The sequence below is a fragment of the Panthera onca genome, chromosome D1 (genome assembly GCF_046562875.1).
Source record: "Panthera onca isolate mPanOnc1 chromosome D1, mPanOnc1 haplotype 2, whole genome shotgun sequence".
Classification (NCBI taxonomy): Eukaryota; Metazoa; Chordata; class Mammalia; order Carnivora; family Felidae; genus Panthera; species Panthera onca.
Genome location: NC_138348.1, coordinates 11,631,885 through 11,774,650, shown reverse-complemented (window position 1 = coordinate 11,774,650; position 142,766 = coordinate 11,631,885). Strand labels below are relative to the sequence as shown.

The 142,766-nt window shown below is 46.0% G+C and overlaps 5 protein-coding genes, 1 long non-coding RNA gene and 1 pseudogene across 10 annotated transcripts; 5 read left to right on the top strand and 2 right to left on the bottom strand.

Moving 5' to 3' along the window:
* Positions 1-558, top strand: part of LOC132660709 (beta-enolase-like) — a 1,367-nt pseudogene extending 809 nt beyond the window's left edge.
* Positions 559-14,100: 13,542 nt separating this feature from the next.
* Positions 14,101-23,858, top strand: FAM111B (FAM111 trypsin like peptidase B). Its single transcript, XM_060606740.3, has 3 exons — positions 14,101-14,347; positions 15,561-15,727; positions 21,141-23,858. The coding sequence occupies exons 2-3, from the start codon at positions 15,647-15,649 to the stop codon at positions 23,256-23,258; spliced, it is 2,199 nt and encodes a 732-aa protein (XP_060462723.2). The 5' UTR covers positions 14,101-14,347; positions 15,561-15,646; the 3' UTR covers positions 23,259-23,858.
* A 15,697-nt stretch (positions 23,859-39,555) lies between these two features.
* Positions 39,556-51,830, top strand: FAM111A (FAM111 trypsin like peptidase A). Of its 5 annotated transcripts, none has more exons than XM_078433508.2 (7): positions 39,556-39,727; positions 40,589-40,735; positions 41,113-41,467; positions 42,357-42,380; positions 43,777-43,863; positions 44,382-44,536; positions 47,102-51,830. In XM_078433508.2, the coding sequence occupies exons 6-7, from the start codon at positions 44,456-44,458 to the stop codon at positions 48,830-48,832; spliced, it is 1,812 nt and encodes a 603-aa protein (XP_078289634.2). In that variant the 5' UTR covers positions 39,556-39,727; positions 40,589-40,735; positions 41,113-41,467; positions 42,357-42,380; positions 43,777-43,863; positions 44,382-44,455; the 3' UTR covers positions 48,833-51,830. The 5 variants fall into 5 exon arrangements, with proteins under 5 accessions (XP_078289634.2, XP_078289635.2, XP_060462726.3 ...); XM_078433509.2 differs by having other exon boundaries at positions 43,774-43,863; XM_060606743.3 differs by lacking the exon at positions 41,113-41,467.
* A 10,865-nt stretch (positions 51,831-62,695) lies between these two features.
* DTX4 (deltex E3 ubiquitin ligase 4) lies at positions 62,696-99,407 on the top strand. Its single transcript, XM_078433507.2, has 9 exons — positions 62,696-62,906; positions 71,046-71,772; positions 78,707-78,768; positions 79,088-79,249; positions 81,037-81,098; positions 82,561-82,713; positions 85,771-85,932; positions 91,697-91,786; positions 95,923-99,407. Exons 1-9 carry the CDS (start codon positions 62,696-62,698, stop codon positions 96,154-96,156), a joined length of 1,863 nt encoding a protein of 620 aa, XP_078289633.1. The 3' UTR covers positions 96,157-99,407.
* Positions 99,408-100,319: 912 nt separating this feature from the next.
* Positions 100,320-104,774, bottom strand: MPEG1 (macrophage expressed 1). Its single transcript, XM_060606748.3, has one exon. The coding sequence runs from the start codon at positions 104,580-104,582 to the stop codon at positions 102,429-102,431; it is 2,154 nt and encodes a 717-aa protein (XP_060462731.1). The 5' UTR covers positions 104,583-104,774; the 3' UTR covers positions 100,320-102,428.
* Positions 104,775-107,175: 2,401 nt separating this feature from the next.
* LOC132661802 (uncharacterized) lies at positions 107,176-142,286 on the top strand. The gene is made up of 2 exons (XR_013550227.2): positions 107,176-107,959; positions 137,142-142,286. It is a non-coding gene; the product is annotated as an uncharacterized LOC132661802 (long non-coding RNA).
* LOC132661799 (olfactory receptor 5A1-like) lies at positions 122,053-123,060 on the bottom strand. Its single transcript, XM_060606749.3, has one exon. It carries the CDS (start codon positions 123,027-123,029, stop codon positions 122,067-122,069), a length of 963 nt encoding a protein of 320 aa, XP_060462732.1. The 5' UTR covers positions 123,030-123,060; the 3' UTR covers positions 122,053-122,066.
* Positions 142,287-142,766: the final 480 nt, after the last annotated feature.

Genomic DNA, 142,766 nt, shown 5'->3' with positions numbered 1-142,766 from the left:
ATTTTGACTTCAAGTCACCTGATGACTGCACTGCACACCACTGGGGAGATGCTGGGGGAGAAGTATAAGAGTTTCATCAAGAATCACCCTGTGGTCTTCATCAAGGACCCCTTTAGCTAGGGTGACTGGGTCACCTGTATCTCATTCCTCTTGGTGATTGACATCCAGATCATTGGGGATGACCTCACAGTCACCAACCCCAAGAGGATTGCCCAAGCCATTGAGAAAAAGGCCTCCAACTGGTGCTGCTGAAGGTCAACCAGATTGGCTCAGTGACTGAGTCCATCCAGGCCTGCAAATTGGCCTAATCTAATGGCAGGGGTGATGGTGAGCCACCACTCTGGGGAGACTGAGGATGCATTCATTGTTGACCTCATGGTAGGGCTCTGCATGGGATAGATGAAGACTGATGCCTCCTGCTGCTCAGAGCACCTGGTCAAATACAACCAGCTCATGTAGATTGAGGAGGCTCTTGGGGACAAGGCTGTCTTTGCTAGACACAAGGCCCCAAGACCCCACAGGACAGATTTGACCTTCAAGCCCCTCCCCTGGAAATAAATACTGGTGCCAACCAAAACCAACCAACAGGAGGGAGCCAAGATGGTGTAACAGCATGGAAGTTTTTTTGTGTGTTTCACACCCATGAAATACAACCAGACCAACACTAAACCATCCTGCACACCTAGAAAACTGATCTGAGGATTAACACAACAATATGCACAACCTGAACCACAGAATTCAGCAGGTATGTGGCATGGAGAGGTGAACTTGGAGAGAGAGTAGCTGTGGAGGGCAGGAAGCCACTTTGGCAGGCAGAGAGAGGACAGAGACAGCAGGGGCTGGGGTGGGTGGAGAATACAGGAAAAGCACCCCTCCCCAAAAGCAGCTGGAGAGAAAGTGGAAAATTGGAAACAGCTGCAGGGACTGAACTAAAAAGGGAGAAAGGAGAAAGGAGAGGGTTTAAATTCCATTAAGACTGCAAACAGGGGGAATGCAGAGAGTCTGCAACTTCACAGCTCGATACCTGGCAGTGCTCTGGTGGGAAGGGCAAATCCCCAGGAGCAGAGTGGGGCCCGGGAGTTCTTGGGCCATACCGGGAGAAGTGGTTCCACTGCTGGAAGGATACTTGATAGAGGCTGTGAGGCAACCTGGGCCCAGCAGACCCCAGAGAACGCCACATTCGCTGGTGCTGGAACAAGGTCATTAAGAGTGAAGCCTGGTGCCAGATATGTGTTGCAATTTTCCATAATCCCTGAAACGCTGCTGCTACACTATCTCACGAACTTTTTCTGGGGCAGGCTGTCACCTGGCCACAGTCTCTGGGCATCAGCAGCAGCACGGTCCCTTGAACCTTCCTGAGTATGGCTGGCATTCGGCCATTGCTCAGTGAGACCCTCAGCACAAGGGTGGAACAGGTCAAAGCGGCAGTCCCTCAGAAGTAAGAGGCCGGGGAAAACAGCCGCATCTGAGACAAAACTCGGGAGAGAGGTACTGCCTGGGGCCTGGTCATGGACAGTGTAAAAGCAGGGAGTGGACAAAAGCTGAATACAAAGGATGGATGTGTGATTGCTGATTGGGGAGAACAGAGTCTGGATACTAGAGACTGGGTAGCTGAGTACTGTTATTTTCACCACTCCCACGCATGCGCATAAGCACCTACAAGCGCCACAACAATCCATCCCAGTAGGCTAGCAGCGCCATCTAGTGGAAAACAGAGCCATTACACTAGGCCCCACCCAACTGGGCCAACCTCGCTCTTCAAGAACACAAGTCTAACCGCCTACTTAGTTTATGGACTATAAAGCGCTTCATAGTCTGACTCCTAGGGGAAAACAAAGTAATTTCAGTCATATTTCAGTCTGGTAGCAAGTCCATCTATTCAATAGTTTTTCTTTTTTTTTTTTCTTTTTCACTTATTTTCTTTTTCTTGAATACAGAAGAGAAAAATTCATTTTTATTTTCAATTTTTATTAAAAATATTTTTCTTTAATTTTTTACTATATTTTTTATTTTTGTGTGAATTTTTTCAAATTCTAGCTTACTTCCATCATTTCATTTTAGTCTACTTCAGTGTATTCATTTTTTCAAATTTTCAAATTGTTTCCTTTTTTTTTCTTCTTTCCCCTTTTTTCTCTAGTCTGTCAAGACACTTTCAACACCCAGACCAAACACATTTAGGATCTAGCATCATTTATTTGATTTGTGTGTGTGTGTGTGTGTGTGTGTTTAATTTTTTAATTTTAATGTTTTTTTATTTTAATTTTTTCTAGCTCATTAATTCCTTTTCTCCTTTCAAAAGGACGAAATGAAGGAGTTCACCCCAAAAGAAAGGGCAGGAAGAAACGACAGCCAGGGACTTAACCAACACAGAAACAAGCAAGATGTCTGAACCAGAATTTAGAATCATGATAACAAGAATATTAGCTGAAATTGAAAATAGATTAGAATACCTTTCTGCGGAGATAAAAGAAGTAAAAACTAGTCAGGATGAAATAAAAAATGTTATAACTGAGCTGCAATCACATGGATGCCAAAGCATCAAGGATGAATGAGGCACAACAGAGAATCAGTGATATAGAGGAGAAACTTTTGGAGAATAATAAAGCAGAAAAAAAGAGGGAGATTAAGGCAAAAGAGCATGATTTAAGAATTAGAGAAATCAGTGACTCATTAAAACGCAACAACATCAGAATCACAGGGGTCCCAGAAGAGGAAAAGTGAGAAAAAGGGGTAAAAGGGTTATGTGAGCAAATCATAGTGGAAAAACTGTCCTAACCTAGGGAAAGACACAGACATCAAAATCCAGCAAGCACACAGGACTCCCATTAGATTCAACAAAAACCGACCATCAACAAGGCATATCATAGTCAAATTCACAAAATACTCAGGCAAGGAGAGAATCATGAAAGCATCAAGGAGGAAAAAAAGGTCCTTAACCAACAAGGGAAGACAGATCAGGTTTGCAGCAGACCTATCCACAGAAACTTGACAGGCCAGAAAGAAGTGGCAGAATATATTCAATGTGCTGAATCAGAAAAATATGCAGCCAAGAATTCTTTATCCAGCAAGGCTGTCATTCAAAACAGAAGGAGAGATAAAAAGTTTCCCAGACAAACAAAAATTAAAGGAGTTTGTGATCACTAAACCATCCCTGCAAGAAACTTGAAGTGGGACTCTCTGAGGGGAGAAAAGATGAAAATTAAATAAATGAATATATAAAGACCAAAAGCAACAAATATTAGAAAGGACCAGAGAACACCAGCAGAAACTCCAACTCTACAAGCATCATAATGGCAATAAATTCATATCTTTCAGTACTTGCTGTAAACGTCAATGGACTCAATGCTCCAATCAAAAGACAGGGTAACAGAGTGGATAAGAAAACAACATCCATCTATATGCTGTTTACAAGAGACCCACTTTAGACCTAAAGACACCTTCAGATTGAAAGTAAGGGGAGGGAGAACCATCTATCATGCTAATGGTCAACAAAAGAAAGCCAGAGTAGCCATACTTAAATCAGACAATCTAGACTTTAAAATAAAGACTGTATCAAGAGATGAAGAAAGGCATTATATCATAATTAAGGGGTCTATCCACCAAGAAGACCTAACAATTGTAAACATTTATGCTTCAAATGTGAAAGCACCCAAATACATAAATCATTTAATCACAAACATAAAGAAACTCATTGATAGTAATACCATAATAGTAGGAGACTTCAACAACCCACTCACAGCAATGGACAGATCATCTAATCAAAAAATCAACAAGGAAACAATGGCTTTGAGTGACACACTGGACCAGATGGACTTAACAGATATATTCAGAACATTTCATCCTAAAGCAGTGGAATATATATTCTTATCCAGGGCACATGGAACGTTCTCCACAATAGACCACATACTGAGATACAAATCAGCTCTCAGCAAGTACAAAAAGACCGAGATCATACCGTGCATATTTTCAGACCACAATGCTATGAAACTCGAAATCAACCACAAGAAAAAATTTGGAAAGGTAGCAAATACTTGGAGACTGAAGGACATCCTACTAAAGAATGAATGGACTAACCAAAAAGTTAAAGAGGAAATTAAAACGTATATGGAAGTCAATGAAAATGATAACACCACAACCCAAAACCTCTGGGACACAGCAAAGGCGGTCATAAGAGGAAACTATATAGCAATCCAGGCCTTCCTAAAGAAGGAAGAAAGATCTCAGATACACAACCTAACCTTATGCCTTAAAGAGCTGGAAAAAGAACAGCAAATAAAACCCCAAAACCAGCAGAAGACAGGAAATAATAAAGATTAGAGCAGAAATTAATACTGTCGAAACAAAGAAAACCAGAACAGATCAATGAAACCAGAAGCTGGTTCTTTGAAAGAATTAACAAAATTGATAAACCACGAGCCAGTTTGATCAAGAAGAAAACGGAAAGGACCCAAATAAATAAAATCAAGAATGAAAGAGGAGATATCACAACCAACACAACAGAAATAAAAATAATAATAAGAGAATATTATCAGCAATTATATGCCAATAAAATGGGCAATCTGGAAAAAATGGACAAATTGCTAGAAACATATACACTACCAAAACTGAAACAGGAAGAAATAGAAAATTTCTTTTTCTAATTGAATTAGTAATCAAAAATCTCCCAAAAAACAAGAGACCAGGGCCAGATGGCTTTCCAGGGGAATTCTACCAAACATTTAAGGAAGAGTTAACACTTATTCTCTTGAAGGTGTTCCAAAAAATACAAATGGTAAGAAAACTTTCAAACTCATTCTGTGAAGCCAACATTACCTTGATTCCAAAACCAGACAGAGACCCCACTAAAAAGGAGAACTATAGACCAATTTCCCTAATGAACATGGATGCAAAAATCCTCAACAAGATATTAGCCAACCGGATCCAACAATACATTAAAAGTTATTCACCACAACCTAGTGGAATTTATACCTGGGATGCAGGGCTAGTTCAACGTCCACAAAACAATTAACATGATTCATCACATCAATAAAAGAAAGGACAAGAACCATATGATCCTCTCAATAGATGCAGAGAAAGCATTTGACAAAATACAGCATCGTTTCTTGATAAAAACCCTCAAGAAAGTAGGGATAGAAGGAGCATACCTCAAGATCATAAAAGCCATATATGAACGACCCAACGCTAATATCATCCTCAATGGGGAAAAACTGAGAGCTTTCCCCCTAAGGTCAGGAACAAGACAGGGATGTCCACTCTTGCCACTGTTATTCAACATAGTATTGGAAGTCTTAGCCTCTGCAATCAGACAACACAAGGAAGTAAAAGGCATCCAGATCGTCCAGGAGGAGGTCAAACTTCCACTCTTCACAGATGACATGATACTCTATATGGAAAACCCTAAAGATACCACCAAAAAACTGCTATAACTGATACATGAATTCAGCAAAGTTGCAGGATATAAAATCAACACACAGAAATTGGTTGAATTCCTATACACCAACAATGAAGCAACAGAAAGAGAAATCAGAGAATCGATCCCATTTATAATTGCACCAAAAACCATAAAATACCTAGGAATAAATCTAACCAAAGAGGCGAAATATCTATACACGGAAAACTATAGGAAGCTTATGAAAGAAATTGAAGAATACACCAAAAAATGGAAAAAGATTGCATGCTTCTGGATAGGAAGAACAAATATTGTTAAAATGACGATACTACCCAAAGCAATCTACATATTGAATGCAATCCCTATCAAAATAACACCAGCATTCTTCACAGTGCTAGAACAAATAATCCTGTATGGATTTTTCCATACAGGAAAATTTGTATGGAACCAGAAAAGACCCCAAATAGCCAAAACAATCTTGAAAAAGAAAACCAAAGCAGGAGGCATCACAACCCCAGACTTCAAGCTATACTACAAAGTTGTAGTCATCAAGATAGTATGGTACTGGCACAAGGACAGACACTCAGATCAATGGAACAGAATAAAGAACCCAGAAACGTATGGCCAACTAATCTTTGACAAAGCAGGAAAGAATATCCGATGGAATAAAGACAGTCTCTTCAGCAAGTGGTGCTGGGAAACCTGGACAGTGACATGCAGAAGAATGAACCTGGACCACTTTCTTACACCATACACAAAAATAAACTCAAAATGGATGAAAGACCTCAATGTAAGACAGGAAGCCATCAAAATCCTCTAGGAGAAAGCAGGCAAAAACCTCTTTGATCTTGGCCCCAGCCACTTCTTACTCAACACGTCTCTGGAGGCAAGGGAAACAAAAGCAAAAATGAACTACTGGGACCTCATCAAAATAAAAAGCTTCTGCACAGCAAAGGAAACAAGCAGCAAAACTAAAAGGCAACTGACAGATTTGGAGAAGATATTTGTAAATGACATATCAGATAAAGGGTTAGTATCCAAAACCTATACAGAACTTATCAAACTCAACACCCAAAAAACAAAGAATCCAGTGAAGAAATGGGCAAAAGACATGAATAGACACTTCTCCAAAGAAGACATCCAGATGGCAAACCGACACATAAAAAATGCTCCACATCATTCATAATCAGGGAACTACAAATCAAAACCACAATGAGATACCACCTTACACCTGTCAGAATGGCTAATATTAACTCAGGCAACAACATGTTGGCAATGTGTGGAGAAAGAGGATCTCTTTTGCATTATTGGTGCTAATGCAAGCTGATGCAGCCACTCTGGAAAACAGTATGGAGTTTCCTGAAAAAAACTAAGAATATAACTACCCTATGTCCAAGCAATTGCACTACTAGGTAGTTATCCAAGGGATACAGATGTGCTGTATCCCCATCCCCGAACTTGAATGTTTTTTTTAAATATAATTTATTGTCAAGTTGGCTAACATACAGTGTATACAGTGTGCTCTTGGTTTGGGGGGTAAATTCCCATTATTCATTGCTCACATACAACACCCAGTGCACATCCCAACAAGTACCCTCCTCAATGCCCATCACCCATTTCCCCTCTCCCCTGCCCCATCAACCCTCAGTTTGTTCTCTGTATTTAAGAGTCTCTCATGGTTTGCCTTTGAAAGTTTTTTTTACAGTTTCTTTCTCCACAGCAGGTCTGCCCCCTCACGTGTTTTGACCTGGGGTTTTCCTGCAGGTTCATCCGTCTACTCAAAATCTCTGGCCCACTGACAGCACATTTTGTTTTCCTTTGCTCTGCTGTTGCAGATTTATTCTGGCTTTATTTCTTTTTATTTTTTCAATGATCGAATACAGCTATTGGTGTGAAGAAGACAAGCACGTGTAACTTGGTTCACCACCTTGATTCCCCTCTCCACCTGGGACGCTGTCCTCACCCCTTCTCCCAGGCAGACCCCAGTCCCCACGTCGCACCAGCGCCCTCATGTGTACCTCAAGTAGTTGCCCTTGCCGGCCCATGAACCTGGGCGCATCCTGCTTTCCCGTGGACACTAAACTCCCCTGAAATACTACCCGAGTCTCAGGCTTTGCATCTGAGTCTTCCCTTGACACAGCAAGCCATTTTTTTCTCTTACCTTCGTGGAGGCCTGGCTTCAGGAACAGGGGCAGCCCTACCATTGATCCCAGTGGGCTGTCCCTGAAGGTAAACTTGCTGTGCTGTGTTTAGGGTACAGAGGAGAGGCAGTAGGTGAGGAGGGACCATTTCTCCCCCCACCCTTCCTTACCTGAAGGAGCCCCCTTCTCACAGGAAAAACCTAGGGATTCCAGCAGAAGCCCCTGCCAACCAAGCCTTGCCTTGTCATCATGGGAAGAGTAGCCCGTGTGCTCAAGGGTGAGATTTTTACAGTGATGGGGCTCCTGGGTGGCTCAGTCAGCTAAGCGTTCAACTCTTGGTTTTGGCTCAGGTCATGATCTCACAGTTCGGGAGTTCAAGCCCTGCGTTGGGCTCTGTGCTGACAGCACAGAGCCTGCTTGGGATTCTCTGTCTCTCCTCTCTCTGCCTCTCCCTCCACCTATAAAAATAAATAAATAAACTTAAAAAAATTTTTTTAATTTAACAGTAATGCCCAGGAGTGAGAATAAAAATATTTAAAAAACAGTAAAGGCACCAACCCTTCAGACCAGTTTGTCTTTCCAAGGTCCTACACCAGATCTGGAGACCATAGCACCTCCCTTGCCACCCTTGGGCTTCCATTTGTCCCTCCATTCCAACACACACACACACACACACAGACCCCTCTACCATACTCTTTGGCCCCTGATTTCATCTAGATTTAATCCAAATCTTTATCTTCCTGTTCCCCAAACCCATGTGGTGTAGAACACTTGTGAACCCCCTTTTGAGCATCCTCACAGACCTTTCAAAAGCTATCCATGAGAAATGTATCTCAGATAAATTTTTCACTTCAAGCCAGATCCACCAGTTTTCTTATGCATGAACACTGAGCTTCTTTGTTGCTGTGAAAATACATTGAAAATGAGTTCTTATGCTTATGCCATCACAGATTATCTCTGGAAAGGTAGAGCATCTAGAGAATGGGATGAAAATTTATTTCCCTTGTAGAGGTTGTTTTTTTTTTCTTTTAAAAAGTATACCCTGTAGTATTCAAAAGATAACATTTTTCAAAGGTGATATTGCCTCCACTAAAGAATCTTAATTTACTTATCATCATAGTCCCTTTTTAACTTTGTATTGATCACTAATATTTTTCCTAGTATCATAACTGAATGCAAATTTCTCTTCTACTGTAGGAAACAAAGTACCAGGTCCTCTCCCTGTGCTTCCCACGGACCCCAATAAGATGGTGTCTTTCAGGAAGATTCATTCCCTATCCTCCTTCCTCATCACACCCAGAGGAGTGAGTGAGATGGCTGAGACCAAACACCTCACTCCTCCAGCCCTTCTGGCCCAGAGCACAACTCTGGGTGGCTCAGGCAAGATATGGTAGACCTCTCTTGTTGTTAGTCATTTCCAGAGAGTCTATCATGGTCAGTGAGATTTAACCATCTACATAAAATTGGCCACCTGGGTGGCTCAGTCGGTTAAGCGTCCAACTTCAGCTCAGGTCATGATCTTGTGGTTTGTGAGTTTGAGCCCCGCGTTAGACTCTATGCTGACAGTTTGGAGCCTGCTTTGGATTCTGTGTTTCCCTCTCTCTCTGCCCCTCCCCCGTTTATGCTCTGTCTCTCTCTCTCAATAAATAAAACATAAAAAAATAAAACAAAAATAAAATAAAATTGGCCAGACCTTTTTTGCTCACCACTGTTTCCTGTCTTTGTTATCTGCTCCTGTCTGAGGTCTGTGTTCCTATTTACTTACTGTTAGGTTACAATTCTTCCTCCAGTATTTTCTACACATGAGTATGTCAGTAATAGGATTTCTGAAGTCTCCCAAAACCACAAATATCTTTCTCTGATCCTCAGAGGACTGACACCCTGGGACCCCACGTGTGAGGCTGATGACATTGTATTTCTTCCTTCTTAGACGTGACGAACCTGAGGCTCAAAGAAAGAAGGTAACTTCTTCAAGGTCATTCAGCTAATAAGAAGTGGATGACTAATAATGGGGAGTTTCGGACTGTGATTAACAGTCAAAAGCACAAGATCAAGTAGGGCTTAGCCCAATATTGACTTTATGGTGATGTAAGCCTGGACAGAGGCGACAGAACGTATCCCTCTTCAGCGGTGCTGCGATGACCTCAGGGGTGTGGGGGAAGCTTCTAGGCCCACCCACAGCAAGAGGTGCTATGTCACAGAGAAGCCAGTGCATATCTGTGCTCAACTTTTTCCCTGGCTAGCTATGCTAGCTCTTCAGGGATGTATGACTGGTTCCCACTGATTATAAATCATATAATAACCTCTATACCCTGTGTAGATTTCTCAGGATGTTCTCCATACATCACACTGAAACCGGCACACTCACAAGATTCGTTCATCATTAGTTCAGGACACAGTTTGGGTAAGAAGTTCAATTCAGGGTCAACTCTCAGATGTCCTTGGCTCCTGTATAGGGAGTAGGTCAGCTAATGTGAGGACAGGCTATTCAATCACGCTGTGTAATCTTTCTTTCTTCAGGGGCAAATCCGGGCAGAGATTACATCTTCTGGCTCCCATCCCAGAACACTTTGTACAAGCACCTTAACACAGAAGATGCTGAGAGAGGCAACAACAGAATTTTTCTTGGAACTATAACTGAGTCTTCCTGGAGGTACCTGTGTATGGGGCATCCACATTTCCTACTGTGGGGTAGGGGCTGAAAAATCAGAGAGAAGAGGAAGAGACTGCTGTTAACGGGGCCAGAGGGAAGAGTCAGGTGCCCCTGGCCCTGACAATTGCAAGAATGGAGGAGCCAAAGGGGGCATGAACAAAGAGTCTCCCATCTTCCCTGTTCTCCCACCTCAGCCCCAGGGTTTCTGGAACCTCCACCTCCCACCCTTCTGCTCTGTTGCTTTCCTCCCACAGTTACCAGCACTGAGGACTCCTTCTTGTTCTTCTAGAAGCTAGATTCTGATGCAAGGAGGCAAAACTAACCAAGCAAAGTAATCCTGTCTATTATACATCGAGATATAGTATATGAAAAAATAAAGCAGAATAAGGGGACAGAAAAAAACAGAGGGGGGGAAGGTCATATTCTATAGGAAGTAGTCAGAGAAGGACACCCTGAAAACCTGGTGGTGTTCTGAAGAAAGAAGACAGCCAGGCACATAATCAAGGTAGAAGTTTCCAGACTGAGGAAGCACTTCAGGATGTGACCGAGATGGTCCTTTGGGGTGAATGAAGAATCTATTTGAACCCCCATTTATATTTTTACCTAAAACATAAAAATCACATGTGCCTAACATTTAATGTTAATTATTAAAATATATTAGGGGGCTGGGTGGCCCAGTAGGTTAAGCATCTGACTCTTGATCTTGGCTCAGGTCATGATCTCACGGTTCATGAGATTTATCCCAGAGTCTGGCTCTGCCAGAGTCATTGACAGTGATGATCCTGCTTGGGATTCTCTCTCTCCCTTTTTGCCCCTCACCCCCCTCTCTCTTGCTCTCAAATAAATAAATTTTTAAAAATTAAATAAAATATATAAGGTAAATAAAAATAGATGGGGCGAATACTCAATTTTTAAAAATTACAGGAATGGGAAAATAAAAGTTCAAAGATTACTACAGCCTAAGGCAATGATCTGGAACACCAGGGTAGATTTTCTCCCTCATATTATTTGGAACAAAACAGGTATCAACATGCTGTGTATATCTCTTTTTCTTGTAATTTACAGCACAGTTCCTATTCCTCTGTATTTTCAATAGCAACTAGACCCATGGCGTGCAGATGGGTCCCTAATAAATGAATAGATGAACGAATGGATAGAAAGATGAATGAGGGTGGAGCGGTGATTCACTGGACCTTCGTGCATTGAAATGCCACAAAGGCAGCCTGGGCACAATAAAGGACCTCAGCTTTGGCGTCTGACACGAGTTGAAATCATTCAAGGACTACTCTTGGATGATTTATTTACCTCGTTTTCTAACCTGTGAAATTGAAAATGAATAGAAAGATGAAATGAGACAATCCTCCAGACAATTTCGAAAACACAGCGCCCGATGTTCACTGGAGGCTTCCCACCTGTTTTCTCCACTCTGCTCTCCTGACCCCCACTCCCACTCAGCCCACTCCCCATTATCAGCACCCGGAAATACTTATTTGCTAAGGCAATGAGGCACCATGCTGGCTTTGCCCCCTCGATGACTGTTACAAAAACTCCAAGGACCCAAGAGTGATAGACAGACAAATGCACGGAGAGACAGGTTAAGTGGGCCTTAGTTAACTGAGAGCGAGGTAAATTGGAAAAAAGGGGTTAAGCCAGCCTGAGTTAGAGCAACCTTGGACGTACACGTGTACTTTCAGGGAGCACGTGACGCGGCATAGGCCACTCCCACCTGTCTGTTCGGTCCCACAAATGCACCCCTTAAAGGAGTGGGAAGATCTTGGGCGCCAGAAAACGGAAGAGTGGGCAAACCAACATCGCGCTGCCTTTGGCCATAATGAGTGTCAATCCTCACTCGCTTTCCCCGCCTCCTTTTCCCTCCCTTTTCCACCAGGCACGTCCTCTGGCGCCATCTGCAGGCCGCGCGCGGAACTCCGTCCGCGGTGGAAGATCCTTTGCCCGCAGCGAGTATCCGCTGTTCTAGAAGACTGGGCTCTGAAAGCATTAGAGACTGTTAAAAACTGAGAACAAACTGAGGGTTGATGGGGGGTGGGAGGGAGGGCAGGGTGGGTGATGGGTATTGAGGAGGGCACCTTTTGGGATGAGCACTGGGTGTTGTATGGAAACCAATTTGACAGAAAATTTCATATATTAAAAAATAAAATAAAAAAAAAATAATGCTACTTTAAAAAAAAAAAAAAAAAAGACTGGGCTCTGTTCCTAGTGGCTCTGTTCACCTGCCTGGGCGATCCTGCCAGGGGACTGTCCGTACTGACCCCATTCCCAAGAGCTGCGTCTAAGAAAGCCCTGGAGCGCAGAGGGAGGGACACAGAGGTACTGGTAAGGGCGGTGGGGAGCGCAACTGGAGGGGAGCGGCGCTGGAAAGGGCTGGAGTGTGCTGGGGTCGTGGAGACTGATTGGAACAACAGTGGAGAAGCAATGGGTAGTGGCTCAGGACACCTTGCCTGCCTGTTTGGGTCGTAATCCTAGCCTTGCCGATAGCTGTTTGTCTTCAGGCCAATTGCTTGCTGTCTCTCTGTGGCCACAATTTCTTTTGAAATGGGGATAACGGCAGCTGCCTCCTATGGTTGTTAGAGGATAAAACTAGTTAACGTTTGTAAATGCTCAGAGTACTTTTTGGTCAATGAAATTAACAATTGGACTTAAAGATGGCCACCAGCAGCACTGACAGTACCTTTTGAGAAATGCAAATTACCGGGCCACACTCCAGCCTTACCGAGTCAGGATCTCTAACAGAGGGAGCTCAGAAATGTATTTCGACAAGCTCACCAGAGGATCCTGATGCATCATAAACTTTGCGAAGCACTGGTCTGAGCGTCCGCGGGTTTTAAAGCTACCCAAGTGATGTTTGGACACGAATGGACGGTGAATCACAAATGGCCAGATCCGTTTAAGTTACAAATTGGTAATCAAGACCCCCGTGAGGGGAGTGAACTTCCCTGTCTCCCTGCAAGAAGCTGTGAGGCTCTAAGGTTAAAACTACTCGCGGACACCGCCGCCCCCAACTAGTCCCGTGGTCTTGCGCAAACTATCCCGTGAAATGGGTGCAAAAGTCGCACCTAACTCAAGAGGTGACTGCAAAGATCAAATGAGACCCAAATAAGTCTACTACCAAACACCACCTCGCTGGGAATAGGGGCTGAACTAAAGTGTACATCCATCTCCAGGCGCAGAGCGGGAAACGCCTACAGGCCCCTGGGACCCCGCTGGGCGGATTTCCCTCTAAGAGGGATGAAATCGGGCTCTTCGGAACCGCGAGTCACAGGGGAGGGGACTGGGGGAGAGGGTTCGATCTCTGGGCTTCTTGGTTTGGTCTGAGTGTGTGCATTAGTCTCTCGGCGAGGTTGGCTCATTTGCTGGGGGCGCCAAGTCCCGCTAGACCGGAAGCAGGAGCGCCGCTGCCCGGTTTGGGCCCTTTCGTCCGCTGGAAGCCGGTGCGGCGCCCGCCCGGACGCCCGCGGGTGTTGGCGGGGCCTCTGCCCGATCCCGGCCAGCTCTGCAGCGGCCGCCGCGTCGCGCCCGGGCTGCTCCTCGCGCCGTCGCCGCCGCCGCCCACCTGGCAGGAAGGCCGTTCGTCCCGCTGCTCCCGACGCTGGGCGCGCAGCTCCAGCCCCGCGAGAGCGCCAACCTCCGGCTCCTCCCACTCCCGCGCTGGCTCGAGGCACTCCCCCCCCCCCCCCCGACGGCCGCGGCGCGGAGGCTCTAGGGAGGGAGGGCGGGAGGAGACTGCGCAGTGGGTCCCGGAACAAGATGCTGACCGTCGGCCAGGGTGGGGAGTACGTGCCTGGGAGGGACTGAGCCGCATCACCAGCTCCGGGATGGCGCGCACGCGGGCACATTCGGAGAATCCCGCCTTGGGACTCGCCAGCCCTCGGGACTGGGTCAAAGCCCAGCCTTTCCCGCCCGCCCGCTGGGTGGCCGGACTCGGCCAATCGGTTCCCGAAGTGAATGAGTTACTGGCCAATGAATGAGCACAGCCAGCCTCCGCCCCCTAGCCTCCTGCTGGCTGGGCGCCGAGCGCGGGAGGGCGGACTTGCACTTCCCCCGGAGGGAAGAGGTCCGGAAGAGAGGCCGCTGAGCCCAGTGCTTTGTAGCTCTTGCGAATCCCAGACAGCGGTACCCGCACCGTTGGACAGATTCTTCGCATCCGTGAGTAGCGCTCTGGTCCTGAGTCGGACGTGGAGCCCTTAGGGGGTGGTTGTCAAGGGCACTAGGCAGAAGGACCTTGATCCGGAGCCAAAGAGGTTTTGAGGGTGGGGGGATAGGCAGCCTCCCATTGTGGGAACCCACTTTCCGTCCCCCAGCTTCAGAGGTCAAGAGTTTTACTCCTGGAAAGACACATTGAGATCAGCTAGGAAGCTGCTTCCGCCACCGAGTGTTGTGCGGGGGTGTTGGGGGGTGGGGGGCGGTGTTAAAGCGCAGATTCGGTAACTGCAGTCCAGAGGTACTGAATCCTGATCTTTGAGGGTGGGATGTGGTATCTTCCTTTTTAACAAGCCCAGAGTGGGTAATTCACAGGAACAATAAAAGTTTGGTTTACACCAGATTCCTTAATTTACAAACGAGGAAACCGAGATCCCCAGGAGGGGTGTAGGGAGAGGGTTTGACGTTTTGGGGTGGTTCTTTCCTGGCCTTACCTGGTTTCTTCCATTGCTGCTCTGATCAGTTGTCACCCGAATGCCTGAGGGGAACCCTCTTCCTGTATCCAGAGTTCTGTCTGTGTGGGTCTTTCCCTTCTGTGTCCTGTGAACGTGAACACGTGCCAACTTCCTCTCTCTCTCTCTCCCTCATATCAGGGATTACACCTGGCTCTGCCTTTTGCAGCGTCCCCTGCACCCTGGCCTGAGATCTCTCAAGCAGTCAGCCGCAGTAATCCTAGGGTGTACTGTATTTGTCAATGTCCTCAGTTACAGGAGGTCAGAATTATTCCATCTTTTCCCTTTAGGTGATTCTTCCCCTGGCTTCTGAAAGCTTCATCAGCACGTATGCACTGACTGATATTTGGCTGAAATGTCAAGGGGTACCCACTGCAGATCTCGGATTCTCTGGGTGGCTGTCGCTCTCTTCTCTCTAGTACTCTGCCCCACAAACTCCAGCCACGTAGGCCTCCCATGACCCTGAGTTTGTCTTCTCAACTCAAGGGAAACTGCCAGGCTCCATTGTGTGTCCCTTCCCTGAGAGATGGTCTGGAAACACCCCCCAGGTGGAAAGCTAGACGGCCATAGGGATTACCTCATTTGGTTTCTCTCTCTGAAGGATGGGAAATCACTGTTCCGCACTGCCTGGTGCCCAGTGTTTGAAAGTTGTTTCACATACTGTATTCTTTTTTTTTTTTTTTTTTTTTTTTTTTTTTTTTTTTAAGTCATTGTAAGTGGGAAGGTAAATCCAGTCCTTGTTTCTGTAACTTGGCTGGAAGCGGAAGTGAGTCATATTTTCTGTGAACTCATCATGAATTCCACGAAGCCTGAAGAGAACCAGTCATCCAGTGCTACAGAAAATGGCCAGAGTACCAGACCTGAAGTTTCAAAGGTGTGTCCACTTTTTAACAACTCTTTGCTAGAGCAGCATACCTAACCTTAGCATGCTATCAGGATTCTGGAAGGGGATACGCTCATAGAGGATGGCAGTTATAAACCCTTCTTCCGTGTTGTGAAAAATATATTTGGAGAGATCACACATATAAGTGTTTGTGTAAAGCCAAATGATAGTGTATGAATCAACAATGCAAAGTGTGCCGTTTTAGACAACAGGATCACTGACAAACAGTGTAGACACTTGATATCAGAAGGACAGACAGGCAAAAAACAAGAAATACAGTTCATGCTTACTGAGAAATTAGTGTGTACCTGGAATTATTTTTGTCACTTCCTATGGATTATCTCATTTGACATTTAATAAAAAAATACACGGTGTTATCATCCCTATTTTACTTTTTAAAGATTTATTTATTTTTGAGAGAGAGAGAGAGAGAGAATGCGTGGGGGAAGTGCAAAGAGAGAGGAAGATAGAGGATCCAAAGTGGGCTCCACGCTGGCAGCAGTGAGCCCAATGAAGGGCTCAAACCCACAAATCCTTGAGATCATGACCTGAGCCAAAGTAAGATTCAGCTGACTGAGCCACCCAGGCACCCCTCTCATCCCTATGTTAAAAATGAAGAAACTGAAACCCAACTTTCTTAAAGTTGCAAAAATAATGAACGTTAGGGCAAGGATTTGAATCTGGGGGTTCAGACTTCACAGCCAGCTTTTGACCAACACAAAGTATGCAAATCGTTAACACCAAATCAAGATATAAACAAGTGCTTTTGGAGTGCGGAGAGAAGAGTGCTTAATTCACACTCAAGAAATTAAGGCAGGATCATATGAGACTTGCTCTTAGTGAATAGAATTTCACCAGGTAAGTGTATCCCGCGTGAGGGAAGAGTGTGAGTAAAGTCATATACACATAAAAACATATTTGGGAGCAGTATAGTTAGATTTGATCATATGTAAGAATTCGAGAATGTCGGCTAATAGTGCTGGAGAGGTATTTTGGTAGAAGATTATAGTAGGCTTTATTTCCATTAGAACTTTTATTTTCTCAAAAAGAATCCTCTACTTGTGAAATAATAAAATGGTTTCATTGGATTAAAATTAAATAAAATTTAAAATTAATTTCCTCTGTTCACTAGCCACATTTCAAGGGCCCAGTAGCCATATGTGGGTAATGGCTGCCGTACTAGACAAGCAGATATAGAACATTTTCATCATTGCAGAAAGTTCCATTGGACAGTGCTGCTCTAGATTAGGGACCTCTGTGGCCTTGCTGTTCCAGGTGTGGTCCACACACAGCAGCAACAGCATTGCTATCTCCTGAGACCTCTCTGTGATCTGCATTTTCACAAGACCCCCCGGGTGATTCTTAGGCACATTAAAATTTGAGAAATACTGATCTGAGATACCCTGAAGATTCGGTACGGTGAAATCTCATTGTTATTAGCATTATTTGCTAATATTTACTTTGCTTGTACAGTATCGTTTCAAAAGAGGAAATGTTTAGCCCTGGGGGAAAATAAAACGGATTCATTGGTTCATCTGTCTGACAAGTGCAGAGTTCAGCGGAGCTTTAATGCAGCAGTACACCTGGCTTCAAGGACTCCTTTGTTTCCAATCTCTGGGCTCTGCTCTTTGTTGTTGGCCTCTGTCTGGCCTTCTGCATAGTGACGACAGAACTCCAGTAAGTTCAGAGTGCATACCTGCATTGGCTACCATTCAAATAATGAGTCCATCCTGGTACCCTGAGAAGACTTCCTTTTGCATCTAACCCTTCCACGCTACATAGCTCAGCCATTCCTGCACAAAACCGTGTGATTGAGGAGGCACTTCCGGCAAGCGAGGCCTGTCCCTGAGCTGGCGCAAATTCACTTTTGTACACATGTATGGCTGCGACAAAACGGGAGAGAGGTGCAGTGGCTTTCTGGAAAAGAGCTGGGGTATCTTCCTCTTCTTTGAACCCCATGCTAAAGTATTTGGGTTTCATTCTGTAAGTGAAGGAGAAGTTATATACAGGCTTTATCCTTGTATCTTTAAGGAGGAGATTTAATTTAAACTCTAAGCTAAATATTCACGTTAAAGGGCTACACTGTTCACTATGGTAGCCACTAGCCGCATGTGGCTATCTAAATTTACATTCAACTTATCTAAAGTTAAATAATGAAGAAAGTGAAGAATTCCGACCCTTGCTCACACTAAGCATACTTCCCCTGAGGCTGCCGTATCCGGAAGGATAGATGTTGGAGATCTCCATCTGAACAGCACTAGTCTAAGGCATCCACTTCTACAACAAAACTACAATGTAAAGTTTCCAAACTATTTGGAGGGAAAGTGAAAGGCGGAGGGGGAAAAAATCTAAAAGAAGACAAGAGAGAAGGAGAATATAAGTAAATCTGGGAAAAGCTGGAAAAGGAGAAAATAACTAAAAAGATAACAAATGAATAAAAAAAGATTGGTTATCTTACTGGTTGTGTGAAAGACTTTAACTTTTATCACTACTTTCAACCTATTTATTATATATGCAGTAAAATTAAATCTTTTCCACATATAGTTCTCTGGCCTATGACAGTTACCTGTGGTCTTGTAATCATGACCAGAATCAAGATGCAACAGAGTTCCATCAGCTTAAATAATTCCCTTGTGCTCTGCCTTGTCTGACACTCACCTTGACCCCCTGGTGATCAACAATGTGTTCTCCAAGTGTTGCCTTTTCCAGAATGTCATGTAAATAGAGAGGGGCCAAGATGGCAGAGCAGCATGGAAGCTTTTTGCTTCTCTAGTTCTTGAATGCAGCTAGATCAACACCAAACCATCGTACACACCTAGAAAATTGATCTGAGGATTAACACAACAATCTGCACAACTTGAACTGCAGAACTCGGCAGGTATGCAGCGTGGAGAGGTGAACTGTGGGCGAGAGAAGCCACGGAGGGTAGGAAGCTGTTTTGCAGTGAGAGGATGGAGTTGAGGGACAGTATGAAAAAAGCACTCCCCCCAAAAGCAGCTGGAGAGAAAGAATGGAAACACGCAGAAGGGACTTAACAAGAAAGGGAGAAAGAAGAAAAAGGATAGGGTTTAAATACCATTAAGACTCTATAAACAGAGGAGTGCAGAGCTGAAAGAATCGTGTAAATAGAATCATATGCTGAATCAAGCCTTTTGGGTCTGGCTTCTTTCACATATAACATGGCATTTTAGATTCATCCAGGTGGTTAGATGTATCAGTAGCTTTTTCTTATTGCTGGGTAGTATTCCACAGTACGAATATATGAGAGTTTATCCATTCACCCATTGAAGGATGTTTGGGTTTTTTCCCCAGTTTTGGCTTTTTTATATATATATATTTATTTTGAGAGAGAGAACAGGAGAGAGGGAGAGAGAAAATCCCAAATAGGCTGCACACTTTCAGCACAGAGCCAGACATTGGGCTCGAATTCACTAGCGGTGAGATCATGACCCAAGCCGAAACCAAGAGCCAGAGATGATCAACCAGCTGAGCCACCCATTTGTGTCTTGTATAAGTAAAGCTGCCTTGAGGATTTGTATACAAGTTTTTGTATGAATATCATTTTCATTGCTTTTGAGTTCTTGCCTATAGGCAGAATTGCCAAGTTATAGGGTAAGTCTATGTTTAGCTTTATAGGAAATTGCCAAAATATTTTCAAAATGGCTCTATCATTTTGTATCCTCACCACCAATGTATGAGTCCCAGCTGCTTCACATTCTTGCCAACATACAGTATTGAAAGTTTTCCTGATTTTACTCATTCGAATAAGTGTGTAACAGAGAAGTATATAATGGTCTCACCTTGTAGTATAAATGCATTTCACTAATGACTAATGATATTGCATATCTTTTCATGTTCTATATAGCATTTATGTATCTTCTTCAGTGAGGTGTCTGTTAAAATCTTTGGCCTGTTTTTATATTGGTCTTTCTGATTTTTTGTTGTTGAGTTTTGGGAGTGTTTTATATATTTTGGAAATGAGCCCTTTGTCAGATTGCTCTTCTTGTAATCTTTGTGGATAATTTATCTCGGTTTGTGGCTTATCTTTTTATTTGCTGAATACTCTTTTGGCGGGGGGCAGTTATTGACTTTAAAGAAGTGCATTTTAACATTTTTTTCTTTTTTGGATTATGCTTTTGGTTGTATCATCAGAGAACTCTTTCCAAACCTAAGATCACAAAAATTTTCTTGTGAGTTTTCATCAAGAACCCTTACAGTTTTAGGTTTGTCTGTGGCCCACTTTGCACTAATTTTGTGTGTATGGTGAAGTATGTGGATCATAAAATAGTAATAGGAAACAGTGGCTAATTACTTAGTTCATTTGTTTGTTCATTTTGTATATGGCATCTGGCACAGTTTGTTGAAACATCTACCCTTTCTCCACCGAATTGCCTTTATACCTTTGTTAAAAATTGAGCAAAACTTGATTGGATCTGTCTTCCAGATTCACTGTTCTTTTTTTTTTTTTTTTCCTAATGTTTATTTTTTTAAAATTTTTGATGTTTATTTATTTTTGAGAGAGACAGAGACAGAACATGAGTGGGGGAGGGGTAGAGAGAGAGGGAGACAGAATCCAAAGCAGGCTCCAGGCTCTGAGCTGTCAGCACAGAGCCTGACTCAGGGCTCGAACTCACAGATCTAAGTACAGCTCTACTAGTAAATAAGTAATGTAAATTTACAAAAGCAGTCAAATTAAATGGCATTTCATCTATCAGTTGGAAGACATTTAAAATAACAGTACTGAAATCCTCTGAAGGAGCCAACCATACGGTTGGTCTCTGGGCATCAAGGGGAAAAGGAGCAGCATGAGTTGACACAATTTTTCTGGAAAGCAGCTGGGCACCATATATGTTGTGAAGTACATTTATAACCTTAGTGTCTGTATTTCTACAGCTGGGAATCTGGCCTAAGGAAATATCCAGATGTTCAGCCAAAATGTTTTACGTATAGAAATGTTTGTCCTATAAAAATTTGAGACAATCTAAGTATCCAGCTACAGAAGAATGAATTAGAAATTATTGTACAGTGAACTATATCCTGTGGCCCCCAAAATTGTGTTCCAAAGGTTGTTTGATGGCATGTAATGTCATTAAATTTAAATGTTTAATGACATGTCAGCCAATGGCAGATTGCTTGGCAAAGAATAAACTCATGCAGCTTAGCACAACTTCAGAAACCTAAGGTTTGTATCTGCACGTAAAGTAAAAGAAATGAATAAAACAAAATGTAGAATGGTTATCTCTGGTGATGGAATAATGATGGGTAATTTTTCTCCACTATTCATTATCCAGTATATTACTCAATTTTTATTCAGAATAGCTACTAGTTTTATAATTAGACAAACATGAAATATTATTATTAAAGGAGATTCTCATTATGTTTTTAATCTTTCCTTTTTTCTAAGGATATGGCCATCAAGCAGACCTGCCCTAGAAGACTTGCTATTCATCTTCTACCTGACATAAACGAGTGTGGCGGGACCAGTAAGCTTAAAAGTGAAGTCAAGCATGAAGCATCTGTGGAAATCCAGAACCCAGACTGGGACACCCATAAAAAATGTTATTTTACTTTTACTTTTAATGAAAACTCGAGGAAATCTGACCGTAGTATGTTTAAAGCACATGGTAAACCCGATGAGAGTATCTACTCAGCTCTGAGAGCTAATGACAATTTCAGTGAAAGGATGGAGAATCATTTGAATAAGCACATTCTTGTTTTTGAAGAAAAAACAATAGAAGGATACATAAATTTAGGAATGCCTCTCAAGTGCCTACCTACAGGGTCCCACTTCAAAATAAAATTTAGTCAAAGAAAGGGTAACCAGGAAGGTGATCAGATCTTGCGCCAGTGTGAAAATCCATACATGGAATGCGTTCTTTTTCACATTGTTGCTGTTGGGAAGAGGATAAAGAAGATTCTTAAGATCAAGGAACTTCATGAAAGAGGAACTACACTTTGTATCTATGCCCTAAAGGGTGAGACTATCAAAGAAGCTCTAAGCAAGGATGGCCGATTTCGGTCTGACCTGGATGAATTTAAATGGAAAATAATAGAAGATCATAAGATAATTCATGGAAAACGTTCCCTGGTGGATTATGTGTCTGGAAAAACCTTAGAAATGGACATTTTTAAGAAAAACGTTGCCAGGAAAGGTACCCATAAGAAAATTAAACAGGAGAATGAAAATACCACTGAAGAAATCTGTCCCTGGGATCTGATACAGTCTGAGATCAGGGAACACGAACCAGAGGAAGATGGGGAGACTGAAGATGTAGAATACAACAGAGAAAAAATTCTCCCAGCTCGGAATCTAGGGCATGATATTGAAAGTAAAAAACAACGGACAGTTTCCAGAATTAGTAATTATTACAATAATAGTTTCAACAGAAAATATAGGAGAAACAACTCACAGGTTAGGCAAAGGCCCCATCCAGGTATGGAACATGTTAATCAATATATCCAAAGGACGGCAACTAACCTCTGGCTGAAGAATTTCCAAAGGTTGGACAAAGTGATAATGGATCAGTATCCAAATTTTAATGAAGAGACTCTCTGGATGAGAAAGTATTTTCGGGATGAACAGAAGAAAACCAAACTGCTACCATTTCAACAATTCAACATTTATAAAAAGTACTTTGGAAAAGTGACCGAAAATTCTACTTCAGTTGCAATCTGTGAAGATCTTATTCATCTTAGTAAGTCAGTTGGGTTCATGAAATGGGACAATAATGGAAACACAGGCAATGCTACTTGCTTTGTCTTCAATCATGGTTATGTTTTCACCTGTCGACATGTAATACATCTTATGGTGGGAGAAGGCACAGATCCAAGTTTGTGGCCAGATATAATAAGCAAATGTGCAAAGGTAACTTTTGCTTATAAAAAGTTCTGTCCTATGGATGTTGATTGGTTTTCCATTGAGCCGTGGTTTGAAGTGTCTGATGGAACTCTAGATTACGCCATTTTAAAGTTAAGAAAAAACATAAATGGATTTCCTCCAGGCCTGTTTGGACAGATTTCCTCTCAACCATCTAGTGGTTTGATTTATTTAATTGGTCACCCAGAAGGCCAGGTCAAGAAAATAGATGGCTGTGCTGTGATTCCTCTAAATCAGCGGTTAGAGAGGTACCCAGAGCATCATCAAGATGGGGTGGTAGGTCCCCATGCTGCCACTTATAATGCTTTCTCTATGTTTACCCAACGAAGTTTCCTATCAGAGGTTTGGAGAACAGATACACTTAGCTATGATACTTGTTTTTCCAGCGGGTCCTCTGGCTCCCCAGTGTTTAATGCATCTGGCAAGTTGGTTGCTATGCATACCATTGGGCATTTTTATCAACGTGGAGATACAGTATATGCCCTTATTGAATTTGGCTATTCTATGGAGTCAATTCTTTGTGATGTTAAACAGAAAAATGAGAGTTTATATAAATTATTAAATGAAGAGAAAAACGAGAACCATGATGAAGACCAAGATAACAAGTCATTTCAAGATCATCAGATTGAACCCATGGAATATTAGGAAAAAGATGTTTTCAAGAAAATATGCTAATAATTTAGAGTATTCAGGGCTGTTTCCATAAGCTATAATGAATATTCTTTTTTTAATTAGAAAATGATGTGGATGTTCAAAAAAATATAACAGTTCAAATAAATTCTGAATTTTTTGGTCATTGGCTTTTTTCTTATTGAAACAATCTCAAACCTCACTTAAAATACTTAGCTCTGTTCTATACATACAACAAATTTGGTATTTGCCATTCTAAGTACATTGGATGATACATCTATCCCATCTTCCTAACTGGTGAGGTGACCCCTGTTCTCTGAATAACAAAATAATGGGGAAATACACTTTTAGAGTGAACAAAATAAGATGTTCCTCTAAAACTCAAAATTCTTTGGTTGTTGGGGCCCCTGGGTGGCTCAGTTGTTAAGCATCTGACTCTTGATTTCAGCTCAGGTCATGATCTCATGGTTCATGGGATCAAGCCATGCATCGAGCTCTGCACTGACAGTGGAGAGCCTGCCTGGGATTTTCTCTCTCTCTCTCTCTCTCTCTCTCTCTCTCTCTCTCTCTGCCTCCCCCTCTCAAAGTAAATAAATAAACATTTTTAAAAAATTATTTGGTTATCTTAATTTTTCCCTTTTGGGCCCCTGTAACATCAGCCCTTATTGCAAATGACAAAAGAAAAGTCCAACTTTTCTGTTCTTTCCACTAGTTCTGCCCTTCTGTGGAAGATAGAAGCATGACTTAGTCCCTATCCCCACCCTCTTATATCCAGAGTCTAGAAAGCTAAAGTCTACGTATCTCTGTCTAGTTTGCAACTAAGAATCTGGGTATAAATCAGATGCCTCAAAATAGACTCACTTGCCTGTTATTTGGAAGATAGAAATAAGGTGGAGACCATCTTTCTTCTGCTCCTGGAAAATGCTTAAACACTGAGAATAAATTGAGGGTTGATAGGGGTGGGGGGGAGGGGAAAGTGGGTGATGGGCATTGAGGAGGGCACCTGTTGGGATGAGCACTGGGTGTTGTATGGAAACCAATTTGACAATAAATTTCATATTAAAAAATAAAATAGTAAACTTTGGTAAAATTTTTAAAAAATAATTGGATGCCTAGGAATAAATAAAACAAAAAAAAAGGAAAAGAAAAATGAGTGTCTAGAGTCACATCTAGTCCTTAGCTTCATGTGGATGGAGAGGTGACTGCAAGCAGTAGCAGCCAAAATCTGCATTGCAGGGCCTAGTCATTTGCTTTGATAATGTCAACAGGCATTTGTAACAGCTTCCTCATCCAGCTTCCTGATTCCTGGTCTGCAGCTGAACAGGTGTGGTTTTTTGTTTTGTTTTTTTTTTTTCATTTAAAAAATGTCTAAATTCACCCAATATATGTATGTATGTATGTTTATTATTTTTTAAATATATAAAAATATAAATATTGTCAAGTTGGCTAACACACAGTGTATGCAGTGTGCTCTTGGCTTTGGGAGTAGATTCCCATAACTCATCGCTTACATACAACACCCAGTGCTCATCCCAACAAGTGCCCTCCTCAATGCCCATCACCCATTTTCCCCTTCCCCCCACCTCCCCCATCAACCCTCTGTTCTCTGTATTTAAGAGTCTCTTGTGGTTTGCCTCTGAGAGGGTGTGTTCTTGAACTCAATTGCAATATTGGCCCTTTGAATCCCTCCCATTGCTTTTATCATCCTAAAGATGTTCTGGCACTTAATCCCCTCCATTGAATCTCTTTTACCTGCATGGAATACCCTCCTTACCAACTAGCAGTTGATCAGATTGATCAAATATGTGATCATCTCTCAGTTGTGCAAAAGCCATAAATCTCACCCAGAGAAATTGTTGGTTCAGAAACTCTAGACATGTATGTCTATTAGGAACAACTGCTAAATTCCAAAAATAAAGTAGCAGCGTGAATGAGGGGAAGTTATTTCTTCCTCATGTAATATCTAAGTGTACAGCCCTCTGTGGTTGTGGGAGTTCAGGGTGTCATGGTATTAGGTTTTCTCAGTCAGGTCCAAGGTGGCTACTAAACTTCTAGCCCATGCACGTACACCACAGGCAGGGGCAAGAGAAAAATGTGCAAAAGAGGTGTACATCTCTTCTTAACACCATCTAAGGGGTGCCTGAGTGGCTCAGTTGGTTGAATGTCTGACTCTTGGTTTTGGCTCAAGTCATGATCTCAGGGTCATGGGATCAAGCCCCAAGTCAGGCACCACACTCAGCATGGAACCTGCTTGGGATTCTCTCTCACCTTCTCTCTCTCGGCCCCTCCCCTGTTCACATGGCTTCTCTTTCAATTTTTCTCTCTCTCTCTCCCTTTCTCCCTCTCTCAAAATAAATAAATAGACATTTAAAAAAGAACCCCATCTAGAAACTACATATATCACAGTTGCTGGTACCCATTGTCTACAACTTGGTCACGTAGCTCACTTAACTGAAAATCAGGCTGTGAATGTAGTGTTTATTTTGGATGACCAGATGCCCAGCCTAAATTCTATTACTTTGGAAAAAAGGGAAAATGGATATTGGATGAACTAGTCATTTCAACCACAGTCCCACTCATATAGCCTCTATAGTGTCCAAATACACTCTAGTTTCCACGCACAAAGCATACTTAACCCACTCCCCAAGACAGTCCAGAATTCTGGGTGTTGTGCATGTGTCTTTATCACGTTTGGATGTAGCTTTCATGGCCCAGAGATGTGTCTGCCTGTTCCTTTCACCCTACTTACACACCCAATACACCCTATGGAGTATGGCCAGAATCCAACCACTTAAACTCGTATTCAGAAGAGGCAATGGAAGATACAACAGTCATTGTTCCATAGCAGTGATCAAATTCTGTTGTGCAGGAAGTGCCAGGATGCCCAGCTCCACAGGGAGCACAATCGTGGGTTAGCCCACTGCAGCTGTCCGTCACTCACTGCTCATGGCAGTTGGAAATGCTTTGACCATTGTCCTTCAAAACCTCAGATTTTGACCTTCAGGGTGTTCTTTTCTGTCCATTGTTTTCTATGGCCTTCTGTAAGTTAGGATTTATGTTTAGTGAAATACATCCTTTTTGGTATACAGGTCTATGTATTCTGACAAACACACATACCAGAGTAACTACTACCACAATCAAAAAAAGGGAAGCAACACTTTTTATAAAATATACAGTGCAGTCAGCATGCTTACAGAAATTTAATGATAATTTTAGTCAGTGTATAGCTTTCCCTAACTTCTTAACTTGCTGTCCTTTCAGAGAAGCAATCTGAAGCATCCTCCAGGGCGAGATGATATACTTGCTGTTAATGTTTTTTTATTTTACATCTGGAACATTCAGATCAGAATCCAAACAAAGGCTATACATTGTGTTTGGTTGTAGGAGCCTCTTCAGTCCCTTTTAATGTGTAAATTCCCCCTTTATCTTTTCCCTGGCATGTATTTATTGAAGAAAGTGGATCCTAATTGCCCGGCAGAGAATTCTACATTCTGTTCTTTGCAATTCTATCTTGGCAGTGTCATTGAATATGGACCCCTGTATGTCCTATAAATGGGTGGTTAGATCTAAAGACTTGATTATTCTCAGTTTAGGCTTTTTCCAAGAAGACTTCCTAGGTGGTGCCTTGGGATGTCTGGCCTTCCAGTTGCATTTACTGTGGGCTAAATATCTGAGCCTTGTTTTCATTAATGTCATGAAATTTAGGGTAAAACTCACTGGCTTCCTAAAATGGAGTGTTGTTGAATGAGAATCTCTAGAGAGTTCACCACTTCAAAGAACTAAGCCAAAATAATTTCCCATCTTCTTTTATTAAGAACCTTTAAACTCCACTCCCACAAATATTCCCTGGGTTTTGATGTCAAGGTCTAGAACTTCAGAAAGTTCTCTTTGCATGAAACTTCTTTCCCACACATTCTGGAAATCGCCCATCATATCATCACAGTAAGTTAAAAATTTTTTTTTTAACGTTTATTTATTTTTGAGACAGAGAGAGACAAAGCATGAACAGGGGAGGGGCAGAGAGAGGGAGACACAGAATCTGAAGCAGGCTCCAGGCTCTGAGCTGTCAGCACAGAGCCCGATGCGGGGCTCGAACTCATGGACCGCGAGATCATGACCTGGGCCAAAGTCGGCCACTTAACCGACTGAGCCACCCAGGCGCCCCCATCACAGTAAGTTTAAATCTGGTGTGAAGGTTAGCGTCATGTGTCAATGTGGCCCAGCTCCAGGGTGACCAGATACTTGGTCAAACATTATTTTAGGTGTTTCTGTGAGGGTGTTTTTGGATGAGATTAACATTTAAGTTGGTAGACTAAATACTGCCGTTTGCTCTCCCTAATGTGGGTGGGCCTCATGTAGTCAGTTGAAAGCCCAAAGAGAACAAAAAGATTTACTTTGGGAGGCCTCAGGTAACAAAGTATGCTTCCTGTATGACTATCTTTGAACTGGGACATTGACTCTGTCCTGCCTTCATACTTGAACTGAAACATTGGCTCTTTCTGGGGTCTCGAGCCTGCTGGGTCCTCAGACTTTCAGACTCCAACTAGAACTTCACCATCAGCTCTTCTGGGGCTCCAGCTTACTGACTCACCCTGCAGATCTAGGGACTTTCCAGCACCCCTAATCACACGACGCCATTACCTACAACAAGTTAAATTATATTGTCTTATGTATATTTATGGGTATTGTTTTAAAAGAACCCTAATACATAGGATGTCAGGACCACTACAGCGAGGCATTGTGCATGAGGAAAATGTTTTATCTTTCTCCTACCAGAAGACAAAAGAGAAGCAGCAAAGAGAATACGTCATTCAAGTTTAGGGGTTGATACTTTCCATGTCTTAGAAGCCTCCCAAATAGCATAACTCCAATTCTAAGAAACTTACCGTTTGTAAATAAATGTCTTAAATTTCACAAACAGGACAGGAAAATTTGTGAATGCAATTGCCATTGAAACTTAGTAACATTAAAAAAATCAATCTCAGAGTTCTGTAATGATGGGATGGGTATTTCAGACCAAACCTTCCCTCCCATCCCACACCCCCCCCACACACACAAAGGCACACTGAACAACCAGAAAATCTAGATGAAAAACAGGAAACACCTGTGTGAAGGTATCAAAACGCTACCAAAGCAGCTAGGAAGTACAGGGCCAGTATCCCAGCGAGGAGGGAAGCCCAAAGGGGTCAGCTCTGTAAGTAGTGCTGCTTTTACCTCATAGGCACCTGCCAATTCTGGAGGAGATGAGAGGCTGAGTGGCTGACCAGACATTTGAAGAGAATCATGAAGCTGACGAAGCACAAGAGTTAGAGCTGAAGGCCTATCAAGTAGTAGGGGTTACAGAAATGGACCCACAAACGTATGGCCAACTAGTCTTTGACAAAGCAGGAAAGAATATCTGATGGAATAAAGACAGTCTCTTCAGCAAGTGGTGCTGGGAAAACTGGAAAGTGACATGCAGAAGAATGAACCTAGACCACTTTCTTACACCAGACAAAAAAATAATCTCAAAATGGATGAAAGACCTAAACATAAGACAGGAAGCTATCAAAATCCTTGAGAAGAAAGCATGCAAAAACCTCTTTGACCTTGGCCCCAGCAACTTCTTACTCAGCACGTCTCCAGAGGTAAGGGAAACAAAAGCAAAAATGAACTACAGGGACCTCATCAAAATAAAAACTCCTGCACAACGAAGGAAACAATCGGCAAAACTGAAAGGCAACTGACAGAATGGGAGAAGATGTTTGCAAATGACATATCAGATAAAGGGTTAGTATCCAAAATCTATAAATAATTTATCAAACTCAACACCCAAAAAACAAATCATCCAGTGAAGAAATGGGCAAAAGACATGAATAGACACTTCTCCAAAGAAGACATCCAGATGGCCAACTGACACATGAAAAAATGCTCCACATCACTCATCCTCAGGTCAATACAAATCAAAACCACCATGAGATACCACCTTACACCTGTCAGAATGGCTAACATTAACAACTCAGGCAACAACAGATGTTGGCGAGGATGAAAAGAAAGAGGACCTCTTTTGCACTGCTGGTGGGAATGCAAGCTAGTGCAGCCACTCTGGAAAACAGTATGGAGGTTCCTCAAAAAACCAAAAATAGAACTACCCTGTAACCCAGCAATTGCACTACTAGGTTTTTATCCAAGGGATACAAGTGTGCTGTTTTGAAGGGACACATCCACCCCCATGTTTATAGCAGCACTATCAACAATAGCCAAAGTATGGAAAGAGCCCAAATGTCCATCGATGGATGAATGGATGAAGAAGATGTGGGATATATATACAATGGAGTATTACTTGGCAATCAAAAAGAATGAAATCTTGCCATTTGTAACTACATGGATGGAACTAGAGGGTATTATGCTAAGTGAAATTAGTCAGAGAAAGCCAAAGATCATATGACTTCACTCATATGAAGACTTTAAGAGACAAAACAGATGAACATAAGGGAAGGGAAACTAAAAGAATATAAAAACAGGGAGGGGGACAAAACAGAAGAGACTCATAAATATGGAGAACAAACAGAGGGTTACTGGAGGGGTTGTGGGAGGGGGATGGGGTAAGGAATCTATTCCTGAAATCATTGTTGCACTATATGCTAATTTGGATGTAAATTTTAAAAAATTAAATTTAATTTAAAAAAGTAGTAGGAGTTCTAGTAAACACAGGATTTTGAATGCAAACAAAGCGTTGCAGCCATAAATAATTTTGTCCAGGAAATACCTCAGCTTTCACAGGGACACAAGGCAGTTTGAAATCACCTCAACCCAAATTAGGTTAAGGTGTTCTGGGATTGCTAGTGACACCAGCCCAGCCACCTCCCAGAATGAACTGTAAAGTCCTTTCCTACCCTCCTTGAACCTCATATGTCTTCTACAAGACAAAATTTGTGACATCAAAATGAAATCGTAGACTTTTAAAAACAAGGTAAGAGACTCATATTGGTGAGATAGATTAAGAGAAATGGCGGAGATGTAGCCCGAATGAGAAGGATGTGGCTGTATCGTATCCAATAGTAACATGAGAAATGTATACTGCATTATGATTATTTAGTTATACGCCAACTGAAGGGACAAGGTGCTTATTTGAGAGACAGAACTTCTTTCTTGATTACTACCCGAATAATGGGGAAGTAAGTTCTACTGTCAGCATTTGACTCTCACTTCCCTACCAGACCACGGGGACTAACATTTCCTGTTTATTTACCGAAACTAGAAGATGGAGTCCTGCAACAAGAGGTGAGGTATCACCATGACCAAAAAGACAACTTTAGACACGTTCACAAAGCTGTGGGCCCTCTTGTCAGATCCTGGGAGCCCAGGACTCCTCCTGCTTCACCACACACCTGCTGTTGTGACTAAATGTCTCCTGAAATGTCTTCATGGCAGCTCCTAACTGGGGGAATGTAGACCCTTAGCCCGAAGGGGAAGCCTGCCCCTGCCAGTGCCAATCCTGAGAGCCTAAACACAGGCCACTGCTTGAGCTTGCCTGCCACTCCATCTCTGCTCCGTCCCTCTGAACCAAATATGGGTCCAACCAGATGCCCAGCAAGTGGTGGTTCCAAGTGCTTATAGTAAACATGCATTTTCCACCAATATTTTCCTTAAAGCTCATCACTGGGATGTGCAAGAGTCAGACGCACAGACCCTGGGATTTTGCCACAACAAGCATCTCTGAATGTGGGATCTACAGCTCAAATGTGACCGCCTCTGTGCTACCATCCCCGAAGCCTCCGGTGACACCACACCTCCTCCTCGTTTCTGTATTTATAGCACATGAGTTGTTAACTCTTCTCTTACCTGTCTTTCACCTACTAGATTGCAGCTCATTTGGTGATTAGGACAATGTTACATTCCTCTTTGTATCCACAGTGCTGAACACTATTTTTTGGCACACACATAAAGCTCCAGTTCCTCCAAAAAGAGTGAATACATTTTTTAAAAAGATGAGTTTAGATTTATGTTTCTTTGACACAGGTCAATGAGAGATGAGTGAAGACTGTCTTGGCTTTGGCCTGGATTTCTTTTGTTCTTGTTTATCGTGAAGGTCAGGTATACAATTAAAGTGGAACTAAAAAAAAAAACAAAGAAAACAAACAAACAAACAAAACCCAACCAACCACTCAAGAGGAAATCTGATTAATGCTACTGTGGTCAGTCTTATCATGTTGTCCAACCACTTTCCTAGTTGCCAGCAAAGGAGGTGAGGACAGGTACATAAATTAATTGTTTACCAGGAAACAGAAAGCCGCTGCAATGTGACAATGTGAATTACAGAGTGTGTTTGTTGTTGTTGCTGCTGCTATAAAAAGGCTAGGGAAGAAACCTCAGGTTGAGGAATTAAACTTCCTAATATGTTATATATTGCTTAACCCAAGAAAAATATATAACGTAAATATATTTTAAAAATCTTTTTTTAAAAAAAATTTTAATGTTTATTTTTGAGAGAGGGAGAGAGACAGTGTGAGCAGGGGAGGGGCAGAGAGAGAGAGGGAGACAGAATCCGAAGCAGGCTCCAGGCCCTGAGCTGTCAGCAAAGAGCCCCACGCGGGGCTCGAACCCACAAACCACCAGATCATGACCTGAGCCAAAGTCCCACTCTTAACCGACTGAGCCACCCAGGTGCCCCTATAATGTAAAATATAGTTTTAAATCCGGCCTGCTTTCTCCTTTTTTTCAGGGCCAGAAATACCTGGCAGCTAATTTAATTAAAACAGACTCCTTAGCCCTGCGCCAAGAATCCCTTTACATGTCTGCAATACATCCAGGGTATCATGAGTGATGGAGAAAACGGCACTTGTTTCCCAGCAAGGTGAAGACGTCAATAGTAAACTAAAGACGCGGCGAGGCAGCCCCAACAGGCCAAGCCGACTTCAGTTCTGGCACCGTTAGGCCAACAGAGGGATCTAGGAGGAGCACGTGAGAGGACGTCCAGCTCCCCAGCTTCGCAACTGTCCGCTAACCTCCCCGGCTAGTCCAGCATTCTGCGAAGGACAAGCAGCTTCCGAAAAACCTCGAGCACTGCCCCAGGGAACTGAGGGTTTGGTAAACCGCCTCCGTATTGTGCTGCCATTGGGCAGGAGGGATGTCAATTATCGTCCCGGCTCCACCCACTTCGCCCCGGCTCCACCCACTTCCTCTTTCCCGCAGGCTCCTGCTCTGGCGCCACCTGCAGGCGGCGCCCGGGACTCCGCTCGCGGTGAGGTAACGCCCTTGCTGGACTGGGTGCTTAAGGACTTCGCTTGCTCTGCAGGTACTGTCCAGGGAAGGGGGCTGCCGGCGCCGATCTCAGGCCCCGGAGCGCCGAGTCTAAGAGCCCCGCGGGAGCCGCGAGAGGGTCCTGGAGGAACAGGTGGGGGCGGCGGGACGCGGGGAGAGCCCGGCGGGAAAGAGCTGGCGTGGGGAAGTGGAGTCACGGAGACCCTTCTAACAATGGAAAGGAAGCAAATCCTAGAGCCTAAAGTCTTGGAACCAGCTTTCTCCTCCTCAAAATGAGGTGATAAAAATTGTGCCCATTTCGCAGAGGTGTTGTGATGATTTAACATTTGTAAAGTGCGTAGAACACTTTGCCAGGCCCAGAGTGTGCGATGTTTGTTAATTAACAATCGGCTTTAAAGATCATCTAAGCCAGAGTCTCTCACCAGGGTGATTTTGTAAAGAGGCAGCTGACTGAGTCCACTCGCTCCGGATCTGATGAACCATAACATATTGGGCTGGCTCCAAGAATCTGCATTTTTAAAAGACTGCCCCAAATATTTCTTCTAGACACTAAAGTTGGGGGATCACTCATCTGGGCCAACCTCTTTGACTTGCAAACGAATGAACTGAGAAGTGCCCAGAGTCTCTGCAGAGCCCTAAAAGGCTGTAAGGCCCTAAGACTAAAATCCTACCATACAGCCCTCTTTCCGTCCAACTGGTTACGTGGCCCCTAGCAAATTTACTGTTTCTAAGCTGTGAAATGGGGGCAAAGTCACACCCACTGCCAAAAAGGGGGATGTGCGCCAAGACCCAGGTGCGCCAAGCACAACCCTAACGGGTGACAAGTGATAAATGAACGTGAGAGTTCCACCCTACCCCACCCGATTTTATGAGGTACAAAGGACGGTCCCAGCCAGGATGCCCCAAGGATGGGCGTTTCCTTACCACCTTCCCCAGTACCTCCTCCTGTGACTGGCACGTCCAAGACGTGCTGTTGGGGCTCAGTCCAGCCCAGCCAGTTCGGGAGCTGCTGGTACGGCAGGAGAGACCCGCACCGGGTCTCTACACCGCTCCGTAGGAGGAGGGGCAGAAGCCACTCCAGCCCGCGCGTCCCTGCGCGTCGCCGCGCCAGGACTGTGCCGCGCGCGGCGCCGATATCCCTCTTCCTGGAGAGAGGAAGAACCCAGCGTGCAGGTAGCCTCCTCCTGGTGTCTCTGCCATCGGCGGTGCAGGCACCGTCCTAAAAGTCTAAGCAGAGGCTACTGACGAGAGTGTTACCTCCTGGTCTTGGGCGGATCCGGAGTTTCTGTGATCTGGCTCTGACTTTAGGAATCCCGGTCGCTCAACACTTAGGACCTCAAGATGAAATGAATATCACTTCGTCCTGCTGGTGGAAGAGTAATTTGGTACATCCTTTCTGTATAGTAATTTGGCAGTATTCCCCCAAACGTAGAAATTATGTGCAACTTTTGACCTAGTGCACACGGCCTTCTAGACAGGCATACAGCAAACAGTAACATGATGACAATAAAAGAAGTAACAAAGACAGCGACTATCGTTTACGGAGCATTTGTGCCTGGTGTGTTTGGACAGCCATTACATGCGCTGCCTCGCTGAAACCTGGCCACTTCACGAGGCAGTACTAGCAGGATGGCAGAAACCAAAGAAAGACCCAGTGACACCCAAGGCCAAGCTCAGCAAGTTTTGGTTCTGCACACGTTCTGCTGTCTAAAGCAAATCAGGTGGCTAAGCCTGACATTAATGAGATGGGAGGGACTGCAAAGTCACAGGGCGAAAGGCGTGTATACAGGGAAGGGCGAAGATTTGACAACAATTTCTCACACCCCGCACATCTGGTTCTTCCAGTTCTCCAAGGACTTTTCAAAATAGTTAGAATAGAATTAGGGCTCCCCTAATACCCAGAAAATCAAAATAAATATTTTACAAGGCAAAATTACATAAAGCTTTACAAAACTTTAAACAGCAAACACGTATAGTGTGTCCTGGAAAAGTACCGTGCTTAGAACTATATTGTATTGAACTGCTCTTAGGGCACCTGGGTGGCTCAGTTCATTAAGTGGCCAGCCGACTCTTACTTTTGGCTCAGGTCATGATCTCATGGGTTTGTGGGTTTGTGAGTTTGAGCCCCGTGTTAGGCTCTGCACTGATAGCAAGAAGCCTGTTTGGGATTCTCTCCTCTCTCTCCGCTGCCCCTCCCTCTCTCTCAAAATTAAATAAACATAAAAAATAAATAAACTGCTCGGAGTCCATGAATGTGAGCAATGTATTCGTTCAACTCTGTATCCCTAACAGCCAGTACAATATCTGGAAGCAGGAAATCTACATTTAAAATTTTTTTTTTTTTTACTTTTAGATTTATATCCGAATTAACTAGCATATATGGTGCAACAATGATTTCAGGAGTAGATTCCTTAGTGCCCCTTACCCATTTAGCCCATCCCCCCTCCCACAACCCCTCCAGCAACCCTCAGCTTGTTCTCCATATTTATGAGTCTCTTCTGTTTTGTCCCCTCCCTGTTTTTATATTCTTTTTGTTGCCCTTCCCTTATGTTCATCTGTTTTGTCTCTTAAAGTCCTCATATGAGTGAAGTCATATGATTTTTGTCTTTCTCTGACTAATTTCGCTTAGCATAATACCCTCCGGTTCCATCCACATATTTGCAAATGGCAAGATTTCATTCTTCTTGATTGCTGAGTAATACTCTATTGTATAGGTATCCCACATCTTCTTTATCCATTCATCCATCGATGGGCATTTGAGCTCTTTCCATACTTTGGCTATTGTTGATAGTGTTGCTATAAACATGGGGGTGCATGTGTCCCTTCGAAACAGCACACCTGTATCCTGTGGATAAATGCCTAGTAGTGCAATTGCTGGGTCATAGGGTAGTTCTATTTTTAGTTTTTTGAGGAACCTCCATACTGTTTTCCAGGGTGGCTGCACCAGCTTGCATTCCCATCTACATGTGTTTTAAATGAATGAAACCATGTTGGAAATTCTATTACGTGTGTACGTTTTCCTTCTTCCCAGTTTGAGGGCAGGACTCTTCTCAACATTTCACCCTTTATAGAATCCAGAATTGGGTCTTATAATTTGTAACTGGAAATTTATGTGTTGAAGAAAGGCTTGCATAAATGAAAAAATACGCAGGAAGAGGTGAGCTGCTGTGCCCTTGGCCTTTAAATACTAAAGGCAACCATAGTTTAACAGGAAGAGTTTAGCCTTAGTTTCAAATCCTTACAAGAATGTTTCTGGGCAAATACTTGCTAAACATTTGATTTGTGAATCCAGGAAGATGACCACATCTTCCGTACAGGGTTATTGAGCATATTAATTGAAACAAGCAAATGCATGTGTCAGGCAGAGAGTAGGAGCTCAGACCAGTCGCCCAGCAGATTTTGTTTGCCTGTACACCCTCTTGACTCCTTCCATGGGCAGACATAAGTGTAGCCCATCAGCCAAAGCAAACAGCCTGGCTGACCTTTGCCAAGGAATCCCACACCCCTCTCTCAGTTTACAAATTACTACAAAAGTAATTACAACAAAATTGTATACACCACCAACAATTTATTTTTAACTTGATCACATATCTTGGATTATTGAAACAGGTATTTATTTACAGTGCCTTCAATAATAAAGAATGAGTTAGGGCAACAAACAAAAAAACTTGTATCAACTAGGACGAACCTGGAATTTTTGTTTATTTACTTTTTTGGTTTTTGTTTGTGTTTTGTGGAGCAGCCAAGGCTTTTAAAATAAATCCTGAAGGAAAAATGGAAAACAAGGCATCTTCATGTATGATATAATCTTTTCCTACAAGAAGACCTTGCAAAAAAAAAAAATTAATAACCAAAACTGCAGATGAAGTTATACTTTTACAGGTTTTATGTAATACCTTAATAGGAACATTATCTAATTAAGATTTTCTAGTAAGGATTCAAGAGTTGCTGTAAACATTCTCCAAACAGACCAGTTATTACAGCATAATGATACCCATGCATATTATTGTTGTATCTATTCATATCTGTTTCCCATAATAAAATTAGAATATATGAGTTATTTATTAAAATTAATGTTTATGGGGCGCCTGGGTGGCTCAGTCAGTTACGCGGCCGACTTCGGCTCAGGTCATGATCTCACGGTCCGTGAGTTCGAGCCCCATGTCGGGCTCTGTGCTGACAGCTCAGGGCCTGGAGCCTGTTTCAGATTCTGTGTCTCCCTCTCTCTGTTCCCCCGTTCATGCTCTGTCTCTCTCTGTCTCAAAAATAAATAAACATTTAAAAAATTTAAAAAAATAAATAAAATTAATGTTTATAGACCCCAGTACCATACAAACCTATGAAAAGCCACAATAGAGTTATTTTTACATGTTTCCAAAAAGTCAGAGTAGTATAAGCTTTGAATATAATAACAGGGTTAATTTCTGTAGCAGAATAAACACACCCAGGAATTAACCATAAAAATGATGCTGTGTTAAGTCCATTTGCTCTTAACTATCTAGCCGCATAAAAGAAAGAGGCAAGAAATAAAATGGTGTTTATGTTTATGGAAGAAAACTCATTGCATTCTGTTACCTTTATAGTTGACCTCACATGTAAAAATTAATTCCTTCCCATCAAGGAGAAAGGTCCTTCCCCCACCCCCAAACTATGTACTGACTACAAGTTAATTATGGAAGAAAAAACTCTTTGGGGCTAGTGATGGGAAAGAGTTGTCCTCTGTACCTATAATCTAGGAATTAAGAAATAGCCTGTTTGATTAAGCACTGACAAGGAATACAGCTATTTTTCTTTTTTTTTTCTTCTTTTTTTTTTTAGTTTTCTGGTAATTATAAGAACTCTGGTCTTTAGCAGACAAAAGAAAAAAAAGAGGACGCTTTCATAAATAAGTTTAATGGTCAAATAGCTTTTTAAAACTTTTTTTGGTTTCTAGTCTTGACAATGTGAATTTTATTTGGTTTAGTGCTCACTCGCTCTATTTTGTAACTTTGAAAGTACAACTTCATTTTTTTCTGAAATTGGAAGAAAAAAATACAGTAACCAAAAGATGTAGGGATTATGAAGGGGAAAAAATGTAACAGTAATCTTTCATCCAAAAAATGTTTATTTTCCTATTACCTTAAGGCAAAATATATTTTATTGCAAATATATCTAAGGTTTAGGAAATATTTGTTATTTTATGCCCTTTCCCCAAGAAGCCAACACATAACTTCCCAAGCCAGAAATGTTTTAAAAATACTGTTAAAACTATACAAAATAATAGAAATATTTAAGAAAAAAGTGATAGATATCTTGCCACATAGTAGGTATAGTTTCACAGATATTGCACAGATAGGAACATATTTTATATTTCAACTTTTCATTATCTTCTTGTGCACTAATATTTCATAGAAACAAAATGTTGAATTCTTAACATCCACGTTTTAGAAAGTGTTGTTAAGCCTGTTGCCTACTAAGTCACTACTTTGTTTCAACACTGAAATGTACAAAAGGCGAAAAATGGAAGAAGGGAAGGAAAGAGAAAAAGACACAGAAAATGATTCACATCTACATAAATACATTCTCAGTGGACTGTCTAGATTTTTCTGTCGTTATAGGTTTTCTTACTCAATAGTATCTGCACATACAGTGGCTTCAATAATACCAAAAAAGACAACATCACTCTTCTTCATAGTTCAGATCCCTTTCTTAGTTTCCAGACAATATCTGAAAAGCCCATCAAATGCTAACCGGTCAGCTGGAATAATGGACCAGGAGGTTGCTGGTCAATGTTGGTAAGTCACCAGGATAGCTCTCCAAAACCGGATAGATCCGGTTGGGCAATTTCAACTCCGTATTTTTATCACCTCTTGTCACTGAAGTTTTTACCTCTTCAGAATCTACAATGAATTAAAAAAAAAAAAAAAAAGGACCGGCCAAAGTTAATTCTTTGATGATCACTGCATGCATTACTCTCAGGAGCATAGAAACCTGTAATGATTCAGAGAAGATATTTAGTGGTGAAACTTTCGTACAATCTGGGTTTTCTGTTTCTTTTTGGCTTTTAAAAAGCTACTCCAACCAAACCCTAGAGAACCCACAGAAGAGGAAGCAGTAACTGAAGCTACATTGGGTGCACTGTATGCACATTAAATCCAGTTCCCCCAAATTATCACATATATTGTTGTTACTAACACACTTGTCAACCCTATCCTTCTGCACACATCATCTATTCCTCTGTCAATTGCAGAAAAGTTGTCACGGTTGTAACCGTGGTTCATTTTCAAATACAGCACGGAATACGTGCACATCTGTTCTTGATGGTAGATCCGTAAACAGCAGGCTGTCTACAAGCCCTACCCTACTGAAGCTGTCAGCTCTGAGATTCATATTCCCAAAGTCCATACCGTTTTCTGCATCAAGATTGTAAACTCCTGCATATATAGATGGATGGACGTTTAGAGAATTGATTTACAACAAAGTCGTTCACTCCAACTCCATTCGCAGCTTCTTCCTGACTGTCATAGTCTTGGGACCTGTCCCCTCTGCTGGGAATGCCAGAGCCGCCCAAGTCCCCCGCCTCTTCACCCACCAGCAGCTCGTCCAGCGCGCTGGAGCTTGTGACAAGCTGCAGAACCCTGGCTAGTGCCTCCGCCTCCACCCCCCAACAGGATATGCAGGAGGGGACAGCTGTGCATCCGGAAGCCGCGTTTCCACCCACCCACTTCCACTGTGGGTTCCCTAGCACAGGCCTGGGGCCGCCTCAGTGGCTCGCGCCCAGGGTCCTGCCTCCCGCCCCGCGCCCTCTTAAGCCCCTCCTCCCCTCCCCAGGGAGTGTCTCGAGGATTTGGGGCTAGGGAAAGGAGGGGGGTGAAGCCGGCAGTGACGGCAGTGAGGCAGATCTAGCTCACCGCGACTAGGAACGCTTACGGAGGGAGGGTGCGCAGACTCCCGCGCCCCAGACCCCTGCCGGGCTTGCGGACGCTCATTGGCCGCGCATCGTTCACACACTTTCGCGCCCTCCACGGGGAGGCTAGAGCGCGACCAATAGGCTTCCGCAGTAAGAGACCTGCCGTCCAATGAGAGCAAAGGGACTCGGGACCTCTCGTTCATTGGCCAGAAGGGCAGAGACCACTTGCCCAGAGACCATTTTTGCCCCGAAGGCGGAATTCCTGGCTGGAGGCAAAGATCACCCCAAAGTCGCAAGTTCCTGTGAGTGACTGGTGACTGACGGCGGAATTTGGGACGAACTCTTTTATTCGGTGAGTCACCCCTTTGGTCATGGAGCTGATTTAGAGGTTTGAGAAAATTCACTGACAGGGACACGATACAGAAAAATTTCAGGCTGGGAAAGATGGGGCATAAAAAACCCATACAGCTGGATAGTATCATATCCTGAAAGGACTGAGGTTTGTCCCTGGAAACGTAAAAAAAAAAAAAAAAAAAAGATGTGCATTTCTTCTGCAGTGCCCAAGGGGAGAGCATGTTCTAATTTTTAAAACTGATGTGTTTTATAAGACCCAACGTTAACGTTATGAAAATGTTTTCTAGTAAGTCCAGCCTCTCCGTGTCTGAATTGTGTGTGTAACAAACCATGTCAAATGTGTTTTCCTGAGTGAGCTGAGCTGCTTTCCAGGGTAAAATATGTGACACATGGTGATAATGTTCTCCATCGTGTTCATCATTAAGAGCACTGAAGCCTTCTACATTCACATAGCTTGCCAACTACATTAATATGATTTATCTACTGTTTTCATCAAAATAAATTTACTCTCCCAGCAACGTTTTGCCCAGGGACATGAAAGTTGCAAATATCTTTATTGTTTATTCCAGGAACTTCCTCAAAGACCCAAGCACTCTTCAGTTGAAATCATCAAAGTACAGTTGGCATCCCAAACCTTGAAAATCCTTGCCTTGTTACCCACCAATTCTAAACTGTCACCCAGTGCTTACTCTATCCTAACCAATTCCCCACATTAAAGACCTGATTTAAGCCAGACGTCAAAATCTCAATAAATAGCCCAACCTTGCTCTCCTCCTTCTGAAATGCTACCAAAGTTCTGTGAAGCTATTTCTTCCCAAAACCTCAAGAAGCAGTAAGCTTAGCTTTGTCTTATCAACAGGTAGTTCTGCTGAGATTTCTGGGAGCCAGCATTTGACATCCTTGGAAGCCCCAGCAAACACCTAGTCAGTTTCTGCTGCCACAACTCCGGATCTGTGCAGTCCTGAGGTCCCATTAACTTTCTCTCCGGCGCTCTCTGAACTCAAAGGTGAGAACAGCGGATCTTGCGTGAGTTTCAGCCCCAGCTTGCTTTTTGTTGAAGGTCCCCCAAGGGCTGAGTTTTTTTTGTCCCTGGGAGTAAAGAAATCTTTTAAGGAATCCTCGTGATTATCTGGCCTAAACTTTATAAGGTCTACGCTTGAAAATCCGCCTTATTAACAATACAATTGGTCTCTACCGCCGTCAGTTGTGGCTGTACTTGTGTCAGAGAAAAGTTCATAGGGAAGAGAATAGGCGCTGACTCCCCTAAGTCTGGCCCCTCCACTGGCAGTGGGGATGAAGTTCGGAAGGTTTCGTTACAGGCAGGAGGGACTGAGACAAACACGCTTTCTAATAGTTTATTCTGGAGGCCCCCACCCCCAACAGCCAGGCCCGCTTCCGGGGTGTCCAAAGAAGCGAAGACGCAGAGACGGCGGTGGAAAGAGGCGGGTGGAGGCAGAGGCAGAGGCTGTTAGAAGCCGGGCGGATATAAAAGAGGAAGGAACCCAGCAGTGGGCGGAGCAGCGGGTCGCGAAAGGCGGGAAAAGTTCTAGAACCTCAGCCCTGCCTCCCGCGGGTACAGCCCGCCGAGCTATCCCTGGCGCCCCTCCCCGGCGGGCTTCCAGCCGAAGCTCCTAGGCCTTGGTTTCCTCCAATAAGCACCGATCACGGAAGGGCGCTGGATTCGAGTGCCGAAGGCCTGCGGAGGGGCAGGAAAGCGGAAGCGCACGCGCGCCTGCAGGTCTGGGCGGGACACAGCCGCCCACGCGCGGAGTGCGGGGGAGGCTTTTATTTCCGTGGCGGCTGCTGGTCACTCCCTGTGCGGGAGGGGGCGGGGAGCAGGGTGGTGGCCTAGGGTCCCTCGAGACCCGGTCGATCGCTCTTCTTGTCTGGCTCAGATCTGTGCACTTGCTCCAGGGTAAAGGGGGAGGGGGGAGGAGGAGTTCGTGAAGAGACAGAGGAGATGGGGAGGGGAGGAAGCTGGAGGAGAGGGGAGGAAGATGGGGCGAGCGAGGGAGAGCGAAAGAGAGAGACGAGTGCGGGAAGAATTCCAAGAGAGAGCCTCTGGGTGGGCAGGAGATGTCCCTGTCTTTCTTAATCACCTTACTGGAGGACATTGGGCAAGTCGTTCAGGTCAGCAGAGCCTTCTCCAACTCTAAGACCGGGCTGGAGTATGAGAGCTAGCTAATGACACTTCACATTTGCTGTAATATGGTTCCAGCTGGATACTGGAAATGATGTTGGGGGCAGGAGGTGGATATTGGGGTGTTTTCTTAGCCTCGTGTCTCTTTCCCCTGTGAATGCTCCAGTTCACCCCCGTATAGTTCAAAAGTGACGTTTCTTTCTGTCCACTTTATATATATACATATATATATATGTATATATATGTATATATATATGCACGCACACATATGTATATATATATATATATTTTTTTTCTTTTGGTCCATATATAATAATCACTGCTAAATCACCTGGGTCCTGTCTCAAAGTCCGCCAGTTGGGGTAATCCTCAACAGCACACTGAACCCCCAGATTCTCATAACTATTGGGCAGTAAGTTCTTGCCTTCAAGGATCTTACAACATAGCCCCACTGCTCCATGATATGTATCCGTTTCTGTTTCCCCAGGTTCTCTGCAGTTTAAGAATTGTGGTAAGTATATTGATATTGATAATAGTGATAGTAGTAATATTTACTGGGCAGCCTGTTATGTTCCAGGAACTGTTCTAAAGGCTTTATATGAATTGTATTTTTTAATCTCCACAAGCAGAGAGACAGATTCCACCACTTCTCCCGTCTTAGAGATGTGGACAATGAGATAGACAGTGCTTAATTAGTAGGCCCAAGGTCATGCAGCTAGTAAGTGGTAACCAGATATTTGAATCCAGGTGGTCTTATAAAAACTAACATTGATGCAGCAACTTCATATTCTTTACCTCATTTAGAATTATGGCCTCGTTTTACAAATAGGAGAGTTAGGCTCAGAGACGCTGGAGTTTCCTGGGTAGCTCATTACCAGTAAAGAATGAAGCCCAGGCTCCTGCTCCACAGTGAAATGGTTAAGGGCACAGTCTTTGAGAACTTCCACTTGACAAGAAACAGACAGGCTAGAGCATAAGTTAAACAACGAGAAGGAACCCAGCTGAGCTGGCAGCACAGAGCCTGATGCTGGGCTGGAACCCACAAACCACAAGATCGTGACCTGAGCCGAAGTTGGACGTTTAACCAACTGAGCCACCCAGGCACTCTGGGTTTTATTTAAGTTTTTATTTTTAAATAATCTCTACACCCAACATGGGGCTCGAACTTACGACCCCGAGATTGAGTTGCATGCTTTTCCGACTGAGCCGGCCAGGCACCCCAAGAGATACAATTAAAGACAGGCTTGTGTACCTCAGTTGGATCTTGGTCTAAACAAATCAGTATTGTAATTATACAAGAAAAAGTTCTTCATTTGTAGAGCTGGAAAGAGATAATTAGGGATAAAATGTCACGATGTATCTAAGTGTAAAATAATCTAGTAAAATAAAAAGATGATGCAAATTTGGCAAAAAATGAACAATCACTAGGCATATGAGATCATGACCTGAGCCCAAATCAAGAGTCAGACGCTTGACTTGAGCCCAAATCAATCATTATACTATTCTCTTTTTTTGTTGTCGTTCCTATTTGAAATGTTCGTAATCAAAAGTATGCTGGAGCTTTGTAACCTTGAGTAAATAGTTTAGTCTCTCCGGATGCTCAAGATTTTTATTCACAAAATAGAACTAAGAATGCCTATCTCACAGAGTTGGGAGAATTAAATGAGATCATTTATAAAGAGCTCTTAGGATAGGGCGTAGCATATCATGTGGAGACTCCATTCCTTCATTGGATCTTTATAAATGTGTCTGTATTGAGAGCTCACCACGTGCCGGCATCGTGGTACATGTTGGGATACTGAAAACAGAGGGCTTTTGCCCTCTATGGCTTTTGTTCTATTTACTACTAATGAAAATTGCACTGTTTTATTTACATTGTTCATTCTCTTCTGTGGGGTCATGAGAAGAAAGATAGAAGGAAAAATACCTCTTTAAACAAACAGACAAACAAAACCAACAGACGAGCAGCAACGAAACTTCCTGACTCTTCCCAGGTAAACTCTCATTCCAAGATTATTTTGTCTTTATGGTCCTTTTTCCATCCATTCCTCTGTAATTACACCATCCCTGTGCTACCCCCACCTTAAGTGGGGGCCAGATTTTGACATCAGTGGAACTAGAACATACTTCCGCATTCTGAAACTGCAGAACTACCCTTCTGTAAGGCATTTATACCTGCGTTTGAATTGCATCTCTGCCACGTAGCTCTAGGGCCTTGAGGGTCACCTGCCTGATCTGAGTTATACGTTCCTCATCTGCAAAAAGCAAATATACCTGCTTTGCACAGTATCTGGGGGGATTGGCAATTAGAGATAATTTTTGTAAAGTATTTAGTGTGGTATCTAACGTGCGGTGCTCTACAGAAGGGACCTTGTATTGTTGAGGTGATTATAGTCATTGGTAAAGGGTCTGTTGCTAGGTTAACATCTTTGAAGAGAGGGTGCTAGAGCCCACGGGGGAAGCGTGGGATGTGGGGTCCCTGTTAACATTATCCTCTATACAATGAACACAGCTCCGAAGACACAACTCTTGAACCTTTGGGAAACTAGTGTTTTGGCTGAACTGTCGATTCATCTTTAAGCCACCATGAGCCCTACAAAGCGCAGATCACAGAAGATCGCATTTGATGAAAAGCGTAATATGAAAATTGATCACTATTTTCATCAGGTATGTTTGTAAATACTATTTATGGAATATACTGATACGAGACACAGCTCTCCTTGACACTGGGTGCCATAGTTCTCTCTTCCAAGAAATTACCTCATGGTAGGTTGAGGATATTAAGTTAAAATCTTTCTTGGGGCACCTGGGTGGCTCAGTCGGTTAAGCATCTGACTTCAGCTCAGGTCATGATCTCATGGTTTGTGGGTTCGCGCCCCGTGTCCAGCTCTGTGCTGACAGCTCAGAGCCTGGAGCCTGCTTCGGATTCTGTGTCTCCTTCTCTCTCCCTGCCCCTGCCCTGCTCGTACTCTGTCTCTCTCTCTCTCTCAAAAGTAAATAAAACATTAAAAAATTTTGTTTAAATCTTTCTTATGCATTTGTTCTATTTTTTAGTTTTAGTATAGTTTTTTAAATTTTATTTATTTATTTTGAGAGAGAGTGAGCGAGGGAGGGACAGAGAGGTAGAGACAGAGAATCCCAAGCCGGTTGTACACCATTAGCCTGGAGCCTAATGTGGGGCTCAAACTCATGAACCCTGAGATCATGACCTGAGCCCAAATCAAGAGTCAGACGCTTGACTTGAGCCCAAATCAAGAGTCAAATGCTCAACCTATTAAGCCACCCAGGCACCCCAGTTTTAATATAAATCTTGGCCATATCAAAGCAGCCTTTGGTAAAAACTATTGTAACACTTCCTGAACAACAACAACAAAAAGTACAATATCATGTATTATAGTCAACTATGGAATAAAAACATTAACACCATCTCATAGCATGAAACTATATGCTATCCCAAATATGGCTCATGTATTTGATCACAACAATAACCTACATTTATATTGTGCTTTCTGGTGTACAAAACAAATTTTAAAATAATGGTCCTCCAGGCACCTGGGTGGCTCAGTTGAGCATTCCACTCGTGATTTCAGCTTAGGTCATGAACTCACAGTCATGAGTTCAAGCCCTGCATCGGGCTCCGTGCTAGGCCTGGAGCCTGCTTGAGATTCTTTCTCTCTCTCCCTTGCTCACATGGTCTCTCTCTCTCTCAAAAAAAAAAAAAAAAAAGTAAAACATAATAATGCTTATCATAACCTTGTTAGGGAGGGAGGGAGGATTTTATTATGTTTATGGGGAGAGAGAAATGACTTCTTGCTTGAGACAGAAGTGGGGTGAAGACTTGGACTTACATTTATTGACATTAAGTCAGGGCTCTTTCTTTTTTTTTTTTTTTTTTTTTTTTCAACGTTTTTTATTTATTTTTGGGACAGAGAGAGACAGAGCATGAACGGGGGAGGGGCAGAGAGAGAGGGAGACACGGAATCGGAAACAGGCTCCAGACTCTGAGCCATCAGCCCAGAGCCTGACGCGGGGCTCGAACTCACGGACCGCGAGATCGTGACCTGGCTGAAGTCGGACGCTCAACCGACTGCGCCATCCAGGCGCCCCAGGGCTCTTTCTAATAACAGGGCTCTGTGATCATATCAAACCATCATATTCTATCCTGAGTCTGAAATGCTCCTTGAAATTATCAAGAAGAGAACTTTGAGAATTTGGGGATGCAACATAAAAGCTTTCATTTGTCTTCTTTTATCCTGGTTGTAGCTAGAATATCCAAATATCTAGGGAAGCCAAGACAAGCCTAGTTATGTTTCTTTTGGTTCTACTTCATGACAGAGTGAGCTAATAGCCACATACTACCAGTTCCCTTTCTTAAATTTTTTATTTTATTTATTTATTTTTTAAATGTTTCTTTTTGAGAGAGAAAGAGAGAGTGTGTGAGCTAGAGAGGGGCAGAGAGAGGGGGACAGAGGATCTGAAGCAGACTCAGTGCTGACAGCAGAATCCAGTGCAGGACTCGAATTCATGACCTGTGAAACCATGACTTGAGCCAAAGTCGGACACTTAACTGAGCCACCCAGATGCCCCTCTTTTTTATATTTTTAAAAAAATTTTTAAGTAGGCTCCACACCAACGCACAGCTCGACCTCAAAACTGTGAGATCAAGACCTGAGCTCAGATCAAGAGTTGGACACTTAACCAACTGAGCCACCCAGGCACCCCATTGTTCCCTCTTTGAAAATGTCTGTATCTGCCCAGGAATCTTTGGAAATCCATTACACTGTCCCCATAGGGTGTGTGACAAGGATGTTTCCGACAGGATGGGGCTGAAGAGATGGTCTTTGAGAGTTTGTATGTTATGTGCAGAGTAAAGTTATATTACCTTATGTTCCTTTTTTTTTTTTTTCCTGATCCAGAATATTAGCAGCATCACGAAAGGAAAATGAAAGTTAACGCATTAATGTGCTGGTCATTGTGTTAGGTATTGTCACACATGACATTACATTGAATCTTTACAACAATCCTGCCATTGTCATTCCCATTATCAGCAAGTGGCATTGCTGCCATATAAACTTGTATGTGTTGACCCCTAGGCCCCGATGCATAGAACACGTATCATTTAGATACAGAAATCAAATGCTCTTAATTTTTCATTAAATTTCTGCTATTTGATTAACACTCCTTGTGTAAGGTTGTAATCAGAGTTTTAAAATATTTCACATTTATTTTTAGGTCAATAAAGAACAAGAGAGTCATTCTAGTATTTCTCCAATGAAGAGGGGCTCTAAAAAAGGTCCAAAAGATATAACTAACATCCAGGCACTAGGACCCAAAGACCAGACTGTGCCCCCCAACAAGACAATTTACATTACCTTGGCTGTAAACCCCAGGAAACACAAGCTCACACATAGTGACGAGAAGAGCTTCTATGCGGCCCTCAACACTCTCAAGGCTGTCAAGGAGGAGATAGAAACTCAGCAGGGCAAAGAAATGCTGGCGGTTGGCAAAGAAGGAATTGAAGGGTACATAAATCTTGGAATGCCCCTCAGTTGTTTCCCCGAGAGCTGCCATGTACAAATCACATTTGTCCGAAGTAGAAGTAAGCAGAAAGAAGGGAACCAGGTATTTGGCCGGCATGAAAAGGCATCCGCTGACTGTGTCAAATTTTATATTCACGCAATCGGGAAGAGAAAGAAAAGGATCGTCAAACGCAGGCAGCTTCACAAAGAAGGGTGCAAACTCTGCGTCTATGCTTTCAGAGGAGAAACCATCAAGGATGCTCTGTGCAAGGACGGCAGGTTTCTCTCCTTTCTGGAGAAAGAGGATTGGAGGCTCATCAGAAACCTGGACTCCATTCTAGAAAGCACACAGACCGTGGACGACCTGGAAGGCAAGCTCTTTGAGGTTGAGGTAGAGAAAGGAATGAGCTCCAGGGCAGTAGCCGCTCAAAAGTCGGAATCAGAGAAAGGAAACACCAGTGTGCTGAGAGAAGAAATTGTGGATCAGTACCCCAGTTTGAAAAGAGAAAGCGAAAAAATCAGAGAAAACTTCAGGAAAGAAATGAAAAGTAAAAAGAGCAAAACCTCATTATTTAAATTACTTAAAGTAAAGTTTGGGAAAATGACGAGAAACTCCACCCCGATCCGAGTGCACAACTTTCTTTCTCTTGTCGGTAACTCAGTGGGGTACCTGTCATGGGACAACAATGGAAATAAGGGTTGTGCCACCTGCTATGTTTTCAAAGACTTGTTCATTTTCACCTGTCGACACGTAGTAAGTGACTTTATGGGGGAAGGAATAGAGCCAAGTAAGTGGGCAGACATGATTGGTCGATGCGCAAGGGTGACATTTCGTTATAACAGCTTCCCCGAGAAAGATGAGAACTGCTTTTTCCTTGAACCGTGGTTTGAGATATCTGATGCCACCCTTGATTATGCTGTTCTGAAACTGAAGGCAAACGGACAACAAGTACCTTTGGGACTCTATAGTAGAATCGCTCGTGCACCACCTACCGGGTTGATATACATCATTGGCCATCCAAATGGAGAGGAAAAGTCTAGTGATGCTTGTACAGTGATCTCTCAGGGTCAGCGAAAAAAGAAATATGAGGAACATCTTCAGGCTGGAAAGGGAGAGGGTTGCAATTATGGGATGCAATACATCCATATGTGCACTCGAAAAACCTTCGAGGAAATAGCTCACAGCCCTGATGTGATTACCTATGACACCTCTTTTTACTTTGGGGCTTCTGGCTCCCCAGTGCTTGATTCAGAAGGTTCATTGGTGGCCATGCATACTGCTGGCTTCACTTGTGATAACGAAATTGGGTTATCATCTCATGTCATTGAATTTGGCTCTACTCTGGAATCCATCCTCCTTGATATTAAGGAAAAACACGGACAGTGGTATACAGAAGTATGCATAAGTCCGCAAGATGTAGAAATGGTGAGCGATGAGGATTGAGGATGGTGAGAATTAAGTTTGTTTACTAGCTTTAAGTTTGTTTAAGCTTTAACCACTTTTCTAAGCACGTGAAGACTAATCCTAACAGGTGGGCCATTATCCCTATTTTAAAGTCAAGTAACATGAACGACGATGAGATTATGACACTAACTCTAGTGTAACTGGTGTGGGGTTTTTCCCCCCATTTCTGTGTCTTCCTGTAAGTTCAGTTGCTTGAAGGAAGGACATTCATTATGAGTGTTCATCTCATTATCCCCAGTGTCTGGAAGAGGCAAGTAAGTGCTTAGAAAACGTGTGGGTCCGTCAGTAGCACAACTTAAGGCTACTGTTAATCTTAATTAAGGAACTAAATGCTTGATTGGAAATAATTTCAAACAAAATCTTTAGAATTTCCAAAATCCTCGTATTACTGAAACTCAGGATATATGTGTTCTGAAACTCACAGGGTAATATCCACTCTTTTTATAGGCTATTAGGGCAAAGAGACTATCTGAAAGATCATATTACTTTATTCGTATGCCCTTAGTTTTTACCTAATGACCTTTTTTGTTTTAGGAATGTATGTGTGTTGCATTTAGTTGTTATGTCTCCTAAGGCTCCTTCCTTGTGGCTGTTGCAGGTTCTCAGGCTTTGACCAGTGACCTTGACAGTTAGTAAGAGTACTGGTCAGGTATTTTTGTGGGATGTCCTTCTATTGGAATTTGTCTGGTAATTAGACTGTGGTTGTGGGGTTTGGAGAGTAAAACCAGTGGGGCAAAGTACTTTTTCACTATATTGTATCAAGGGTACATAGTATCCACCTGAGTTATGATTTGGTGTTGCCTTTGATACCCTGGCCAAGATAATGTTTATCAGGTTTCTCTACTGTAAATTTACTCCTTTCCCTTCCTTTCTATAATGTACTTTTTGGAAGGAAGTTTTATTCACAGCCCACACCTAAGGAGTGGGGCATCCTTCTTCTCTTCCTTATGTAAGGAACTCCTGGAGTCTCTACATAATTTATTCAGCATGGGAGATTTGCTTCTTCTTTCCTATTTATTGTACCAGTGTGGACTCATAGATACATGTTGAGTTATAATCCAAATTACTTTGTTGTATTTCTCAGATTGTTCCTGCTTTGGTCATTGGGAGCACTTTCATTTGGCTCTGGTGCCCTCTTTGACATATTCCCAAGAGTGTGTTGTGTTTGTTTCCTCGTTTTTCTAAGCACTTTCTTATGTTGTGGTCCTACGAGATGCTCTAGGCTCCTCTTGTGTATTACCTGACCCAGTTGCATCATCAGCCATTTCTAGGAGCCTTTGGTTACTTTTATTGGAGAAGTGTATTTGAAATCAACATCTGGGCACTAGGTATGCTTTTGCGAGTGGGGTATTATTTCTTCTACGCCCGCTCAGCAGACAAAGCAAAGGAATACGTGTGTGTATTAACTCCTGTATAGTCAGCCTCCCCAGCTTATTCTTGGTTTCACTTTCTGGGGCTTCAGTTACCTGGGGTCAACGGCAGTCAAGAAGCCAATGATCTTCCTTCTGACTTATTGCCAGAAGGTCAATGGTAGCCTAATGCTGCATCACAATGCCTATGCCATCCACCTCCCTTCGTCTCATCAGGTAGGCACTTTACATCATCATAACGAGAAGAGGGAAGAGTACAGTACAATAAGGTATTTTGAAAGGTAGACAATATTTACATAGCTTTTATTATAGTACATTATTATAATTGTTCTATTTTATTATCAGTTATTGTTAATCTCTTACTGTGCCTAATTTATAAATTAAACTTTATCATAGGTAGGTGTGTACAGGAAAAAGCGTATCTATATAGGGTTTGGTACTGTCCCCTAGGGGATCGTGGGATATATACCCTGCAGATGAGGGGTGGGAGGAACCACTGCATATATGCATATCCACAAACATTTCTTTAAAAAAAATTTTTTTAATGTTTATTCATTTTTGAGAGAAAGAGAGTATGAGTTGGGGAGGGACACAGAGAGAGAAGGAGACACAGAATCTGAAGCAGGCTCCAGGCTCTGAGTTGTCAGCACAGAGCCCGATGTGGGGCTCGAACTCATGCCCTGTGAGATCATGACCTGAGCCAAAGTCAGACGCTCAACCAACTGAGCCCCCCAGGTGCCTTTCTACAAACATTTCTATATGTAACTGCCTGTATGTGCAGTAAGTTAAACATTCTTACCGATGTCTCCAACTCCAGTACCACCTGGATCATTTTTGCCTCCTGCCTTGGTCATCTGTGAAGTCCTAGTCCAACAGTGAGAAACGTGGCTCCTACCATCCCCCACCCATTTACTTAATTGCTTAATTCAGTTTTCATGCATAGCAGTATCAGAGTTGTTCACCTGCAGCAGGACAGGAAAAAATGAGTACAGTGTGTGTTTAGTCTTACAGACTCACTTCCAAAGTTCCTGGGGTCAGCACCTTTCCTGCCACGCCCTTCAGTGAGGTGTTTTTGTACATTTGTAGTGCAGTTAGATTCTCTTGTCAAAGTCTCCATGCTTTCCTTTCATCTCTCAACCTAAGTGACTTAAAATTTGCATACATTAAGGTTCACTCTTCATGCTGTATGTTCTGTGGGTCTTAACAAGTGCATAATGTCATGTATCCAGCATTATGATATTATACGGAATCATTTTAGCAGCCTAAAAGTCCCCTCTGCTTCAGCTGCTCAACCCTGCCACTCCCCTGAACCAGTGGTGATCACTGATCCTTTTACTGTCTTTATAGTTTTGCCTTTGCCAGAATGTCACTTAAGTGGAATCAGATAGTATGTAGCCTTTTCAGCTTGACTTCTTGCACTGAACAATATTCCACTAAGGTTCCTCTGCATCTTTTCATGGCTTGATAGCTCATTTATTTTTTTTGCCATTGGATAATATTCTGTTCTATGGATATACCACAGTTTGTGTATTCATTCACCTTTTGAAAGATATCTTTTGCTTCAGTGTTTGGTGTATGTGAATAAAGCTGCTATAAGTATTTGTGTACAGATGTTTGTGTGAACATAAGTGCTCAACTCCACTGGGTAAATACTTCAGAGTGTGATTGCTGGACTGTATGGTAAAATTATGTTTAACTTTGTAAGTATCTGCCAAACTATCTTCCAATGTGGCCGGACTGTTTGGCATTCCCACCAGCAGTGAATGCAAGTTCACATCGCTTCACATGCTCACTAGCATTTTGTGTTATCAGTTTTTTTTTAATTAAAAAAAAATTAGTGTTTATTTTTGAGAGAGAGAGAAAGAGACAGCAAGAGTGGGGGAGGGGCAGAGAGAGGAGACACACAATCCCAAGCAGGCTCCAGGCTGCACAGAGCCCCACGCAGTGCTGGAACTCCCCAACCGTGAGATCATGAGATCGTTACCTGAGCCAAAGTTGGATGCCTAACCAACTGAGCTACCCAGGTGCCCCTGTATGTACCTTTAGTATCAGTCTGGATTCTGTCAGCAGAATAATGCCACTGAATTATCCTCATAGTACTTATGAGCTCTGAACTTCTGAAATCGAGAGAGGAGACCAGAAACATAGGGAAATATGAACCAGGACTCTTTTGTGGGAAGAAATATATTGATATTTAAGTGACATCACAGAAAAAGAAGCTGGAGTGGCTTGAACTGTGTTTCCCAAAAAGATATGTCCAACTCCTAACTGCTGGTAACTTTAGGATCTCTAGGTGAGACCAGCCTGGATTTAGGGTGGACTGGAAAACCAATGACTGAGGTCCATATAAGGGAAAGGAGAGAGAGGTTTCATGTACACCAGAAAGAAGGCTGTGTGGGGCAAAAAAGAAGGAGGAGCAGGAGGTGGAGGAGAAGAAGGAAAGGAAGACGTGCTGATCTGAAAAGCCCCGGATGGGACAGTTGGGGTGGTGGGCCAAAGGAATGAGGGGTAAGAAGCATCAAGCCGATCAGTTTCCCTCCAGGCTGCAGCCCATTTCAGAGCCCTGTCTCTTTTGCCGTCACCTCCCTCACTCCTTATCCAGCAGGGGCCGACTTTGTCACGTGTTTGCCAGCCCCCAGGTCTCTCCGGTTCCTTCACTGCATCCACTCAACCCCCGGACTCTATCCAGGATGCTCACTGCAACTAGCTTCGGGAACAACTAACACATTAAAAGTTTATTTGGTCCACCCAAATCACCGGCAGCTACTGAAAACAAATTTAGAAGCATATAGTGACTCTCCTCTCCCTCCTCACCCCTGATGCTTTTCCTCTCTACCAAAACCTCAGCTGATTTTGGAGAAATCATTGGAGATGGAGCTGAGCTCACCCTGCCCCCAAGGGGGACCAAAGTCCATATACACGTGTGTGAATCCGGGAGGGAGCACCCAAATTTATGGCCCTGTTGAACTCAGGTGCCCAAATCACCAAACTACCCTGTCCCAGAAGAGGAAAAGGTTCTGGGCACAGGAGTGTTTAAAGGCCCCAAGGACTGATTGGTGGAGCTCAGGCAGCTTGCGTAGGGGCAGAAAGTGGTCCCTGGGCCTTGATGCTCATCAGGCACTGAGAGGTACAGGGAGAGGACCTAGCTCCAGGGTTTAGGTGCTGACTTTGGAGTGAGAAGAAAGAAGGGAAAAAGACTGACAGCTGTTCGTTCTCTCCTCCTTCCCCATCCTCCCTAGCCTGACCCCCGATCACCACCCTGAGCTTCCCTGGGCTCCTGGATGGAACCTTTGCTTTTCATTGCACTTGTATGGGAAGAAAGGCACTCTAATTCAAGTAATGGGGTTTAGGCAAGATTGAGGTGGGGAAGGAAAGCTGAAGTGATCCTGTGGATGGTTACTTTGGGTGGATTCAATGATTGCTGTTGTAGAGTTGATATGTTGTGGAATGATGGACTTCCCATCTCCGAAGTGCCACAGAAGATTCTCCTGTTAAGGAACTGCTTCGTGTTGGACATATAGCCTGTCCCCAAGCCACTTCCCTGTCCCCTCCGAATATTCCAGCAAAAATAATATAAAACTTCCAAAGAAGAAAAGAAAATCCCAATTTGGGTTAAAAACAGGCAACTGGAGCATTCAGAAAAGCCACTTCCTGATACAACGTCGCCACCTGCTGGACGCAGCCACTAGCACACCCCTTCTAAACAAAGGCTGCCATTGACCTGTTGCTAAACCAACCTGCGTGGAAACTGACCTCAGGAGTCAGGAGGTCTTTTTCATCTGGCATCTCCTTTTTAAGGCAGTTCCACTCAGACTCATTTACTAACAAAGGAAGGATCCAAAGGCCTTGGAAGTCAAATACTAATGGTATGTATATTCAGGAGCTTAGCCGGCCTGGCTTAGGCATCATCCTTGCATTTTACATGAAAAAGTAGAAATTGCATTATCACCTACGTATCACCTGGATTTTATTGTTTTCCTCCAGGGGGTCTCCCTAGCTTCTGACAGAATGCAATCAGATCATCTAAACGTGGTCAGGGACAAAAGTGACTGCAGACCGAGTCACAGAAGGCTGTCTACCTCTGGTGTGCACCACTTCCAGAACATTCTCCGAGTGTCCCAGCCAGCAGCCAGGGATGTTTACTAGTGCTGTGTCCCGTATCAAATCCTGAAGTCCAACTTGTACCTCATCAGCACTATAAGTTTTTAGAGAACCCTGTCCCCATTTTTCATTGATGTATAGGGGGCATGAAAACAAATTAGTGCGTGGGGACCCTGGGTGGCTCGGTCAGTTGAGCGGCTGACTCTTGAATTCGGCTCAGGTCATGATCCCAGGGTGGTGGGATCCAGCCCGCGTTGGGCTCCACACTGAACATGGAGCCTGCTTAGGATTCTCTCTTTCCTTCCCTCTGCCCCTCTTCCCAGGTCGTGCTCCCTCCCTCTCTCTCTCTCTCAAATAAAAAAAAATTTAAATAAGTAAGTAAATAAATAAATAAATGTGACCCTTAAGGATCTGAAGAATATAGAAATAAAGGCCTTTATCATACATACGTTTAATTTATCAGTTGACCCCTGTGGGAAGCTAGTGAGTCTGAAGGACAGCAGTTGACAGCTGCCAAGTCAAACCGAGTGAGTGGTAGGCACCACAGTGCCACATGTGGTATCTTTGCCAGAGTAAATCAGCACTGCCCCAAGAACATGGTATTCGGCCATTGACTGGATTAATGTGCTCTTTTGTGCCACTATCAGAAAAGGGCATCATAAGCCGTTCAGCTCACATGGACTAGACGATGGCATGTTTTTTCAGTTTTGCCCCAGACTATATTAGCACTCTGTTTGATACAATATAGATAGGAAAAGTCTGGACTATTTGTGCGTCCTGCTGACCATCACATCAATCCACTCTGTCAATGACATCATGCTAATCAGGCCAGAGGAGCGACAAGTAGCCAACGGAGATCGACTCTATGAAGAATCAGCAGCCCACTAAATCAGGGATGTGCCAGGACATCTCACCCAAAGTAAGAGATAAACTGGTGAATCCTGTGTGCATCACTATGAAGAAGGAGATACACTGCCTCTTTGGTTTCTGAAGGTAGCATAGTCCATACCTGGGTATACTGCTTTAGCCCATTGATAGGGTGACAGGTGCCGGCTTTAAATCAGGCTCAGATTACAAAAAGGTTCTGCAGGGGCTCCTGGCTGGCTCATTCAGTAGAGTGTATGACTCTTGATCTTGGGGTTGTGGGTTCAAGCCCCACGTTGGATGTAGAGATTACTTTAAAAAAAATAAATAAGGGGGCGCCTGGGTGGCTTGGTCGGCTAAGCGTCCGACTTCGGCTCAGGTCATGATCTCACGGTCCGTGGGTTCGAGCCCCGCGTCGGGCTCTGTGCTGACAGCTCAGAGCCTGGAGCCTGCTTCAGATTCTGTGTCTCCTTCTCTCTCTGCTCCTCCTCTGTTCATGCTCTGTCTCTCTCTGTCTCAAAAATAAATAAACGTTAAAAAAAAAATTAAAAAAAAAAATAAATAAGGTGGCTTGGTCAGTTAAGTGCCCCAACTCTTGGTTTCAGCTCAAGTCATGATCTCAGGGTTTGTGAGTTTGAGCCCTCAAAGTTTGATCCCCTGCGTCGGGATCCTTACTGACAGCATGGAGTTTGCTTAGGATTCTCTCTCCTTCTCAGTCTGTCCCTCCCCTGCTCTTGCTCTCATGTGCTCTCAAATAAATAAATAAATAAATAAATAAATAAATAACAGTTCTGTAGACTCTGGTTATGGAAAAACGAAACAAAAGCAAACAAAGGAAAACAGTGCTGTCACTTGGATGGTGCATCCTCCTGGCTGACTCTATATCACAAGTGTCAGATGAGGGGAAAGATACCGTGTGGAGTCGGAGTGCCTGGACGGTTCAATCAGTTAGCCATCCAGCTCTTGGTATCAGCTCAGGTCGTGACCTCACGGTCATGGGATCGACCACGCTCAGCGTGGAGGCTGCCTAGGATTCTTTCTCTCCCTCTCCCTCTGCCCCTCCCCCACTCTTATTCGAATGCACTCTCTCTCTAAATAAATAATTAAACATTTTTAAAAAAGATACCATGTAACTTAACAGAAACCCATGGAGGAGGGGAAGGAAAAAAAAAAAAAAGAGGTTAGAGTGGGAGAGAGCCAAAGCATAAGAGAATCTTAAAAACTGAGAACAAACTGAGGGTTGATGGGGGGTGGGAGGGAGGGGAGGGTGGGTGATGGGTATTGAGGAGGGCACCTTTTGGGATGAGCACTGGCTGTTGTATGGAAACCAATTTGACAATAAATTTCATATATTGAAAAAAAAATAAAAAATAAAAAAAAAATAAAAAGATACCATGTGGCGTTTATGGCAAACCCAAGTGGGAGAATCACAATGCAGACTCCTGGGGTTCTGAAGCCATATCATGCCGTGCGCAGTGCAAAATCGTATGCCTTTTGCATAGCAAATCCTGGTGTGTTACTGGCCCCCGTTAACAATGGAACACCCGATCTTGAGATATCAGGTGACCATGCATCCAGAAAACTGCCCATTATGTGGTGGGTTCTCTCAGATTTCTGAAGTCACAATGTCGGCTGCAACCAAACACTGTCTCTTATAAGACACTGTCTCTTATAGAAGTGACGCACCCAGGACTGAGTATGAGCAGGACAAAAGATCACGAGTGAGTCACATGGACAATGTGGACAGCATCCGTCCAGAGACATCCACATCCTAATTCCTGGACCCTGTGAGTATGTTAAGTTACATGGCAAAGGGCAAAGGTGGGCCATCTTAATTGGCCATTTTAGCTTCTGAGCTCCCTGTTGGCCAAAACTGTTACAGGGCACGAGTTCAGGAGGTCTCAAAGACTGCCTTCAGGTTCAGTCATTTTATAAAAGATTCACAGAAGTCAGAAAACTTATGTTCATGGTTTTGGTTTCTTACAGTGAAAAAAATACAGATTAAAATCAGCAGAGGGGATTTATTCTAGGCATCCAAGGCTGATTCAACCTTAAAAAATTATTTGATATAATTTATTGATGTAAGGACACATGAGCAGGGTAAAGAATAAAAGCGACATGATTATATCAACAGATGCAGAAAAAGCATTCGACAAATTCCAACACCCACTTATAAAAACTCTCAGCAAACTAGGAATAGAGGAGAACTTCCGCAGGTTGATAAAGAACATCTACAAAACCTACAGCTAATATCATACTTCATGGTGAGAAACTGGATGCTTCCCCGCTAGGATCAGAAACAAGGCAAGGATGTCTGCTCTCACCTATTTATTATCATAATGAAAATCCTAGGTAATGCAATTTGACAAAAAAAAAAAAAGGTGCAAAAGTGATACTAATTAAGAAGAAAGATATAACATTATCTTTATTCACAGATGACGTGATTATCTATGTACTATGTGTAAAATTCCAAAGAATCAACAACAGCAAACCTCCTGGAAGGAATAAGAAATTGTAACAGGTTGCAAGGCACACAATTACTATACAGAAGTCAACTGCTTTCTTATCATCTTATACAAATTGAAATTTGAAATTTAAAACATAATACTGTTCACTAATAAACTGGAGAATTCTACCAAATATTTAAAGAAGAATTAACATCAATACTACAAAATATTTTCTGGAAAATAAGAGAGAGTTCATTTCATAAAGCTAGTATTATTTTGATACCAAAACCATATAAAGATAGTAGAGAGAGAGAGAGAGAGAGAAGTACAAACCAATATCTTTCATAATTTTATACCTCCAAAGCCTCAAACTATTAACAATTAGAATCCAGCAATATTTTTAAAAATTACTCCTGATGACTAAGTGGAGTTTATTTCAGGGATATAAATCTGGTTCATTATTTGAAAATCAATCAATGCAATCTTCCATATTAACAGACTAAGGAAGACAAATCACATGATCATACCAATTGATGCAGAAAAAGCATTTGGTAAAAATAAATGTTCATGACAAAAAAAGTCTCAGAAAATTAGGAATAGAAGAACTTGGTAAATAACATTTGAAATAAACAACTATAGCTGATATATTTAATGATGAAAGACTAAATGCTATCTCCCTATGATCAGGAACAAGGCAAGAATGCCCATTCTCCCTACCATATTCAACACAGCACTGGAAATTCTAAGAATTATTCTATGGCAAGAAAGGGAAATAAAAAGCATAAAGATCAGAAAGGAGGAAGGGCACCTGGGTGGCTCAGTCAGTTAAGCATCTGGCTTCAGCTCAGGTCATAATCTCTTGGTGAATTCAAGCCCCCTGTCAGGCTCTGTGCAGACAGTTCGGAGCTGGAAGCCTGCTTTGGATTCTGTGTCTCCCTCCTCTCTGCCCCTCGCTCACTCACACTCTGTCTCTCAAAATAAATAAACATGAAAAAAAAGTTTTAAAGAATAAAAAAAAAAAAAAAAAAGGATATATAGATGCCAAAAAAACCCTAAACGTATGACCTTACAATTGTACTCCTGGGCATTTATCACAAAGAAAAGGAAACTTTACATTCATGCAAAAACTGGTATATGAATGCTCACAGCAGCTATATTTGTAAAAGCCCAAACTAGAAACAACTCTATGTCCTGCAGTGGGTGGGCAATACAGTACACTTGTACTGTGGAATACAAGGAACAAACTCTTGGTATACACAACAATCTGGATGAATCTTTAGAGAATCACACTGAGTAGAAAAAGCTAGTCCCCAAAGGTTACGTAGTCTATGATTCCATTTACATAACATTCCTGAAATGACAAAATTATAGATATGGAGAATCTATTAGTGATTTCTAGGGGTTAAGGAGAGGATGGGAGGGGAAGGATCGGTTATGGCTATAAAAGGACCACATCGTGGAACCTGTGGTAATAGAAATGTGTGTTGTTTACAGTTGTATACAAAGTGTATCTTGTCTTGTATGATATATGAGACAGTGCTGTTGTATCAATAAAGGAGCAGAATCACAATTATTCCTTATTTTGACTGTGTTAATGTCAGTAGTGATACTGTACAATACTTTTGCAAGTATAGTTTTATAAGCTGTTACCATTGGGAAACAGGGGGGAAAGGGTACAGGAGATCTCTCTGGATTCTTACAACTACCTGTGAACCTACAATTATTTAAAAATAAAAAACGTAATTTAAAGAGAAGGCGATGCAGCTTCTGTCTGACTCTTTCTGTTGGGTCACACGCATTTGGAACCGAACCTCCAGGCTGTGAAGAAGCCAATCAGCAACCTAGTCCACTTGTAGGTGCGTGGGCGGATAGCCCTACCTGAGTTCCCAGCTGACAGCCAGCATCAAACGCTAGACAAGTGAATGAACAAGCCTGCACGTGATTTCAGCCCCCAGCCATCCTTCACCCTCCCGGAGCAGACACTAGCTGTCCTCATGGAGCCTTCGCCAAGCTGCAGATTCACGTGCAACATAAATCCTTGTTGCCGTTTTCAGCCACTAATTTTAGGATGTTTGATACAGAGCAATAGGTAACTGGAAAAAAGAACGACTTTGCCTCTGAACATGCCACAGACAAGGAGTATGTCTTTTCCCTTGAACCTTTGTGTCAAGTGCTGATGGCATTTTTTTTTTTTTTTGAAGTATCATCAAATTAAACCTTTGAACAATTCAGACTGGCTTCATCCCAATCAGTCTCAATTGGTGAGGTTTTATTATACCTGCCATCTTCCAAATCACAAATTAGGCACCTCACTTGGTTAGAGATTATTATGCCACTTATGGGTGTAGCTTACCAAAAATACACAACTGTAATTGATTACTAACGTCAACTGATCTATATCTTGGCTTCCTCTTACACATGAATCAGGCTACGTACAAACCCTCTCTTATGTCATCAGGCATTTTTTGTCCTGTTGTACAGGCACAAGAAGACCAGATACAGGATCAAGCTGGACATAGGTAAGAGCAAGTGTCTTCCTACTTCCTATTCATCTTTCAAACAACCTTTCATCTTTCAAACGGCCGGTCTAACATTTGGTGATAGCCCTCTTCTCTGGTTTGGGCTTTTTCCACTTGAGAATGCCTGGTTGGGCTGGTCAGGTGCTGTTTTCTCCCCGGTACTTTCAGCATTCTCTTAAATCATTACTGACAGTTTCTGGATCCATACTTACCCAGACCACAAGGAAGTTTCCAGGGTCTTCGAACTCTTGGTCTTATGATTGGAAATAAAAATAGCTCCACAAAGCTTTAGGTTCCTCTTACTTCACCTCTACTTTTGTTCTTCCAGAACACCCTATCCTCGTGTTCTCCCCCTTCCCTTCTTTCACATTGAGGCACTTTTATTTATTTATTTATTTATTTGCCACATACCTTGATTCTTACTATACTACCCCTTGTCACATAACATGTATGATGGAATAGGCTTTTTTTCTTTGTCTTTTTCTTTTCTTTCTTTCTTTCTTTCTTTCTTTTTTTTTTTTTTTTAGTCCAACTAAGTTTTGAATACCAGTTTCCCTTCTGGCTATATAGGTAAACTGGGTCAAAATCCTCAAATGTCCTAAGTCTCATTTGTAAAATGGGAATACAATGGCTCATGGTAGGATAAATTGAGATATCCTTTACTCCTTTCTCTTTTGTCCTTGAAACCCTGAAATTTGATGTCTTAATGAAGGTGTTGACTGAGTTGGATTGGGAGACTGGCCTTAGGGAGAGACTAACCGGATCTCCAGAAGTCATCCTGGGGAGATTTTGGCGCGGGGGCATCATCAAGAGTGAAGCTCAGAGGCAGCCTCCATCCTAGAGCTTTTTGGAGGCTGGACGAAGAACATATACGATTGTTTTTCCTTTTGCTTCTTATCTAGAACCCTGTGAACAGGGAGACGAGGGAAGAAGGATGAAGAAGAAATGGAAAATGCTAACGATAGAACAGGTGGCTGTAATTCAAGAGGGAGCAAGAGAGGGAAAGCAAATCTTCCGAAACAACAGACAAAGTTCATGACTTTATGAAAGAAAATGGTTGTTTCAAAGAGATTCATAATCCCAGCCCCTAACACAAACTGTTTTTATTTCTGTATCGTATCCTGGATCTTCCTGATCATATGAATTCATGTATGCGGTCGCCAGCAACCTCAGCAAAACGAAGTTTGCGTTCTCTGGCAAAATTACCGTGAAATCCTGATGTTAATCTGCCCTTCTAGGTTATTTTTCATATTAACGAGCGATGACGAAAATAGCCAAGTCTAGCTCGTGTCTGTCCTACTCTCCCAATATTTTGGTCACAGAAACCCTGCAGAATAACTCAATTTAGCCTGTATCTCCCGGACTACAGTAACGTTGAAGCAGACCAGAAAAAAACACATTTGCCCTCTAGGCGGACGATATAAACCCATCACCCTCCAAATCGCTGCAACCCTTTGCACCGGGTCTCAGGAGCAGAGGTTAGAGGCGAGCGGCCGTGCGTGGCCACTGACCCGCACGCGTCGCCCCGGGCCAGCAGGGGGCGTGTGAGCCGCGGGCGCCCCGCTCCGGGGCCCGGGCCGCCGGGGGCGTGGCTCCGCATCCTTGACGGACAGCTGAGGATGCGGGCGAAGATGAGGTAATAGGAGCCGGAGCAAGGAGGGCGTGGGGGTGCGGGCGCGCGAGTGTGTGCGAGTGTGTGAGTGTGAGTGCGTGCGCGAGCCGGAGACACCGCGTGTCTCGGCGCTGGCGCTGCGGACCCCGATCGCGCTGAATTGAACGCGGAGAGAAAGACCATTCCGTTTCTGGGAGGGAGGCTGCAAAGCGGCGGCGCGCGACAGCTGCGGTCCCGGGGCCGCGTCATGGCCGGCCGCTTTGGGGAGCCTGGGGACGCGGGAAACCCCCGCGGGCGCGCGTTTGCCTTAGCGCCCCGCTCGGGAGGGGCGCTCCATTCTGGAGGCGACTGAGCAGAGCCGCAGGGAGGGGGAGCTCTCGCCGCGGCGGCCACCGCGTCCGCGCGGCCAGAGGGTGGGCAGGGAGGGGCGCGCGGGGAGGGGAGCCCGGCGTGCCTTTCCGAGCGCGAGCGCGCGGCGAGCTCCCACCCCGCCGCCCGCAGAGCCCGAAGCGCAACTGGTGCGAGGGCCCGGGGCTCGCGTCGCCGCCAGCCCAGCTCGGGCCGCCGGGGCTCCGGCCGCGCGCCCGCCGGGGCTTCGCGAGGCGGGGGCCTGTCTGCGCAGGGCCGGGGCTTTGCATGAAGCCGCTCGACCCCACGGAGCGGCGGCGGCGGCAGCGGCGGACCCCGGCGGCGGCGGCGGCGGCGGCGCGCGGTCGAAGCCGGGCGGCCCGGGTGCCCGGGCCCCGGTGGATGCGCGGCTGGGGAGCGGCCCATGGGCCGGAGCTGAGGCTGCCCGGGGCGGCGGGGCGCGGGGCGGGGGGCGCGGCCGAGGCCCGCGGGCGGCGGCGCAGGAGGAAGCGGAGGAGGACCGGCGCGCGGGGCCCGGGAGGCAGGCGGCGCGGCGCGGCCGCCGCGGCCCGGGGCTCGCCATGCTCCTGGCCTCGGCCGTGGTGGTCTGGGAATGGCTGAACGAGCACGGCCGCTGGCGTCCCTACAGCCCGGCCGTGAGCCACCACATCGAGGCGGTGGTCCGCGCCGGCCCCCGCGCCGGGGGCAGCGTGGTGCTGGGCCAGGTGGACAGCCGTCTCGCGCCCTACATCATCGACCTGCAGTCCATGAACCAGTTCCGCCAGGATACCGGTGAGCCGGCGCCCCTGCCCCGCCCGCGCCCACCTCCCCTCCCTGCCCTGGGATCTCCCGCCTCGGGAGCCCACCGGGACCCACCCAGTCCGCAACTCCGTGCGGCGTGTCACCAGGAGGTGGTCGTGGAGGGGGCGCTTTACTCCCCGCCATCCTCTTAAGATTGCCCCCGCAATAAACGTCCATGCAAGTAGTATCCGTGTTCTGCTTGTGCAAATCGAGCTTCAACCGAGCCCCTAAGAACCGCCCCCCCCGTCCCATCTCGCGCCCCCCTTTAAGCGCTTGGTGGCCCCAAGTCCTCCGATGTAGAAATTCCAGGGCCGGCCCAGCCCACATGCAATCCCAGCCGCTGGGAAAGGTTTCCTGCATCCTCACGCGGTGGCTGACCCCGCTTTGCCTCAGGCACCCTCGGGGCCGCCACCTGTCCCCCTCACCACCCACCTTACTGCCTCTGCCCCTTCTGTGTGGGTTGCCTTCTGTGGGTTGCCTGCCCGCAGCTGGGTCCTGCGGGGGGGAGGGGGACTGGGGGGAGGGAAGAAGGGGTTCCCTGGAGGCATTCGCTGTGGTCTAGCAGGAGAAGGGCGGGCGCCCTGGGAGGAGAGCCTGGAGCTGCTGGGGGATTCCGGGACATGAAACACCCCGGATGCTGTGGCATTGGCCAGTACCTCCTGTGCACTCCAAGTGCTTGAAGCAACAGGCCAGAGCAGATGGAGAGAGGAGGGGGAGGGCCGCGGCTCCGGAATGCCTGGCAGGAAAGCCGCTCCCTTTGTCCGCGTAGGAGGAGGTGGATTCCTAAGGAGAAGGGGTCCCCAAGCTTCCTCCTGAAACTGACACGCTGGTCTTCCAGAGCACTAAACCCCCCATCTTTTCGTGGGAATCAGGTTGCCACTGTGGCCACCACAATCCCACTTCCCCCCTGACCAGGCTTTGCAGGTCAGAGCAAAGAAGAGGGGCTCAGGGTGGTGGGTCAGTGGCGGGAGGGGCAGGACCCAGCTGCTTGTCTTTGCTCGGCTCGGGGTGTCCAGGCTTAATTGAGGACCTGGGACAAGTCTGCCTCCTCTCCAGGAGTCTCTGTCTTCTTGGGGGTGGGAGGTTGTTTCTGGAATTCTGGCCCGGCTTTCCGGAGATTGTGACCCAGGAGCCTGGTGAAGCAGGTGTGGTGGGGAGGGGCTAGAGAGGATGGGGGGGGGGGGGAGTCCCAGGGGATCAGAGAACAGCTGCTTGAGCAGGGCATCCCAGCCTCCTTGGAAAGCCCCCACATCCTGTGTGCTAATTAGGATTGTCATGGGAAAGGGGTGTCTTTCCACCCTTGCGTCCCCATCTTCAGTCCTAACTCCCAACGGCTTCTTTGCCAGGGACTTTGCAGACACCGGCCAACTGAGTAAAGCCTTCTGGGGAAAGGATTCCAGAAGTGTTAGCATCTGGAGGGGCTCGATTAAACCCCGGTGGTGGGAAAGGCAGGGAGGTGGAACTGAGAGACACTGGGAGGGAGGAGGGAATGGGGAGGAATGTTAGGAGATTGAGAAAGAGGATTAAATGTGGCCAAGGGGAGGGAAGAGAATGTAACTGGGCAATTGGGGTAAAGGTTGTGGAAGTGAGGGTGGAGGCAGCAGACTGTTGGGGGGCAAGGAGGAGGGGGGGTTGGTGCGCTGAGCCCCGGAAGTGGGACCTGGGAGATTAGCAGTTAAGACACCTGACCCAGAATTCCAGTCCTAGTCAGAATAAACAGGCAGGTGTTAGCTTCTCTATTTCAGACTAAATCTCTGCAGCATAGAGAGAAACACCCTGGTGACATGCTTGTCCCAGCCCCTGTCCCACATTTGGGTAGGGGTGAATTTAATCAGTGTTTAGGGGTATCTTAAAGAGGGGAATGAAGAGTCATGGCTTGAAACGCCCTTTCTACCATCAGATGTGAAATTATGGAGAAAACTGGGTTAAGGGACGGAAGCCATGTCCCCCTCCCAGGTCCGGCCACCCTTCCCTGAAGACAGGCTGACCATGGCCTGGTGGTTAGCAGTTGAGTCCGAGGCTGGGGCTTCTCAGGTTTTAGACCAGAGGCAGAGAGCTAGTAGCCCGGATCATTTTAAAGACTGCCTCGGGGTGTGTTTTACATTCTTGCCTGTCTTAGAGGCTCACGACTCAGGCTGCTTCTAATGGTCAGTCGATGAATGATCCCGACGGCCTTCCTCCCGGTGCCAGGCCCTGCGCTGGCTGCTGAAGGCACTGGGCTGAATTCCCAGGAATGCTGGGCTGTCAAGGAGCTTGTCAAAGCAGAATAGAATCTCTGGGCTTCTGGGCTTGGAGCCCCCTCCTCTCCCTTCTCCACCAACAGACAGGCAGCTCCTCTCAATGTAGCTCATTGATGAGGCCATGACAGGGTAGGAACTTCATACTGCGGGCGCCCAGGCAACCTCAGCCAAGCCCTGGCAATGTTTAATTAAATTACCCGCCATCCCCAAGCCACGGTTTGAAGCTGGGAACCAGAAACATCCCCAGAAACAAAGAAGAGCTGGAAGTCCCCCTGCCAGACTGAGTCCTCTTTTTTTTTTTTTTTTTTTTTTTTGCCTCCTCTATGTGGGGACATTTCCTGACATGGAGCTTTGTTTTTTTTCACAAGTTGCCTGGCTTGCTGCAAGTGAGGCCTCAGACCCTCGGCTCCCCTGGGCTCCAGCCTCACCCACCCCGTCTCCAGGGAGATGGCCGGGAGGGTACATGGGCCCTCTGCCGCCTTTGTTTGCCCCGGGCCCTTCCTCCCCACACGGCCTCTGGGTTCCAGCTTATTTGCGCTCTGCTGGTCTCTGGCCATCGTGTTTCCGTGTTTCCGGCTAGGAAATCTGGAAGAAGGGAGGAGATGAAGCGAGGTAGAGGTGACAGTCTTGGCTGCTTCCAGAGCCTTGCTTGTGCCCTGTGCCTGTACGGTCATTTGCCTCGATGGGGCTCACCTTTTCTGTCACAGGCAAGTGACTGGAGTGCTGTCCTTCAGCATCGCCGTCCCTTGTATCTTCCGGGACACCTGATTGCCACCACCTCCAGGGCTCCAGCAGCAGGACGTGGGGAGCCTGGGCTGTGAGTGGGGAGAGTGACTCAGGCTGTCATCCCAGCCTCATTGGCTTCTGTGTGACCTTGAGCAAGTCCCTTAGCTGCTCGGGCCACGTTTTTTTCTCTGTAGAAGGAAGAGCAGCCTCGAGAGTCCCCTGGCTCCTTTCCTGTCATCATTCAGATGGGCAGGTGAATGGGTTTGGCCCCCGCACCTGTGAGGATGCTGCTTGGAACTGGCCTGGTGTGAGGGAGCGTCCTTCCCAGCTCAAGAGTGTTCTCTGCAACTTTTGCCTTTTCTATGTCTTTAATGTGGTGACAAAGGTCAGATGGAGAGAGATGACAGGTTTTGACAGAAGCTGATTCTTTGGGCCCCACAATACCCTCTGCCCTGTGTGAGCACCGGAGCGGAAGAGGCAGGTGTCGTGATCGTTACAATATGGGGGATGCCCCAGGCCCCTTGCACACATACATTGTCTTGTTTGATCCTCACAGTGATCTTAGGAAGGACCTATTGTCCCCATTTTATAGGAAAGGAAACAATCTGGAAGAGACTAAGTTGCTCTGAGTTTTACAGCTAGTCCATGGCAGAGCTGAGATTCCAAATGAAGTGTCCCACGCTCTACTCTGTCATCAGTGAACGCTTCTGGAGCGCCTACTTCATGCAGGCACTGTTCCAGGCATGTGGGATGTAGCAAATGGTGAAACTTCTAGGGCTTTGCCCCCACAGGACATTCCAGTGGGGCTGTGGGGCGCTTGGGAGAGGCCCGGGATCTCTCTGACACAGCGATGTACAGATGCGGGTAAAGTGCCTTTGAGACTGGCTCATGCCTGGAAGGTGTTTCTCCCTTTTCCCAGGAGCCAAAACATCTCCGGTGCTTCGGAATGCAGGTGTCTGAGCTGCCAGGAAAAACTGATCTTCCCTCTCTTTCTCCCTGCTTGGTTTATGAACATTCTTTATTCCTATCCCATTAGCGGCCTTTTCTTTGGGTCACTGCACTCAAGGACTAAATGGATTTCTCAGATCATCTAGTTCGTGGGCCTGACTATGGAGGAGGCCAGGACTAGCACATTCCAGACAGAGCGGACTCTGAAAATAATCAGAGACACGAAATCCCGCGATGAAATTCTTTTGTACCACGGCGTTGGTTCTGAAGTCTGCCTTCTGTCTCTAAATAACCTGCTGGGGCTGAACTGAACTCAGCGTCTTTCCCTCCAAAAACTGGCTCTTCCTCTTGAAACCCCTCTGCCGGCAAATGGTGTCCCCATTTTACCCCTTGCCCGTGGTGGAGACCTCAGGATTCTTTGACTCTGTCACAGTGTTGTTCTGGTGCCCAATGTGTAAGGCAACGTAGACCGTGTGGCCAGCTGTTGAAATTAGTGTGCATGATGAAAATCCGGGACGGTTGTTTGCATGCAGATGCCCAGGCCCAGGCCCTGGAGATGCTGGTGATTCCTCATGGCAGCCAGTGGGTACTCTAGAAGGTGTTAAGTACCCCCAGGAGATTCTGAAGCCGGTGATTCTGGAAACTCTCTTGGAAAGCATTGAATTCAGCTACTCATGGTCACTTCCTACCCATTTCTTCTCTGTAGGGTCCCTCCAGTCTGTCACCTCCTTTTCGTCTCCACTGCCCATACCCTCATTACTTCTCACTTGGAACTCATTAACAGAGCAACTCTGGTCTTGTCACTTCTCTGTGTCACAGACTTCACTGGCTCCTCATTGCCTACAAATAAAACCTTCACAGCCTGGCGTTCCAGACTGTCTACGCCTCAGCTCTGACATAACTTTCCAGGTTTATCTTCCTCTCTGCCTTATATCTTCCGCAATTCCTGACAAACAGATGTCCCTTTCATCCTCCTGCATCAGAGTTCTCTGACACCCCCTCCCCGAACTATTCACAAAGTCCCTTCTACTGAAACGCCCTTCTTTGCCCCTTTCGCCTGTTGAAATTCTCCTTCTCATTCAAGCCTCATCCATTGCTTGAAATGTCCTCCGAACCATCATTGCTTCCTTTATCCGGTCGGTATTTATGGAGCCCCTAGGAAATGTTGGGCATGGGGGGGGGGGGGGAAACTATGAGCAAACACCTGGGTGCCCACTCTCGTGGCATTTGGGAGTCCGGTGAAGAGATACAGACATTTACCAAATCACACCAGCAAATGTGTAACTGCACATCAAGATAAATGCTGCAAAAAAAAAAAAAAAAAAAAAAAGACAAGAATGAGAATCTGATCTGGTCAGGGCAGTCCAGAGAAGTTTCCTGGAGGAAATGAGCGGAAATCTGAACTATGGGCAGCAAAGAGGATGCCAGAGTGTCTTGTGGGGCGGGGGGAGTCCAGCATTGTGCAAAGGCCCGGCGAGGAGAAACATGGCAGTGGGGAGAGCCTGGAAGGGCCAGTGTGGCAGAAATGTAAGCAGAGTTATTAGGGTGTGAGGCGGCTGCAGAGATGGGAGGGAGTGGAGAGGGTCAGGTTTTGACCTGAGGGGAGTGCACGGAAGGGATTCACGCACAGTGGGGATGTGGGCAGGTTTTCTCAGCCCACATGCATTTTGTTGGCACCCTTCCCATGGCATATTCTGCCTCATAAATAGTCATTCGCCCCCCTTGTCTAGTTTTAGACCATAAGCTGTTTGAGTAGTGCCTGCATTCCCCAAGGCAGCCAGTGGGGACCCGGCAACATGTGACAAATGACTAAATGCCGAAGTAGCCAGAAGTCTACCTTGCCTTTGTGGAGTCCTCATTACTGCCGCCTTGGGCGCTAGAGCAGAGCTGGAGGGTTGTGACTCTGCCTGCACTCGAGGCACCGTAGGAAAAACGCCAAGACCCTGGTCCACATGGGGCACAGGCAGATCTGCACCCCAGACCTCCTGAGGGGGGCCTGGGCTGGGAGAGCATTTCAGGAAATGGATGGCAAATGGCACAGGACCCAAATGAGGACTGTCTCGATAGGTAGAAATGGCAAAGGAGGGCATTTCGGTGCACGGGACCTGGGGAGTAGTAGGGGAGGGGGTCAGAGACCTGTGAGGGAGTGCAGGACGATAAAAGGCCATGCGTCTGCTGGGAGTCCAGGAAAAGAGCAGCATGGGGGCGGTTGGGGGTGGGGGGACATAAACCTGGAAGGGTATGGGAGAGCCACAGCTATTGGGATTGATACCACTGTTGTAAAAAAAAAAAAAGCCTCTTAAGCATATTTGTGAGAATCGGACACGTGAATTGCCCCCGCTTCGCTGGAGAGAAGCTAAAATAGGGTCATTTAACCTCTCGAAACTTCATCTCCTTCATTTCATTGATCATATGGGATGAGATAGGGGCTTTCTAAATAAGAAAGATTGTATAAGAGGTTATATGCAAACTCCCCCCCCCCCACACACACACACCCCACACCCCACAGATATCCTCTGAACTAAACTTACCATGACTTCTCCATCCCGCTTGGACATATAATAGAAAATAAATTACAATGATAACCAACTTTTATTGAGCTCTTGGCATGGGGCAGGTGCGATTTCAGCCCCTTCTATTCATTCCTTCCTTTAATCCTCAAATCCACCCTTTGAAGTAGCTCCCCAGGACCCAGGCAGATGCAGACGAGGAAACTGAGGCTCAGTCGCACAGCTGGAAGGGACAGAGCCTCTGCTGTTGGACCCAGAGCCTGTGCTCTTTGTCCCCCAGTGAGCTGGCTACTTACGAAGGAAATGGAGGCAAACCGGGGAACTACTGCCCACCCCCCTTCTTCCTCCTCTCTTCCTCCCATCCCGCTCCCCCCTCCCCAGATCCCCCAGCAGCGTCCTGGTGCTGAATAGGGGATTGTTTTCTTCACCCTCCTGCCTCTGAATGTTGATGTTTTGGGTCATTAAGGGGCTTGGAGATGGGGTGGGGGGCGGGTTATGACCCTGGAAAAGGACTGAATAGACATTGTTCCTTTTCTTCCCCCCTTGAATGGAATTCTGTCCCCGGCCTTGGTGTCTCCCTCTGGGTTGGAGGAGGGGATGGGTCAGAGGCCCGTAAAGGGGAGCCTTTTCCCACCACTGATGGATAAGGCCTAAGCTGACAGATGCGAGATTCAGGCACTCTTGGAGCCCTCCCAGGTCCCCTCACCCTGCCTTGACCCAGGCATCTTCGGCCTTGATGTTGATAGCCATGAAATGAGCCCTGATTGGGCATGAGTCTGAATTCAGTCTTAGGGTGGGTAGGGGAGAAAGAGGCAACAGTTATAGACTTCCTTTTCCTTCGAGTCCCTTTGAACCTGTAGGTTCATTTCTTCTGTACTGCTTCCCTGAAATAATCCTGACCTCTTCCCTGCTCTCCCTTCCCCCAGTGAGACTAAAGATCAAGACAATCCTATCTTTAGGATGGCTTGAGCTTTGGGAAAGAAAAGTGTTAGAGAAATAGAAAATTATCATGATCATTATTACTGTTTTGATAGAAGGTTTAATGCTCGAAAGTGTAAGAGTTCTGGCAACCTGATTTTCTATTTTTGTTTTTGCTGCACCCTTAAAGGGACAGAGAGGGAGCTCTCACTCCACCAGGCTGGGCTGGCTTCCTGGGGGTCTCATCTTCTTCCTCTGCCCTCTAGGCTATCCTGACCTTTTGTTCTTTTCCTCGTAGCCCTCCGGGCAGGGGCATTTGCAGGGTAGGGGACAAGTGACAGGCTATTTCTGAGCGCCTACTGTGTGTCAAGGGCTTTACGGGCCTTAGTGCAAATTGCAGGGCGCAGGAGAGATCCAGGACGTGGCATCCATATTCCAATACATATTTGTTTGTTAGATGAATAAGCAGATCGCATTTATTTTCACAAAAACTCTGCAAAGGAGTCCTTGTTTCCCCGGGAAGGAAAGGATGTTGGGGATTTCTATGTAAACTGGGAAGTGAATGAATTTGGCTGCCAACCAAGGTCTCCGGACTGCAAACCGGCAGGTGCTTTTTTCTGGTACCCCACACTAACCCCACACCCTTCACGCTGTCACTCAGATGCTCCCACCCCACCTCAAAGCTGATACCCCAACAGGCAGCCCAGTGCCCGCCGGCCCGCCGGGCTAACCAAATCCGGTTTCATTCCCTGCTGACCCCTACCCTGTGCTCCGTCCCCCTCTGCCAGGGACCCTGCGCCCAGTTCGCCGCAACTACTACGACCCGTCCTCGGCGCCCGGGAAGGGCGTGGTGTGGGAGTGGGAGAATGACAACGGCTCTTGGACGCCCTACGACATGGAGGTGGGCATCACCATCCAGCACGCCTACGAGAAGCAGCACCCCTGGATCGACCTCACTTCCGTCGGCTTCAGCTACGTCATCGACTTCAGCACCATGGGCCAGATCAACCGGCAGACGCAGCGCCAACGCCGCGTCCGCCGGCGCCTGGATCTCGTCTACCCCATGGTCACGGGCGCCCTGCCCAAGGCCCAGTCCTGGCCGGCCAGCCCCGCGTCGGCCGCCTCGCCCGCGGCCCCGCCCTGCTCCTGCCCACAGTGCGTCCTGGTGATGAGCGTCAAGGCCGCCGTGGCCAACGGGGGGAGCGCGGGGCCGCTGCAGCCCCCCGCCGCCCGCAAGCACATGCCCCCGTCTGGGGCGGCCAGGCTGCCCCCCCCACCAGGCCCTGCGGCCAAGCCGCTGGACAGCACGGGCACCATCCGAGGCCCGGTGAAGCCCGTCCCGTCGCAGGCGATCCGGCGACAGGCCTCCGGCACGCCGGCTGGGGTGACCATGGGCTCTCCTGCCAGCCCCCCCGGAGCCAACGGCAAGACGGGAAGGGTGGCCCTGGCGACCTTAAATCGGACCAACCTGCAGCGACTGGCCATCGCCCAGTCCCGGGTGCTGATCGCCTCTGGGTAGGTACTTTCACCTGATGCCTGTGAGCGTTTAGGGCACAGGACCCGACTGACCTGGGCCAGAGGTGAAAGGGGGCTGCCTGCCAGGACTTAAGCTCCCTGTCCTCTTGTCCTGACCCTCCGGCTGCAGGTGGAAGGCAGCACGGTGTGGTGGGTAAGGGTGGGCTTGGCCTTTGGGGTCCACCGGATCTGGCTTCTAATGGAGATGTTGCCACAGCTATGTGATTTGGGACACGTGCCTAATATCCCAGAGTCCTAACTTCCTCCTCCGTAAATGCCTTCGATAATCCTCCCCGTTAGGGTCACTGCTGAGGGTTGAAGGTTATGCAACCTTAAGGGGGCTCCCACCAGGATCTAGGTTGGGGGCTTTATCACCTCATTTAATCCTTACAGCAACTCCTTTTTTTTTTTTTTTTTTTTTTTTTTTACCATGTATTTATTTTTGAGAGACGGAGACAGAATGTGAGCAGGGGAGGGGCCGAGAAAGAGAGAAGGAGAGAGAGAGAATCCCAAGCAGGCTCCAGGCTCTGAGCTGTCAGCACAGAGCTGGATGCGGGGCTCTAACTCACAGACTGTGAGATCATGACCTGAGCTGAAGTCGGATGGTCAACCGACTGAGCCACCCAGGTGTCCCGATTACAGAAACTCTTTGAAGTAGGCATTTGGATCCCCTTTTACCCAGGAAGAAATCAGAGGTTCTCTCGCTCAAGGGCAGAGAGCTAATCATTGGCTGAGACCAAAATTCAAACTTCAGGAAGGCTGATGCCAGAGCCAGACTCTTTTCTGACTGCCATCCTGCTTCTCTGTCACAATGCCCGGCACACAGCAGGTGCCGGATGAGACTTAGCTCCTTTCCTCTGGTCTCTCTGGAAACTGGAACTCCAGTTTGGAGCTAAGAGCCCATATTTAGTAAGCACTTACTATGTGTGCCAGGCACCTTCCGTGCGTTGTCTCAATTCTTCCCGTGACAGCCCAGTGTTGTCGGTTCTGTGATCACTGCTTTTTATGATCTTCTTGGTCCCCCTAATCGTCAAATGGGGGAGACCCAGGTCCACATGGTGCCCACGGCCTTTGCCTGCCAGCTCCCGATTTCTTGTGAGATTGGCCTCTCACGCCGGCCCCATCTTCCTTTCCTCCAGAGGGGCCTGGCCCTACCTGTGACCCCTGAGCCCCAGACTGTCTGGGTGGTTTGGACTGAGGTTGTACACCCAAGTGGGAAATTCAGGCTGCCCAGGGGAGGCCATCTGCACACAGAGGTTCAGCGCTGGGAGACAAGGAGAGGCAGGTGTAGTGGGGAAGGAGAGGCCCGGCCTTCCCTCGGGTCTCTGCCCTAAGCTAAGCCAGAGTCTGCAAGGTCCAATTTCCTCGTGTGCGAAATGGGGAACCTCACGCTTGCCTTGCGTGCCCCATGGAGTCCTTGTGGAAACCTCCACTAAGGGAGTGCATCCCTGGAGAATTTACCAGATGCACCTGCCAGTATTATCTCATTCTCTGACCTGGTGCACCCAGTGTCAGGCTCGGACACGCGGCTCAGAATTCACTTCCCAAGGAGGGCCACACGGCCCATGTGTCACAGAGTGGGGGTTGGGGCCCAGGGTTTAGTCCTCTAGTCCTCTGCCCTTTTGGCTAAAGCTCAGCTCCTCGCCGTATGCGAAGGCAGTTTATAAATGGTCAAGTGCAGGTCAGATGTGTGGGGTTTTCACATGACTCCTTCTGAACTGGCAGAATATTTGGTAGAGGGGAATGGGCACCTAAACCACACCACTGCTCAGTTTCTCCCCAAGGCCACACAGCAGCGTCCTGGGGGCCTCTGACAGAGTTCAAGGGTAATTATTTGTGCGGCAGAGGGAGGCTCATATAGTGGATGAGAAACCCAGCCTCCAGCACCTGACTGCCCCGGGCTGGAACCCAAGTTCCTTCGCGTGCAACTTGGGGCAAGTTTTGCACCCTCTGTCTTCAGCTTGCTCCTCTGTAAAGTGGGGACAGTCACAGTACCTTCCTTATCAGGGCTGTCATGAGGATTAAAGGCAGTGCTCAGCGTGTGGATTTAGCCCAACGCTCGGCAGTAGTAAGAGTTTGGTCAGTATTAGCTGCTATTATTATTGTTGTTGTTAATGTGTATCTATTGAATGTGTGCTGTGTAGTCGAACTAAAGTCAAAGCTGAGCAGCCTCTAACGCCCCACCTCATTTCTGGCGCCCTTGGCAAAAGCCAAGTGACCTCGTGCCATAATTGAGGGCAAGGACACCCTGCTCACTTTAAACCTCACTGAGGAAGCCGACAGCTCTTTCTCTCCACTCTATTCCCCCTGCCCGCCAGCCCAGCGGAATCGGAGCCGGAGAATGGAGTGGAGAATGGAGTGGAGGTCCGGGGGCAGTGCTGTTTCAAAAGGCCTATAGAAACACACTTTTTTCTCCGCTCTGTTTTCCTGACAGGGGAGGCCCCGCCCTACCCTTCTATCTTCCAGCCCCTTCCCTTTTCACCTCTTACCACCACCCTCACCCCCACCACCATTTTCTCCTTCAGTCTTTCTTGGCCACTTAATTAGCGTGCTTATTCCCTTTGTCTGGCATTGCCGTCCACCTTCTGTCGTGGAATGGCCCCTTCCCTCCGCCCTCCCTGTCCGTGAGCTCTTCAAGCAACTTTCCCACGGAAAAAAGGAAGACCGGGGAGGGCGGGAGAGGTGGGCTGAAGAGAAGGGTTTGAGGGGGAACAAAAGACCCTGTGAATTATTCAGACACACAAGCAGGGGGTTTGTAAAGAGAAAAGAGGGGGGCTGTGTAGTGGGGGGCGGGAGTCGCCCCTCTGGCCCTCTCCTCCAGAATCGAGGCTTCTCTATCTCCAGCAAGACTTCGGTTGCTGGAGAGACAAGACCATTGTCCTGTAGGAGGATTCCTGGGTTGGCTCACAACTCCAAAAACACCCCACTGTTTCTCACCATGGTATCTGCAGAGCTTTTCTCCTGCCATCAGCCCCCTTCTCTGCCACTGTGCCAGCTCTTGTCTTTTCTTAGTTTTATATTTGAGGGACAGAAATGGAAACTGAGAACAGCCCAGCAGAATGGGGAGGGGGTGTCTTCCGATGCTGAGGCCAGACAGCTTTGGCCCAGCTGGAGGATGTGAGAGGCATGCCAGTGATTGGCCTGCTGATTTCTGGAAGGAGGGCTCAGGCATGTACCGGCAGGGAGGGGAATGGGGGGGGGGGGGTGTGTGTGACCGGTGGGGACTCCATGGGCCGCCTCCACGGCCGGCCGCCTCCACCGCTTTCATTTTAACCAGTCACCGAGGGGGAGGGCTGATCAGGTGTTGCCACCTCAACAATCCTGTGCACTGCCCAGGTCTCTGCTTTACACTTTGCCCTCCGCATCCTCAAGAATCAGAAAATTGGACTATTCCAGCAGGAAAAGGCTTTATCAAGCCCGACTTCCTCTTCCAGTTGAGAAACAAAAATGTAAACAACCCCCCAATTTGCATGGGGCTTGCCAGTTTATAGAGTATTTGACCTAGATCCTGAATCCTCACAGGGACCCCAGGGACAGAGATGTAGGGTGGCCCTGCTCTTGGGTGTGGTAACTTGGATGTGGTCACCGAAGTGCAGAGGGGCCATGGGGCTCTCCCAAAGGCACAAGGTCAGTGCCAAGCTGGGCTGGAAGGCAGGTCTCCTGACCCCTGTGCAAGCCTCCTTCCACTGTACCCTTCTGTATTTTGTCAGCAGATCTCTTCCTCCTCAAGTCCACTGCCACCATCCAGAGCCTGCTGACAAGTTTTCCCTTTCCTGGCATGGCCCCCACCACGGTATTCCCGGGAGTCCTGGGTCCTCATATGGACCCTCCCTCTCTTCAGACCTGGCCCCGTCCCTGGGTCCCTGGGCTGCCCATGGTGTGCTAGGGGGACTCTTTCCTGGTTAACCAGATTGGGTGTGGAAACCTGCCAGTCCAGTTTGTGGGAACAAAGGTGGCTTTTGTCACCCAGATCACAGCTACTTATCTCCTGGTGGGGGCCGGGGCGGGGGGGGGGGGGGGGGGGGGGGGGGGTGCTCGGAGCTGGTAAGGGGGTGGGAAGGCAGGCGCAGGGCTGGGCTGTGAGCGTTGCCCCCTTGTGGGGAGCCTGCGAACAGACACAGGCCGCCAGACTCCTTCACTCCTTTTCCAGACCAGTGGCGGGGAGGCCAGTCAGTCCCCGCAGAGGACCCAGAGCTTAGGCGGCTGCCTTGCTCTTAGGCATTGGGGCAGGGAATCTTCAAGAAGTCCATCCCCCGGCACCTGCTAACTCCAGACCCTCACAGGTTCACAGGTGAGGTTGTGAGGAGTTACTGGCAGGTTTGGGGCTCCAGTCTGGTTTCCCTGAGTCCAGTCCACCATGCCGGGCCTCGCCCTGGGGGGCAGGCCATAGAGTCCAGAAGCAAGGCTGAGCCTCTCTTCTTGGCCAGCTTTCCTTTTGTGTTGAATTCAGCTTTCCCCTCTCCCCATCCGGGTTTGATTTATCCTGGGGGTGGAAAGTAGGCTGTGGTGGTCTGTTGAGACACAAACGCTCCCACATCTGTTCTTTCACATCCTTCCCACAGCCCTGGTGCACGTGTCATCATCCCGGGGAAGGGACAGGGGCCCCGGAAGACTCAGCGTAGCCCGGGAAGCACCCATCCCTGTGGGCATGTGGGGGACAGGCAGACCCTCTCCTCAGCCTTGAGGCCCCCCATTCCAGCCCCTCTCTTGTAGTCCTAGATTTATTCCACATGCTCTTTGTTCCCCATGTCCTCTGTCTGCCACGTGGGGTGACAGAGGGGTCGCAGAAACACAAGAGCCCAGCACAGCGAGTGGCTACAACAGCGGGCTCCGGAGCCAGATTTCCTGGGTTTGAATCCTTAGCTGTGTGACCTCCATCAGGTTTGCTCACCCTCTCTGTGCCTCAACCTCCTTGCCCATTAAATTGGAGCTAATGATAACGGCACCTCCTGTGGAGGTTGTTGGAAGTCTTAGATGGATTTGTGCGATGTGAGCGGTTAGAACCGTGCCTGGTACCAGGTGGGCTCTTCAGGGTCACACATGGATGAAGGGCCACAGGCTGTCTTGTTCACCGCCGTGTCCCCAGGCTCTAGGGGCGAGTCCAACCGGAAGGAGGGCTCTGTATGAATGAGCACGTAAGCAGATAACGAACACTGCAAAGAAACAACTGAACACGCCCCTTCCCCTCCTGTATTCCCAGCACCACCCTACCCCCCAACCCCCCATAGCAGATCTGCTGGCTTCTCAGGCTCTCTGGCCCCTGGAGTCATCTGTGACCTAGTCCATTGACGTCCTCGAGCTCCCTTTCCCCCTCCGAGCCCATCTGTGGAAGCCTGGGTGGCAGGGGCGATGGCGCACAACCCAGCCCCACGTGTCCCCATGTTTTTCTATTTGGCATCGTGGGAGGCCTCGCCTTTCCAGGCAGCTGTGCGGACTCCTCTCCAGAGCCTGGCTCGGGTTTCTGGGGAGAAGGACAGAAAGAGGAGGAGGCTTTGCCTGGTATTTAGATTTCTCAGCGAAAAGGAGGGGTAACAGCTGTTGGAGCAGTGGTTTCCCAATGTCAGGCCGGGATCAACCTTATCTGGATCCTCCCCAGAAGCGAGAGAAAATGCAGGTTCCGTGCCCTCCTCCTCCCCCATGGGAATTCTGATTCAGGCCTGGGGCTCTGTCTTTTTAAAAGCTTCTCAGGAGCCACTTGGTACACCCACCCGGGCTTGAACTTGCCTCTCCATTTTTCATTCGCTCCACAAACACTCACTGAATGCCTGCTAGTGTCAGGCTGTGAGGATATTTGTCCGTGTGGAGCTTTGATTCTGGAGGGGGCGAGAGTAAAGCAACAGCTTATTTTTTTTTTTTTTTTTTTTTTTTTTTTTTTTTTTAAATTTTTTTTTTCAACGTTTTTTATTTATTTTTGGGACAGAGAGAGACAGAGCATGAACGGGGGAGGGGCAGAGAGAGAGGGAGACACAGAATCAGAAACAGGCTCCAGGCTCCGAGCCATCAGCCCAGAGCCTGACGCGGGGCTCGAACTCACGGACCGCGAGATCGTGACCTGGCTGAAGTCGGACGCTTAACCGACTGCGCCACCCAGGCGCCCCTGCAACAGCTTATTTTTTAAAAACCATCAGTTCCAGGGCACCTGGGTGGCCCAGTCTGTTGAGCCTCCGACTCTTGGTGTCGGCTCGGGCGATGATCTTGCGGTTCGTGAGTTCGAGCCCCGCGTCAGGCTCCATGCTACGGCCCAGAGCCTCCTTGGGATTCTCTGTCTCCCTCTCTTTCTGTGCCTCCCCCGCTCATTCTCTCTCTCTCAAAATAAATAAACTTAAAAAAAAATTTTTAAACCATCAGTTCCCTGGGGTAAACAAAACAAAAACGAAAGAGAGTGAGGCAAGAGGGATTGAGAGTCCCGGGCTGGGATGGAGGGGTGGGTCTCGGTATTAAATGAGATGGTCTCAGGAACCTCACAAAAAGGTGAGCCCAGACTGAAGGATCTGTAGGAGGAGGTGAGGCAGAGATCTGCTGGTAGAGCATTTCAGGCAGAAGGAGCCACATAGGCAAAGGCCCTGAGGCAGCAGTGTGGCCCAGCTGGAGCAGGATAAAATGGTGAGGGGTATGTGAGGAGACCAGGAAGATGAGGGTTGAGCGCGGTGGGGAGGACGTTGGCGGGTCACGCGGAGCTGTGTGGGCTTTGCCGGGACCTCGAGAGACTTAAGGAGCCATTGCAAATTTGGGGGGATCCGAGGGGAGGGGTGACATGGTCTGACTTAGATTTGAAACGTTAACATTCCTGCTTGTGGTGCTAAGAACCGGCTCTGCCTTGAATAGAGATAAGTAGTTTCTGTCGGAAAAGGGACCTCTCAGTGAGTGGATTTTGGGGGTTCCAACCCCACCCCACTTGTCAAAACCGTAATGTGTCTGCTCTTTCCTTCCACAGGGTCCCCACTGTGCCAGTAAAGAACCTCAATGGGTCCAGTCCTGTTAATCCGGCCCTGGCAGGTAAGCGCTTGCTTTAAGGCGGGCGGGGGGGAAAGGAAAGCTCGGGCCAAGGAGGTGGTGAGCATTTACCGCAAAGAAAGAATTGAATGAAAGCAAATGTGGATGTTGGGAGCGGGGTGGGGAGGGGGGGAAGAAGCACAGCTTCTGTTGGAGAGAAGCAAACGCACACATTTCTGGGGCAGGCAGCGCGGGCCAGGGGAGGCTGAGTGAGTCACGAGAGCTTGTGCCGGGGAAACAGAGGGGCGGGCTCCCAGGGAGGGCGGTTGGTGGGATGCTGGGAACTAACTCTGCAGTCCACGCTCACGCCCTGCCCTTCCAGGAATCACCGGGATTCTCATGAGTGCAGCCGGGCTGCCCGTGTGCCTCACCAGGCCGCCCAAGCTGGTTCTCCACCCGCCCCCGGTCAGCAAGAGCGAAATCAAATCCATCCCGGGGGTTTCCAACACGAGCCGCAAGACCACCAAAAAGCAGGCCAAGAAAGGTATCAGCCTCCTTGTCTTAGGGGGTATGGGAGTCAAAGGCGTGGGCCTCGGCCGTGGCTTTGCCGCCATCACCCAAGGTCATACCCGTGGCTTCACCCTCTGTGCCTTCGTTTCTGCGTCTGCTAAGTGGGCCCAACTAGCCCCTGTTCTGCTGATTGCACCAAAGTGGATTGTGCGTGAGTGAGAGGGAGGCACCTTAAGAAGTGCAAAAACACGGTCCGGAAATATAGAGACACAGAACCACCAAGCGTGATGCATAAAATATGATACAGGGGGCTGTCACTGTGGCCCTGGAGCCAGAACAGCCTGGGTTCCAGTCCTGACTGTGACACTTCCAAGTCATGTGACCGCAGAGAGCCCTTTTTCTTTCCTTTACAATGGGGTAAAAAATGCTCACAACAAGGATGGGGTAGGTGTGCCCCAGAACGCATCCATGACAGGGAGTGACCACTGCCCTGTGTCCCCCCAGAGCCCCTAGGCTGACCATTCGAACCTTCCTTCAGGCACTCCTTCCTCCCTGTGCACAGTCCCGTCACCAGGGGGTCCAGAGGTGTGTGTACCCTGTCTCAGCTCTGCGGCCGGTCTTTCTGGCCGCTGGTGTTGGTTGTTAAATGTCTTGACCGTCACCCCAGGCCCCCACCTTACAACCTTGTTTTGAAGGGTCCGTGAGATCTCATGTATATTGTAACTGGGCCCAGGGCCTGGCAAGCAAGAGGCTCTCAATGAACAGAAGCTTCATTCTTCGAAGCAGGCTGGTGGGAAGGAAGGGCCTGCATCCTGGGTTTTGGCGGTTGCATGATCTGCTTCCTCAAACCCTTGCCCTACTTTTCTACGCCATCAAGAGTTCTCTGCTTAAATGAACTCAATTGCCCTGTTCATAGTCTGATAGGAAATGACAGGATTTCACACTTTCCCGCGCTTCCTGTGATTATTAATAGCACATGTTGGACCCTTAGCTGGAAAAGTGCTAAAGGTCTATGCGTCCATTAGCTTCTTTAATTGTCAAAGCAACCCTTTGAGTGGGCTCTATTGCTTTGCCCGATCTCACAGGTGAGAAAATAGAAGCTGAGAGAAGCTAAGAGGGGTCCCCAGGGAGGCACTGGTCCTTTTTAAGGTTGTATCATCCTGTCTCCTGCCTTCAGGCTGGGCTGCCTCCTAGAGGTCCAGCCCCCAGAGAAATTCCAGAATCGCTGCAGCCTGTCAGGATGCTTCCCTGCTGCTGGTCTCCCGCACCGTCAGCGGCCAAGGAAGCTGTGGGCATAGCTTCCTGCTTTCCCATGAAAATAAAATCACTTTGACACCACATTACAGACCGAGACAGTACTCGGCACACTGTAAAAAGCATGTGATAAGCCTACCTCCTTTTTTTTTTTTTTTAACGCGTAACAGTTTACACAGTGCTGTCTTCTGCTACCTCGCCTCATCGTGTGGGCATGCCCAGGCTCTTTGATTACACGGAAGAGAGCCCCACACCACCCATCTCAGTTAAAAAGTGGGTTTGGTGAAAACAGGCCGGCCCGGGGCGGGGTGGGCGGGTGGCTGTCAGGAAAAAGACTGCGGGAGGGAAAGACAGGCAGGCACACCTCCCACCTTCCCAGACACCTAGCTCCTTCCTCCTCCTGTCGATTCCCTTTCAGATTCTTAAATGTGGTTGCAGAATGAATTCCTCCCCCTGCCTGCTTTGAGCCTGGCTGCTGGCTCCCCCCTCCGCGTGCCCAGCCTGATGAGGCCGTTTGATCCCTTACCTCTGTCTTGGTGGCCCACTGACCACCCTGTCCCCCCACAGGTAAAACCCCAGAGGAAGTGCTCAAGAAGTATCTGCAGAAAGTCCGGCACCCGCCAGATGAGGTGAGCGCAGGGGGGAGGCAGGGCAGGGTTCACCCACAGCTTCTCCTCCGCTGGGGTTTTCCACAGGTTGCAGCAGGAGCGGATTTCTGCGTCCTGGCTGCTACAGAGCCGCTCAGAGCTGCCACAGGGCTCCAAGGTTGGCGGTCTGGAGCCGCAGACCGAGGCTGCATTCTAAACCACCTTCCCGTGAATGTAACAAAGTCTGAATGTAACAAAAACAGCATGACAAGCGCTGGGAACTGACGTTTATTTCTTCTTCTTCTTCTTCTACTTATTATTTTTTTAAGGAGGCTTGAACTGATGACCCTGAGATCAAGAGCCGGATACTTAACCAACTGAGTCAGCCAGGCGCCCCATGGGAACTGACTTTTAAATGGGCTTGATGTAGACCAGTGGTTCTCAGCCAGAGGGAGTTCTGCATGGGGGAGTGGGGAGGGGCGTGGGGGAGGGAACTGCTAATGGGCAGAGGCCAAGGGTGCTAAATAGCCACCGTGCCCAGGACAGCCCCCTCAGCGAAGAATTACCAACCCCAAATGTCAATAGTGCCAAGGTTGAGAAATCCTCTTATAGGCTTATTGATTTATTTATTCTTAATGTTTATTTTCTTATTGAAAAAGTTTTTTCATGTTCATTTATTTTCGAGAGAGAGAGACAGAGGGTTGAGTGGGGGAGAGACAGAGAGAGAGAGGGAGACACAGAATCCCAAGCAGGCTGCAGGCTCTGAACTGTCAGCATAGACCTTAACGTGGGGCTCGAACTCATGCACTGCGAGATCGTGACCTGAGCTGAAGTTGGATGCTTAACCGACTGAGCCACCCAGGCACCCCAGTATTTATTTTATTTTTGAGGGTGGGGAGAGGGAGGGAGCATATGCAGTGAGGGAGGGGTGGCAGAGAGAGGAAGACACAGGATCCAAAGCAGGCTCCAGGCTGTCAGCACGGAGCCCCATTCAGGGCTCCGACTCACAAACGGTGAGATCATGACCTGAGCCAAAGTCAGACGCTGAGCTGACCGAGCCACCCAGGCGTGCCTCTTGTTGACTTATTTAAACAGCAGCCCCTCTGGTACACTTGAGATACAATTGCTTTGCAAACGTTCAGCTTAAATAAAGGGTCTGTCAGCAAGTGTCTGTTTCCTCCGCAAGCCATTGGAGAACACCAAGGAAGGACAGTGTCTCATCATCGCCCTAAAGGAGAGGACAGTTTTGGTGGTGAGCCCCAGGTGGCCTGTGCCACCAGCAACAATTATTCCAGGAACTTTTCTGCTGTGTAAAGTGAGATAAACCTAGATTTCGATTCCCAAAGGCATGTCTGTATATATCCTGGTTTGTGGGTTTTCTAGAAGAGGAACAGGGACACCTCACCGGACGTCTGATCATGCGAGAATCACTGCGGAGATGCTCTGGCCTCCCAGGCTGGGCCAGCGCTGAAGGCCTCTCTGCTCTGTCCCCTCCCGCCCCCAGGACTGCACCATCTGTATGGAGCGCCTCACGGCCCCCTCGGGCTACAAGGGCCTGCAGCCAACAGTCAAGCCTGACCTGGTGGGAAAGCTGTCCAGATGCGGCCACATCTACCACATCTATTGTCTGGTCGCCATGTACAACAATGGCAACAAGGTTAGTGCCAGCCTGCGGGGCTGGCCCCCGCCCACCATGGGCCCTGGAGGAGCAAAAGCGTGAAGGCCCTGTTGGGGTGATTTGGGGTGTCTGAGAGGCACCCTGGGGGCAGCAGGAGTGAGGATCTTGGCTGTTCTCAGCAGGGTCAGCGTCTTACACAATTATAACGTTCGCAAAACCTGTCTTACCCAACTGCTCCCCTCCCCCATCTCTACAGTGGGTGTGATGGTCTGAGAGGTATAGACTTCAGTCCATGAGAGTTCTTGGGGGGAAGGGGGGTTGACAGTGTGCCCATAGTGAGCGTTCATTACACCCAGTGTGGGCAGGTTTCTAGTCCCTTCGAAGCTCACTGTTGGAGGAGGGGAAGGCTGTCTGTGATGCTCACCTGGTCCATACTGACGGCAGAGCAGTGTTCCTCCATGAAGCTGGATTCCAGGAATCTGCGAGTCTCCTTAGATGCTAACTCTCTCTTTACACTATCCGAGCTTTTACTAAGCCACTGACATCCCTCACGTCCTTTGCTGTGCCTGGAATAACCGTCACTCCCCTCTCCCCATGAATTCAAATCCTACCTGCTTCTCCAGACCCCACTTGGATCGCAGCAGAATTTGAGGTTTCCCTGATGTCCCCAGCTTCTTACTCATCCCCTCCCCCCCAAAAGTCTGCCTTTCGGGGTCTGCTCTGTACTTCTGCTGTGGGAAAGAGGAGAGGAGAGAGTCAGCAGACCCAAGCTTGAACCCTGGCTTTAGTAACTGAGTGATTGTGGGCAAGATTTTCAATCTCTCTGAGATTTCATTTTCCACCTGGAAAATGGAGATAAAATAATACCTACTTTCCAGGGCATTATTACCATTATTAGTCAAATGGATATCTCCTTGGCATTATAGGTATAATTTTTTTTCCCTTCATCTTTATATAGCCCTGTGATTGAAGTTCCCAGAGTGCTGACCTTGGGCTGACCTTGGGACCTTTGTCTCAGAGAGCCCATGCTCAGTCACTGATGGATGATGCGGTCTGAACTGGTTTTCACTTTCCTGACCCTAGGTTAAAAGGTTTCATTGGGGTTTTGTATTTTAAGAGGTTATTTTGGATTTAAAGGGATTTTTTAGCATGTTCATTCTCTTTTTGAGGACTGTTTTCAAGAACAATCTAGCTCCTCTTTGCACTAATACTTTGAAGCATGCCGTTTAAAATTTTCTTCACACAGAAGAGGAAACGAAAGGACCCAGAGAGAAACCCAGTGGTTCTCCCAAGGCCATGAAGCAAGTTAAGGCCAGAGCAGAAGGTGGAAGGGCCAAGGCTTGGCCCCAAGCCTTGGGTTCCAAGCCTTGGGTTCCTGTCCCGTTGACCACATGGAGTAACCTTCTCCATTGCCCTGAATGCAAGTTACTCCTTTAACATTAATAGAGCTTGAGCTGAAGGTCCCCAAATAGCTCCACAGAGGATCGCTGTCCTCCTGAAATGGTGCGGATGTCCTGGAGAGCTTCTCTCCTGGCTGTGAGCCTTTTCTGCACACATGGCTCCCTGCCCACGCCTTCCTTCTCACCCACTTTCTTCTGGAAAGCCTGGGAACAAGGTCTCCTCCCAGCCGTGCAGGCCACGCCTCGCTGGGCCCCAGTGTGAAGCCAAGGCCCCTTATATGTCTGCATCCAGAGTCTTGCCCTGCGCCCCAACACAGCCACCGAGCCGTGGGCTTTGTACAGACTGCTGAAGACCAAGCCCTAACTAGTGTCAAGTCCTTTAATGGTGCTGTGCCTCAGTTTTCTTCTCTGTAAAAGGGAATAGTTTTTTTAAAATATTTATTTATTTGAGGGGGAGGGAGGGGCAGAGAGGGAGGGAGACAGAGGTGGGACTTGAACTCACAAACCAGGAGATCATGACCTCAACTGCTCAGGTGCCCCAAAATGGGAACCATTTTTAAAAAAAACTTTTTTTTGTATTTATTTATTTTTGAGAGACAGAGAGACAGAGCACAAGTGGGGAGGGGCAGAGAGAGAAGGAGACAGAATCCAAAGCAAGCTCCAGGCTCTGAGCTGCCAGCACAGAGCTCGACGCGGGGCTCGAACTCACAAACCATGAGATCATGACCTGAGCTGAAGTTGGACGCTCAGCCAACTGAGCCACCCAGGCGCCCCGGGAATCATTTTTAAGGCTAATAATAAGGCTAATATTCCTTTAAAGCTGATATCAGGCGAGGCCTATGTGAAACAAGATGTAAAGTCTTTTGTAAGATTTAAAACGCCTTCACTAACAACTCATTCCCTCCCTCGTTGCTTGTGCAGACCTTGCCCTCAATCCTCCAAAACCAGTCCACAGCTCTTCTTTAAGGACCATTTTCTTAAAGTCAGCTTCATCTACTCGGGCACACGACACCCACTTTCTCTTTTCAGAGCAGTGGTTTCTAAACCTGTACGAGCCTTAGGGGTCATAAAAGTACTAATAACAGTTAGAGACACGACTTAGTGGTCAGCACTTCCTGTGGGTTCTCTAATTCAATCCTTCCAACAACCCAGTGAGATAGATACTATTGTTTTCCTTGTTCTGTTACAAAGCCGAGACCCAGAGAGGTTAAGTAATTTGCTCCAGGTCTCTCAGCAGGTAGATGGCAGAGCTGAGAATCCAATCCAAAGTTCTCACTCTTCACTGCTACTTTCTGTAGCGCATCCCCCCGCCCCCCCCCCCCCCATCCAGTTTGGTGGCCTGGGGTGGGGTCCAAGCATCTTTGTTTCCAGCAAGCTTCGTCAGGATTGTGATGCTCAGCAGTTGGGAAGAGGCTGCTCCCTAGTGCTTTGTTGTGTGTCCGACTCGTTTGGTACTTCACGGTTAATAATGACTCCCTGTGTATGTTCCCTGCCCGCATGGGCTGCTCTGCCTTTCAAGGATGGGGGGTCTCTCTTACATGGCCCTTAGCATGGAGCTAATTTGTGGAATTTACTTATTTGGGTGCATTTTGTCCCCCTGGCCTTTTATCTTTGTCCCCTTCCAGGGTTAGGTGGGGTTAGGGGTGTGTTGCCAAGACTGTTTCCCAACCTGGCTGTTCCTGCCTTGTGCCCTCAGGACGGAAGTTTGCAGTGTCCAACCTGTAAGACCATTTATGGGGTGAAGACAGGCACCCAGCCTCCGGGGAAGATGGAGTACCACCTCATCCCTCACTCCCTGCCCGGCCACCCCGACTGCAAAACCATCCGGATCATCTACAGCATCCCTCCTGGCATTCAGGTGCTCCCGAGTCAGCCACGGGCTTTTATTTACTTTTTTTTTTTTTTATTTTTATTTTTATTTTTATTTTTTTTTATTTATTTTTGGGACAGAGAGAGACAGAGCATGAACGGGGGAGGGTCAGAGAGAGAGGGAGACACAGAATCGGAAACAGGCTCCAGGCTCCGAGCCATCAGCCCAGAGCCTGACGCGGGGCTGGAACTCACGGACCGCGAGATCGTGACCTGGGTGAAGTCGGACGCTTAACCAACTGCGCCACCCAGGCGCCCCTATTTACTTATTTTTTAAGTTTCAGTGTTTGCAGGCAATAGGTTTGTCTTTTTTCTTTAATGTTTATTTATTTTTGAGAGACAGAGACAGAGCACGAGGGGGGAGGGGCAGAGAGAGAGGGAGACACAGAATCCAAAGCAGGCTCCAGGCTCCGAGCTGTCAGCACAGAGCCCGATGCGGGGCTCGAACCCACGAACTGTGAGATCATGACCTGAGCCGAAGTTGGACACTTAACTAAGCTGTACAGGTGCCCCGGTAATATGTTTGTCTTAATCTGTTCAGGCTGCTGCAAGAAAATATCACAGACTGGGTAGCTTTTAAACAACAGAAAGTTATTTCTCACAGTTCTGGAGGCTGGGAAGTCCAAGCTCAAGGTGCTGGCAGATTCACTATCTGGTAAGCCCCTGCTTCCTAGGTCATGGGCATCTTTATGCTGTGTCCTCATGGCAGAAGGGGTGAGGGAGCTCTCTAGGGTCTCTCTTATGAGGGCACTAATCCCATTCATGAGGGCTCACCTTCATGACCTTATCACCCACCCAAGACCCAACCTCCAAATACCATCATCTTGGGGGTTAGATTTCAACTTGTTAATTTCCGAGGGTTACAGACTCTCAGTTTACAGCAGTCCATTACTTCTTGTACTTCTTGCTTGCAAAATACATTCTGTTCCAATAGTCCCCAAAGTCTTAACTCATTCCAGCATCAACTTTAAAGTCTAAATCCGAGGACTCACCTACATACCATCTAAATCAGAGGTGGGAGAGACCCCATGTACAAGTTCCTCTCCAGCTGGGACTCCGTGAAACTGAACAGGTTACGTGGTGGGGCCCTCGTGAACAGGATGGGTGCCCTTGTAAAAGAGCCCCCGGAGAGCCCCCGCATCCCTTCCCGAATCGAGGACACAGGGAGAAGACAGCAGTCTATGAACCAGGAAGTGGGTGCCCACCCGACACTGGATCTGCTGGCACCTTGGACTTCCCAGCCTCCGGAACTGTGAGAAATAGATCTCTGTTGTTTAAGCCACCCAGTCTGTGGTGTCTCATTACAGCAGCCGGAGAGAAATAAGATAATTTTATACTGTGAAAAGTTTCCTTTCCTCCGTCCACCCGGTTTCACCTCCTGCCCCCGCGTTCCACCATTGTTCTTACCTTCTTACGTGTCCCCCAGGATTCTCCGTGCATGTGCAGCAAAGACTGTTTCCACCTCTCCCATTGGTACACAGAGGGGGACATTTTAGACATATTGTTCTGCACCATGGTTTTTTCAATTAACAATATAGTTTGTAGATCTTCCCATGTTGGTATAGAGGGAGATTCTTCGTTCCTTCTTGGCTCTGGGTGAGAATCCATAGTATACATGCACCCTAATTTATATTCAATAGTCTCCACTTGATGGGCATATGGATTGCTTCCAATCTTTTTCCTACAACAAATAATACTGTAACAGATAACCTTGTATGCATGTGAGTATATCTGTTGAATAATTTTCCAAAAGTAGAATTTCTTTGTCAAATGATATTTGCATTTATAATTCAATAGATGTCCCTTGGCTTTGATTTTTGTAGGCATTTATTTCCTCTTTTGATTCTTTGAAAGACAACCCTAAGGAACAAATTGAACCCTATTCCTAACAGTAAATACAAATGTGCCCCTTCCTTCACACACTGAAGATTTCTTAACTGATCTACGATTCATTTATTTGGCAACTATTTATCAGTTCACCCTTCCTTCCTCCCTCCTCCTTGCCTTCTTCCATTTTGTCTCTTATTTAACAAACGTTGGAGGATGGATTATGGACCAGGCATGTTCTAGGTGCTGGAGAAACAAAGGTGAGCAAAGTAGACACAGTCTTTTCTCCTTGGAGGCCCCCATTCTAGCGGGATGAGGAAGTCAATGCCCGGATACATAAGCGAGGTATTGCCAACTAGCGATAAGAGATGTGGCAGAAATAAACCGGAGCAGGTGAGATAGTCTGTAAAAGAATTTAAAGAAAAATATGGTTATTCCTGGAGGGACTTACCAGCCAGTCAGAGAAAATAAGTCTACATCACCAAACTATAGAACACAACATAATGTGCACCATAGATAAACGCTGTGGGGGGTGGGGGGGCAACACAAGAGGTCTTCAAAGTCTGAAGACACTTGGGTTCTGAATCCTGGCTGACTCTGTATTGGCTGGGACTTTGGACAACCACCAGACCTCTCTGAGCTCGGTTTCTTTTTTCTTTTTTTAATTTTTTTTAACGTTTATTTTTGAGAGACAGAGAAAGACAGAGCCTGAGCGGGGGAGGGGCAGACAGAGAGGGGCTACATAGAATCTGAAGCAGGCTCCAGGCTCCAAGCTGTCAGCACAGAGCCCAATGTGTGGCTTGAACTCACAAACCATGAGATCGTGACCTGAGCCAAAGCTGGATGCTTAACCAGCTGAGCCACCCAGGTGCCCCTTGGTTTTTTCATCCGTATAGCTGAGAGCCTCCTGTGCAGGGGGCTTTGTAAGAATGGGAGTGAACATTTGTATGTGCATGCTGTGGTATTGGGCACGGTGGTCAGGGGCTCAGTGCCCGGTGACTGGCATTATGTGAGCAAGCTACTTGTCCGGGTAAAGAAGAAGAGGGCTTATGTCTGTCTGTCTGGGAGGGTCTGAGGAGACTTTCTGGTGCAGGGCACCAGTAGTTGAACCTTGAGAGCCATAAAGAAATGGAGGAGAAGGTTTTTAGTGGGAGGACACAGCAGAGTTGTGGCGGAGAGGAAGTAGGGGTGTTGGTGGGCCACAAAGAAGAGTTTAATTTGGGGACTTGCGACGGTGGGGGATGGGAGGAGGGTGCGTGAAGGAGCAGAGAGTGAAGGAGGACTGTGGGCAGGCCATGGAAGGACGCCAGCATGGTGAGGGTTGCAGCTTTATTTGTCAGGCTTTGTTTGTCCAGCTCACTGCTGGACGCGACCAACATTTTGGGAAGTTGTGTAGTTGGGACTGCACTTTGGGAAGGTCAGCCTGGCGGAGAAGTGAGGGGTGACCTGATTAGACCAGTTAGGAGACCATTCTGGTCATGGGGCCTGAACAAGGAAGGTGCGGAGGATGAGGGAGAGGGAGATGTGGCTGGAGGTGGGGGCAGCTGCGACCTTCTGGAATGACTGGAGGCAGCCAGTTGGGATGGTAGGGACAAGACTGACAATATGGGAGTCGGGGAGTCGGGAGAGACAGCCGGTGGCTGATCCCTGGTGAGAAGGAGGGCAAAGATCAGGGCGGGGCAACATTTTGCAGGAGATTCTTTTCCCAGCCTCTGGGACTAAAGAATGGAGTGCCAGCACAGAGGTCGAGGTGGTGGGAGGGGTGGTGTTGAGGTGCCGCTTGCTGCCTGTGTAGACGCCATGGATCACGGATCGTCCAGGAAAACTCAAGCTTGTGCCAAGGGAAATGCATTTCTCTGGGGTCAGTGCAGCCACTCTATAGACCACCCCCTGCGAGTCAGTAGCAGGACCCCTCAGTGCTGTGTCTGTCCCTGTCCCTGGAGACTCCAGAGACCACAAGGGCTTGGGGTTTCCAAGAGGAGTCGAGAACTTGGAGTTCTGCCTTCACTTCAGAGAATGAGTCTCCAATCTAGAGGAGGCAGAGTTGTGACTGCTCCACTTGGCGACGTGCAGAGAGCACACAGCCTCCTGGGGTCAGCGCCAGGCGGGTGTCTGTGTTGCAGACGGGCAAGTCCCAGGAGGGTGAGGTGCGGGCAGAGCCGTGCTGGGAATGGTCTCTGGAGTTGGGCAGTCTGGCTTACAAACAGCTGTGGCCGTGAGCGTGTTGTAAATGTGCTGTGATTTCATGGGACTATGAAATTCAGAACTGTCACGTCCTGCGTCTCCAAGAAGATGTTGTTACCTCTCTCAGCCCAGGGGTATATTTCCCTTCTCCTGTATCGCGCTTAAGATGTTCAATTTGGAAAGGATAGATGATCTTGAGCCAGGCTACTAAAAATCTTTTTTTTTTTTTTTTTTTCAACGTTTTTTATTTATTTTTGGGACAGAGAGAGACAGAGCATGAACGGGGGAGGGGCAGAGAGAGAGGGAGACACAGAATCGGAAACAGGCTCCAGGCTCCGAGCCATCAGCCCAGAGCCCGACGCGGGGCTCCAACTCACGGACCGTGAGATCGTGACCTGGCTGAAGTCGGACGCTTAACCGACTGCGCCACCCAGGCGCCCCTAAAAATCTTTTTAAATCACAGGATTTAAAACTCAATTTGGGGGGGATGGGTGCCTGGGTAAGTTCAGTTAGTTAAGTGTCTGACTCCGTTTCAGCTCAGGTCATGATCTCGCAGTTCCAGAGTTTGAGCGCTGCATCAGGCTCTGCACTGACACGCAGGGTCTGCTTGGGATTTTCTCTCTCTCTGACCCTCCCCTGCTCTCCCTCTCTCTCTCTCAAAATAAATAAATAAACTTCTAAAAAATCAGTTTGGAACCACCATCCACTATAAGAAAAAAATGAAAAGTCTGTGTTTTCTTATAGTTTCTTCATTCATTCATGCATTCATTCACTCCTGGACTCATTTTTTTCAGCCACGACAGTTACCATTTGTGTGAGAGCTGGTGCTAGGAGCTGCATGGAATTATCAATATTAGATTGGCTTCATCTAGAAGGGATTTTTTAAATGGCTCCACAGACCCTCAGGGGGTTAGGGATGCTCAGAAGTTATAGACAAACATTTCTCTTTGGGGTGGGAAGGGGTTGGGAGGGGGGCGGATGGATGCATTGGTTCTGGGAGAAAAATCCCTCACTTTTCCTGAGCTTCTCAAGGGGGCCTGTCGATCCTGATGAGGAAGCCTGGCTTCTGGCTAAATTCTGCGTCAGTTTCTGTCCCTGCTTGTTTGCTGAATTGGGGTATCAGTGCACCTCCGAGTTCACTGCAGCATTATTCACAATAGCCAAGACCCTACACGCACATCAGTGGATGAATGGATAAAGATGACTCCAAGGCTCCTGGCTCAGAGGCACTTTTGTTATATTGAGTACTTTAGAGGGAAAAAGTTCATCATGTGCCTCAGGAAGCCTGGGCTTAAATTTTGGCAAAGCCATTGATGTTGGAGAAGCCCTGTGACCTCTCTAGGCTGAAGTTTTCCTCTTTGGTAAAACAAAAGAGCCCGTGGCCAGAGCCCCCGGGTGATGATGATGATGATGAACGTTTACTGAGCTCTTACTATGCACTGCGGTGCCAAGCTCACTTTAGCCTTCACACTCTCCCTATTCGATGGCTGGGGGAACCCACACCCCAAGAGAGGGCTCCAGCTGACACATCGGGAGGTGGCCGCTCTGGGTCCAAACGCAGGTCTAACGACTCCAAAACAGGTGGGAAACCACTGCTATCACTGCTTTGGGATTTGTTCTCTGTCCAGACGCTGTGACCGTTATTATTGTCATCATTACTTGAATTAGTCACGCATGGTCTGCACCCCTTCATTAAAAACATCTTGAAAAATGCCCTTCGCTGACTTCCTTTCTGCTTTCAGGGGCCGGAACACCCAAATCCTGGGAAGAGTTTCAGTGCCCGTGGCTTCCCAAGACACTGTTACCTTCCAGACAGCGAGAAAGGGAGAAAAGTAAGAACGGGGGTTTGGGGGGCTGGGGGGTAGGATTTGCTTCTGTGTCAGGGCCCCAAGTTTTGCTTCCTGCTGTGCACAGGCTAAAGAGCTGAGTCTCTTTTTACCATAGACGCACATGGTAACAAGGTCATATTTGAGTCAACTGTAGGTTAAGGTGGGGACGATTAGAATGTTTTCTTTTGCAGGATAGTTGGGGCAGGGCTTTTTCCTCTCCTGGATAGCACTGGCAATAATTCATCTATTTTAGGATGCTTTCCCAGGGGGCTTTGCTGCTTAGCAGATGGTCCTGGGACCAGCACCAGTGACAACACCTAGAAGCTTGGTGTTGAGATCAGGGAAGGTTTTGAAAATCCAATCATTTTCTGGCCTTAGCCACAGAAAAATGAACATAAAGATTTTATTCTAATTTTACAATTCATAGAACCACTGAAGCCCAAACCTTGGGGCACCTGGGTGGCTCAGTTGGTTAAGCATCCGGCTTTGGCTCAGGTCATGATTTCATGACTTCGTGGGTTCAACCCCCGCATTGGGCTCTGCGCTGACAGAATGGAGCCTTCTTGGGATTCTCTGTCTGTCTGTCTCTCTCTCTCTACCCCTCCCCCACTTGCACTCTCTCTGTCTCTCTTAAAATGGGTAAATACACTTTTTTAAAAAATGCAGAACCTTAGAAACTCCTTCATTTTAACAAGATCCCAGGTGATCTGACAGTACATTAAAGCTTCAGAGGCACTGCTCCAGGGCAGGGATCCTAATTTGTGGCAGATTACCTTTTTTCTTTTCTTTTAATGTACTTCTGTATTCTATGAATTTCCCAAAAGACAGAGGGAAAAATGATTGGGTTTCTGGATCCCCAGTGATTCATGATTCAAGCTTCAGTGGTTCTATGAATTGTAAAATTAGAATAAAATCTTTATGTTCATTTTTCTGTGGCTAAGGCCAGAAAACAATTGGATTTCCAAACCTTCCCTGATCTCAAAAAGGAAAAGAACCATTGATCTAAGGGGGTGTCGCGCCCCTTCTTGTGGGGTGCAGTGCTGGACCGGAAGTGGGTTTTAGCTAGCTTTCTCTAGGTCCTGCTGGGTAACAAGCTTGGTCTCAGAGGCTGACATCAACAAAGGCTGACTCTCATGCACTGTGCATGCCAGTGGCTGTGGCTTGTTTGGCTGCTATGAGTCCACTCTGTCTGCTCCGTGGGGCTCCGTGTCCTGGAATCCAGGCTGAAGGAGCAGCCTTTCTATGGTCTCTGCCCTTCTCCTGGAAGGGAGCAGAGGAGCAAGAGAGAATCCGAGTGGAATAGTGTGAACCCACTACAGCTGCTGCTGGAAGCTTGTCACTCCTACTCGCCTTTCACAGGCCCCAGCAAGTCATGAACACCACACAAGGAACAGGGTCATGAACTGCCTACAAGGCAGCCCCTTGGGTCCCATGGCAAAGGGCATGGGTGTTCTGTTACAGAGGAGGAAGCAGATCATGTGGAACAATGAGAAAATCAACCACATGGTGAAGATGTACCCAGTGCAGGGTCCTCAGATTAGAAGTCAGGACCAGTCCTGATCCTGAGCCCCGAGCAAGCCATATTTCTGTGCCTGAGCCCCAGCTCTACAGTCCCAACCGCTGGCTAAACATGTCCGCTGTGAAGTCCTACTGCTAAAACTTGAATCTTCTTGCCAAGAGCTGCTCCCCTCTCTTCCAGGCCTCCCTCCTCTTGTTAATGACATACCCAGAATCCCTGGGACCCATATTGGACACAGTAGTCTCCTTGGACTCTCTCTCTGAGCCACCACCCCACTGGCTTGTTTCCCAGGGAACTGCCCACCAAACCACGTGACTCCTTTTCTAATCCTGCCATACCCACCTAGTAAATACATTTTTTTTTAAGTTTATCTATTTATTTTTAGAGAGAGAAGGAGCATGAGCAGGGGGAGGGGCAGAGAGAAAGGGAAAGAGAGAGAATCCCGAGCAGCCTTCACACTGTCAGCACAGAGCCCGACACGGGGCCTGATCTCACAAACCATGAGATCATGACCTGAGCCGACATCAAGAGTCCGATGCTTAACCCACTGAGCCACCCAGGGGCCCCATAAATACTTTCATCTTTTACCTGCCACCAGGTTAAGTATCTTAAAGTACAGTTTCTACCACCAAACTTTTTTGTTGAAAAGAAATAAGGTAGAAAAAAACCCAAAAAATTGTTCTGATATCTTTCCTTTCCTTCTTTACAAAGTACGATCTTCTCAGCTTGGCATTCAAGACCTACTATGGTGGGGGTCTGAACCTTCCCCTCTCACTAATTCCTCACCTTTATCCTTCACATCTGCTGGTCTGGGACCTTAACCTTGGGCTCTTGCACAGTGAGGTAATAAGAGCCTGGGCTTTGGAGACAAACTGGCCTGGGTTCGAGTCCTACTTTAGCAATTTACCAGATGTGGGGACTGGCATAAAGATGAACATTCTGAGGTCTTAGTTTCTGGATCCATATAACAGTGGTTATAATTTCTATCTGTGTGGACAGGATGTTGTTAAGAATTAAGTGAAAGTAGCATTTGTAAAATGCCCAGCATGGTGACAGCTGTTGTTATAATTACACATGCCTTGGCTCATATTCATTTACTGTGTCTACATGTCCTTTTCTATTAATGGACAGCTGGCCCTTAAACAACTGAGGGGTTAGAGGTGCTGACCTCTATCCTCCCAAAGCTGATATCCACATATAACTTTGACTTCCCCAAAACTTAACCACTAACAGTCTACTGTTGACCAGAAGCCTTGCCGATAACATAGGCAGCCAGTTAACACGTATTTTGTATGTTGTGTGTATGATATACTGTATTCTTACAAAAAAGTAAGCTAGGCAGAAGAAAATATTATTAGGAAAATCATAAGTATCATACTGTGAAAATACTTATATTTTAATGTATTATATATATATTATATTTTATATTATACTGTAAAAAAAAGACCACGTGTAGTGCACCTGCACAGTTCAAACTCGTGTTGTTCAGGGTCAGCTGTATCTCCCCCCTCCTCTCCGACAGTTCAGAAGCATCTTCCCCCATGAATTCTGTATGGATCCACATCTGAGAGTCAACAGAGTAGTAACTCAGACCACGGACTGTAAGTTCAGGCAGTCCTGAAGTCTAGGCCCCCCTCTGCCATGTACTAGCTGGACGAACAGGGCAAGTCTTTATCTTCTGAGCTTCTTCGTGTGTAGAAAGGAGATAAGGAGAATACCTGTCTTGTCGAGTTGTTGTCACTGGTACATGACCCAGTGCTTGCTACGTAGTAAGTAAACCCTCGGGGGAGGGTCGATCGTATCTCTACCATGTGCCATTACTTCATGTTGGTATTACCACTCTTACAGTTCCCCACCTCCAGCCCACAGCGTGTCGACGGTCATTCTTTTTTGAATCCAGGTCACTTTTATCGGCCGTCTTCATGCTGGGTAGGGTGTTAGGCCCTTGTCTTGCTCCACAGCCATTTTTTAAAAATTTAGCTGAATGAGAACACTCTTCAAGCCCGAACACCTCTCTGGGCCTCACCTATGAAACAGAGACAATAGTAGCCCCTGCCAGATCTGCCTCCATGTGTGGTTATGAGGACCAGGTGAGTAAATGAATGTGAAATGGCCTGGCAGAGGTCACCCCACTTCAACCATGTCACCGGAGAGCTCTGCCACACCACTAGCTGAGGGTGCACTAATGCCGCATTCGGGCGGTGGAGGGAATGGCGGACACGCTTCAGAGGCTCTTGGATCGTGAGTGCCTCGAATTCCTAGATCCTGTCTTTTAGCCAGGCTGCTGGTAGCTAACATCTGTTGAGGTGTGGGTGCCAGGCACTGCTATGAAAGCCCTCGTACCATTTAGCAGATCAGAGCGTTGCCATTTTGTAAGTAAGGAAATTAAGGCCCAGAGAGGGGACAGAATATGCCCAAGGTCACACAGTTAGTTGGTGACAGATCCAAGACTTTACCTTGCGGCTTCCTGACTCCACCCCCAAATTCTTTCTATTCACTGTGCCGCTGGGGGCATCATGATGCCAGAAGACATGGACCCTTGGGAAGACCCTACCATCAAGACATAGTTTCTGACCAACACTGAATGTCTGCCTTTGGTCTCCTGCCTCCCCTTGCTCAGGTGCTGAAGCTGCTGCTTGTGGCCTGGGATCGCCGCCTCATCTTTGCCATCGGTACCTCCAGCACCACCGGCGAGTCAGACACCGTCATCTGGAACGAGGTCCACCACAAGACAGAGTTTGGCTCTAATCTCACGGGTCACGGCTACCCAGATGCCAATTACCTGGATAATGTGCTGGCTGAGCTGGCTGCCCAGGGCATTTCCGAGGACAGCACTACCCAGGAGAAGGACTGAGCTGGAGGGTCTTTGAGCCAGGAGGGGCTGCGGGGACCACAGGGCAGGAAGTGGGAGAATCGAGGTGGAAGTTGGTGCCATGCCCTCCCAATCCCCTCATTTCCCGCTCTGTCCTATCCCCATTCCCCATCCCTCCTGGCCACAGCGGGGAGGGAGATGAATAAGGTGATGTCATTCATAAACCTCATCCACCACAAAGGGGACATGGGATGAGGGCCATCCTCGGTCTGTTCCCATGGAGTTTTCGGTGCTGGGTAGGCAAGAACCCCCCCCCCCCGCCCCCCTGAGTAGGGGCACGGTCAGCACACTTAGGGTATGGACAGAGCGTGGGCACTCCATACCTTGGCCTTGTGAAGCCTGAGGTTCAATGCCTCAGCTGGCTTCTTGCTGCTTCCACTCTGCTTTGAGAGCGGAGTTTCTGCTTTTCTCTCCTCCTCCGGAGGCGAGGAGCTCTCACTGTGCAAGATTGGGGGGCAAAGGGGTGAACCGCTAAATTGCTGTGACATCAGATGTTGATGCCTCGGTGTTCAGCGAGGAAGCACTTCTCACCAAGAGGGTCAGGGAAGCAAAGGCTTCTGGGAGCACACTCGGCTCTCAGAATAGTCCTTGGCCTCTCTGGGCCCTCCCTCCTCACATCTTCGACCTGTCCAAAGAGGCATCTGGTTCTCTTGTGTGGATGGACGGACTCTGGGATTCCTCTCTGGGTTGGCATCCCATGATGTTTCCAGCCCCTCTCTGATCAGACCAGAGTCTGCATCCCACTTAGCATCTGAACTGTCCTCAGGGAGAGGAGCCCATAGCCTTCTTCCCAACTCATCCCAGACCAGCTCAAAGATTCCATGAGTTTCATCAAGTCACTGTGAGTAGAGCCCAGGCTGGGTTCTGTGCCATCTATGTATGCGCATATGTGTGTGTGTGTGTGCGCGAGTGTGCACCACTGGGCCAGGTTGGTAGACAGTCCCATCCTGTTCTCCCATTCTGTTTTGCAAACTGTCAAACTCCAGCTCTGATGGGGCTCAAACAGCCAGGCTGCGGTTCCTTGACTTTCTTCACCCTTTGCCAACCAATTTCCACAGTAAACTTGGACCCAAATGGTAACAATCATGTATCTTTCTAGATGCCCCCAGGGAACAGTGCTTGGGGATATGTGTCAGGTGAGGACTGGACAGACCCCTTTTTATATCTCTTTCAAGACCATATCTAAACCAGTCTATCCGGTCATGTTTCTATGAGGGCTTCGATCTGTCTCCATGCACACTTGCTAATCAGAGCCCAGAGGGGGCTGGGCCCCTCATCTATTACAGATTGACCTAGAGCATGGAGGCAGACTTTATAGCTCATTCCCAACAGGGTTGGGACCACATCATGGTCCAGTCCAACCTGCATTTGGGTTGTGTCCCAAGACTCTGTCTGTCCCCTCCCCAATATTCTTCTTGCTTTTCACTTCCCTTAAGGAATGAATTGGGGGTCAGGGAGGAGAGAAGGGGGATCAAGAAAGGAAACCCAATTCCCCCTTTGAAAGTGGGTTCTTTGAACTATGTGTTTGGGGGAAGTTCCTCTGGATACTAATTTGAATTTATATACCTCATGTTTTGGGGGTTTGACGTATATATATCCATATATATTTCATAATATTTGGAAGGTTTTTGATGCTAGAAAAATGGAAACAAAAGAACCTTCAAAAATGGTACTTAAGTTAGAACCTGAAGCCAGGCTTTCCTGAGAGCTGGCTCCGTGGCCGCTTGCTGTTTGCCTACAGCCATTTTGACATTGGTGTGGCCAGTGGATGCACCTGAGTGTCGCCCAGTTCCTTGGGAGGTACTGGTGCTGGGCCTTTCCTTATTCTCTGAATGGCTGGCTCCAGCAGAGGGAGCTCTGACGAGAGGAATCCTTCCTGACAACTCAGCTCTCAGGTCAGCCGGCCACCATCTTCTCTCACCAGCGGACCAGGAGATTGGGCCTGAGTCCACTGCACCACAGGGCACAGTTTCCTGCCAGTCGGGAGGAAACACTTGAACTCAACGGAAGAGACATGGCTGAGGCATTTAATATCCGCCCCCCCCCCCCCCACCGTGCCCTTTGCCAGGCCACCCTGTCCCAGAGGTCATCGAAGAGCCTCACTGCACACCTAGTACATCTCTGCCCTTCAGCACCTGGGTCAAGTGTCTGCTGAGCTTCTCACCCACAGGGATGAGGAAACAGACTGAGGGTCAATGGGTAGAAACACACAGCTGTGGAGCAGGAGGTGGGGAAAGAAGGCAAATAAGGTTTGACAACTGGCCATGGCAGCGGGGACAGGCTGATTTCCCTGCCTCGGGCAGAAGGTATGGGTGGGGAAGGGGACAGCCGAGAAAAGAAGGAAGGGGACTCAGAGAATGGATAGGCAGGCAGGCGGTGTGCCAGGGGTAATACCACTTCGAGGGGAAGTCTTAATACCTTCAAGACCTTACCCCTAGGATGCCGACCGTGTCTGTACCCTCCGTTCTTTTCCTCCCTGAGGATGCTCAGCAGGGGGTACCTCCTCCTTGTGCTGCGCTTTGGTGGGACTTTCTGGGCAGAAGGATCTTGAATTTCCTTTTAACGCTGTGCCAAGCAAGGCGGGGGGCAGGGGGGGAGGCAGCCCTTTGCCCTTTGTGCCAGCCTAGAAAGGCACGGTCTCAGACACAGTGAGCACCCTGCCAGCAGAGGTACTGAGCACCGATCCCTGGGACACGGGACGTTTCCCCACCAGTGTTGTTCCTGCTCTGTTCCCTGGGTTGCACAGGGAACCCCATGCCTTGCCTGTCATGGCCGGACCACCAGCTGCCTGGTTTTCCCCTTCCTGAGTCTCCAGGGATGACAAATGGGATTGCAGACAAACTCTGTCAGACGCCTGTCCCTTAGAGGTTAATTGTGTATATGTGGTTGTGCGTGCCTTTGTGTTTCATACCCTTTCTCCTGCCCTTTTGTAGAACTTGGACTTTATGGTTTTACACTTGGTCAAAAGTACTTGTCCTGGTATTGCACTGTCGTGTGCATGAGAGGGGAGGGAGAAGACCCCGCGTGGTACAGGAAGGGGCCTGTCCCCTATCCTTGTCCGTGGTCACTGGCATTTTCGTGGGGGTTTTCTGGGAGAGGGAAGGTGAATGTCCTAATGTAAAAACTATCCTTGTGTTGTGAAGTCCTTGGTGTTGCTCTGTGAGAGGACATCGCCACCTGGTGCTCATGAGGTGTATGTGCAGAACAATAAATGGCAAATGAACAACCACAAATTGCTGTTCCCCTTCTGCTTTTTGTAGGTCAGGGCGCCTATGAGGCATTTGGGGCACCTCTCCGAGTCTGGGAGCAACCATAAGTCCTTCCACTGATTGGGGGTGGGGGATTCCCTTCTTTCTCGCCACCCCTCCCCCCAATATCTTTTCCACCCACACATTTGACCAAGGGACCTGACCTGACTGCTTGTTCCTCTCAAGAAAGAGACCGCATGGCAGGGGAAATGTAAGCGAATCTGTGGGGGAAAGACCGGCTTAAAAAACATGAATGTTTGCTTTTTACAGTGCCCTCCGCCCAACGACAATATAGCATAGGTTTCAATAGTTGACAGGCTGTTGTGTGTCAAATACATGTGTAGTGTTAATCATCCCGATGCTCACACAGACACAAACACAAAATGCAAACGCAAAGCTGCCTTTGTCACCCACATGTGCCTCTATTTCCGAGAGTCTGGGGAGTGTGGTTTGGGTGGAAGCCGGGGTGAGCCTTCCCACAGCGCCCAGTCTGAGCTCACAGATCAGGAAAACAGAGCCTGTGAACTCCCCTCTCCAGGTGCTGACTCGGCAAAAGGATGATTGCAAACTGCAAAGCCTTGTGTTCTCATTTCCTGTGGATGAGCAGCCGGACAGTGTTCCTTAGGTCCACATTTAAAAAAAAATTTTTTTTAATGTTTATTTCTGAGAGACAGAGCATGAGTGAGGGAGGGGCAGAGAGAGAGGGAGACACAGAATCTGAAGCGGGCTCCAGGCTCTGAGCTGTCAGCACAGAGCCCGACGTGGGGCTCGAACTCACAAACCATGAATGAGATCATGACCTGAGCCGAAGTCGGTCTCTCAACCGACTGAGCCACCCAGGCGCCCCTAGGTCCACATTTTTAATGTATGGTTATGTGCAACTCTGAGAAACAGAAGTTTGTGAAGAATTTTTATTTCCAAGGGCAGTTAGCGCAAAGTCTGGAAGCCTGTAGCTGGACCGTTGTCTCTGTCTCCGTAATCTTCAAGGGGTTCATGGGGAATTTGCAGAAAAGTGGTTAGCTCAGCTGAAATTTACCCACAAAACACCCAGAGGTTTAAGAGAATATTTTAATGCTTAGGCAGGGTTCAGAGAAGAGGATGTAGAAATCAGTGCCTGTGGCTGGCGGTGGGGGGTGGGGGGGGGCAGGGCTCACCTTCTGTGATTCGCTTGGTATTCACAGTGGGAGGCGGACAAGGAACCTCCTTCCCATCTTCCCCCAGGCTGGGATCTTCAGGCTCCTCAGGACTTATGTGAACCTAAGCTCTTGACTGTGAATGTTAACGGGTGAGGACAGATTATCCTTCATGCAAATGAGCTCATTAATGACATTGGATTTGGTGAAGAGTTGTGTAACTATTAAAAAGGTTGTGGAGAAGGGGCTGGCTCTGTCAGTAGAGCACGTGACCCTTGGTCTCAGCATCATGAGTTGGAGTCCCACATCCAGGGTAGAGTTTACTCAATAAAAAAGAAAATTAGAAAAAAAGATGTGGAGAAGTATTAATAGACTCACCCTATTCATTATAATTCAGTAAGATTGGTATTAAAATTGGGCAAAGCCCCAAATGCCAGGTAACAGGCATGCATCCCTCTAGTTGCCTGAGGGAAGTCAGCCTGGGACTGAAATACATGTGTCACAGAGGGTGCTGGGTGCCTTTTTTTTGCTTCATTTAAAAACAGGGATTTGATCATATCAGTCTCTTTGCTGGAAAAACAAAAAACAAAAAACAAAGGTAGGATACATAATTGGTAGTTTCTATTCTGTTTTGGTTTTAGGGAGGAAATAATACTTGGGTGTGGGCTTACTTTGACTTTTTTGCATTTTTCCTTATCTCCCACCCCTAGAGAAATGCAGACTTTTTGTAGGAATGTGGTGTGTGTGTGTGTGTGTGTGTGTGTGTGTCTATGGCTCTGTGTGTGTTTGGGGTGTGTATGTTTGGGGGAGTTGGGAGTGGGGTTGTGTTTGGGGTGTGTGTGTGTTAGGAGGCCGGGGGAGGGGGATTGTGGAGGTATGTGCACGTGTGTATTTGGGGATGTGTACACGTGATACAAGGACAGGAAGGGGAAGGACCACTCATGGAAAAAGAAAGGACGATACTCTGGTAACAGAGACTGAGAAAATGGAATGCTTGTTTTACCTAAATCTGCAGCTCCATAAGCCAGGTAGGTGGTTATGGGTAAGAATTCCAGTTACCCTGAGCACCAGGATCTTTTCCAACTTTCACCCTTTCTTTCTTCATGCCTTTTCTCCAAACCATCCCTTCTCCCTTGACCTCCTAATAGAAGATTTTAAGTTAAAATCTGTTTTTGAGGACTTCATGACACTAGTCTGAAGGCCAAGAGTGGTCTGGTCGGAGTAAGTCTGAATTGTGGTTGGAAAGTTGGAAAACATGGACTTAGGAGAGACAGCATCTTTCTGTTTAGATACAGTTGTAAGGACCCAGTCCATCAGTACAGAGCCCTCTATGCTGAAAATCAGAGGCCACATGGGACCTCCTGGGTCTTCCAGGGGATCACTCAGCCTCCAGGAGCATGAAATACAGAGAGATTAAAAACAAAACAAAAAAAAACAAAACAGAACAGGGGGAGGGTAACATGTACAGGCAGAAATTCTTATAGCTCGTGAATTGGAAACTGTGGCTGACCTCAGATTAAACGCATGGTCTCCAAATCCAAATATTAACATGCTCCCTCCTCTCTTTTCACATATATTCAGATGAAGATAATCCATGATGCACACAGAGAAAAGACACCCTCTTTGTGTTTTAGCCCCTACCCCTGATGACTTTTGCTTAAAAAGTCACATGTGCTCTCCTCCCCCACCCCAACCCCTGTCCACAGAGCTCTCTGTTCATTTCCTGGCCCAGGGCCCTAAGGAAGTCACAAAGTTATACCTGCCTTTTGTTGCACCTGCTGCTGCAGTCCTCAGGCAGAAGTGGAGAAAGAAGGAAGGAGAGGCATGCTTGTGGTTCTGGCCAGAGATGAGAGAAATGTTTCCTGGGAGAGATTTAGGCTGGACTCTGCTCCTGCTCTTGGTTGGGGACATCTCCAGGTGCTGCCGTGCCCGCAGCCAAACTCTGTGTCTCGTCCTCCAATGCCTGGTATCCCCTCTTCTTGTATTTCCGGGTGCCGTAGATGGCCAGGGTGATGGTGGCTGCCAGGGCAGCAGTGACTGCCACTGTGACCCCAGCTGCCGCCCCCCCTGACAGACCGCTGCTGTCCCCATGGATGACCCTCATGGCCCTGCGTAGCTCTAACGGCTCCCCCAGCCTCCACTGGTGGGTCTGGGAATCCTTAATCCAGGAGCTTGCAGTCTCGCTATTGGTCACCATGACAGTGTTGGTGGCAGCCTGACTCATGAGGGGTGGCCTGGTGTAAGGTGGGAGTCTGGCAGGGGGCAGAGACCCTCCTGTGAACAGCCCAGCCTTGACACAGTAGGACACTTGGCACCCATCACTGATGAGGGCGAGGTGTTGGCTGAAGCCCCCGGGACACTTTCTTAGAGAAGGTGCCTCTAAATCTCCGGATATGGCAGCATTCACCAAGGGGTTCCCCACTGCACAGCTGAAGAACCCGCCAAAGGGGACTGAAAACCTATAGCCCAACTCATAGTCCTGAGAGGCACATACATTGAGATTTTCAAAAAGTCTCAGTGGAAAATAGCCAGCAGGGCATGACTGTGCATTCGTCAAAGGGTTTATGCTCTTACCACTGAAGAGGCCTCCGAAAAGCAGTCCTGAGTTTTCTGGTATCTGCCCACTGGCCACACACCAAAAAGCCCTAAATTCAGCCTTTGCCACCCGGAACACATCTTCGCACACAGTCTTGCAGAAGATGAGGAGGGTGCACTTCCTCAGACACTCCAGGTGGTTGTAACCCTCCTCATGGATCTGGGACAGCAGGTGGACTGGGGAGTAGCCAGAGGGGCATGAGAAATCACCAGTGAGTGGATTCTTCTGCTCCAGGTTTTGGCAGAGTTGGACAAACTCCTTCCCAGAGAGCTGGGTGCATTCTTGATAAACTCCTCCGAAGGAGAAATTGGTCATTTTTCCCTCGCAAGAGCCATCATCAGTGTTGGCCTGGAAATTGAAGTTGGGTGAATTGACATCTGTGCACCCAGGGTAGGTGTTGAATGTGTAATAGTGTCTCACGGCAGCCTCCACCGTCCTCGACAGCTTCTTCACGAGCGGCCCCGGCAACTCGGGCAGCATGTTGGGGGTGATGAAGAAATGCAGAGGCAGGCCGGCACGGTCGATGGCCACCAGGTGGTTAGTGATGCCCTGCTGCCAGGCCTGGAGGGTGATGCCTGGGTAAAAAGGAAGCCCTCCGATGCTCTGCACCATGGAGTTGGTTCGGTTGGAGAGGTAGCTCTTGGTGAGGGTGTTCTGCAAAGTGTAGTTCTCTTCAAATTTGAAGTTCACGATGTTCTGGAAGGCAGCACCGGCAGACGCGGTCAGGGCAGTACGGCTGCTCAGGCTGTCCTGCAGGAACGAGGCTCTTATGTGGTCCTCCTGGATGAGAACAGCCCCAGCATCCATGCTGGTGATGACGTGGGTGCCGTAGTTGAGGACCAGCAGTTCTGCCAGGTAGGTGGCCATCCGTGTCTGGTTATTCTCCAGGCGGTCAGAGATGTCCATGAGTTCCTTCTTAAAGCCCCAGCTGAGTTCTGAAGCTGGGTTGATTTTGACTGTGTAGATCAGGTTTCTCACCTGCACGCGGGTTGTTATGGCTTGGTCTTTCACTTGAAGGGTCTTCATCTTCTGGAAATCAGAGGAGAACTTGCCATTGACCTTGGAATAAAGGGAGAGCTCCAGGTTGATGGAGTAGGAGGTGCTGCTCTGGTAATTCACCCAAGACTCCAGGACTTCTGAGTTCATCTCCAGATTGGTCTGTTTCTGGGCGATGCTGATGACTTGGTCGGGGATGATGTACTGTCCATCCTCCGTGGTCCTGCAGCTCCTGTAAGTCAGGTCCATCACCCGTCCCATGTCCACATTCCGCAGGTTATCCCAGCCACCTCCCGGTAAGACTTCCAGTACAGGTAGTTTTAAGGTATTCTTGCATTTTTGAAATCTGGTCTCATCTGTCTCACCCAGAGACTCATCCGCTTTAGCCCACGCTGCCAGTGCCCACAAGAGGACAGCACCCCTGAGGCTGTTCATGGCTCAGAAGCCCCGGCCACACGCCAGCCCTAAGGAGCGGCCAGCGAGCTTGGTGCAAACCGAACAGATGGGAAAGAAGGCAGTTGCTGAAACAAAACACATACAGCAGCTCCCCTAAAGCCACCAGTTCCTCTTTGGGCTGATCTAATTGCAAAATGGGGAAATGAGAATCAAATGGAATACTAAGGTCCATCAGGACTTTGAGAAAATCATGTTGTCCTAGCTTTATCCTTACCAGTTAACCACCCTCACTGCCCCCCACAGCCCCCAGCCCCAGGCTGGTTACTCTGCAGCCACGGTGGGTTCTCAGAAAAAGTGCGACCGCATGTCTTAGTGCTTCCTCCATGGGAGATTTCCGGCTTTGAAAGAAAGCTCTCGTTTTGCTTTTTATTCACTCTCTTGATGTTTTAGTTTCCTGAACTGCTCTCCCCTGGGACTCCAATACTAGTTTCCTTTTACTGTAAATGCAGAGGTGAATGGTAGCATCATCCTTGCTGAGACACACTGCCTCCGCCTTACCTAGGCAAGTAGCTGTAGGTCAAGGCTGAGGGCTGGGTTTCCCATTCACCTGAAGGTAAAGGCAATTCACACACAAGAAAAGACTGAAAATCTTGGACACAAGGACTGTGGAGTTCTACTGTTACAAGCCTAATAGTATAGGCTTTGGAGGTGCTATTTCCTGAAGCAGAGCTGAAGAGACCTGAAGCGGATTCCGTGAACCTCAGTCTGCATTGTCCTCAGCATTCAGAGTGAAGGCAAGTGGTCCCCACACTGTGTTGTTTCCTTTCAGGTAGAAATGTTAAAACAAAGAGAAAATCTATACTATAATCTAGATTTTGACCTACCAAAAGCAGACAGTGGCCAAGAAACATATGTGTATGTATTTACACACTTCTACATCCTCTGTGTGTGTATCGTTAGCAATAAGTTGGTACCTGCTGTTATAGTTTTACTTTTTCATTCTGCTGTTAAGTTTATGTGCTCAGTATAGGTGCATAAAAAAGAATGTGGCTCTTTATTACTCATTTTTTTAAAGCAACAATTCATTCATTCTATCATTAGGAGAACATAATTTCATGAATTTCCTTTTGTGTGCTAATACTATGTCTGTTAGACTCCATACTTTGGAACAGTGTTTCCAGACGCACTGATCTGGTAGCAGGATTAATCGAAGCCCAGCTCCATTACTTCTTTGAGACCAGTAAGGTGCCTCTTAGCACATTCAGTGGTAGCCAAAGGATCCAAGGGAATTAAGGAAGCTCACAATTGTACCCTCGTGGCCCCCAAAATCATATCACAAACCAGATGCAGTGCTGAGGTTGAAAACATCATGTTTCAGGGCACCTGGGTGGCTGTTGGTTGTCTGACTCTTGATTTCTGCTCAGGTCATGATTCCCAAGGCTGTGGGATTGAGTGATGAGTTGGGCTCTGCATTGAGCATAGAGCCTGCTTGAGATTCTCAATCTTTCTCTCTCTCTCTCTCCCTCTACCCCTCCACCTCTTGCTCTCTCTCTCTCTCTCTCTCTCATTCTCTCTCAAAATAAAAATAAATAAATAAATTTTAAAAGTATTGGGAAAAAAGAAAAAAAGAAAATGTCATATTTCAGTTTACAGGTATCACTACACTATCACCTGTACATGTCCTGGGAAAGGTTTCAGGGAAATAAATGACGATAATGTTGCCGCTGATGCAGTGACAGGTATCTTCAGATAGAATGAGGCCAGTGGTCTAGGTTCACAGGTTGAACTTCACTAGTTATTACTAAAACCTTGGTGATGCTCTGGGTTTATTCATGCCTAGGTTATCATACTTGGAGGAATTTACTTATATCCAAGAGGGATTAATGTATGAATGAGTGTCTGGTTTATATTTGGTCAGAGAAGAAAGCTTGTACATGGGTTGTCCTGGCTAATTTGTAAATGAATTAGTTATAAATTTGTAGCTCAGTAGGGCGATCCTAGGACTAGAAAAATTAGAGCTGAGTGCCCTCAAGCATGTCTGGTAAGTCTGTTGAAATTCCCACACACTCCTCTCCAGACTGTCATGGGGCTAGTTCATCATCATGAGAAAACCCTCACATGTTACACGGTTTTGGAGACATGCTGACAATTTGTTACGTTCTGTTTGCCCGGTGATAGATCCTGTTGAGGTTTCAGTCTTCTGCGATGAGAATACAAGCAAGGTGAATATAGATAATTCTCTATTCAGGTGTTCCTATATCTCTGAACACCCAGCCATCATGTGTTTGAACTGTCTTCTTCATTTCTACCATAGCAGAAAGTGGAATATAGCTAAAAGAGCTGGTAAGAGTGAAATTAGATTGCATCCCTATCACAAAATATTTTACAGCCATCATCATCATATTTTCAAAAACTTTCAGTAACATAAGAAATTCTTGTGCTGGGGGTGCCTAGGTGGCTCAGTCGGCTGAGCGTCCAACTCTTAATTTTGGTTCAGGGCATGATGTCACAGGGATTGAGCACTGCATCTGGCTCTATGCTGAGCATGCTGAGCCTGCTTGGGATTCTCCCTCTCTCTCTCTCTCTCTCCCTCTCTGCCCCTCCCCTGCTCGTACTCTCTCTCTCAAAATAAATGAATAAACTTAAAAAAAAAAAGAAATTCTTATGCCGTAAAGTGAAGTGATAAAAGCATAACAGACTTTCAGTGTGACCTCCACTATGTACATAGATATCATTTGAGAGATAATACATCACCCCATTGACAGCGATGATATCTTGCTGGTAAGTTTTATAGATTATGTAAAAATTTCCTTCTTACTTTTCTGTATTTTTTGAGTTTTCAAAAATGAGCATAGCTTCACGTATTTGGCACATTTTTAGTGAGAATCTACCAAGTTCCAAACACAGGGATGGGTATTGAATAATTGTTGCTTTTGTACTCAGGAAAATAAGCAGCAAGGACTCATTTAAGAAACAAAAGATACTGATTATTTTTTTGGAATCTCTATATACCTGTAATGATCTAAAGCCTATGACTCTGCCGTGTTCGAGGAAGTTCTCTTTTCTGTTCACGGGGAAACAATGAAAAGAGAAGTGTAAAAGATGGGAATTCCAATACAGCCTGAATTTGCATGCTACCTTCAAGAATAGCTGCTCATGGTGGTCAGATGGGAGGAAGTAGCTATGAGACTTGGACGACAGGGGTTCACCCATTCCTTTCTTGCTTTACTCTGCTCACCAGCAACTTCCTCTGGTTTTGCCTGTGCTGAAATGCATATGCAATCGCAGAAACTCTCCAGATCGCTGCTCTCCAGGGCCTACAAACGCAACTTTGGTCTACAGAAGAAAAAGGAAACTTTTCTACAAAGGGCAGGCATCTCTGTGCAGAAGAGAGATTTCACTTCCCCCAGAAAGAGGTAAGAGGGAAGTCCCACGTCTGCTTTCTTACTCAGTTTGAGCACGTGCAACTTTCTGAGCCAAACCATGATTCATGTCTGAGCTTCAGTTCTGTGTGGGCTTGGAGCTGGTCCAGGTGTTTCTGACCTCTGCATTTCACCTGTGGTCTGACATGGGCAGGAAATTCTGGCTATGTTTGCAGGGACCAATCCATTTCTTATTTTTAGCAGGGAGCCAGGAAACCAGCCAAATGGTCACCAAATGAACGGATCAGGGAACAATAACTTATATACACTCTAGAATAAACTTGGTTCTGGAAAATCCAGGAGGTATCATTTAACACAGTGACATTTTCTTTCCTGAACTGTTGATTGCTAACCTGATGTTTTGAGAGTTGCCTTGTCATCTCCTTCCCCTCTGGGACTGTTCTCACCAGCATTGTTTGCGGTCTGACCCCAAAATAAGAACACTGTGGTTCCTCAAATCCTTTTAACCTGGTTGATAAAAACGGAAGGCTCGTGTGAAATTCTGCATATTCCTACTGAAAGCTAGGCCAGGATTTGTCAGCCTATGCCATTTTCCTTCTTTTCTGTGTTGACACTCTTCCCTCCACTCTTCCGATTTTTCTAGTGCTTTTTATCCTCATCAACTATTCCCTTTCTGCTCTTTTTTCTTTGCCATTTCCATATGTAGGTTTGAGGGACACAGTCTGTGATGTAAGATGACATTTCCACTGCATTAAGAAGATACAAATTCTGACTCCGTCTTCAGGCTGTGCTTCCTTATTTCACATCATGGCAGACACCAGTCAGCAGTCACACCATCCATTCTTGCTGATCTCTGAGACTGCCTCTGAATCCTTCCCTGCACAGTTTTCCAGGACATTCGAATGGAAGCTTGTTTCATCCACCCATTAAACAAACACTTATTGAGCATCTATTTGTCAAGCAATCTTTGTAGGCACCATATTTAGAGTAGCCAATGCCAAATTTGATGCTCTTTTAAGAGTCTGGGTGACCGAGTGAGCCCTTAGAGGTCCCCGCCCCTTTCCATCTCCTCTCCAAGCTAAGCTCTGCAGAGACAGAGCAGTTAGGACCAACCCATTCTCCCGTCCCATCTGCCTTCAGGGTTCCTAATGACATCAGCCTAATATGAAGAGTACTCTTGTATTCTCCTTCAGCTGAAAGCAGCTTCACACAAAGGGCTTTGCACATAACAGGGCTGGAACACAGTGGGATTTCTTTCTGTCCTCAATTCTTAGTCCTCAACTCTTTCCTGTCATGTAACTTCCTCCTTAAGGAATATCTGAACAAAAGAAGTAACTGAGTGGCATTTGACCTGAGTCAACTGCTGGCAGATTTTATATTTCTCTATTTGTCTCATTACTTGTTAACACAAAACCAGTCTGCCATTCAATCTTTCCCTCTTTAACCACACAATCTTCAAATGACTTTGAACAGAGACATTTTTCTTTCTACTTGAAATAATCATGAATAGGTTAAGGTAAAACAGGAAAGTTAGGTGAGGTGGTTCTTCCAGAATTATGTGGACTTGGGAGTTTGGGTCCTCCATTGAAATATTCCTATTGTCTCTCTACTATCTTTTTTGGTGATCTAAATGTGACATTAAGAGCATGGGCTGTGTTGTGGGTTCATTCAATCTTTAGACTTTGTTGGGGTTTGTATAGTCACTCAAAGTACCTTCTGGATTGACAAACATGGATGTGAAACAGAGTTTTCAGACTTGAAATGTAGGCAACACCCTGGCTCCATATGTGACTGGGCAAGTTCGGGAGACTCTCTAAGCCTCCATCACCTCTACTATGAAACAGAAACAGTAGCATCTACCTGTGTGTAACAGATGAAGTTGTAAAATCATCCATGTAAAGCAATCATCCATAAAAAGTTCCCTATGACCTAGATAGGAGCTCAGTATGTATCTGCTTTCAGCTTTGTTGAGCTTGCTGCCATGTTCAGGTTGACACTGTAGTTCAAACCTTTCACATGGAAATAGGAGAAAAGAAATGTTAAAGCATCTCAGGAGCTTGACTTTCTTCTACTCATCCATTTGACAGCATGGGAAGTCATATTGACTCAGAGGGATTGCCTGAATATATTTTATTAATATCCTAAACAAAGACATGCATCACTTTAAGGAAAGCAATCTAGTAGCCATGCCAATCTGGATTAATGACACAGGTAATTAGAAGTGATTGGTTGCTTTGTCAAAGAATTCATCCTAAGGGTCTTTTAGAATGGGGTTGACAAACTTTTTCTGTAAATGGCTAGTGAGTAAAAAATTTTAGGGGGGCGCCTGGGTGGCGCAGTCGGTTAAGCGTCCGACTTCAGCCAGGTCACGATCTCGCGGTCCGTGAGTTCGAGCCCCGCGTCAGGCTCTGGGCTGATGGCTCGGAGCCTGGAGCCTGTTTCCGATTCTGTGTCTCCCTCTCTCTCTGCCCCTCCCCCGTTCATGCTCTGTCTCTCTCTGTCCCAAAAATAAATAAAAAAACGTTGAAAAAAAAAATTTAAAAAAAATTTTAGGCTTTGCAATCAAATGACCTCTGTGGTAATTACTCAATTCTGCCCTTGTAGTTCAAAAGTAGATGATACATAAATGCATGGAAATGCTGTGTTCCAATAAATCTTTATTTACAAAAACAGGGGTGGGGGCTGGATTTTGGCTGTGGTCTGTAGTTTACTGATGCCCAATTTAGACTCATAGAATCCCATAATTGGAAAGGACCTGCTCTCCCAGCCTAGGTTTGAGTCTTCTCCAATACAGCCTTACAATCCAATACAATGTAAACTCTGCTTAGATGCCTCCAGGGCAGAGTGGTTCCCTACCTACTATTTACAGACAGTTTTTTTTTTATTTTTTTTAATGTTTATTTATTTTTGAGACAGAGAGAGACAGAGCATGAATGGGGAGGGGCAGAGAGAGAGGGAGACACAGAATCGGAAGCAGGCTCCAGGCTCTGAGCCATCAGCCCAGAGCCCGACGCGGGGCTCGAACTCATGAACCGTGAGATCGTGACCTGAGCTGAAGTCGGACGCTCAACCGACTGAGCCACCCAGGCACCCCTACAGACAGTTCTGATTCTGATTCTCAGAAAGCTTTTTCTTCAACTGAACCCAGATTGATCCATTTGACCCTTTGGTGACTGAGATCAGACTTTTGTGTTATGGTCATCTTGACAGTGATGCTGTATACCAGATCCAAGCAAGGGAAGTTGGTTGGCTTATATGCTCACCATCCTGAAAGTCCTGTGGGAGTATGGCTAAGTCTATTCTGTTTACTGACTAATCAGAATGGTTGAGGACCATAGTTTGAGGGTCCTAGAGGCCTCCTATTGGCCCAGTTATTCCTTTATTGGTGGATCATGGAGAATATCAGGGTTTCTGGGGCAGGGACCACAGAAGATAGGGTACTTGGCAGGTTTGGAAAAGCATCTGTTAACCTACAAGAGGAATATATTTCAATATTTTAACAACCTAACCACACGAATACCAGTCTTCCCTAGAAGAGCATCTGACACATAGTAGGTCAGTAAATATTTGTTGGAGAAATAAGTGAATAAAAAAACAAATATAGTAAGAAACTTGCAGTCTTAGAACTCTATTCGTGAGATTCCAGAACAGTCATTGGCAGAGACCTACAGGCTCTGAGATGATGGAGCAAACAGGTCAAGACATCCCATTTAGGAGGGAAATCCAATGTAAGAGTCCACATCCCAGCAATTATTTTATGCCAGCATTTTGAGGCCTGTCAACACTGGGACTAGACAGACACCAAAGGACAAATACTGTATGATTTCACTTACATGAGGTTCCTGGAATAAGCAGATTCATAGAGACAGAAAGTAGAATAGGGTTTACTAGGGATTGGGGCAGGGAAGGTTGAAGGGTGGAAATATGTAAGAATTTTTTTTAATGTTTAGAGACAGAGACAGAGCACGAACTAGGGAGGGGCAGAGAGACAGGGAGACACAGAATCTGAAGCAGGCTCCAGGCTCTGAGCTGTCAGCACAGAGCCCGATGCGGGGCTCCAACTAGTCTACCATGAGATCATGACCTGAACCGAAGTTGGATGCTCAACCGACTGAGGCATCCAGGTGCCCAAGAAATTTCTAACCATGTATGTTTATTAGCAGGTGTCGTGGAGGCAAACTCAAAGCACAGAGCTGTCTTGTGACATGCTATATTGTATCTGGAGACCCTAAACACTACTGGACCCTAAGAGACTTTGGCTCCTTCTTCACTTTTGAGCTCAGCTAAAGCACTGGGCCATGGCCATGGGATATGGCTTCTCCAATAGTTGGCCAGAAAATCTGGAAAATGCAACTCAGAAGTACAGAGGACTTCATTCCATGTGCCAGTGAACATGAATGCATTAGTGACAAGAGATAGGTGGGATCTGACAAATCACTTTCTCTTCCTTCCACTGGACTGTTTGGAGGACAGGGGGCTTCATGTGGTCTGTCTAAAGATATACGCATGATTAAACAATTGTGTCTTTCCTTAAGCTGTGATCAGCTCAGTAACATACCCCCTTAGTTTGCTTTGTCTCCATCCCTGCCTTAGTTTCCTTGCCCCTTTACCTTGGCTGCCCTAGGATTGTACCTCCCAATGAAACGTTAATTAATGTAGAGCATTAATGTTTTTATTTTATTTTTGAGAGAGAGAAAAAGAGAGAGACAGAGACAGGGCATAAGTCAGGGAGGGGCAGAGAGAGTGGGAGACACAGAAGCAGAAGCAGGTTTCAGGCTCTGAGCTGTCAGCACAGAGCCCGATGCAGGGTTCAAACCTATGAACTGTGAGATCATGACCTGAGCCAAAATCGGATGCTTAATCCACTGAGCCACCCAGGCACCCCTGTCACTGTATACTTTAATGACCTTTTTGTTTGGCCTCTAGTCATCCTCTAGTTACCTCTAGGAAACTGTGAACTCTTTATGGGAAGACACTGTGTCCTTTTGCTTCTTGTTGTATTACAGGATCTAGTGCAGTATCTGGTACATAGCAGGTGCTCAACCAATATTTGTTACTATCGGATGAGTAAATAAATAAATAAAGCAGACAAAGGTGACAATAACTCTCAAACACGTCTCTGGAAAATCAGGCCACAAATGGCTGGGAATGAGTATTCAAGCCAGAGCAACATTATCATAGGACTTTTATTTCACTTTCTACCAATATTTTTGAGCACTTACTCTGGACCTACTGTGTGCTATTAGTTCTTACTGTAAAATAATTTGGTTTTCTGATCTACAATTATATCCTGGGTGAATCTGGGATTGTGTGAGCCTAGTGTCCTACATAACAAATGAATTCTGAAAGCCCGAGGGGATGCTTGTATGGGCCAAGAGCTGTTGCCTTATTTATGTCTGAGCTGGTGTTTAAAGCTTGGGCCGTGTAGGGCTGAACCCATGTGAACTTCCATACTCCCCTTCACCCCCATCCCTGCCAAGTACCTGCAGCTAGTGAGGCTGGCCTGAAGGTATCAGGTCTCCCCACTCCCCTCTCCCTTTCCCCTCTCCTTGATCCTTATACACAGTGCACAAGCAGGGCCTGACTGGAGAGTGGGCAGGAGGGAGAAACTATCAGAACTGACCTGCCCCAATTCTGATGATAATTCTGTCATGCTGACAGTAAGGACAAGGACTAAGGAAGGGAGAAGAAGAAGAAGAAAGAGAAACAGGTCAGCAGAATGCAAACCAAAAGATAGAATGGGGTTTATTTAAAATTTCTAGTTATCACACAGCCAAATCTGAGCTTGGCTAATGAGAGCCGGGTCCTTGGTTCTGGTGCTTCCCAGGTCTTGAGAAGGTCTTTCTGTCCCTCCTTTCTCCTGGTCCTCTCTTGAAGTTACGATATTCATGCCTACCTGGGAAACTAGGGCATCGTGGAGCAGCAAAAGTGGCACAGGGCTAGCTCCGGAGTTTGGATTCTGTTCCTCATCTGCTGCTAACCTGCTGGTGGCCTCAGACAAGTCATTTCCCCTCTCTGAATCTCTGTTTCTGCATCTGTAAAGAAACGGTTTGTGGAGCTCCTTTGCCACATCTGAATGACGCATAGTCCATGGCTCTGCAATTCAATTACCTTGCTTTGGCTGAAAGCCACAGTGGTGATCTTTGACTAATAAATGTTGGGAATATTCTGTCCCATATGGGTCACGGCATGTACATTTGCCTCCTTGTTGTTCTTGCTGCTACTTCCTCTTCTGCTGGCTTGTTTCCTCGTGTGGTTTGTAACTTATGACTCCTGAACTGCTTTCCCTCTGGGGCTTGCTGAGGGAGGCCAGTTTGCTCTGGCTTGGGAAGGAGTCTCTCCCAGGCGGTTTTCAGTCTGTCTCTGCTGAGGCCTGATACTCCTACTGGACCGGCGTTTAGGTTCATTTCTCGGTTTGCCATCTGTGTGAAGGCAGTCCCCACATTTGTGTGAACACAGGCCCAGGCTTCTGATATCTCTTGGAAGATGGCAAGCATCACAACCATTTTCACAGGCAAGCGGGTGGCAGTCTCACAGGTGGTGGCGGAGACAGACCGCATCTCTTGATTCCCAGCACCGCCTCCCCACCCCCTTGAACATTGTGCACCAACCCAGTGGCCTGGATCACCTCCCACAGTCCTTAATGCCCCAGTACCCCTGCTCGGAGGTGGGCTAAGGCAGAAAGCCCCTTAGCCACAGAGCTTCTCCTCCCGCCAACTGCTCTGATTCTGAGTTCTCTTTCTGGCACTCAAATATTTCCCTTTCTTGGTTTTGAACTTGAATCTTTGTGTTTGGAGAAATGTATCTTTGCCTGTGTACCTAAGGGGGGAAGAATGCCACCCAGGTTGACTCAGCTTGGCCAGCCACCTTCTGCCCCATCGTGTGGCCAGCCACCTTCTGCCCCGTAGTGGTTATTGTGAGTGGTTGATTCCCCACAGACAGAGTGGGCGGCCACGCACGAACCATGGTGTCAGGCCCTGGGAAGCAAACTTGCCTGCTATCACACCCCTCCTCCCTGTGACAGAACTCCTTCACCCAAGTCCTTTCTCCAGAAGGAGCAACGCTGTTTCCCCTGGAAGAGCACAGGGTCCAGGAGTGCCCTGCCTTTCCCTCTCCCTGCACCCCCCCAAAGATGAAGGACGGCTGGTCTCACAAAGTGACCACAACAGAATTTTTGCTTAGAGTGGGGAGAGGGAAGGAGAGCTGGTCACTGCACAAGTAGGATGGAGAGAAGGAAAGATGAGGCGCCCTGGGGTCCAGGGTAGAGAAAGGCCTGAGACCAACTTTACTGGTAGCAGGATGTTAACATCCGGTAGCCATCTCTGCCCCCCTTCCCTTCACTTCCCTTCACTTCCCTTCACCTCCCTGGTGTGTGTGTTTATAAGTTATGTGATTGTGTATGAGTGTGCGTGTGAAAGAGTATTGTGAGTGTGTGTGTATGTGTGAATGTATGTGAGTGTGCGTGTGTGAGTGTATATGTTTGTGTGAGAGCGTGTGAGTGTGTGTGAGTGTGTGTGTGTAAAGAAAAGTGCACAGTCGAGGCACCAGGAGTCAGGAGACTTAAGCTTAAAAATCAGTCTTGTTATCGCCTCTCTTCCTTGGCCTGTCACCTCTTCATTCACAAAGTTAGAGGACTGTATTAAGTTCATGGATTAAAAAAAGTTGTTTTTTTTTTCTAATGTTAATTCATTTTTGAGAGGCAGAGAGAGACAGAGCACAAGGAGGGGTAGAGAGAGAGAGACACACACACAGAATCTGAAGCAGGTTCCAGGCTCTGAGCTGTCAAAACAGAGCCCAACGTGGGACTCGAACCGACAAACTGTGAGATCATGACTTGAGCTGAAGTCAGACACTCAGCTCACTGAGCTCCCCAGGCGCCCCTTAAATCCACAAATTATAAATATAATATTACCAATGGAAACATACTTTCAAATGCAAGTTTACATGGAAGCTAATATTTAAAACATACAAGGGGTGCCTGGGTGGCTCAGTGGGTTAAGCATCTGACTTTGGCTCACGTCATGATCTCGCAGTTCATGAGTTTGAGCCCCACATCGGGCTCTGTGCTGACAGTGCAGAGCCTGCTTGGGATTCTCTCTCTCCCTCTCTCTTTCTCTCTCTCTCTGCCACTCCCCTACTTGAGCGTGCTCTCTCTCTCTGTCTCAAAATAAATAAATAAACTTAAAAAAATAATAAAACATGTAAAAAGAAAGAAAGAAAGAAAGAAAGAAAGAAGCTGCCTTGATGGATTGTGGATTGAACAAGGGCCGGGGCCCAGAGCTCAGTGGCTTCATCTCCTCCCCACCTCTTGGAAAAGGCCTGTGCAGGATCCCTGGGATCCCCTGGAACACGGTTTGCAATCAGCCAGGCCACATGTCTCTTCTCCAATTTCTTGCACTGAGGCATTATAATTATGAAAGGAAGGAGGAAAGTGTCCCTGGCCCCGAAATTCCTGCAGCAGAGCTGAAGTGGTGTGATTTCCCCGAAAACAGGACTCAGAGCTGCCAGACCGAAGCCCACACCTCGGTCTCCCTTAGAGCAAGCTTCTACCTCCTGGCTGAGAAGCTGCTGACAGGCAGCTGCCAGCTGTTGTGGAACCACAGGGAAGGGCTGTGGGGCTGGAAAAGGGACGCTTTCACCCTACAGCTGTGAGCCATTAGCAAAGGACTCCACCCGCCCAGAGCTTCAAGTCTTTGTGAAAAGCGGGGAGTGGAATGGGTTAGTCACTGGTAGGTCACTTACAGCTCTCTAAAGGCTTTCTGGGATGTGGCCTGAGTATTAGCATCCTCACAAAAATTTATTGTGCACACAGGGTGTGTCAGGCATGCAGACTGTAGTCAAATCAGAAGACAGACATGGAACAGTGATGAAGGGTATGGAAAGGAAGCTTGGAGTGCTAAGAGAACATACTAGCGGGCCTCAACTTGGACTAGGGGGTCAAGGTGGTCCTCCAAGACAGAGAGAGAGATACAGAGAGGCAGAGAGAGACAGAGACAGAGGCAAAACTGGGAGAATGATGGGGAGAAGTCCAGGAGGACTACAGAGTAGGGGGATGGGTGGGACTGGAGCAGAAGTTAGAGAGATCAGCAGCCTATGTGACCAATTCACTTCCAAACACACCAACCTGGTGTGTAAAGCAAACTCTTGGGCATTTTTTTTCTTTTTTTCTTTTTAAATGTTTATTTATTTTTGAGAGAGAGAGAGAGAGAGAGAGAGAGAGAGAGAGAGCGCACAAGCAGGGAAGGGACAGAGAGAGAAGGAGACATAGAATCCGAAGCAGGCCCCAGGCTCCGAGCTGTCAGCACAGAGTCTGATGCAGGGCTTGAACTCATGGACCATGAGATCATGACCTGAGCCAAAGTCAGATGTTTGACTGACTCAGCCACCCAGGCGCCCCAACTCTTGGACATTTTTATATTCTCTTTTGCTCCCAAATATTTGAGCAAGCAGTTTGCAAAGATATATAAAATACGCATGGTAATAAAGAATGGTAAGAGACACAAGTTTGGGATGCAGAGGAGAGCCAGGAATAAGAATAAAAGTGCATGCCAGATGACTTAAATTCTTCCTACAGATGGGTCACAGATTTTGCTCAGAATTTCTTAGCAGCCAAGGTAGCCAGAGTTCATGTTTCCTTGTTCAGTGACACAGTTCACCCTGTTGATAGGGGGAATACAGAAAAATTGTTGCTAGGAAGGTGGTTGTTAGTCTATTTCTTCTAGAGTCCTCCAGTATAAACAATTCATTGTGGGTGGTGATACAATGTTGTCTCTCTTCTTAACTGGCTTAATCCAGGGCTAGATTTTAAAACATCAATCTTCCTCCTTTATTATCCCCTGACCCCAGTGTCTTGATATTGCTCTCAAAACTGTTGTCCCTCCCCTGAGACCACAGCACAGCTGAATATTTCTTTATCTGAACCTAGATGCAAATGCTCTAAGTTGGGAGGGAGCCTCATCACTACTTCTACCTTTGAAAGGCATTACAAATTCATTATTAATTCCATTCTGTTTTTGTTTTAATATTTTAGTTTCTCCCTTGTTTCATGGTCACGTGTGATAATTCCGTTTATAAAACTGTTCCACCTAGAAATCCATTTTTGAAGAATGCTGTTCTAAATGAAGGTCGTCACTCCTGGTGTATAACATAAGTGATGATCTTACCGAAACTAGGCCTAACTATTTAACAGAAGTCAGTTCTCCTTTCTTTTTTTGCACTTAAATTATGTGTGACTTGAGAAAATAGTCAGTTTTTGACAGAATTTGTTTTAGTTTTCTGGGCAATGCCAAGCATACATATGAGAAGGTGTATTTTCAATTAATGGTCTTTAGTGTCATGTAGATATGTACTTAGGATCTCCCTAACTTGTTAGTGTGTGCCTTTGGGTATGTTACTTGACCTCCTTCCTGAGCCTTACATATTTTATTTCCTGGATAAAAATGGTTAAGACCCCTATCTCATATGTGGTTGTGAGAACTGCTGAGAGTGTGTATAAAGAGTCTTTAGGTAGTATATAGTACATTGTATGTGAATGAAAACAATAAACAATCTTATCCAGTAGGATCATTTTAAGGATTAACAGAATACATATAAAGAGGTTATCAGGTAGGAAAAAAATTAAGTTTTGTTAATATCATCTTTCATCAAGGGTATGAGGAGATAGATGCCCTAGGAGGTTGCTGGCAGGAGCATCACAGCCACTTTAGAGAGAATTTGCAGTGTCTATTAGAAGTTAAAAATATACAAACCCTTCTATATTAAAAAGGAGCCATACACTACTAGGTACTTATCCAAAGGATATAAAAATGATGATTCAAAGGGGCACATGCACCCTGATGTTTATAGCAGCGCTATCAACAATAGCCCAATTACGGAAAGAGTCCAAATGTTCATCGACCAATGAATGGACAAAGAAGATGTGTGTGTGTGTGTGTGTGTGTGTGTGTGTGTGTGTGTGTATATAATGGAATATTACTGGGAGATCAAAAGAATAAAATCTTGCCATTTGCAATAATGTGGATGGAATTAGAGTGTATTATGCTAAGTGAAAGAAGTCAGTCAGAGAAAGACAAATACCATGTGATTTCACTTATATGTGGAATTTAAGAAACAAAACAGATGAACATAGGGAAAGGGAAGGAAAAATAAGACAAAAACCAAAAGGGAGGCAACCATAAGAGATTCTTAAATACAGAGAATGAACTGAGGGTTGCTGGAGGGGAGGTGGATGGAATGGAGGTTGATGGGGGCTAAATGGGTGATGGAGGGCACTTTTGGGGATGAGCACTGGGTGTCATATGTAAGAGATTAATCAATGGGTTCTACCCTTGAAGCCAATACTACATTGTATGTTAACTAATTTGAATTTAAATTATATATATATATATATATATATATATACATATATATACATATATATGTGTATATATATATATATATATATAGTATGTGTGTGTGTGTATAACATATATATGCACAAACCCTATTAATAGCAATTCAACTTCTCTGTTTCTACCAGAAAAATTGGGTATTAGCACGAAGAGGTATATACAACTCATATATTGCAACACTGTTCGTAATAAACTAGCAAAAACTGGAAACCACCTAAATGCCCATCAATGCACAATAGGTACATAAATTTTGGTGTGACAATTCTATGAAATAACTTAAGACTGAGGTAGAGTTATATGTATAGCATGGAAAGAGCTCCAAGAAATCATGTTGAGTGAAAAAGCAAGCAGGGTATGGAAGGATCATTCAGTATAATACCGTTTATGTAAATACACACAGAGCCACATAAAGCGGTATTACATAGGGGTACATATATGAATGTTAACACATAGACAGAAAAACTGTCAATTTACATACCAACATAAACAGTCATTACCTCTTGGGGGGAGCAGGAAGGAATTGAAACTGAGAATTACGGTCAAAGGAGGCATTTTCTTACCCATAGTGTTTTCTTTTTTTTTTTTTTTTTTTTCAGCAAGGAATTTGTGTGTAAGCTATAGAACTGAAACAGAATTTTAAAAAACTGCTGGGCACAATGCCTGGCATATAATAAGCATCCGATAAGTGTTAATTCCCTTCCTTTGGCATAAAATCTCAAAATTATCTGCCAAGTGCATTTGAATTTTATTCATTCATTAAATGAATATGTATTAAGCACATAATTTTCCCCAGTTGTGTGAGAGCAGTTTAGACAGAAAGTTAACAACTCAGGGAGAAGACATATAACTAAACAAGGAAAAGTAATAAAGTGTCATAGGTGCGGATAGATGAAATAGAGAATGCTATGGGAACACATTGCAGTAACTCTTAACCTGGTTTGGAGGAGTCAAAGATCAGATCAAGGAACCCTTTACAAATAATCCAAGTGGTCAGAGAATAGATCAAATAGCAGCATGAATTGAAAGAAGGAGCGAAGCAAAGCCAGCTTTGGGGTGCCTAGTTAAATAGTCGACTTCAGCTCAGGTCATGATCTCGCGGTCTGGGAGTTTGAGGCCGCGTTGGGCTCTGTGCTGACAGCTCAGAGCCTGGAGCCTGCTTCCGATTCTGTGTCTCCCTCTCTCTCTGCCCCTCCCCTGCTTGCTGTCTGTCTCTGTCTCTGTCTCTCTCTCTCAAAAATAATAAACAGTAAACAAAAGAAAGAAAGAAAGAAAGAAAGAAAGAAAGAAAGAAAGAAAGAGGCAAACTAGTTATAGCCAAAGTTGATATGGCTTAGGGATGGCTGTCATTATTCACCATGACTTATATCCACAACCATTAAAGAAGCAGGACTTCAGAAATCTTTGTCCTTTGCTCAAGAACCATCTTGTAAAATAGGATCACAGGCCATTTAAAATCCACATTTATTTCTGCTGCAAACTCACTGACTTGGCTGTCCTATCTCATGTCCTGGAGTGGGGTTCCTTCTGAGATAATGCATAAAAATGAAAGCAAGGATGTCAGATCTGTGGGACAGGCTGTGGTCAAATTCCAGAGAGATGGGAGACAATATACAAACTCTAGAACACAAAGTGAAAGTAAGTTGGGGATGGGGTGAGGACAGAGAGGAAATATCCATACAGGGCCAAGAGTGAGAACTGTCCAGGGAACAGATGCAGAATTAGAATTTCCAGGGGAAGTCTCTCTTCCCTGATCCTGTTCCTTAAACCAAGTGGTCCCACCCAGTCACTAGGAGGCTTCAGTCACGAAAATGAAGCCTATGGGACCCTACTCTCCTTTAGAGTTTCTCACCTAACCTTATGTCTGGTTTTTGCTCACTGTGACTTCCCAACTTTGGATCTGCTGATTTGGGCTCCTATTTCTGGCCCAGTGGACTTCATGACCCCACATATGTGACCACTGGCTCATCTCAGACATAGTTTATAGGTACCTTATTTTCTCTTGGCTCTGAACAGTCATTGATAGACACAACTATTTAGGGCTCTCAGGTTCCTAAACCAGAGTCAGACTTCCTGTTCAGTATCAACCATTGGATAGGTACAAATCAAGGGCAAGGGGAACAGAAAATTTGTCCCAAGTAATGAATGGATTGGTATGAGCAGTGTTATATTGTAAAGAGGTCTGTGGTGGATGCTTGTGGTCCTGGAATTATGATCTAACCAGCTCTAAGATATGGCATTCTGGACCCAGCATCTGATGTCATAAAGCTAAAGAATGTCATCCAAAAGCATATTTATTTTCTATTGCAAGTGACCTAAATTGAAACCATATCAGTCCATGACAAGAAAGGTAAAGGGAAGAAAAACCTTTGTTGAGCCTAATTGTGCAACAGACATGTAGGTTGGGGATCTTGCTTGACATAACTTCTTTAATTTGTTACTTACATTCTGTGACCCATTTATTATAATGCCTATTTACATATAGCAAAACTTGATTTTTTTAGCAAACTTTTTTTAAGTCTATTTATTTATTTTAGAGAGAGAGGAAGAGTGAGCTTGAGTGGGGGAGAAACAGAGAGAGAGAGAGAGAGAGAGAGAGAGAGAGAGAGAATCCCAAGCAGGCTCTGTGCTGACAGAGCCAAATGTGGGGCTTGTACTCACATGATCATGAGATCATGACCTGAGCTGAAACCAAGAGTTGGATGCTTAACCAACTGAGCCACCCAGGTGCCCCAATTTAAGATTTTTTTAACTTAGAGAACCATAAGACACAGAGGGAACATCTGCTTCTTCTGGTTCTTGAGTTTTTTCAATGCATCTTTGATCTCCTTATTTCGCAAACTGTATATGATGGGATTCAGCATGGGAATCACAGCTCCATAGAGCATGGACACAACCTTCTCTTGGTCCTGTGAGTAGCCAGCACTAGAATGGAGATATGAGAAGAGACCAGAGCCATAGAAGAGAATCACTGTGGTCAGATGAGAGGCACAGGTGCTGAAGGCCTTCATCCGCCCTTGGGTTGAATGGATCTTCATGACAGCAGCAATGATGTAGCAATAGGACACCAGGACAACAAGAGCTGACGTCCCACCAACTGCACACACAACAAGAAAGTTCACTACCTGGCTGAGGAAGGTACTAGAACAAGACAAGACTAACAGAGGTGCCAGGTCACAGAAAAAGTGTTTAATGACTCGTGGCCCACAGAAATACAGCTGGAATATGGAGCTTGTTTGGACCAATCCCGTGAGGAACCCTCCAGTGTATGCTGCAATGACCATCCCCACACACATGGTGGGTGACATGAAGGCTGCGTAGAACAGAGGGGTGGAAATAGCAGCATAGCGGTCATATGCCATGGCCGCCAGGAGACAGCATTCAGTGGCCCCCATGCTGATGAAGAAGAAAAACTGAGTAGCACATCCCACGAAGGAGATGGTCTTCTGCTGCTTGAAGAAGTCACAGAGCATCTTGGGGGTGATGGAGGACGTGTATGAGATGTCAACAAAGGACAAGTTTCCAAGGAAGAAATACATGGGGGAGTGCAGGCATGACTCCATCCTGATCAAGACAACAAGGCCCAGGTTCCAAGTCAGAGTTACAGAATAGATCCCCAGAAACAACACAAAGAGGAAAGCCTGAAGCTCTGGATGCTCTGAAAATCCCAAAAGGATGAAGTCGGTTGTTATGTTGATGTTCCTTCCCATGGCCATGTATCTTCTCTTTGCTGCCTGCAGGCCCCAAAATGAGATTCCTGGGGAGTGAAAATCCAGATGAAGAAACCGCTTTGTTCTGTCACGGAATCATAGACTCCCTGAGTCACAAGAGACGCTGGAAAGCAGGTGTTCTACCTCTTTCCAACATCAAATCCCCCTCTACAGCATTTATTGGGTCTTTTGTGGAGATCATTATCATCCTAATCTGATGCACTGTTCATGCAAAACTGACAGGCCCAGATTAGACTGGCAATTTTGCATTATCTGGATCACCACCTTCATTGTCAATGTCACCACTTTACTGAAGGAAGTTATTAATACAACTTGCACCAAATACTCCTTTTTTTCCCACTTGTTTCCAAGCATTGTGGTTGGATTCTTGGGCCACAGATTTATGCTTTTTTCTTTTTTTTAATAAAATAAATATGTCAGAAATTGAAATACCTAGAGAGGCAATTCTGTGTTTCTTATCATCATAGTTTGTTCTGACCAGATTTTATGGGGTCAAGGTGTTTTTTCTCCTTTAATCAGTGGAATGAAGCACATAGAGGTGTAAAACACTGGCATCCCCTTTAGAGATTAAAGAAAGGAGTTAAAAATAAAAGTTCAACACTGAATTGCCAGTGTTCATTCTGTACAAATATTATCAACTGATCACAAACGTTGCACCAGGTTTGATAGACCTAACTGTAGATGATGTAAAAAATAATAAAACATTATTATCAGGTTCAAAATGTTCAACATAATATATGGGACAAACAGAAAGCAGATAAACCACAGCACAATGTGATAGGTGTGCCCAAGAGAAGTATTGTATAGTGTCCTGGATGTTGGGCATAGCAGGTGGAAGCTTCTGAGAGATGTGTTGCAACACATGAGGGTTCCAACAGTGAGTATGGGGTTACCAGGATGAAAATCTGGTGTGTGAGGGGGTTGGGTGACAGTTGGTTCAGGAAAAGCATTTGCAAAAGCAGAGGAGAGCATAGTACTTGGGATACTTTAAAAATGTCAGCATGGCAGAAGTGCAGTGTGAACAGGGTTAAGAGAGGATAACAGGAGTCTAGTTTTGAGAGACAGTGAGAGGTGGGAAAATTGTGGAAGATCTTTGAAACTCAAAGCAAAGATGGCAAAACATTTGTTTCATAAATATATGTATATACAACTGCATATGCTAGGTATATAATTGCATATGCTGTATATATAATTGCAAATATGTAATGCATATTCCTATTTAATTTCAACCTTCTTTCCATTTCTGAACTTTTGTTCCACTTTACCCTGCTCTGTTCTTTTGATAGGATGCATCACCTTCTCCCACTGCATAGAATCGATTGGTTGTTGATACTGATTGTCTGTCTCCCTTAGATTGTAAGCTTAGGAAAACCAGGATTGGTAGGAATTTTTGTGTTTTTTGTTCATTGAAATATCCCTAGCACCTACAGCTGTACCTGGCACATAGTGGGTGCTCAATAAATATTTTCTGGGTAAATACCATGCTAAGGGGTTTGACCTTTCTCCCATGGGCAAGAGGGAAAATATGAAAGTTTTGTTTTTGTCTGTTTTTAAAATTTTAATTATTTCTTTGTAAACAGGGAACTAGTTGTCAAATATGTGTTTAACAATATAACAGAGCAGTGTTGCTGTGTGGAAGCAGGTGTGGAAGCTGGATAGGAGTGAAAAGGAACTGAGAAGGGAGACCAGACAGTTGCTTTGAGAGCTGGGAGGAAAGTTATTACTGATTTGAGTGAAGATGGGTAGGTTTAGAAGTACTTGCACCCCTGAGATGTAACAGCACCATTCATTGTGCAGTGCAGTGGGGAGAAAGCCCATAAATGGCCACCTATTCCTTGCCCCCTTTTTTCTCACATTCACAGTCACATCAAAGGAATGTGTTAATAAGTTACACCACAATTCTTCCCCATTTCAACCCAGGAGTCTATAGTATATATCGATTACACTTTTAGAGTGTGATAAAAGTGAATTATCAATCATTTTGTATGATTACTACATCAATAACCTGCTTATCTTGATCTGAATTACCTGGAGATAAAGATACAGAAGTAGAGTATATGACATGTGTTAAATGTCTCTATAATAAAAAGTACATATAATGTGTATTATATGAATATATTACACATCATATTTTATATGGATATATATTATATATATATATATATAATAGTTTGCATGGTCTGAGAGCCACCACCACTACTTTGATAGCATTTTTGAAATGACACAGCAGTCCTACATCTGCTACCTTATCTGTGGGCATTAAGCAGGGCTCTGATGTCAGCCAGAGTCCATCTCTAACCCTGTATACCCACCTGCAGGCTGTGCGGTCTTGGGCAAGCCAACACATCACTCTTAAATCTCTTTTCATTTCCCTCAACCGCAAAACCAAGACAATGATAGTACTGACCACTTCACAGATCGTGAGTATTAAAAGAAGTAAGTTACATCAAGTATTGGAGAGAAAAAGAAATAATTCTTATTGCTTGACAAATGATCAGCCCTGTATAAGGATTTGAATCCCAGTCTCTCCATCCCTAATCTAGAGTTTGTTCTCCACTGCACATGCTGCTTAAAGCCAGGTGCACGTACTTGTACACAACAATGGCTACATTAACCATATACCCTTTGCTGGTGTTATTGCCAATAATTTTCAGCAATATATTGACTTAATTCATCACACTGTGTGCTTCCTTTTGTTTGCTGGCTTGTTCTGTCTACAGCCTTAACTATAAAGTCTGGGAAGACATTATAAGCTCAGTGCCCTGTATAGTTCCTGGCACATAGTAAACCTAAAATAATATTTGCTGAATGAGTTCAATCTACAATAATTTGGAAAGGCACATGTTACAGACCAGAAGCTCATTGAGGTTATAACAGCTAAAGCACTTAAGTGACCAAACCAAGCTTTAAATCCCCGGTTCTTTGCACAGCTGCTTCTCTTTCCTGAATGCTGTAAAAGAACTCAAGAAAGGGTCTGAGCAATCCACAGGACCATATTATAGGCATAGCTGCAACAGATATGATCCTTTCCCCATCCTGACGGATTAGACAAGACTGGATATGTGGAATCTGAATTCTGAAAATCACTGTAAAGAGATTTCTTCATGCCCCCCCCCACCCCCGCCGAAGGTCTGCTTGCCTTTTAACAAGGTTAAAGCCACATACCAAGATAAAGTAGAATGAAGCTCTAATGTGGTAACTCCCAAATAAATTATATAACTGAGGTGCAGAGGGTATTTTCAGTTCAGATGACTTTGTAGGGTATGATAAAGAAAACCCAGAAAGATGAACTTGTAGGAAAAGAAATGTGTTTTCTGCTTTCATCACATTTTTCTTCTCATCTGTAGCAGTGTTGACACTTTATAGGTACACAGTAAATATTTGACTGGCTCAATAAAGACTTATAACATATTTACTATAAACTTGCCCTAATTCCAAGATCATTGGATCTGTACTATTTTAAAGATTTTATTTCATTTTATTTTTATTTTTTGAGAGAGACGGGGGAAGGGGCAGAGAGACGGGTGGGGAGAGAAAATCCCAAGCAAGCTCCACACCCAGCACTGAACCCATGTGGGGCTCAATTTCACAACCAAGAGATCATGACCTTAACCTGAAATCAAGAGTCAGATGCTTAACCAACTGAGTCATCCAGGTGCCCCTGGGCCTGTACTATTTTAAATGCTGCATGGAGGTCCAGAAAACTCTGAAGATATACTTAAAATAATAGAAGTAGAAACCATTTAGGCTAGCCTTTTCCCATTATAAATGATAAAACTAAAGCCAAAGAGAGAGATAGTGAAAGTCTGTACAGCTGTTTGACAGGAGAGGTGGAATTAGAACCTATATCTCCTTTTTAAAAATTCATTTATTTTTTATGAATATAATTTATTGTCAAATTGGCTTACATACAACACCTGGTGCTCATCCCAACAAGTGCCCTTCTCAATTCCCATCACCCATTTTCCCTCTCCCCCACTCCCTATCCACCCTTAGTTTGTCCTCTGTATTTAAGAGTCTCTTGTGGTTTGCCTCCCTCCCTCTCTGTATCTATTTTTTCCCCTTCCCTTCCCCCATGGTCTTCTGTTCAGTTTCTCAAGATCCACATATGAGTTAAAACATATGATATCTGTCCTGCTCTGACTGACTTATTACACTCAGCATAATACCTTCCAGTTCCATCCACATTGCTGAAAATAGCAGGATTTAATTCTTTCTCATTGCCAAGTAATATTCCATTGTATATATAAACCACATCTTCTTTATCCATTCATCAGTTGATGGACATTTAGGCTCTTTCCATAATTTGGCTATTGTTGAAAGTGCTGCTATAAACATTGGGGTACATGTGCCCCTATGAATCAGCCCTCCTGTATCCCTTGGATAAATTTCTAGTAGCTATTGCTGGGTCATAGGGCAGTTCTATTTTTAATTTTTTGAGGAACCTCCCCACTGTTTTCCAGTGCAGCTGCACCAGTTTTCATTCCCATTAACAGTGCAAGAGGGTTCCCGTTTCTCCACATCCTCCCCAGCATCTGTTTCCTGAGTTGTTCATTTATATCTCCTTTTCTAGGAGTAGTTCTTTCTGCTTTACATTATTCTAAGTTTTTTAATGTGTATTTATTTTTGAGAGAGATAGAGAGACAGAGTGAGGGTGGGGGAGGGTCAGAGAGAGAGGGAGACACAGAATCTGAAGCAGGCTCTAGGCTCTGAGCTGTCAGCACAGAGCCCGACGTAGGGCTCAAACCACAAACAGCAGAATCATGACCTGAGCCGAAGTTGGACACTTAACCGACTGAGCCACCCAGACACCCCTGCTTTACCTTATTCTAAAACCTGGAAGTCTCATTGGCAACTAGAGAGGATCCAAGGAAACCTGTGATTTGTTTTGATGCAAACACACTTGCACATGCATACACTCATGAGCCTAGAATAACATGAAAAGCACTAGACTGAAAGCTTTTTAAAAAAATGTTAAGCAATATAAGTCAGCCAGAGAAAGACAGATATTACATGATTTCACTCATACAGAATTTGAGAAATGTAACAGATGATCATAGGGGAAGAGAAGGGAAAATGGGATAAAAACAGAGAGGGAGGCAAATCATAAGAGACTCTTAAATACAGAGAACAAACTGAGGGTGATGGGGGTGGGGAGAATGGGTGGTGGACATTAAGGAGGACACTTGTTGGGATGAGCACTGGGTGTTTTATGTAAGTGATGAATCCCTCAGTTCTAATCCTGAAGCCAAGACTACACTGTATGTTAACTAACTTGAGAATTAAAAAAAAAAATGTTGATTCAAGTCCTATTCTCCTACCTTTTTGCTGTGTGACCTTGGGAAAAATTATTTGCCATTCTGAGTCTTAATCTTCTTATCTCCTGTCTATATAATAAAAAGAGTGTTTTCTAGTCCACTTTCCTTCCTTTTTTCCACTTGTGAAAAGCAGAACATTTTTCGAAACAAAATTTTCTGCAGAAGTACAGAATGTAAAATAGGTGAAGTCCAGCTCCTCTGGTTAAGGTCGGAGCAGTAGGGAGAGGGGAAGCCAGCATCCTGTCTGATCTATCTCCCCTTCCTTCAAAAGTCTTCCAACACTCCCATTTTGTGATTGTAGAATTCACCATTCCTAAAGAAGGACAAAGGGCAGACTCACCTACAACTTCTTAAACTCTGGGCTTTGGTCAGATGGCTAAGACCAGACGCACAGAACTACGGTGAAAACCCATCTCTGCTAGCACCTGAAGCATTGGTTTTGGTCAAAGAGATCAGTAAAATATGGATGGAGCTACTTTAAATTGGCCACTAAGGGAAGGACTTCACAAGACTTTAAAGGGAGGCCAGTTCTCTCCCAAGTACTGGGTCTCTCTTAGTTGTGGGATTATGACATGTCCCAGGGAGCACCTATTGGAAGGTTGGCTGGGTGGTTGGCCTCAGGGGTAAAGAAGACGCCAGCTTTGGTTGGGTGGAGTTGATTTCCATTGGCCCTACTTTCATCATATTCTTGGTCTCTGGTCTTGTTCCAAAAAGATATCCCCAGAGGCACTGAAAGCCAAGAGTGCCTTTTGGCTTCAAAATAGTGTAACTATTTCAAACAACAGCAATTACCTTTGTAAAGCACTAGATATTTTACAGAAACTTTCCAGTGTAAAAATATCTTTTGGATGACTCCAAGGGTTGGAACCAGGACTAAATGAGTAACAAGAGAGGGAGAGATAGAGAGACAGAGATTATAGGAAAACAATAGGCCAGTCCAAAGGTGGAATGGATGGTCTAGAAAGAGGTAGATTTTCCAGCACTGAAAGTAAGGAGAAAATAGTATACTTGACAGTGGTGGTCTCACCTATATGTAGAATTAAAAATGAACAAACTCATAGAAACAGAGAACAAATTGGGGATTGCCAGAGGTGGGAGGTGGGGGTAAGGGAAATGGGTGAAGGTGTTCAAAAGGTACATACTTCCAGTTATATGATAAATACCTCCTAGGAATATAATGCATAGCATGGTGACTATAATATTATACTTTATATTTGAAATTTCCTGAGTAGATCTTAAAATTCTCATCACAAAAAAAGATTGTAACGATATGAGGTGATTAATGTTAACTCAACCTACTGTGGTGATCATTTCACCATATATACAAATATACAGTCATTACGTTAAACACCTTAAGCTAATGCAATGTCATATGTCAATTATATCTCAATAAATCTGATAAAAATCTGAAAATAGGCTATCAAAAAAAGAGAGAACAAGAGAGAGTCAGAACTAGTTGACCTTATGGGCTCTGGAAAATTCTAAGATTCTGTGGAGTAAAGAGAATGAGGAAAGAAGACAGGCATATACTATCACTTTGGGTTGTGTGGATTGAACTTTTTGCAAACTTTATTTCATAATATCCCCACAGTAGCTCTGAAAGGAAAGCATTCTTAAATGCATTTTCAGATGACAAAATGGAATTTTGGAGACATGCTTGCCAAAGGTCACAAGACATATTGAGGCAATGCTAGAATTTGTGCTCAGGTTTTCTAGAATCCAAAGTCCATCCTCAGTCCTTACATCCAACTTCATCCCAGAAGGACAAGAAAAATGGATGGCAATAGGAGGGTGGGAATCATCTGATAGACCTCATTTTTATCTATATGCAGGGAGTTTAAAAGTAAATAACCTTTAGTGGTTTGCCTACAGCATGATTTCCCTTGTGTACATTTTGTTTGTGATTTATCAAATACCCAACTTGAAAAGACTTGAATTCTATTTCTGTGTCCTTGGGAGGGACATGCAAGGAAGAGGAGGAAGTGGGCATTGTGCAAACCCACAGGACTTGTGGCTTCCTTCAAGGATTTGTGAGAAATGGTGGCCACACCCTGTTTATGTTGGCAGCTCTGCAGCTTGCATCTAGATGAGAAAAATCTGTAGTTTCCCTTCTCCACACCTAAGTCCCACCCATTTCTCTTCTACCAAGGCCATAGTCCCCCAATGTGAGGCTAAAAAATTTAGACCCCTTCTACAAATTCCCAGCACCTGACCTTATGCCTACTTTCTTGGGGTCTCTCTAAGGCTTGATACGGGGAAAAAGATCACCATTGCCATTGCAGTAGTTTGTATGCAATTAACCTGTTCTAGATGAAAGTAATAAAAATAAAAACAAACACTCCTTATTGCAGATTGATGGGTATAAAGATGGGGTGCTGTAAGACCGATTTTTTAAAAAATTCTTGCCTTTCTCCTTCCCTCCCTCCTCTCCAAGGCAAAACTTCAGAAAGGACTCTCTTTGACATTTGCAGAATAAAATACTATCAATAGAATCAAGGCTTCCTTTTGTGATGTCTCCACCCCAGCCCCCTTTTGTTAGTGGTTCTAACCTGATTGTTCATCATCAGCCACTGCCCCTCTAACTGTCTTTCTGCCTTGAGACTCTCTCCATTTTAGTTCTTCCTTCTTAACCTGGAGGCGGACTTCCCTAGAGCACACAGCTAATCATGCTATTCCTTGCTCAAGAATATTCATTAGTTTGTTGTAGTTCTTTAATAGCCTGAGGACATCCAAAGTCCTTGTCCTGATCCTCAGCCCTCACCACTCAGTGACACTTGGTGAATGTGGTATGGAAATCAAAGAGGAGAAACAGGAACAAAAGGCCATTGGACATAACAAGCAGGAAGGAGGGTGTGATCAACACAGTTTCAATAGAAGCCCATCCATCCCAGATGGGGTACCTGGAGTGAGGACCAGGGAATCTGCATAAAGCCAGGTGCTAAAGAAAGCGAGATATAAGTTTAGTAGTTAAAGAAGAGAAAGAAATGAAAAGTAGGTACAATGGCTAGCAATGTCAAGTGAAAGAATCCTCAAGATTGGGGAAACTAGAACAGATTTGGAGACTTGGCCTTTGAAGGAAAGGCCATGGAGAGGGATTCTCTATAGCAGTTGTTCTCAATTGTGGCGGCTCCCCAGATCACGACCAGTTGTTGGGAAGAGCCATAATGTAAGCCTGTGCCAATCGGAAGAGACGAAGGAAGGCTGCATGAGAACACAAAGGTAAGCAGTAATGAGAAAGATGAGGAACCCAGAATCAGGAAATGAGGGGTTACATGGGAGGAGGCATACAGAAGGCTGAGTCATAGGAGGCTGGTCTTGTCTGCCTTTGTAAACAGTTGTTTTAGCTCATCAAAAATAGCATAGAAGTTTATTTTTCTGGATCCAGGGTAAGTGGAGAAGGTGGTCTCTTGGAATCTATTTTCAGTCTCAGAATAGATCTATAAACCAGCAAGGTGGTATGACCTAGAAAATAGTTGCCCAACCACATATGTCAGGCAGATATGGCCCTCTACAGTGTCTACTGTATATTCTTTAAAGAGAGTCCGGTATTTCAGTCCTGTTTGGAGTGATGGGATGGGTAGAGCTTCTTCTAGGAAGCCACATTGCTGTGTATCCCCTGCTGAGTAAGCCCACAGCAGAAGAAGCTCTTCCTAAAGAAGCCTTGCTAAGACCAGAAGCTTTGACAAACATGGAGACTTTGGGGATCATGTATCCAATTAAGTTCTGTTCATTGCAACACTGAGTTGTCCCTTAAAATAGATCTGATAATGATCCAGAGCTGATGTGACTTGGGAAATGTACAACCACCCTGAACTTGCTTTATCTTCGTACTTCTAAGCATTATGTCATTGGGGCTCAATTTCAAACAGAAGAGGCAGCTGTGATTAGAGGCAGGCCATTAGGCTGATGAATGTTTACTGGAGAGGACTATCCAGCTGGATCCCAGATGCTGGGAAAGGCCTTGTTATGAGGCCATAAAAAGCCAGATGAATAGGGGACACTTAAGTCTATGTGAATATTTATGTTTTGGGAAGGCAAGAGAAGAGAGGGGAAGACAGCTATTGATTATCAAGTATCTGTTTATTTCACTGGAATTATTAATTAGTCTTGAAAATCTAAAATTAGTCTTGAAATTCTGTCAGATGTAACAGAAAGGTAGAGGGAAAAACTGAATAGTTTCTCTCTGTGCACTGCCTCTATTATATCTGATTGGTCTCAAGACACCACTCTTCTCAAGGTGATCAACGAATGGGTTTGGGCAATCAGCTACACAAGGCTAGGAATGGCAAGGAATGATATATTCTTCACCCATTTATTGCCTTTCCCGAAGACCAAATATCAAGCTCAATAATGCAAGAAATATTTGTAGATCAACTTCACCTCATTGTGATTATTTCATTCTTCTGCATGTTTCTCAAGCCAACATTTATTAAGCCCTTTACATTTAAGGGCAAACATAAAGATGAACTAAATGGTTTCAAGGTCAATGCCTCTCCAAATTCTCTAGCTTCACACTGTCTTGACCTCTATACCTCCACCAACTTGAAATTCTATGCCACCCCAGTCACATGATTTGGCAGCCTTCTCCCAGACCTCACCATAATGGGAAACTGCTTAATTTCAAAATCTAAAATTCTAAAATTTCCCTTTACCAAAACTTCCTGTTTTTCTCCTGTGCAACTCTCAGTCAATCTATTCTTGGTGACTTGCCGCTCCTTAGACCCTCCAAAATTCATGACTCCATCACTCTGGCTCTGAGTCATTCCTACCACCACCCTTCACCACTTTCTTCTCTTTCCAGTACTAGTCCCAGATTTTGTTGCTGATGGGATCAGCTATTTACAGGTGATCTCTAACTCCACAAAGACATTTACTGCACCATGAAATCCTTCCTGAGCCTCTTACTGATTCCCTATCATATACCCCACAGCCATTCCAGGATAACCCTTCTTGATACCCTCACCTAGACAGGATTTCTCCCTAACCTAAACTCTCATGGCTTATACATGTTATTCCTTTGTGGCTTCCATCACTTTCTGACTCAGATAATAGTTATGCATCTAATTGTATAATTTCTCTGAGGATTTTCAGACTTTTAACTTCTTCATCTTTGTGTTCCAGTGCCTGTCATCAAATAGATGCTCCATGACTGTTTCCTGAATTGATATAGGACAAACTTTCTACAAAGGAACTTTTTAAAAAAGATAACAGCTTCATTGGGATATCAATTGCAAAGTTTAGAGGGGGATAGCTTTACAAAGAAGCAAACTAAAACTTGCCATGGGGATACTAGGTTTCTATTGTCTCATAATGAATTAATGCGAATTTAGCAGCTTCGACAATAGACATACTATCTCAACCTCTTTTCTTTTTCTTTTTTTAAATTTTATTTAAATTCAAGTTAGTTAACATACAATGTAGCCTTGGCTACAGAAGTAGAACCCAGTGATTCATCTCTTACTTATGACACCCATTGCTCATCCCAAAAAGTGCCCTCCTTAATGCTCTCACCCATTTAACCCATCCCCCCATCCACCTCCCCTCCAGCAACACACAATTTGTTCTCTGTATTTAAGTCTCTCATGGTTTGCTTCCCTTTGTTTTTATCTTCTTTTTCCTTTGCTTCATACTATCTCAACTTTAAAAAAAAATTTTTTTAATGTTTATTGACTTTTGAGAGAAAGAGAGAGAGATAGAGCAGAAACAGAGAGTGAGGGAGACACAGAATCAGAAGCAGGCTCCAGGCCCCAAGCTGTCATCACAGAGCCCAATGTGGGGCTCGAACCCACAGACAGTGAGATCATGACCTGAGCCAAAGTCAGACGCTTAACCCACTGAGCCACCCAGGTGACCCTATCTCAACTTCTTAGGTCAGAAGTTTGAACATAGTTCAGCTGGGTTCTCTGCTTACTATCTTCCTCCTGAACAGGGTAAGGGAAGGTATTGGGTTATTTAGCTCCACCTATCTCTTTCTGCATCTTATGAAGTAGGGAGGATATTTAGTGTCCCTTTTGCAGATGAAAAGTGATAGTGTTATGCCCAGAATTTGTGATCCCCAAAGACCACCAGGGAGCTGAGTCCGATGCAAAAGCAAAAGAGCCTTTATTCGAGCTAGCTCGAGCTCGAGCTCAATCCCCTACCTGCACCGATGGAGCGATGCAGCGGTGAGATACCAGGGAGAGAGAGCGAGTTTCAAAAGGACAAAGGTTTTATTGGGGCCTAGGGGCAGTTGGTGAGGTAATGGCTGTGGCCTCACCTGATTGGCTGGGGAAGGGTCGGAGTCCTGTTACGCAGGTCGCTGGGCGTGTTTTGACCAGGAAGTTTGAACGGGTGAGCGGGAGGTTACTCAAGGGGTGGAGGCGTGGTCTAGGTGAAGGACACAGAACAAGATGGAGTCGGCCAGCGTAGGCCCAGCGTTAGGCCCGCCCTTTCAATAGGTGGAAGTCACTTGGAAAGAATTTATAGCTTAGTTCAAGGAAGAATTTTCTTACAGTCAGAATTTTCTTATCTTTACTGAAACATTAAAGAGACTGAAAGATTGCTGAGTGCTTGGGATGAAGAGAAGTATCGAAGAGAAATATTCTTATCTCCTGGGCACAACACAGAGGTGGATGTATTCAGCCTCTCTTGGGCATGCATGCCAAGATATTTGAAGGGGTAATCCCAGCTAGAGTGGTAACTACTGGGGGGAAAAAGAGTATCCTATCTGGCCCACTATGGCAGAGGTGCTAACATCCTGTCCCCTTGGGTGATGCTAATAAACACACTAAGTCACCTCAGCAAGTGGAGCTGAGGCTCTGCTTCCTCATTTATTAGCCAAGCTGTCATGAAGACCAAATGTTTGTGGATATTAACTGTGAAGAGTTACACACACTAAAGTTAGTATCATCACTATCACTAGTCAGACCTGCCTACTGCCCTATGTTAACTTCTCAATCACTACAGACTCTTGCAATGGATCTCCCTCTACTGGTTAACGAAGGTCTAAGAAGACTTCACATTGTTAGACTGTGTTTGGTGTCGCGTTGTAATAGACATATCATACATATGTAAGAAATATACTTCATATAATATAAAATTTATTCCAGTTTACTTGCCACTTCATAATCATTGGTTTGTTTGGTCGTCTTCATAGCCATGTAATATATTCCTGGCAATCTATATGTAACTCTAATTGGCACAAGCCATATTTTAATTGCATAAAGAGAAAAATGGCTATTTCAAGAAATCTATGGTGAATCTCTTTATTTCTACTTCTGACCCAAGGAGCTGCCCCCCCTCCTCCTCCATTCTTTAATTGGCTCAGTTCTGTCCCAAGAGCATGGAGCTGTCCAGTATGTCTTGTTGGTGAATGATATATCTGTACCACACCACAGCACAACAGGTGGGGGGATTGCTAGGATCCTGGCAGTAGTAATCAATCATGGTTCTACCAGAGCCTGAGGTCTGAGACTCTGCAGGGCCATGCAGGAATCTAGCATGGTTTTAAGTGTACTGTGTGCCTTAGTTTAAGTGTGCCCTCTTATGTTGAGAAGGAAAGCTGGCAAAAACAGATAAAAAAAAAAAAAAGAGTCAGCTAAATGTCCATAGCTGGATACTCCCCTTGCATACTTTTGGCTTCTGTAATCTTGCTTGTCTCTTGCAGCCCACATAGCACAACCAATAAGTGCCCCCCATTTTTTCCTTGAGCCCCTGCAATCCCACCCACCTGTGCAGCCGATAGAAAGTTTCCAAGTACCCAGAAGCTGGCCAGGCATAAAAGTACGCCACATCAGGGCTTGGGGTTCAGCCTTTGGAGGTAACTCTGCTGGGCCAGCACCGGTGAGAAATAAAGTCTTTTCTGATTCCCCAAGTGCGTGTCACTTGTCTCTTCCTGGGCACCGAGTATTTGCTGTAACAATGTTGATATAAGAAGGGCAGTTTCTTTTGTGTATGGTGACTTAGGAACAGACATGGGTTTGTATTTTACTTTTTTATTTTCTTAGGACCTTTAATTTCCATGGTTCATTTCCTTTTTCATTATTACCAAATCTCTACAGAATACCTGCCACAGACCTTCCCAAGAATGTCACCTTTGGTCCTACACACTTTCCATCTTTGTTCTCTGTTGTTTTTTTAAAAAGCTTTATTGGAGGGGCATTTTGGTGGTTTAGTAGGTTAAGCATCCAGCTTTGGCTCAGGTCATGATCTTGCAGTTCATGAATTCCAGCCCCGCATCAGGATCTGTGCTTACAGCTCAAAGCCTGGAGCCTACTTCAGATTTTGTGTCTCCCTTTCTCTCTGCCCCACCCCCACTCACTCACGTGCTCACTCTCTGTCTCTCAAAAATAAATGAACATTAAAAATTTTTTTTAAATAAAAAGGTTTATTGGAAATTCTGAAGATTTCATTAAAATGGAATCATGTCATATGTGGTCCTTTGTGACTTGCTCTTTCACTTAGCATGATGTTTTCAAGGTTCATCCATGTTGTAGCATGTATCAGTAGTCCATTCTTTTTTATTGTTGGAGAAATGAATAAAGTACTGTGGCAAAGATGGCCAAAGGGACTAAAACAAGCTCTGGTCTTTAGCTTAGAGACCCCTCTCCTGAGTCCTTCTTGCTCTGTTTGCCGAGCGCATGAAAACCCACCACAGATATGGAAGCTGACAACTATAAATTACCCTTTCCACTTGCATTTGGCCCTCAGATCTTTGGAGAAACAGTCTCCTCTGAGCCCCACCAATGTTAAATAAGTCTATCCACCAATATCTCTGAATGCTGCTTGGTTTTTCCACCAGCGTTCCAGCCTGGTTCCATAACATATTTGGTTACCTGACTGGGAAACCCAACTGGGCTGGACCATTGTTGACACCGGTTTGGAAGAATGGCGAGGCAGTGACAGAGTGAGGAATCTCAAAGGAGAAGGCATGCCCTGCCTGAATTTCAGCAGTCTCCTATTCGTCGCCTCAGGTTAGCCCTGCTTCATCGTTCATGCTGGACTCAAAGAGACCTGGTAGGTGAAGACCTGGACCTGACATCAGAACTGGTAAGACTGGGGCCCCAAAGAAGTCAGGCCTACCCAAAAGGGTGTAAGAGGGACCTGATCACTCCCCAGAGAGCTTAGTGGTCTTACAGGTAGAAAATTTTGCAGGAGGGAATGTAATAGCCTCTCGTGTGTGTGTGTATGTGAACGTGCGGCTAGGATAGTCTTGCCAGTCTAGTTTGAGTTTGTGGCTCCATGGATGGGCACCCTGAAGGTCCCCAAAAGTCTACAGAGTCTGAGTGGGCTCTCCTGTCTCACAATGAAAGGCATATGGTCCAGGGCGTCATCGGATTAGACTCCAATTGCAAGTCACAAAGCTGAGTCTGCTACGGCCAAGCTTCATCTAAAGTTTCCCTCGGGAATGTGACCAATGGAGTATCTGATTGGTCCTCTCATCTGAGGGGATACCCTCCCTTTGTCTGTCTCCATGACACCAAACACGAGAAAAGAATTAATAATGGGATCAAAACAGAGTAAGCCTACGATTTTAGAGGTCATGCTCAAATATTTAAAAAATGGATTTTCAGGTGATTACCGGATGAAAATGACACCCAGGAAGTTAAGGACCTTTTATGAACTAGAATGGCCCATATTCAATGTAGGATGGCCCCCGAAAGGGACATTAGATGCTCAAATAGTGCAGCGGGTTTGGCTGATATTCACTGGGAACCCAGGTCACCCTGGTCAATTTTGATACATTGATTCCTGGCTTGGAATTGCCCAAAATCCTCAGCCTTGGGTGCAATTCATCCATAGCAAGAAGAGTCAGGCAAAGATTTTAGCTACCTTATCTGGAGACTCACCCAGGGAGCCAAAGAAGCAACCCACCACTTCCCTAGTGTTTGCAGGAGACCCGGAGGAAGATCCCATCTTTCCGCCACCTTATGACTCACCAGGCTCCCTCCCCCCTCCCCCTGAGCTTGAAACTCCTCCTCATCTGTCTCTCCTTTGGCCCTGGACGTGCTGCCCATCTCTCTTCCACTCCCAGACCTGGAGAACCCTCCCCCATCAGGGCTAGAAGCCAGACTGCACCCCAGATCCAGACCTAATGCTCTCCAAATGCCTGTAAGGGAGATGAGAGAGCCTGAAAGGCAGAATAAGGACATAACAGTCCAGCCCAGCCATTCCATGATGTATTATCAACCTTTCTCTACAACTGACCTCCTCAATTGGAAACACAACACTCCATCATACTCTGAAAAGCCACAAGCAATGGTCGACTTGATAGAGTCCCTCTTCCAGACCCATCGACCGACTTGGGAAGATTGTCAACAGTTACTCTGTACTCTGTTTAATACAGAAGAAAGAAGAAGAATGAGAGAAACATGACAGTATCTAGATCACGCACCTCCGGGGATCAATAACCCTGCTGTCTGGGCTCTAACTGCCACACCTGAAGAATGTCCAACATGGGATTTCACCACAGAAGAGGGACAAGCCCACATCTGATGATACCAGGAAGCCCTCCTTCAGGGAACCCGAGCTGGACTCAAAAAGCCCATGAACATGACTAAAATATTATCAGTCACACAGCAGCCTGGGGAGTCTCCCAGAGACTACTATGAAAGGCTATGTGAAGCATACCATGTATACATCCCGTTTGACCCCGAGGCACCAGAAAGTCAACAAATGGTAAATACCTCCTTTGTGGCACAGGCTGCCCCAGATATCAGAAGAAAACTGCAGAAGTTGGAGGGCTTTGCTGGGATGAATGTCACTCAGCTGATAGAGGTCGCCAATAAAGTTTTCATGAACAGAGAAGTCGCAGCCAAAAGAGAAGTGGAGAGAAGCAGAGAAAAGACTAAAAAAGAAAGCCACCCTTCTCACAACAGCACTAAAAGAAACAGACACTGTAAAGATGGAAAGACCCCAGCCACCAAAAGGGGGGAAGCCCAGAGCCCCCTTAGCAAAGGACCAATGTGCATACTGCAAAGAGAAGGGACACTGGAAGAATGAATGTCCGAATTGGAAGGGGCCCTCAAAACCCAGCTGATATCAGGAGGAACCTCGAGGTGAGAACCTCATTGGCCTGGCTGGGATAGAATCGGACAGAGGGGGACCAGGCTATTTCTCTCTTGGCCCCCATGAGCCCACGGTCGAAATGAAAGTAGGGGGCTGAACAATAACTTTCATGGTTGAGACTGGGGCTGAACACTCGGTTGTTACTTCCCTGGTAGCCCCTTTCAGCCAAAAGACGGCAACCACACTTGGGGCTACTGGGACATAGGCGATACAACAGCCCTTCTGTCAAGCTCGACAATGTGAACTTGGGGGTCACAAGGTCCGACATGAGTTCCTCTACTTACCTGACTGCCTGATTCCCCTCCTGGGCCAAGATCTGCTCTCCAAACTTGGGGCCCAAATAACTTTTGAACCCACTGGACACACTAGCTTCCAATTAAACCCAAGGCAAAAGGAAACCCTGGTCTTGGCAATTACCCTGCCAAGGGAAGAAGAATGGAGACTATTCTGCACCCAGGCCCAACCCTGTAGCCCCTCAGAATTCAGGCTTACATTCCCCTCTGAATGGGCTGAAGATAACTCACATGGACTAGCTTGGAGTTAGGCCCCCATCATTGTTGACCTGCTCCCTGGAACCCAACTTCAGAGACAAAGACAGTACCCCCTTCCACTCAAGGCTAGAATGGGTATACAAGAGCACCTGACCAAGCTCAGAGAAGCAGGTATTCTAATCAAGTGCCAATTGGCTTGGAATACCCCGCTCTTGCCAGTCAAGAAGCCAGGAGGAGGATACCGACCAGTACAGTATTTGAAGGTCATTAACAAAGTGACTATTTTCTTACACCCAGTGGTTCCAAACCTGTATACCCTTCTCAGACAAATTCCAGGGTCAGTCAGATGGCTTACATGCCTCAACGTAAAGGATGCTTTCTTCTGCCTCCACCTGGCTCCTCAAAGTCAACCATCTTTTGCCTTTGAATGGACTAAGCCCGTTACAGGGTGCCAGATGCAGATTACCTGGACACGACTTCCCCAAGGTTTCAAGAACTCACCCACTCTTTTTGGGGAAGCACTAGCTGCAGACCTCACCGACTTTCCGAGGGAAACCACAGGGTGTGTCCTTCTCCAATATGTAGATGACTCCTCCTTGCCAGCGACACCCAAGAAGACTGTATGAAAGGTACCAATGCCCTCCTGCAGCTTCTGTCCTACTCGGGGTACCAGTCCTCTTGGAAAAAGGCATAGATTTGTCAGCAGCAGATCCGATACTTAGGCTTCCTCCTCACAAAAGGAAAAAGAGAACTAGGACCGGAAAGGAAGAAGGTTATCACCACACTACCACATCCCCAAGTAAAATGAGGCTTACATGAATTTTTAGGGGCCACAGGGTTCTGTCACATTTGGATTTCCAGATTCTCAGCCATAGCAAGGCCCCTCTATGACCTGTTGGGAGGGCCAGACTGGGAGCCCCTCGCATGGACTGAGGAGGCAAGGGCCACTTTCACAGAAATGAAGTCGGCTCCGGGATGAGCCTCAGCCCTGGGTTTGCCTGATATAGAAAGGCCCTTTAACCTCTTAATACATGAAAAAGAAAAGAGCCCTTGGAGTGCTCACTCAGAGCATGGGGCCTTGGCAACAGCCAGTAGCCTACCTGTCAAAAAAACTTGATCCTGTGGCTGCAGGATGGTCACCATGCCTCAGAGCACTGGCAGCCACAGTCATGCTCATCAAGGAGGCAGACAAACTCACAATGGTACAAACACTTAATGTTAAGGTCCCACACGCGGTCACATCCCTCATGAGCACCCAATGATATCGTTTCCTCTCCAATTCTCAGCTGACACAGTACCAAGACCTTCTCTATGAAAACCCAAGGGTCACTCTTGAAACAGTAAGAACAGTAAACCTGGCCACCTTCCTTCCCACGGAGAAGGGAGAACCCAACCATGACTGTTCCAGAGTAGTGGATGAAGTCTATGCCAGCCGCCTGGACCTCCAAGACCAGGCTATGACAAGCGCGGAGATCATCTGTTCAGCGACAGGAGCAGCTATTTACAAGAGGGCAGCTGAAGAGCAGGATATGTGGTAACCACAACTACCAAAGTTCTGGAAGCCAAGGCCTTGCCGAAAAGATGGTTGGCACTACGAGCTGAACTGTATGCATTAACCCGAGCCCTCATCCTTAGCAAAGGTAAACAAGTTAACATCTATACTGATTCTCGGTATGCCTTCACTACTGTGCATGTACACGGGGCCATCTATAAAGCAAGAGGCCTCCTTACTGCTGCAGGGAAAACTATCCAAAACAAGGAAGAAATACTAAAGCTTCTTGAGGCCATATGGCTGCCAGACAAGGTGGCTATCCTACACTGTAAGGGACATCAGAAAGATGACCCCATAACTCAAGGAAATCATCTGGCCAAAAAAACAGCCAGAGCAGCCACCTGTGGTGACCCAGGAGAAGCTCCTGCCTACACTATGACTCTTGCGCCCCAGAAGGAAGTCTCCCCACCCCTGTACACAAACGAGGAAAGAAGTTGGGCCTCAACAGAAAGGGGCACACTAAGCAAAGAAGGATGGTGGGTCATGCCAAATGGACACATCTTTGTCCCGTCATCTATGGGAAAATACCTAGTGAAGGAATATCACCAACTCACTCACCTAGGGAAAACTGTGCTAGAGGCCCTCCGCAAAAAGAACTACTATATCAGCCAGCAGCTGGCATTATGCCAAGTTGTCGGTGAACAATGTGTAACGTGTGCCAAAAACAATGCTCAGTCTGCCCCACGGCCCCCACTTGGCACACAAAGGATAGGGACCACCCCTTTAGAAGACTTAGAGGTGGACTTTACCGACATACAACCAAATAAAGGGTTAAGGTACCTTCTTGTAGTAATCTGCACATATTTGGGATAGGTCGAAGCATTCCTGACCAGAACGGAATGAAGTAATGAGGTGGCCAAAGCTCTTCTACAGGAGATTGTGCCTCGGTTTGGTCTACCCTTAACCACACACAGTGATAACGGACATGCATTTGTGTCAGACATTACACAGACCCTGACAAAGTCCCTCAACATTCCCTGGAAACTGCACGCTGCTTACCGACCCCAGAGCTCAGGGAAAGTAGAGCGGATGAATCGCACCCTCAAGGAAACCCTGGCTAAGTTCCACCACGAGACTAATCTCTCATGGCCAGATTTACTACCGCTGGCCCTCCTGCATGCCTGATGTATGCCTGGGGCACTAGAACTCTCCCCTTTCTAGTTATTATATGGGTGATCCCTCCCCCCACCCCATGTTTAGGAAAACTCCCAGGAGATCTACACCAGATTAGAGACAAGGAAATAAGAGAACAGCTCCAGACCTTGGGGGCAGTCCTAAGCAAGTTACAGAGATACATCATAGAGAGGGCCCCAAT

What these genes read in the sequence shown, in the direction of transcription:
- FAM111B (XM_060606740.3), top strand. Translation starts at nt 15,647, where the DNA reads ATGAATTCCACGAAGCCTGAAGAGAACCAGTCATCCAGTGCTACAGAA. An exon ending in CCAGACCTGAAGTTTCAAAG is followed by an intron (nt 15,728 to 21,140) that starts GTGTGTCCACTT and finishes CTTTTTTCTAAG; the next exon opens with GATATGGCCATCAAGCAGAC.
- FAM111A (XM_060606743.3), top strand. Translation starts at nt 44,456, where the DNA reads ATGAGCCCTACAAAGCGCAGATCACAGAAGATCGCATTTGATGAAAAG. An exon ending in TTGATCACTATTTTCATCAG is followed by an intron (nt 44,537 to 47,101) that starts GTATGTTTGTAA and finishes ATTTATTTTTAG; the next exon opens with GTCAATAAAGAACAAGAGAG.
- DTX4 (XM_078433507.2), top strand. Translation starts at nt 62,696, where the DNA reads ATGCTCCTGGCCTCGGCCGTGGTGGTCTGGGAATGGCTGAACGAGCAC. An exon ending in CAAAAAGCAGGCCAAGAAAG is followed by an intron (nt 79,250 to 81,036) that starts GTATCAGCCTCC and finishes GTCCCCCCACAG; the next exon opens with GTAAAACCCCAGAGGAAGTG. An exon ending in TGTACAACAATGGCAACAAG is followed by an intron (nt 82,714 to 85,770) that starts GTTAGTGCCAGC and finishes TTGTGCCCTCAG; the next exon opens with GACGGAAGTTTGCAGTGTCC.
- MPEG1 (XM_060606748.3), bottom strand. Translation starts at nt 104,582, where the DNA reads ATGAACAGCCTCAGGGGTGCTGTCCTCTTGTGGGCACTGGCAGCGTGG.
- LOC132661799 (XM_060606749.3), bottom strand. Translation starts at nt 123,029, where the DNA reads ATGGCCATGGGAAGGAACATCAACATAACAACCGACTTCATCCTTTTG.